At 39.2% G+C, this 133989-nt stretch overlaps 4 protein-coding genes and 2 long non-coding RNA genes across 9 annotated transcripts in view; 2 read left to right on the top strand and 4 right to left on the bottom strand.

Annotated features, from left to right (window-relative positions):
- Nucleotides 1–13773: 13773 nt before the first annotated feature.
- On the bottom strand, nt 13774–30409 carry rhoab (ras homolog gene family, member Ab). The gene is made up of 5 exons (XM_088331901.1): nt 30270–30409; nt 23768–23925; nt 21127–21247; nt 18219–18349; nt 13774–17733 (listed from the first exon to the last, which is right to left on the bottom strand). The coding sequence occupies exons 2-5, from the start codon at nt 23921–23923 to the stop codon at nt 17560–17562; spliced, it is 582 nt and encodes a 193-aa protein (XP_088188027.1). The 5' UTR covers nt 23924–23925; nt 30270–30409; the 3' UTR covers nt 13774–17559.
- Nucleotides 30410–33333: 2924 nt separating this feature from the next.
- On the bottom strand, nt 33334–39731 carry tmem115 (transmembrane protein 115). Its single transcript, XM_088331900.1, has 3 exons — nt 37904–39731; nt 36776–37140; nt 33334–35837 (listed from the first exon to the last, which is right to left on the bottom strand). Exons 1-3 carry the CDS (start codon nt 38393–38395, stop codon nt 35552–35554), a joined length of 1143 nt encoding a protein of 380 aa, XP_088188026.1. The 5' UTR covers nt 38396–39731; the 3' UTR covers nt 33334–35551.
- On the top strand, nt 39253–41266 carry LOC148369738 (uncharacterized). The gene is made up of 2 exons (XR_015850038.1): nt 39253–39606; nt 40557–41266. It is a non-coding gene; the product is annotated as an uncharacterized LOC148369738 (long non-coding RNA).
- Nucleotides 41267–45787: 4521 nt separating this feature from the next.
- Nucleotides 45788–87302, bottom strand: LOC148369737 (helicase ARIP4-like). Its single transcript, XM_088331899.1, has 22 exons — nt 87056–87302; nt 74036–74279; nt 73031–73164; nt 71431–71580; nt 65241–65455; nt 64247–64429; nt 61173–61306; nt 57780–57976; nt 56445–56648; nt 56201–56339; nt 55878–56055; nt 54791–55009; nt 53377–53495; nt 53168–53292; nt 52721–52820; nt 51189–51394; nt 50285–50460; nt 48969–49165; nt 48646–48842; nt 47549–47638; nt 47398–47466; nt 45788–47106 (listed from the first exon to the last, which is right to left on the bottom strand). The coding sequence occupies exons 1-22, from the start codon at nt 87087–87089 to the stop codon at nt 46190–46192; spliced, it is 4227 nt and encodes a 1408-aa protein (XP_088188025.1). The 5' UTR covers nt 87090–87302; the 3' UTR covers nt 45788–46189.
- A 6804-nt stretch (nt 87303–94106) lies between these two features.
- LOC148369736 (uncharacterized) lies at nt 94107–110931 on the bottom strand. Its single transcript, XR_015849882.1, has 3 exons — nt 110731–110931; nt 105952–106090; nt 94107–94312 (listed from the first exon to the last, which is right to left on the bottom strand). It is a non-coding gene; the product is annotated as an uncharacterized LOC148369736 (long non-coding RNA).
- Nucleotides 110932–125786: 14855 nt separating this feature from the next.
- Nucleotides 125787–133989, top strand: part of bsna (bassoon presynaptic cytomatrix protein a) — a 139627-nt gene continuing 131424 nt past the window's right edge. For all 4 annotated transcript variants that reach the window (XM_088331898.1, XM_088331897.1, XM_088331896.1 and 1 more), the window contains exon 1: nt 125787–126179. In XM_088331898.1, coding sequence (XP_088188024.1) covers nt 126016–126179 — 164 coding nt within the window. In that variant the 5' untranslated portion in view covers nt 125787–126015. The remainder of the gene's footprint in view (nt 126180–133989) is intronic.

The following is a 133989-nucleotide window of genomic DNA, read 5'->3' as shown; positions in this document are numbered from 1 at the left end:
AACTTCTATGTTGCGCGAGTAGTCCACTACCACCAGGCACCTAGTTGTTTTTCACACCAACAGATCAGCTCACAACTGTTGCCATGGCCTGGCCGGCAACGGTGTTGTCATCAGTGCTTATGGAAAGTTATGCACCTCCTTTGTACATTTTGCATAGTGTTCCAGTTTCACCTTTATCTCCTTTGATAGACCTGGCCACCATATAGACCACACTTAGTGATGTCTTATCAGCGTTTTTGCCACGTTTGTGATTAGCCACTCGCTGACAAACATACCACGAAAACAGTATCCACCTCCCCTTCTTGGAACTCCTACGCACTGCTCAGCTTTGTTTTGCAGAGGGTTGCAAAGTGACTCTTTTTGTGGCACTTTCGGCACAGTCAGTCAGGGAATGGGACAGAACGTCCACAGGCTCTTTGGGGTCTTTGCTCTTTTTCCAGTTCTTTTGATTTGGGCAACTTTAATGTGTTTCTGGTACGTTTTCTTCTATTTCATCATGTTCAAATTAGCTTCATTACTTGTGTCACACAGAATATGTTGTTGTTTCTTGATTTATCCATGTGGTCTTATTTTCAAGACAGTTCTCGCCAGTGGTAATTCACAGCCCATCTGCAGTCTTTGTGACAGTTTCTGGTGTATTATGGCGACCTCCAACTTGTCTTTGATCATTCTTCATTGCATTGCACCGTAGTTACAGTGTTCTGTCAGTTTGTAAACAGCAGAAATGATTTGGCCAATTCAACAAGCTCTTGGCTCCTTTTGTTGAATCTCCACCGTTCATAAATCACATTGTGCTTACAGAAAAAAAAACCTTTTATTGTCTTGTATTTCTGTTTATCTTCATCAATTAGCTTTATCACCCATTGTATAAACCAATAAATTATTTTGAAAAACACATACTATTTGGTTAAGTCGAGCAGCAACTCGAAATCTCTCGAATCTGCATATCCAGTTTGGCCAGCTTGCAAAGTCTGAGAAGTTAAAATTCTCTGGTGGATTTATTGGGAGAAGGGAATCCATCTTCTCCTTTGACCCTCTTTTAATGTGTCTTTATTTTGTTTTTCACAGCAGAACAATATCCAGGATCACTCTCAGTGTAGTTTTTAGCAGCATTAAGTCATTTTCAACTTGATTTGATCTTTGTCAGCAGTTCGCCACTAATACAGTTACCAACTGCCTGTTAGTTAACCTCTTAGCTCCACAAAGATCAGCACTCACTTGTCAGAATGTCCAATTTTGCCTTGTAGAAACGTCTTCCGAATCTCCGTGACGGAACTCGTACTTCTGACACCATGTGATAATGTGTTATACATTGTCTTTATGTAGTGATGTGCTTCTCGGCTCGAATCGTTGGAGTGTGTATCAAGTATTTCAGATGAGTGGTTCATGAACCGCTAGTGGATGTGTATGTTGATGACATAAGTGATGACGTTTGAAGGCCGCGAAGCAGGTTTACAACATGACTGATTCAGGATATAATATGCTACCTTTGAGTATGGTTCGAAATAAATGGGGAAAGAAATGCCCCAGAGTTGAAAGTCCCCTTCAGACAGACAGACAGACAGACAGACAGACAGACAGACAGACAGACAGACAGACAGACAGACAGACAGACAGACAGACAGACAGACAGATAGATAGACAGATAGATAGATAGATAGATAGATAGATAGATAGATAGATAGATAGATAGATAGATAGATAGATAGATAGATAGATAGATAGATAGATAGATAGATAGATAGATAGATAGATAGATAGATAGATAGATAGATAGATAGATAGATAGATAGATAGATAGATAGATGGGTAGACAAAATACAATTATATGATACTTTTGCGTACAATTTGGGCATCAGAGTCTTAATTGGTTAAAGATTATTTCAATGCTTCTGTGCTACAACGCACGATGTCTGTAATGGCCTCCATTTACCAGTAGATGTCAGTAAAATGTTATTTAAAATCAACGACACTTACGCACTACAGAACCCCTTATTAGAGCCACTTGTTTCCAAGTGTAGAAACAATATGATGCCTAGACATAATAATAACAGTGAGAGTGTCATCATTTAAAATGCTATTTATATTATTAGTTGTCACAGTAGTAGGAATGTTTACTATGAGCGATCAAGTGCAAATTCATACAATTTATTTAATAAATGTAGCGTAAAAAAAGTGACTTTTGTATTGATGATCGATGAGAATTGATTGATTCAGTTCCAGACAATATATCACTGCCGCATTTACCGTTAGTTTTAAATTATACTCAATCAGTCTTTTCTGCGCTTTATATTTTTTTAAATGATTGTTCTAGCTGCGCTTTATATGTTTAGATTCTGTTCAGTTATAATTGTTTCATTTTGACTTAACATTCCTGAACAGAAAAATCCGGTTTAGTTGTTGAATGAAAATCTGACCTCATCAGAAAAAGAAGACGTCCCCAATAGTCATTATCCAAGATCGTTTATTAAAGAAGCATTTGTACGATAGAAAATAGAAGTTCGTCAAAACTACCAAGCAAACTTCCAAGAGATAATTTCATGACGAAATGTAGCCACTGAATAAAATGTTGCATTAAGACATAATAATAACGATAAATACTAAAACGGGGGGAAAAAAGAAAGAAAAAAAGACGTCAGTTTCAAAGAAGCCGAGTAATCATCCTTCTTTGGATCTCTCCACTCCTCTCAGCATTGGACACAAGCCTCGCTCCTTCATTTACACCTCGTCTTCTCATTGGACAATCTGTGGACATTACGTTGGTTTCATTGGTTAAAAATAGTCGTGGTGGAGCTGGGCTAAAAATACCTGGCTATATAAAAGCGGCGTTCCCTCGCTAACTGGAGAGCAGTTCTGTCTACTCTGCACACATCTTGAACGCCTAAGGGGAGGAAAAAAGGAGTGAAATAAAAGACAAACCAAGGAAAAACACACACCAAGCAGGCAGCATTTATAGCTCACACTTTAATCTTGTTATGCTTTCTTCTCGGTGTCTGCTCTCGACTTTGGGTGGAGTAGGCCGTGACGACCTTCCTTCCGGCCTTGTCAATGCTGTGTCCTTATCCACCAGATTCCTCAGTCATTATCCACAATTGCGAAGGCATACCTGTAAACCTTGTATGGTTTTGCCGTACAAAGTACGTTTATTAAGCATTTTAAGACGTGTACGACGTACGAGAAAATCTGAACGGAAAAACGCAAATTTGTCAATTATGGGTACCGTCCGGTATACACCGACTATCACGAAACGGCAAATCAATCATGTCAAACGAGTTCGCCGCGGAAGCCTCTATCTTGGTATCGTTTTTTTTTCGTTGCAAACGAAGCGAGCGGTTTGATGTAGTGAAAGGAAGTCCGTCTCATTTTAGAGAACCGGCTTTTTCGGCTCAGATCATTTAAGAGGGCCGGCTCTCAAACGGCTCACTTGCTCTGATGCATTATATCACGAATTATTATTGTTTAAAGAAGTCAAGAAAAAAAGTTAGTATAAAAGGAGAAAATGAAAAAAGACGGGTTTGTGGTTATCCCTTTAATCAGTATATTACCAACAATAATTTAATGCAAAAAATGAATTCATAATTTGAGCAAGAAAATGTATTATTCTACTTAATTATGTTTGCATGTATTTTTCCTTCTACAGTGAACGTCCAAGCTACTTCATTTTTTAACTAATGAGCGAATGAGTTGTCTGTCCATGTGTGCCCTGCGATTGGCTGGCAACCAGTTCAGGGTGTCCCCTGCCCACTGCCCGGAGATGGCTGGGATGGGCTCCAGCCCCCCCGCGACCCTAATGAGGATAAGCGGTACGGCTGATGAAATGAAATGAAAAAAATAATAAACCTTGTCCATGTCTAGCAACTCAGGATCTCACAACAAAATGTTCATTAACAAAATATATGATATAATGAAACACATGTACAATATAACATGTTAAACTACATAAATAAACACGTTTGAAAAAAAATATGGTGTAAGATTTTTTTGTATTTGTTAAGGGAAAATAGGGCGTGGAGGCTGACAGGTATGCGAATGTATCGCCTATGCTGACGAAAGTTTGTAGGAACAGTGTGTGATATTTAGTGCCCCCTAGTGGTACAAAAAATGTAATTAGTAAAAAAAAAAACACTATCAATTTTTACACATATTGATAGGTCGAGAGGTGTGTATTTCTCTTACATTGCGGAATCCATACCAAATAGATGCGTGTTTGTTTGTCATCTTGCTTATATGCTTTAAAATGTTTAAATAGTCTGCATTCATATAGCCCTTTTTAAGTCAATAAAGACCTCCCAAAACTCTTTACAATGTGCTTCACACTTTCCCTTTTACACACACTAACTAACCGATAGCAGCGTCAGACATGCAAGGCAACTACTTGCTATCGGGGACATCTAGGGATTGCTGTGCTCACTTGGCAGTGCATTTCGTTCCATTAGACCATAGGTGTCGAACTCAAAGCCCGCGGGCCACATCCGGGCCGGCGTACAATTATATCCGGCCCGTGAAATCATTTTATATACATGTACTATAATGGCCCAGCTCTATGAACCTCTCAAACTACAGATCCCACAATGCAGCGCTTCTACTAGACTTCCCAAAAATATTTCCGCATCAATCGAGTTAGCTGTAGCCTGACGAGCGCAGCCACGTTTAAAACTATCTACTGACAAACCTCACGTCGGCCAGTTGAAAAACAAGACCGACAAGTTCATTATTAGTGAGTCTTTAGTGTCAGGAAACGAAGACGTAATGCCCAGGGATGAACTTCTATCCATTAGGTCAGGAGGTAGAGCACTCGGCTTGTCCGTGTTACATGTCGAAGTGTCCTTGGGTAAGACACTGAACCCCTAATACCCCCAATAAGCAGGTTAGCGCCTTATATGGCTGCATGGCCGGTATTGGGAAATCTGAAGCACACTGTAAAGCGCTATGGGAAGTCATTGACTTGAAAAGCGCTATATAAATGCAGATCATTTCATTTCATTTCATCACGATGTAACAAAAAGCCAAACGGAGAAAATCAGGGTGACGTTTCAGTTGCTGTGGTTTACACGGATGCTAAACTCTCACAATGGTCAGCAGTTGAATCGAAAAACAGAGGCTTTTTTAAACCGAGGAGAGGCTGAAGATTTATTAACTGACATTGCCAGTAAACCCGAGTGTCTTCTTCTAATGTGGCCGCAATTAAACAATTTAACGTAAAACGGCACAACAAGATAAAACATCAGAGTAAAATAGAAAACAAATTGTATTTATATTTCCGTTTTTTTTTCATTTATTGAATTTGTAGTTTTGACGGGAGATATTTTTATGGACAGCAAAGTGTTTTAAATTATCAGATGTTTGTTTACTCCAGAATAAAATTCCTGCCTGTTTTAAATTCATATTTATGTTCGTGAAATACAAATAAAGTCAAGTTTTAGGTTATCCAATAAACATTTATCCTGTTCAGCCGGCAACCAAAGGTGTGGTTTGAGTTTCAGCCCTCTCTGCAATTGAGTTTGACACCACTGCATTAGTCAATACAGTACCATCTGGTGGTCAAATAAAGGATTCTATCTATCTATCTACCCTGGTCATATCCCTTGAGAGGGGTGACCGAAAAACACATACACAAAAACAAAGAAAATAAAAAGGAAAAAAGGAGCTAAAAACACACACAAAGATTTTTGGACCTTGGCCAACCCAAATGCCCAAACACCCAAGGTGATCATGCTTTCTTCCCTCCAAATGAAACGGGACACAAGAAAGCGGCCATGTCACTCGGGTCAGGGTGACACAACACACTCTTCTGTTCAACAGCAGGGCCCTACAGCTTTCACTGGTTTACCCCTGCTGCATCATACGGGTGCCCTGCCCATCCCTTAGAACGTGTCCAAACATCCCCCTTTCCTTTTACGACACCTCTCCACTCATTCCTATCACCAACAAGTGCTCTAGCTTCCACTAGTTTTAGACCTCTTTCCTGCAGTGCACTCATAACACCATCCATCCACGTCAATCGCGGCCTTCCACTTAGTCTCCTTTCCATTTGCTTCTGCTCTGAAGATCCTCTTCACCATTCGCTCCTCATCCATCCTCTCCATGTGTCCAAACCAACCGAGTACTCTCTTATGCACACGCTTGCTCAGTTCCACTACTACTCCAGTTCTGTCTCTCACGATTTCATTTCTCAATCCATCCAATCTTGTCACTCCTAACATACTCCTCAAACACTTCATCAACAAAAGCATTTGATTGCCTTCTCAAATCTGCGTTCAGGCTCCAAGTCTCTGCACCATACAACACAGTCGGCACAATCACACTCTCATACAGTCCCCTCTTAACATCCATACTCTTACCTCATCTCATCTCATCTCATCAGCTTATCCTCAGTAGGGTCGCGGGGATGCTGGAGCCCATCCCAGCAATCATCGGGCAGTGGGCAGGGGACACCCTGGACTGGTTGCCAGCCAATCGCAGGGCACACGGGGACAGACAACTCACTCGCTCAGTCACACCTAGGGACAATTTGGACCGGCCAATTCACCTGAAATGTATGTTTTTGGAATGTGGGAGGAAACCGGAGTGCCCGGAGGAAACCCACGTAAGCACGGGGAGAACATACAAACTCCGCACAGTAAGGCCGGGAGCTGGATTTGAACCCACTCAGGAGGTTCCCACGATCTCAGAACTGTGCCGCACACGCGCTAACCACTGCGCCGTTCTTTTTAGCACAATGCTCCACAAAAATATGGTGAATGAAAAGCTTGCAAAGAAAAAAACTGAAGTGATCCTTTTCTACAACCAGACCAAAAGAGGGGTGGATACCATGGACCAGATGGTTGGCAACCACCCTTGCAAGTGCTAGAAACACAGCACCGTGGTGTCAAGACCAGAATGGAGACAGGACCCACTTGCGTTGCGTTTCTCACAAGTTTTATTGGAAGAAGAGAAAGGGTTGCGCCCACGATCCGGTGATTGCTAGACGTGGGAAGCAGGTCACTCTGAATGCGGAAGTGGATCTCCCATGGCGAGCGATCGCGGTGTCGGGAACAGAAAAACGGGTCAGTAGCCGGGACAGGAGAGCAAAAATGTGGTCGGGGTCGGAAGTCCGGTCAAGTCAAGTCACATTTATTTATAACGGGAGAGTAGACGTGGCCAGGATCAAAAATGGGTCAAAGCCGGGGGACAGACGGGAGCAAAAAACAGGTGGGAGTCAGGGTCGAAAAAAGGCTTAACTGAGGTTTGCAGACGGACTGACAAAAGGGGACAGATAGGAGTGGGTTTCAATAGGGACAGGGAGCCAATCAGAGTGCGAGGCAGTTGGCGCCAGAGGAAGGGGCACAGGTGATTCACATCGGTAATCATGACACGTGGTACTTTGTTACATCATGATTGACATTGCCATTGAAACTCCTACCCATTATTCAGGGATCAGGACCCCAAAATCTGCGCAAGGCTCACCATTGGACAACGACACTTCCTCAAAGGAGCTCGTGGCCCTGCACATGAAAAGTCGACTGCAGAGGAACCCAAAACTACCAATTTGCAGCAATCAACTTATATGGATTGACAAAAACTGCTGCAGGGGTGAACACAGGGTAAGCATGCTCTAAGGACCATAACGAATGTTCTCTGTTCCAGGGGATGGATGGATGGACAGTCAAGGTGCTCGCGGACCTGTTCTGAAAATATTTCACCAGTGCTGAGTCATTGTGATTTTCTAGAATTTTTTTTTTCAATTTGGTTGACTGAATCTATTTAACACATTTTTTAATAATAAACCCAAACATAATATAGGTATAACATAGTAATAACATAATAAGTTGTTATTTTATAAATTCAGATAAAAAAGTTCCAGTTCATTTGCTTCATGGAAAAAATATATTCAAGTATTGATTAATATTTTTAAGATATTAACAAAGACAATAAAATATTAATATATTTATGTATTAAAGAAATGCATGTGTTTACCTTTTTTGAATTATTTTATGGAAAATACAACAAACTAAATTCTAATTCATGGGTTTTGTAAGACGAAAATGTGCAGTTTTTGTTTAGCTAGCTATCTGGCTATCTTTTTTAGCTTTGTGGCTAGCTAACTGGCTATCTTTGTAGCTATTTAGCAAGCTACCTAGCTATGTTTTTACATTTTTTTGCATGATATCTAGCTAGCTTTTTATAATTTGTTGCTAGTTATCAAGCTAAATTTTGGCCTCGTTTCTAGCTAGCCATCTATCTGCTTTCTATCTGGCTATTTAGTTGGCTTTTTACGCATTTAGCTAGCGATCCAGCTATCTTTTAGTTTTAGTTTTTTTTCACTCATTAAGCTTCCTAGATAATTATCAGGCTACTTTTTTAGCTATTTAGCAAGCCTTCTAGCTAAGTTGCTATTTTAGAAATTCGATATAACCTGGTGCCCTTTGCGCTAATAAGTAAAAAAAAATTAAAAGTACCGTAATTTCCGCACTATAAGGCGCACCTAAAAGCCTTTATTTTGTTCAAAAGCTGACCATGCGCCTTATAATACAGTGCGCCCTATTTATGGATCAATATTAATTCGCAAAGTCTTGCAACTAACTTGCAGCAGCCGACTAGATTTTCCCCCGAACGCCAAGTAGTCCGCGGTGTATGCTGGGATTTATTTACCGGCGTTTCATTGGCTAACCAATGTGTCATTCATCATTTGAGTGGATCACTATTGGCTAAAGTTATTCGGAGGTCAAGGGGAGGATCCTTTTTATAATTTACAGGCTGGCATTGGCTTAAACGGCGAAACAAAGCCTGCAATTGGCCGAAAAAGATGAATGCGTATAGCGTGTGGCTGACGGCATAGAGAAAGCATTTTTTTCTATTCTGTATTTGTAAATATTGTATTCTCCTGGATTTACTACCCTCACGGATATAAGAGGACATTGCCTGCACATTATTATGAACACAACGACTTCTGTGAGCTACTCCAGCTATACATATTATCCCTGTATCTTGTTTCAGACTGTGATAAGCGGTGCAGATAATGGATGGAATGGAGTGTCTATTTTTAAATTAAACTCAATTCCAAGTGTTTATTGTCATATATACAGTAAAGTTGCGAGCGAAAAAAAAATAGAAACTAAGAAATGGTTGGCATTTCTTGAATCCCAAGACTCTAACCTTCCGAATGATGGAACAATGCATTTGAGTGACATCGTACGGACACCGCATCCGCACGTGTTCTCGACACGTATTTGCGTCTTTGCAAGCTTTCGGAATGTTAAGGGGGTAATAAGTTTGACTGAACTATCTGACTGTTTTGTCCACCTTCCCATTGTAGCGCCTTATAATCCGGTGCGTCTTATGTATGTCAAAAATAGGACCAAAAACTATTTTTTCGGGGTGCGCCCTATAACCCGGTGCGCCTTATAGTGCGGAAAATACGGTAGCTTGACGCTTGGAAAAGGAGGAGACCCCTAATACAGTCAAACATAACGACACACAAACATACTTGATAGATTAAAATGTGAGTGAAGAGTGACATATGAACATGTTAACATGGGATGATTCTTTTGTTGAACAACATGTATAATCTTAACCAAAATGATATAAATGTCTTAATTAATCCGCAAAAATGCATTGATTTAAAATCTAAATTTTAAATTGTGGTCATTTTCGACCCCTCTCGAGGAGTAGTGAATGTTCTGTTAGGTCATGCATTCCTTTATCTTTTTTCGATTTCTTTCTTCTTTTTTTTTTTCTTTTCTTTTTTTTTATATTAAAGGTACATTGTGTAATAGTTTTGCAGTTTTTTTCTGTTTTCCTGCAGTGTGGTTGCAACAAGTTAAACACAGAAAGGCATGTGAGAGCTATTTATGAATGGTCTTCATTATTCAGCCACGACCCGGTGGTTTGTTTATAGGGGAAAGGGTGTGTCACTGAGCACTTTTAAATTTAGACTGCCCTTATAGAAAATGTTTGAAATACTTGATTTTACTGTCATGATCTGAGAAGAGATTGAGGGTAAGAAAATGGCCCAGGAACAAGTCGGAAAACTATTCTACCAGCATTGGGGAATAAGATGCTATCTAGGGCAGTGTTTTTCAACCAGTGTGCCGGGCAAACGAGTGTGACATGAGACCTTGTCTAGTGTACTGCAGGAAATTGCCCAATTTTATATTAAAAAAACAAAACAAAAACAAAAAACAAAAAAACCCATACCATTGGCAGTGTCTGAAATAACGTCTGCCCGGACACCCGGGGCGTGCATCTTTTACTTTGGGCATACAACTTACAAAATGTCTCCGCCTGACCGGCCAACAACTTAAAAAAAAAAGGAAAAAAAACGTTTTGTTTTGTTTTATCAAATCAAACGTTTGCTTTATTCCGATTTTGAAATCTTCGTTTGGTTTGGAAATTTCGGTCCGTTTGGCAATTTGCATACTCGACAGCCAATCAGAAACCTGCATCGAATGATTTCGTGCACCCGGACTTTTCCGAACATTTTAAGATTGTGGATTTGCATATCATTTTCCAAAGTAGACGCACAGAGAAAACAAAAAAAAATGGAGAAGTGGGTAGGAATCAAGCCAAAACCTCAGCCCTAGAAGAAGTATTCAAAAGAAGCTGACAAAATGTATGACGCTACAAAACGTAAACGTACATTAAATGATCGTGGAAAGAGGAGTTCACGTGGCTTGCAGCAGGCAACTTCATGGCTGGGCAGGCAACTTTTCAGAGTTTCTGCCCTGGTGTCCTGTAACTTTTCGTCGTGAGTTTCAGACATTGGTTCAGTAGTTTTGCTTTCTTCCAGTGATTAGCCGAGTAACTGAAATGTAACCCCTGTTAACTAATTCAATGCCAGACGTTTCTCTTAAGTGGGAAGTGAGGGTGCCAGCCAATTGATGCCATTTTGTTTGATTTTTATGGGCCGACAGAAAATATAAGTCTGTAACTATATACTGTAGGCATAGGACATCAAAAGAAACCTCGAACCCTTATCTTTCATTAAAAAAACCTAGGTTTCCAGCTTTTGCCATTGTTTAGTAAACAACAGTTGAACATCGCTAAGCTTATCGAAAACACTCGTTTCCATGAAAACTTAAAATGGCTTCTTGTGAAAGGATGCATTTCAAGCAGCAGTTTCACTTTGGTGCATTTGTGATACAGACGCATACCTGTCAACCTGTACATTTCGGATGCATTTAAAGACGTATACGACGTACAAGAAAATCTGTACGCAAAAACGCAAATTTGGCAATTATGGGTACCATCCGTTATACACCGACTATCACGAAACGGAAAATCAATGAAGTCAAACGAGTTAGCCGCGATAGCCTCTATCTTTTTTTTGTTGCAAACAAAGCGAGCGGTTTGATGCTACTGTGCGCATGCGTCTGCCGCTGTAGTGCCTAATTCCGACTCCCCGGCAAAATCCCGACAATAGCGATCGTATTCTATATAATAAGCTTATTAAAACAATGAAGCTATTGTTGGAAGCGCAGCAGAATGCGCGTTCACGCGAGGGCGGAGGATTTTGCAGGGGAGTCGAAATTTGGCACTACACCGGAAGACTCCTCAAAAGCCGCAGAAGTGATGTTTTGCCATTTCATTGCAGAGCACAACATTTAAATTTAAAGTGTTATTAATGGATATTTTAGTTACGCTGATAGCAATTGTTCCTGATTTTTTTTTTTTATCTTTTTTTTAATTTTATCATTAAGAATATGTACAGAATGATATAACGAAACACATGTTCAATATAACATGTTAAATTACATAAATAAACAGGTTCGAAAAAAAAATATCGTGTAAGATTTTGTAAGGGAAAATACGACAGTTTGTAAGGGCCTGGAGCTTGACAGGTATGCAGACAATCCCCTACTTCCGACCATTCGACCTAAGAAAAACGCTAGATGCAAACTCTTTTTTTGAAAAGCATCCAGACAGTGCTGTAAGTTAGATTTTGTATAGTGTGCACCTTCATCAGAGTATAGGACATTACTGTAGTGCTTCTTTCCGCCGCTACCGGCGTGTGGCGCTGTGATAGGTCACCCAGGCTCTACCTAGAAGAAATAATCCAGCTCCTACTTCCTCGTTTATGTGTAAACACACTGCACTGTATCTCTAGCGCACTAAGAACTTTGACATTTTTATTGTTTAATATCTTGTGCATCCATTCAATATGGTTGGTGTAAAGTGGCGAGCTGTTTCTTTTGATATGAAAGTGGAATAAGAAAGCTTGATGCTGTTGCGAAAATGGTTGTAATCGCTTTTTTTTCGGCCACTATCTACCACGGAGGAGGACTTCTTAAGGCTCATCTTCCAAAAGTAAGTTAAACTTAACTTTATTTATCTTTATTGTAGAGCATTCATGTCATGGGAACCTGTCGTGGGTTCAAATCCAGCTCCAGACTTCCTGTGCGGAGTTTGTATGTTCTCCCCGTGCTTGCGTGGGTTTCCTCCGGGCACTCCGGTTTCCTCCCACGTTCCAAAAACATGCATTTCAGGTGAATTGGCCGGTCCAAATTGTCCATAGGTGTGAATGAGCGAATGAGTTGTCTGTCCCTGTGTGCCCTGCGATTGGCTGGCAACCAGTTCAGGGTGTCCCCTGCCCACTGCCCGTAGATGGCTGGGATGGGCTCCAGCCCCCCCGCGACCCTAATGAGGATAAGCGGTACGGCTGAGAGAGAGATTATTTTTTAGTATAAAATACAGGTTACTTATACAAGCCTTAAACATACTTCTATTGCCCTTCAACATACAAAATATAGCACTGAAGCAACTTACGGACAAATTCAATTCGTCCGTAAGTAGGGCAGCGCCTGTACTTCCAATATACCAACAATTCTTTCCATAAACACAAGGGCACTATGCTCCCAAAATAGCATTTTATTGCAAAAACAATTAACTCATGCATAAACGGAACATTTACGCTGCAAGAACTTTTCAGCATCCGATGTTTGCCGCGACGAGATCACACGATTTCGGTCACCATTGCGATCGCGTTCCTGCAGACATTCACGAAATGTCCTCCCTCTATGCTGTCGATGACAAAATCCTCTTTTATTAAGACATAAAAAGCTTTGAAGCTGTGCAACCAGGAAAAGCAATGGAAGGTAGTTGAACTTTGTAATAGTAAGCTGAGTGTGTCCCTTTTTTCCCCTTTCTTTCAGGTACAATTACAATTCCTTGGAAACCAGTAACATTAGCATTTTAGTGAATGTGTTGAATGAAAAGCTATGTCTTAAGTTATCCTGTATATTTTTGGGGGCACTAGCAAATATGTTTTAGTGCACAGGTTACCTATCAATTCTGAACATTTATTATGGGCCATGAAAAAAAATGAAAGTAGCGTTTCCTATGGGTAAATTGTAACATTAAGAACTTTCTGCAGCTGAAAATTAAGCTACATAGTATTGTCAATTTTGCCCAACACCTATATGAGGAGAGATGTATCTCAAAAAACGAATCTATTTGCGATTTAAACAAGCTGTAAAAATCATGTCTGGATAAATGCACACGCAGAAATAAAAATCGCTTATGAAAATTGCAGATATAATTGTGGCTCAGCAAAAAAATTTCTTTGTTAAATAGTACTGGAGAAATTGGAAAACTGCTTTTAGTGGTCATCAAAAAGTGGTTGAATTTGGCCATGAAAATGGTGTGCTACCCCTGTAATATTCTATCAATCCATGGGGAACGTTGTAATAACACCACCACTCCATTAAACCTCTCATCCATTACTCCCATGAGTATCAATTCACTTTAAAGAGGCCTGGCCATCTTCCACCCAGAACAAAAAAAAAATAAACTAGATGTTATAGAAAGTAATTTATTACACAAATCAAAGATAGTTTACAAAGTTTCCAGTCCTGTGCGAGAACAGTTTAGTATGAACAAACTCATATTTCATATTTACAGACATTGGATACATTTTTTTAACCTGTTCTGACTTCAGCATCCAAAATGTATGATTTAAACATTCATGAAAAGAAAAAAATCAAAAAGCATTTGTACATTACATGGAGGGAGTATTGCCCTCTCCGTTTCATGTTTTGCATTTATAAACAAACATCTTTGATACAGGGTCCAAACAATCATCTATTCCAACTGTCGGAAGCAGATTGAGGGTCCGGCAAACACAAGGTAAATTGAGCGAGATAAACGATACGCTCTTGTTCCGCCTGATTTTTTCTTTTTCAAAAATACTGCCAGACAATATAATACAATAAGACATCAAATTAGCAAATACAAATGAATACAGGGGTAGGTTTTTAAAGCACGCTCTTCCAAATAGGTCAGGAAGAATTTGTAGCAGGTCATTTGTTATTTAATGAATATAGACAGGCCACTGTTGGCATTTCCAACCAAATATCACTATTATCAAGTATTTTACCTGGTTGTGAAATTCCTATCTTTTTCAATAGTTGGTGCAAAAAAAAAACAGTTCCTTTAAAACATGTTGGCGTTTAGATGCAGTGCTCTGCTAGGACCAACCTCTAAACTGCAGTGGCATGCAAAATGGGCCTTTTTAATGGTACCGTATTAGTTCAGAAAAGGCTTTCTTCTTGCCACTCTTCTAAAAAGGCATATGTATGTAGAGTATGTCAAATAGTTGATTTATGCACATTGCCCCACCTCAGCATGCAGGTCATTCAATGTGATCCTGTACCTCTTGGTTGCTATTCTGATTCGTTTTCTCTTTGTTTAGGACAAAAGTTTAGAAGGACAACTAGGTCTAGGCAAAGTTGCAATGGTTTTATGCTCTCTCCATTTTGAAATGATTGCTCACAGTGCTCCGGAAGATGTGTAAATGTTGCAAAATCTTCTTGTATCCTATTTTGCTTTGAACTGTTCCACATCTTGCTTGGTGTGTTCAATGTTCTACATAATTCTGTCTCCAGTGACTAATTTCATTGACCTTCGAGCCCATCACAGAGCAATAAATTTTTGCAATACCTTCTTCCATATTTGAGCAATAATTGATAAATCGTTAATGTTCTTTTGCCCGAATTGCAATACATTGTATGAAAAGGCATTCAAACCAGAGTCGTGGCGGTGAGGGCACCATTTTAACACTAGATCATCAGTGGTACAGATGACACACAAAAATGTATTCAATCTTATCTAATTATCAAACCTTTTGTAATCACAGTGCCAGAAACACTGATTTGCGTAGTGCATTCTAATAGGTGAAACAGTCCACTTCTTCATGTGTGCCTCTTTTACTTTGCAAAAGGCAAAAACTGAAAGTTTTTCAACATAATACACAAGTTATTTTACGTATGTATACATATTGATAATATTGACGCACGAGTGAAGTGGAGGGATGGTTTAAGCCATCAAAAAACACACTATGCAATTCAGTGTTTCTGGCACCAAGAGTACAAAGTCTGTGATAATGACATGTCCAAATGTTGTCTGTACCACTAGTGATTTGGTGGTAAAGTGTCGGGGTCTTTATCGCTGCAATTCAGGTTTCAAACCATTCGTAATGTTTTGCGAATTTACATTGCACTATTATATGCTGTAGGTATATGAAGAGCCCGGTAAACATTGTAGATCCTCTTGTAGTCTCAATTTAATTTACCTTATAGTCCGGTGCACCTTACGTACGAACAATATGTTTTTGGGGTGCACCCTATAGTGCAGAAAATACAGTAGTCCAAATGTTGAAAAATAAGATAGTGGTGGGGCTTCTATGGGACAATAACAGCGGTGTCATTGAGGAGAGGGCTGAGTGCATCCAGGTCAAATCTGTAAGCACAGGATTTACTTCAGCTAGACCTGACAGTTTGAGGCTGGACAATAAGAGCACATACTTAAGACCCTCATACCTGTGTCGGATATCGGATTTTGCCACACCATCATTTGGGTTGTCTCGTTAAAAAACTGCAGGCATAAACCTCACACATCTAAATCTGACCTAATCTAAACTTGGCCTATAAAGCTTTGTCAAAGGTCAATTGTATTTGCCTGCAACTGGGCGAATACAAATCAACATCCCGTGTGCGGCCATTACTAAACGTTCTTGATGTGCTTTGACCCATCAAGCAACCCAGAGAGGAAACTACTCCTGCCCTCTAAACACAGTCAGCAGAACAACCAGCCACAAGCCATCACGGATGGATGGCTACATTTTACACAAGGGTGTCTTAATGACCTTTAGTCTTGAATGTGGGTTATGGCTTTTAATGGCATAAAAGGTAATCACAAATTCTTAAACATGCAAGGAAATGTGAGGGAATAGTACGTTCTTTGCATGAAAAAAAGCTGTATTTATATATATCCATTTAATCTGTATATTCCAATTATTTTCCAAGATAATGCATTTTGAAGATAGCATGTCTTGTAATTGTCATCCTTAGCTATGGCGTCATTGGAAAACACCAGCACCCTAGCGAGCCAGTCGCCATATTGTTTTACGTGTTAATTAGTCGATGAGGTTACGAGTATTTTAAGCTAAGTTTTGGTAGTTTTTCAGGAGAATGCCTAGGCGGTGTGTATCAGGAAGATGCAGTAATGGTACAACAAAGGGCGAGCAGCCAAAATGGGTTAACTGGCAACAAACAAACAAAAACAAAAAACACACACACAGACACATAGAGCCTCCAACGGACAGAGGCTACCCGGTAACCATTAGTGACAGGTGGCCGCAGCCTCTGCGGTAAAACGTGAGGCTGGCTGATCAAAGAACACGTAGTGGAGCAGCCAGGTTAACCTGGAACAAACATCAAAAAGCAGCAACAGCTACGGCGATAAAGGCGAAGGCAGATGTCAATTTAAAAAAAAAAAGGGGACATACTCCAGGCAAACTGATCAAAAAACATGCAGTGGGCAGCCAGGCAAAACTGGAACCAGCACCAAAATGCGGCAAAAGCTAAGGCAATAAACGCAGCGCCGGCAAGAATAAACCACGGGGCACGGAAAAAACTGGAGCTTACGCCAAGCTAGCCAGCCAGACAACACATGGTTGGCAGCCAACAAAACAGGAAAGCCCTCGGCAGCCCCCGTGCCAATGCGGAGCTTGTCTGACAATATTATACCAATAGGGACACATGGGGCAAAAAAACACTTACTCAAAGCCACAACCGCCTACCTTCAAGCAGAAATGAGCGGTATGCACTCAATTGCTTTCTGTTTTGGAGAGCTGACTCACATGTGATAATCGGATTCGCCAAGTGTTCCTTCATTAATGTCACAGCTCTACAGAAACAGGCCGGGTGGGTCAACTTTGAGCCTAAATTCATCGAGTCTTGTGCATTGAAATATTTTGCAACATATTTTCATAATTGTGAGGATGAACCCCACATGTTCTGTGCCTAATTGAAAAAAAAATATATATATATCAAATTTTTGTTTGGGAATACCTTTAAGTTCCCACTAAATTAAGAGTGTGATGGTTTACAAAAGGTCATTATCTGCCCACATACCTCTGCATCAAAGCTTCCCAAACCAAAGTCCTGGGATAAATTCAGTCCTTAAAACAGCTGTTTTATAGCATTGGTCATTCACTGCAGTCTATTCCCGCCTGCCCCCCTCCTGTGCCTTGGCCACAAGTAAAACAGGCCAGGTGCAAACAGTTCCAAAATAACTGCCATGTTACAGCAGTACACATTTACTGCGCCTCGTTCCGCGGCGAGCCTGCAGCGCCGCCCTTGTGGCCATCTCGAACACCTCCCGCACGCCGTCCTTGGTCTTTGCCGAGCATTCCATGTAACCGAAAGCTGTGATCCGGTTTGCCATTTCCCTGCCCTCCTCACACTTGACTGGTTCCTGATGGATAAAAACACAAGTGAATAAAACAACAATATTTACAATTGTTATTAACTGGTTTTAAAAATTCTCAGTACAGATAAGTCACAGTCATGAATGGTAACACATGCCTATCATTAAGGTTTGCATTTCCAGTCTTATCCGCTTCATTCTGCGGTGTATAGCGATGAATAACAATTGATCAATTATTGCTCAAATACGGAAGTTAACCATAAAACCTCGTGTAGTAACGCACACCTATTAATACTGTGTGCATTTGCAATGTTATCCACCGTACTCTGCGGTATATGAGGTGCACCTGGTTATAAAGCACACTTTCACATTTCTGGCCAATTTGGTGTTTTTGGTGGATAGTGGGGATAATACAGTACTTCAAAAACATTTCAATACAAGGTAAAGGGATGAATATATTTTAATGCAGAATACGTGCTATAATCAAAAACAAAATTTTTGCATGACAGAGTACTCAAAATGAGAAAAAGTACCTGCTTCATTTTAGCAAGCTCCCGACGCGTGTGCTCATCGTTGCGCAAATCCTTCTTGTTTCCGACCAAGATAATAGGAACATTGGGGCAGAAGTGTTTAACCTCAGGTGTCCACTTCTCTGGGATGTTTTCTATAACAAAAGAGACCAAAATTATAAGATGCTTACTGTGTTTGTTATGTTTGACAAGACACATTTCATCAACGTTTGAAACTGGTTCTCCAGTTATCAGATGAGGCAGACAAAAGGCAAAGCATGAATGCGTATTGGTTGTGGGTGAAACCAAGCAACATTTTAGGCTGTTTGCAAACACTGTTCAGTCAAAAACCTCAATATAGCATACGGCACAAAATAAGCTTGTGCTACTCTGCCTGGAACACCAAGACTAACGTGGCTCTTGGAGGCAAATTAAAGTTTGAATTGCTTTTATACCATGAAAAGGCCATTTTTTGAAAAAAGGCAAGCATGTATAACAGGGGTCGGGAAACTAAAGCTAGCGAGCCATTTATGGCTCTTTTAATAAGTACATATTATTGATCGACCGAGTTGGGTTTTGCAGGCCCGACACAGATACCAATGATTACTATTAAGAGGAGGCAGATACCCGGCTATTCGAGACAATATTCATTTGCATTAAAAGCTTAACAATTGGCGTAAGAAATTTTAGAATAGTGCAAATAAACAAAAACAAAGAATAATTGTTATGAATTCAAATAAAACACTTATAGCAGATTGAAAACGTTCACAGTAAATAAATTTGAATTTCAACACAACTAACTAACTCACATGACTAATAAGAGGGGAAATACATTAAAACCAGGGTCTCACTGACAATGGCGCTCTGGTTACAGCAATCGGTGAACCACTACGTACAACAAACATGCATTACAATATAGCTACAGGTACTATAGTATGCTATATAAAGCCTACTTGTGTACTAAGAGTCATGGTCGTGAACATGGGTGTAACCAGACGTTTTTTTTTAGGGGGAACAAGCACCTCCAAATTCAACCCAAGCGCCCCCAAAATTATAGCATTTTTAAAACTCTTTTCCTTCATATAGGACAGGATAAGCATACATATGACGAAAACACTGGATAAAATAAAAAAGTAAAACAAAAAAAAAAACAACGCAGCGTCAGAAATACTCCACTGCCTTGAAATCGTTCAGTCCATTTGATTCCAAGCAGCGCGTTAAGATGCATTTTTAAAATGATGTATTGGCTCAATATCAGTTGAACGAGTATATATGCCAAATCGACATCAGTCAAATTTCCAAATATCGGTGCCTATAATCGGTCCGCCCAATAAATTGGTTAACCTCGATTACATATGGCTCGGAAATAAAATACAATTTGTGCAATTTTCAATATATCTATTCACGCAGAGCCGTTCATTGCACATGCAAAGCCAAAACAATCCTTACGACTGTAGGCTTCAGTCCAGTATATATTTGACACAATTATAACTTCAGTTTACAGTCAGGGTGTCACACCAACATACCTGTTGTGTCTGTAAACCGCTAAATAATCCTTTATATGGAAGCTGATTAAAAAATCTATCTTCATTGCTGAGACACTTTATAATGGAAGAACAAGCTTTAAACTAAAAAACATTTTACCCAAAAGCTCTAGCAAATAATTGAGAGCAATTTGAATGGGTGACTTAAGATAACATAAAACGAGAGAGGAAGAGGAGAGGGGATGGGAGGCAAGAGAGGAGGAGCAAATGAGTGAGAGAAAGACTGCTTTCAAAGCAAAGTTAAAACCGATATCCCTTAAATCCCCAAATATCGGTGCCCATAATCGGTCGGCCTCTAGTAAATACGGCAGTAACCTCGATTGAAGTAATTTGTGACATTTATGCAAAATAACTTTCCTCACACCTGGTTTGAAAACCATTTTTTAGGACAAAAATGAGGCTCAACCCTTTTAAGTAACTGCGAAGGGAGTCACACTTTAAGTGGTGTATGTGTTTTGGTGCATGTATAACGTATATGGGACACGGGCTCCGGCATAATTATTATTTATTAGATTTGATCAAATCATGTAATGTCACAGTGAAATAAAGTGCATTAAAGAATTCAATTTGGACAGCATGTTCTGGTGTGAGTCTCTCTCTCACCCCAAAAAAACCCAACAGTATTATTATTTTTTTCCTTTATGGCTCAAAAAGGTTGCCGAACCCTGATTTAAAACACCAGGTATTTTTCCTACAATTACAAGTATATTAGCTTGTCACATTTTTGGTCATTTAATTGTCTTTAAGCATGACAATTAAATTATCCTGCGATCTTATCAATGAATTCTACATCTGACCATTTTAAAATCAACAGAAAAAGCTGTTCATAATCCTAAAAGGAGTGAGTAAATTGTGTGTAATATTGCTGAGTGACTGCCTGCTGATTATTGATAGGTATTACGGATCTTGTTAGAAAACTAGCTCTTTTGGATTTGCTCTTTCGGCTCTCAAACGGTTATTCAATTGTTTATTTGTTTTTAATGAAATATTAACAGAAAAAATCGAACATGATAGAGAGAGAAAGATTAATGTAGAAAGATAGAAATAGCAATGGAGAAAGAGAGGGACAAAAATAGATAGAGAGAGAAAAGATGGAGACAGTGTAAAAGCATCTTGAAGAGAGCCACGTTCCTTAAGGGTGGGTAGTCGGTTTGGCGTTCACTTCAGAGAGCAGGCTTAGTGAGCTTCTTCGTTCATTAACTGCTGCTGGTGTTTGCTGGCACGACAGACATATTAGTGCTAGCAATCACCCGGACGTCATTAGCAACTGTCGTGAAATAAAAAGAAGCCAGTAACTCTGAAACTACTAATATTGCTCGTCCGCAAGTCCCATGGTTAGGAGGGGAGCGTTCCGTAATGGATTGATGTGTGACAATGTTTCCACTCACCCAAGCTGTCAGGGCTGTCTATAGAAAAGCACATGAGAATGACGTCAGTGTCTGGATAAGAGAGCGGTCTGAGCCTATCATAGTCTTCTTGACCGGCCGTGTCCCACAGAGCCAACTCCACCTGAGGTAAACACAAAAGGCACAAATGTTTGAAAAATGTGTTGAATCTTCTTATTAAAGAAGTTCGTTAAACTGAAGAGGTAGGACCATCAGAGATTTCATTTACTTTTCAGACAACTGATGCATTCGGATGATCAAAAAAGAAAGGATGTATGTGATACTGCCTATCAATACAACAAAGACATGGGAAAATCTCAACCTCTTCTTTAACAGTAGAACCTCAAAACTCAAATGCTTCAAAACTTGAAACATTTGAAAAATGTTTTAATAAATATTGCATTATTAAAAAGTTATTTTTGATGTCAATATAAAATAACATCAGTTGTTTTACGTGTTACCGTATTTAGTCGTGTATAAAACACTTTTTTTAAAACGAAAAAAGTACTCAAAGTTTGTGTGTGTGTGTGTTATTTACGGGGTGTTACACTAGTATATTACCGTATATGTGCAATATTTGATCAGTCTAAATATATTGCTGACCACAATTGCAAAACATTGAATGCGACAAAAATAGAACCCAGTCAGGGTGAGAGCGCCAAATTCTAACCAACGGATCACCTGTGATAAAGATGACATGTGAAAAGGCATTCCTTTTTATCTCTTTATCACACAGTTTTTATTCACTGTACCAGAGACAAATGTTAGCGAAAATCTAAAACAGAAAGTCGTCCTGGAAGATATAAATGAATGCAAAAAAGCACTACTCTCTTGTGTTTATGATGATGGATCAAACTTTGAAGGACATTAAATAAATACATTGTAGGTTTCATGTTGGTATCGTGGCCATACAAGGTTCCTACAGTTTAAGGCAAGTTAAATTCAAGCCTTGTTCAAGACTTTTTTGAAATCAAATTCAAGACTAAGTCAACAAAAAGAGAACCTCACACTTGATACAAACAAAACACAAAAATAAATATTTCTTGCACACAATTAATGTGTCTCGCACACATTACCTGGCACAGCTCTTAGCCATGGCAACAAACATATATAAACATTCATTTTTGTTTTCTTAATATTCACAGTTCCAGATATTGTCTAAATTAACAAAATACCTGACTTACTGCACTATCCTGAATGTTTCTAATAGTTGCAATTAGGGCTGAACAATTAACCCAAATCTGACCAATAACGTAACAGCAAAACACTGCGGGTTTTTTAAGGAATTATAAATCCAGTTTTTTATTTGAGCTATGCAGTGTTTGGCCAACAAGTATATTCACATTTCGGGGTTTAACGGCCTATCAAAAGAAGGTTCTAATGGCACCAGCCAAGAAAGGCGAGGAAAAGTTTGCAAGACGTGTGTGCACGACTTTGATAGGCTAGTGTAAGTGCTCAGTCAAGCAGCCGGGCGCACAACTGGCCAACAAAACAAACATGACAGCTTGTAACTTTAGCAGCTCGTTACATTGAAAATGAATGGATCAATTAGATGAGACACTGAGGAAAGTCAGAAGAACACACAAAAAAAAAGATCACAAGTAAATGATCCCTGGATTTTTATCGTGTCCGGGAATAGATTGAAGCGGCGCTAGAAGGGAAAGCTATCAGCGATGCTAACAACTCTCAAACCACCACTGCCGAACGTGGCTAGTCACCAACGCCTGATCCATAACAAAAAAAAACGTACGACTCTGAAATACCATTTGTGGAAAACGCGACATTTGTAACTCTTGTATTTCAATCATTACAAAGACCTTGCAGAAGTCGCGGTTACCAGTCCCTAGCCAACCGCTCTCTAAATTGCTATCTTACACTGAGAGGAGTAGCCCTCCAATTTTGTTGGACTTTTGTATAATGACAATAAAGACCATTTATTCAGCTGCAATTCTATTATTTGTAGACCTATAGTTGTTATTTTGTTTAAGTTGTATATTCTCCATCTCCAAGGACGTCACCTCGAGGTAAGTTTGCATGTCACTATGTTTAAATTCTCCCTCAAAACCAAACAAGCAGAGAAATTGACTTTTCTTTAAAAATCGAAAATCGCATCGAAATTGCAATATAGGTCTGAATTACAGATTGTTTATTTCACATGCTTTTTTTAATCAATAATTAGTTATCAGACTCCACATAATTGAATTTTAAATGAAGATGTGCTTATTTGGCCCTGGGTTTACATTAAAAAGTTTACACAAGATTATTGGTGAGAAGGCGGCACGGCGGCGCAGTAGTTAGCGCGTGTGCAGCACAGTTCTGAGGTCATGGATTCAAATCCAGCTACCGTGTGGAGTTTGTATGTTCCCGTGCTTGCGTGGGTTTCCTCCGGGCACTCCGGTTTCCTCCCACATTCCAAAAACCATGCATTTCAGGTGAATTGGCCGGTCCAAATTGTCCCTAGGTGTGAATGAGCGAGCGAGTTGTCTGTCCCTGTCTGCCCTGCGATTGGCTGGCAACCAGTGCAGGGTGTCCCCTGCCCACTGCCCGAGGATAGCTGGGATGGGCTCCAGCACCCTCGCGACCCTACTGAGGATATGCGCTGCTGATAATGGATGGATGGATATTAGTGAAAGTAATCCCCTACCTGTTTGCAATCCACTTCGATGTCAGCCACATAGTTCTCAAAAACAGTGGGGACATAAACCTCGGGGAACTGGTCCTTGCTGAAGACAATCAGAAGGCAGGTTTTCCCACAAGCTCCATCGCCAACAATCACCAGCTTCTTACGGATGGCGGCCATCCCTGTATGTGGAGATACATTTATTATAGGATTATTTCATCATATTTGATTATGAAATGTAAGGCAATTGCTTAAGCCCTGAACCACATGGACATCATTACTAGAGATCAGGAAATCTGGCACTGGTAAAATAAGAATCGCACATAGGAACAAGTTCCAGTAACTATGGAAGTATGTTTGCCAAATAGAGTAAAGTTATCGAGAAACTATACCAAATACAATGGGACTTAGCCAACTGTAAGTTCCATATTTTCCAAACTATACGGCACACCTGAAAACCGTCAATTGGCCAGAAATTTGAAAGTGCGCCTTAAAATCCGGTGCACCTTATATCTGAAATGAAATGAAATGATCTGCATTTATATAGCGCTTTTCAAGTCAATGACTTCCCAAAGCGCTTTACATTGTGCTTCACATTTCCCAATAGCGGCCGTGATCTGTGCAGCCATGTAAGGCGCTAACCTGCTTATTGGGGGTATTGGGGATTCAGTGTCTTACCCAAGGACACTTCGGCATGTAACACGGACAAGCCGGGATTCGAACTGGGATCCCTTAATCCTAAAACGATCGCTCTACCTCCTGAGCTACTGCCGCCCCATATCGAAAAATATAGTGCACAAAATGGAAATGCATTGTTACAATTAAAGGATACTGCATATGGTTAGTTCTCCACCGTTGAGACACATATAGAGTGGTCTTTGGGTGCCCTCTTGTGGTTGAAATGTTAATTGTTTGTTGGGGAAACCGAAACAAAAAACAGGCATGGAACGGTGACGGCAGTTCAGAAATCAACTTTTGAACGCTCATTACAAATCCTCTTTTGTTGTTGCTTTGCACTATAATTGTCCATAGGTATGAAACAAACTGGGATTACCAATGAAGAATTTAATGTAGGGTAATGTTAAGTACGTACTCTTGTTTGAACTGTTGCTGGCATGTCTTAGCTTAGTTTCAAAAGTATCTGTATCATTAACAAGCTTACATAACCTTTTAATGGTACTGGTTGGGCCCATTGTCCAAATAAACGGAAACTAAAAGAAAATAAATCTGGTTATTCAAGATGCCGTTCACTGGCTGTGTCGCTGGCAAAAAGGGGATACTTCGGAGTGAAGACAGCGCAGGAATGTATTTGAAATTCCATGCACCTTATAGTCAAGTGTGCCTGATGTATGAATACAGCACTTTTGGGTGGTGTGCTTCATAATCCAGTTCTGCTTTTAGTACAGAAAATACAGTACAATTAGTATGTTGTTAATGAATGCCTAATAAAATAAGATCACCATTAACCTACAATTGGCTGAATATTCAATACAGCAGTGGTCTCCAGTGGTCTTGTTGCCAACTATCGCAAAGTGCACCAAGTTGAATAAATTCCGTAAATAACTTATCTGGTTATTACCATGCTGTTACTAAGTAATTACTGGGTTAATTATCAGAAGAAGGGTGAATAGACTCAGTCAACCACAAAAAAAAAAAAAACATTTTGCAAAAAAAATATATATATATCACAATGACCAAACACTTGTGGGCTTTTTTTCAGAACAGGTCTACAGGCACCTCAGCTGTCCTATAGGGACACACTGGCACCACGACAAAGGCCCCAGCAATACAGCTCCTCATCACACTGCAAAAGTGATCATACGGTTATCATGTCTAGTTTTTTTTTTTTTTAACGGTACAATAACCTTGTTGAAATTTCCCAATATGACCGTGAATCACCTTGAGAGGTCCGCAAGTGTCACGGTTGATAAATTATCTTAAGTAGGACAATGCTGTCAAAAATATTAAAGGGATTCCCTCGATGACGCGAACAAGAAGACAGCCTAAAAATGAGGGCTGTGGCAGCCTGGAGGCATGTGCCTGGTGAATCTCTGACCAGCCAAATGCACCAAACGTTTCGACAAATGCCTCCTTGGTGCATATAAACAAACATCACAGACACTTTACCACTTATAAAAAAGCCACGACTATTGATCCAAGCCAAACAACAAAGGAGGCCAATGATAACCATCAATGTGGGTAACCGCTTATAAATACGTGTGACCAGAACCAGAAGAGTGAAACAACTGAAAAAAAAATGGAAGACACAATAAAAAACGCCGACACAACAGGAAAACCCACATCTAGATAACATGGTCTCTTGTTTTGTCTGAACGAAATAATCATTTCCTTTTACAATGACTTCCATCTTTTATCAACCATAGCAGCTGAGAACTACTTTATTTTTATTTTTTTGTAACTGGTGAACGCAAAGGGCTACCAGTTTGACAAGCATTTCTAAAGTATCGTGTTATTAATATACTGTTACTATGTTATTAAAGTAACCCGAAATACCCGTTCGAGGCTTATCTACTCTCACAGGGCAATGGATAATTTCAGATGGTTCTACCTATTCAGCTTTATGAACTTCTTTAATAAGAAGATTCAACACATTTAGGAAAGCTTTGTAATGACCATGCAAAAAGGTCACATGTCAAAAGATCTTCCCATCTCTCAGCGACTCTGAAGTCCGCTGTCATTAAATCTACGCTTAAATTACCCAACTTTGACCCGAAAAGCCTATGTGTTTATGGACCTGTGTCAAACCTATTGTTAATTTCTAAAATACTTGAGAAAGTTGTTGCACAACAGCAGAATGTCTTTATGCCTGAGAATAACCATTTTAATTTTATGCAGTCAGGATTCAAGGCTATTCACTCAACTGAGACAGCCCTGTTTAAAGTAACCAACGTTCTTCTCCTGGCAATGGACTCCCGCAATTCATCACTGTTGCTGATGCTGGATCCCAGGGCTGCCTGTGACACTCTGGACCATAATATCTTACTAGATCTGCTTGAAAAATTGATTGGTCTCTATGAAACTGTCCTCTCAAGGTTCAGATCCTAGCTCTCAGATTTCTGAATGACTCAGTCAGAAATTTAGGTGACACAATTGACCCAAATCTGCTGTTTCAGTTACACGTTAGGAATATTACGAGACCAGCTTTGAACATATTTCCAAAGAATGTCTCAGCCTGAAACTGAAATTATAATAAATGCATCGTTATAATTTCAAATATAACTTAAATAGCACTGTGAAACTTTTTACGGTAAATAAATTAAGATTTTTACACAACTAACATGACTAACCTGTTCTTAAACAAAAACTAACAATGCAGGAAATAAAATTAAGCTTAGCAGTAAGTTGTATAAAAGTACATTAAAACTTAAATAGCTTGCTGATTATTATTTTTTACAATAAATAAAAATGTTACTACAACTAACATTACTGAAATTAACTTAAACAAAAAGTGCAATGAAATTTCAACAAAGCTGGCGAAAGGAAAAAAGTGGGCACTCCTGTTTTAGAGCTAGATTGACGAACTGTTATGGCAACAGCTAATCACTCTCAATCTTCCACTTTAGTGTGCTTTTTATGCATTCTCTTAATCATCTAAACACACACTTGATTGACAAACTAATGTTATAAGAGCTAATATATCAGTCTCCAACCTGAACGTGCTTAAACAAGTTAACTACACTTTTTACACACCTTCTTAATCTCACACCCGCTTTTCTACCACATACTTTTTAAAATGTGGGCAGCACAGCACGGCGGCGCAGTGGTTAGAGCATGTGCGGCACAGTTCATGTCTTGGGAACCTCCTGAGTGGGTTCAAATCCAGCTCCAGACTTCCTGTGCGGAGTTTGTATGTTCTCCCTGTGCTTGCGTGGGTTTCCTCCGGGCACTCCGGTTTCCTCCCACATTCCAAAGACATGCATTTCAGGTGAATTGGCCGGTCCAAATTGTCCCAAGGTGTGAATGAGCGAGTGAGTTGTCTGTCCCCGTGTGCCCTGCGATTGGCTGGCAACCAGTTCAGGGTGTCCCCTACCCACTGCCCCGATGATTGCTGGGATGGGCTCCAGCGCCCCCGCGACCCTACTGAGGATAAGCGGTGTAGCTAATGAGAGATGAGACTTTTTAAAATATCAATGTAATCACCTGTCTTGTACAAATGTGTGCCCCAAAGGCACCTCCCACTTTCATTTCTTTTGACTAATTTTAGTCATCTTATAGGTCAAATCAGACCTCAGGAAGAGACTGCGAGGAGAACACCTTGCTGCCTGTCTGAGAGTATCCATACATGGACAGCCCTGAAGTGTTTAATTTTGAAAGAGCTATGTAAATTTTCTTTACAAAGCCAAGAAAAATTACAAGTTCAATGGCGGGGTGCAAAGCGTGTCAGTAGTGAGTGAATGAACAATGGACTGAATGAGTGTTTGAATGAATTAAGGACTTTTGTTGATATATCGATTGAAATAATATGAATATTTCTAGATTCAATATTTTTCAGGTTTTCCTAATCTGTGAAAAGTTCTACTTGCCACAGAAAATCTCAACAAGTATTTCGTCAGGACGCATATTATGCAGATATACCAGTTACTATTACTTTATCTGGCTTCTCTCAAAATACAGTAGAAGAAAAAAGAGTGTGTGGAGTACTTCCTATTTTACTGAGCTTATAATTTCCTAAGAGCCAGGGCACCATGGACCAAACATTTAATCCTAAAATGCTGACCAAGAGTAACGGTAAAGGAACAAACAGACAGGCCACAAATTCCTTTGCTCGGTTTGAATTTTGATAAAAGAAAGAGAAAAAGACTAACTTGTTTAAAAATCAAACTAATTAGCACAGTAATAAAATGAAGCAGCAAGATTATTTAAAAATCATAATTTCACAATACAGAAGTTATTTGTAAAAAAATAACAAATAAAAAAGGGGTGTTTTTGGTTTCAATACAGAACCCTATTTTTAAGACTGTAAGAAGCACCTTAAAACTCAATTATAATGAAGTGCGCGTTATATACTGAAAAATATGGTGGGGAAAATTGGAAATGTATGCCATATTTACACGTCTGCGTTACTACACAAGCTTTTACAGTATACTACATTATTTATGCAATGATTGACCAATCAAATAATACCTGTGACCAAAATCGTATAACATTGTATGCCACACAGGAATTTAACATCTGCTGCGGAGGTGAAAGCATAAACATTTAACCAATAGTGATACAGATTTAATTATGACACTTTTTGCTCACAGTGCCAAAAACTAATGCAAGAATGGATAAAACAGAAATTCCATCCTGAAACATAAAAATAAACACAAAGTCAGACTCGTCATCAGATACACCAGAGTTGATTGCCCCCGACCTCTTTTTTTGCGGTTAGGTTGAAGCGTTCTAACCGCCATTAAGAGTTTGATTCCCGTTGCATGCCTTGTTTTGTGATTTTAGTCAGCGACACCTTACTACAACTGATCAATTTTTGCGCTTACATTATCCACAAAAAAATATGGAAGCTCCTACTGTAGATTAAATTCCACGCGCATTAAAGTCCACTGTGCCTTATGTATGTAAATATCTGACATACGCCATAAGTTCTGATATGCCAGGAAAGTAATCTTTCTTCAATAAATAACTACATACTTAAAAGTTACTACTTTGAAGGTTGACTATTATGGGACTTTTTGGAACGTAAATCCCGCGGAAAAAGAGGGATTACTCGACTGTATTGTTGAGTACTCAAACGTCAGTGAGTTAAGGTGCAGTTCTTTAAGGAAAGAAGGCAGCATCAATGTATCCATTATTATAATGCCCCACAACATAATTAGCTTAACGACACAATTGTGTGTCCTTGCAACGAGCGTTTCCCAGTAAAGCCAGTGTTTTTAAATCAGCCTGCTACTGGGTGGGTCACCAGAAAGATGGCGTCATCATACAGGCAACAGATGGCTAGTGTGTCCGCAGTGAAAGAACGTGTAGGTGGTCTCAATTCAGTTCAACCACGGGGAAAATAAAAATTCATGTATGAATGAAATAAACGAAGTTATAAGTAAAACAGTTTCACGAAGAAGGGGAGTTCTGTGCTCAACAATTTCTCACAGAAAAAAAAATAAAGAACCTGAAGTGATTGTCTTATTAAGTGAAAAGTCAACGAGCCGCGTCCATAAGACAGCCTTTGTTTGACTAGAGCCTTTTCGACAATTTAGGCCAACTGTCAGCGTTTCAATTCAGCTAGCAAAGAAAAACCTTGTCGCACCTGTATAGATTTCGAGAGTATAACTGATGTTCACTACTGAAATGGGGACTTTCAATTCAAATTTGACTTTTTCTTTGGCTATCAGCTAAACTGGAAAGTGCGGAAGCGGCATTTAGCGATGGAGGTCGCAAGGGAGGATAAAATAGCTAAAGCCGCTACCCGAGGCGGCTTCGCTAGAAAATCAACTTTAAAATATATTTTTTTAAAACGTAAAGTATATGGAGAACAAAATGCCGTGTTAGAGTGAAAGTAAAATGTTACCTTGTGTGTGGATTAACAAGACCAGGCAGTTGAAAATGACAGAGAAAACCCGCTCGACGTCGCCAGACTACTGTAGTGCAATGCAACGGTTCGCGGGAGCGCGCTTGGAGGCAGGCGGGGCTTCGGGCACGAGCTCCCGGGCCACACCTGCGCGAGCACATCATCAAATTGGGGACGATGTGCGCACACGTTTAGCAGCGTTTATACAGCCATCCATTTTCTGTACCGCTTATCCTCACTAGGGTCGCGGGAAAGCTGGAGCCCATCACAGCGGTCTGTGAGCAGTGGGCAAGGGAGAGCCAGAGCTAGTTGCCAGCAAGTGTTAGGGCACACAGAGACGGATAATTCACTCGCTCATTCACACCTCGGGACAATTTGAACCCATCAATCAACCTGCCATGCGTGTTTTTGGGATTCGAAAGGAAACCGTACTGCCCGGAGCAAACCCATGCAGGCACAGGGGGAACATGCAAACTCTGAAAGGGCAAGCTGGTACAGTGTTAACTATACTTACAGATGTCTCTACATACAACCTTTCAGGTTACGAAATACCTGAACAGGAAAATGTTGCCTCTAGTTATGACGGTTGCCTCTTGTTACAAAGTCAAAACAAAAGTACAGTACGCGCTGCTATTCTTTGCACCCAGAGTTTCCCGAACAATCGACAGTGAAGGTGCACCCCCTACAGACGCTTTTCACTATTTTCACTACATCAACAAACAGGCAGGCAAATCTGCCTGGCAACCAGTGCGCGTGCCTGCTCCCAGCATGCGCTTTGTGTCACTGTTACAGTTCAGAGTTCACAGATGAGGACGAGTAGGGTTTCCAGCCACACGCAGCCATCATTTAATCAGGCCAAATGAAAGACATTTTAGCTATATTCAATGAAGTAGCGAGTTTGTGGAAAGGAATCACCCGAAAAATCTGTTGACAAGTCTGGCTATCGCTACGTCCGCCTTACGCATTTCTGGCGGCTTGTCAAAAGCCGGCGAAAGCAGACGTCATTTGATCAGTTTTTCAGGTGTTTGTATGTGTATTGCCCCAACGACTCAGGTAGTTAAGGGATCTATGATCAGTGAAGAAGCGACACAATTTACAAGAAATATACATTAAAACGCCAAGCAGTAGATTTTATCGCACACTCACGCTGTTCGGCTCCAGGAGTATCAAAAAAAGCAAACAAGATATTTTTGTTGAAAAAAAAAAAAAAGTGGCAAATGAGTCGAGATTTTGTTATTGTTAAATTTTGTTCAGCAGGTCCTGAAACTGTAACATTTATTTTGGCAAAGCCACTTGGTCAAACATGTGGTCTGAAATCTGTCAATTTAAAGCTGATAAAATCGACTATTTTTTATGATATTCTGCTTCGATTATATGACTGTAACACGTAAATCAAAGCCAAAGGAAATGTTACAATCAATCATATTATCACTATAACCACATTTCACCTTCACAAGGGATAATTCTTTGGTAGAAAAATCTCCTTAAATAATTTTAATTGTAAAGTAAAACAGTACATATTGTCGATTGATCATTCCCACACCTGATGGCCATTAAAAATATTAATATTTGCAAATATTTTAGTATTTTGATGTTTATTTTATGCATCTTGGTCAATAAAGCAATGAATGATTAACCTTGATATTGATTGTAGCTGAGCTAAGTTCCCCACCTGGCGGACAGTTTGGGATATCACCAAAATAAAATAACATACCGTAGTAAACCGTATTATAGTACTGTATTACTTTTAGTAACATTCGGGTGGTGTATGGCGCGTTAAAACTAATTTCTAAAATGCATTTACTATAAAATGTCATTATTTTATTTGAATCCATCAGGACGATTAATGTTTACCAACAACGGCGCTTCACGCATTAAACTAACGCTTTTGTCCATTTAAAACCCCTACCAACTTTTTAAAAAAAACTACCATTTTTTTTCCAAATTTTAACTAAAAAAAGAAAACTTCCATCAAGACTTGTATTTAAGTCTACAGCTACTTTATTTTGAAGCGAGGCCAATTCATTCTGCATGGATAAAGTGCTTCAACGACTTCATTCGATTTCCGTTTCGGTTAAAGTATCTCATTGTTATTATTGTTTAATATTCTGGAGACAGATTCCCTTTAGCGGGAAAAATAGATTGTGTGATAAAATGCACTGCTTTTTAATGTTAAAAGGTTGGCGTGTAGGTTTTGTTTTATTCAGTAAGATTTTAGAATTCACTGTCCTGTATATTGTAATACCCCTCGATTTGATCGATGATGAACTCAGTTGCTGATTAAGTCTCATCAATAACAAAATAACAAGCGGTAGAAACATTCACACAAGAGTAAAGGGTCCATATGCATGAACCCAAACAACAGCACCAGAAGTAAAATGTATTACAATATATTGTGCCCCAATCGTTAAAATGTTCAACCCAACCAGTCATAATATGGAGCATCACGGGTCGATAATTTCAAAACGTGGAGTGGATAATCAACCCAAAAGAGGACAGCTAAAAGCGAAACAGAATATTGTTATATTCACAAATTTTGTTTTATTATATTTATGCATTCTTAATTTACATTTGACGAGACCACTTTAAAAAATAAAGTTACAATGTTTGATAAATCAGACAAATCTTATCATTTCTCCAGATTTGGGTTTTTCTCATAAAAATGTAATTAGGGACAACCTGTAAGAAGAACCAGGGTTTGAAAGTATTGTTTTTTTTTTTAAATGTTCATTTAGCATCAACTTGGAGTGCAGACAAGTCATCTACTGGCGAATGCACCAACTTTTTTGAAGCCGAGGGCAGTTTTTGTCACTGATTGCCATGAAGGGCTACCCGTTTGATATGCATTTATAAAATAACATGTTATCATTACTATGTTATCCAGATCCCTTAAACACATGGGTTGTCCGGGCACCACTTCCTAAGGTGTGTCTTGGGCAAGTAGAAGCTTCCTGATCTGAGTCAGATACAGCACCTTAATCATCTGGTTGCCATTGTTTTTGCGCTGTAAATCCTTGTCCCACTCTTTAAAGATGAGTATCAAATTGTTCAAATACACATTGCATCATTTGTGGATTTTGTTTATTGAAAACCAGTCAGATGTTAAAATGGTCTCAGTCAGTCCTTTAACATCGTGAAAGTTAGAAACCCAATTTTTAGAAAATGACAATGACCCATGATGGACCAGTCCGCAGGCTACTCAGATGGGATCACAATAAGAACCCCTTCCAAGGTTGATGGAAGAATACATTGACAATGTTGGAGGACTTTCAAAGAATTTAAGTGTAACCACAATCCAAAAATATACCAGGAATTATCAGTATTGGAGAGAGCTGTCTGGAGTTGCATCCTTGGTGGTGCCCCAACGACCCAGGCGGTTAAGGGATTGTAATTCGTTCCATATGTAGGGTTGTTTGTCTTAATGGCAAGATTCAGAATCAGTAGAAGTTGTAAATGTTTTGCGAATCATTGATTTTTATTTAGAATTTATACAGCTTCTATAGGATTTAGGTTGTTTTACCATCACAATGACAGACCCTTTGAACTAATGTTGGATGCCCTTTGACAGCATAATAGAGATCATTCACTTTCATTATGCATATGCCTTCAGGTAGGTGTGTGGTCAACTAAGAGAAAACATCTTTTTCTTTTCACACTGATGTTGATGGCATTTAAAGTTGTATAAAAAGGCCCACTCTTGCACATTGTTTTCTATTACAATACAACTTCAAGTTGCTCACATTATAGCCACCTGTTCAACATTTGTTTTTCCCGTTAAGAATAAAAAACAAAGAAAATAACAGCTAACCGGCTTTTGTAATGAGGAAAACAAATCCCTGCTTCATCCAGAGTTAAAACTGTGATGCAATGACTAAACATTTTTCTTTAAAAATGCTTTGGCGTGCTTGGAACCTAACCAAATATAAAGAAATGTAATTTATGATTTTTTTTTGAATGTTTACAAGGGTTGTTGGCTCCTTAATCCCCACCATCATCTTCATGTTACAATTCCAATAGACCCCCTCTGATGGATTTTATCTGTGCAAATGTATTTGTAATTTTTCAGTGTACGACCAAGTTTCATTCAGAATCGGTTTGACTTTGATCAACAATGGCAAAGTACTGTAACTGCTGTAAGAACAAAACAAAAACTGCACCCAGAAATCAAAACAAAATACATTTGAAATTGTGATGACTTTCAGTAAATGCTTTTTGAAACACAACTTCAAGATATTCTCATTATATGGCTCAAATGTGTTTACTTTTTCAAGAAGCATTTGGAGGAACTTCGTCCAACACCGTTTAAGATTGTTACCGTCTTCCATCCTTCCAAAAATAGCCCAACAACATACACAATTCCTTGTTATTCCCTAGGGAACGATGCACATTTTGTCCATTCACAATCAATTAAATATATGAATAAGAATTTGCAACAATCTGACCAATTGCCTCTTACCTTTCATCTTGCACTTTGATCATTGGAAGCCATGTGGCTTTATCTGTAAAGCGTAGACTTTTGTCCTCTGAATAAACAGAAAGGGATTTTTTTATATATTAAAAAAAACAACATAAATGTCTGTATATTATTTCTGTATAACTCTGATAACATACAGTAACCATATGCAAACCCATCAAACTGAATTCTCCAGGTAAATGCAGCCTAGAAAGTTATTGCTAACCCAGTGAGTCAAATGACAAAGTAAATCACTGAGTATAACAAAAACAGATCAAAACATTAAAAACACCCCTATGCATTTATGGAAAGTTATGAGAAGTGGCGAACAAATTGGGGAAGGTTAACACATCTGGAAAGTAGTCCATTAGATTACCAGATGGAAGGTTTTAGATCCCAATTGATGATTTGCACAAATGTGCACTGAGTTTATCTGAACTTTCATCTTTTCCTAATTGTGATACCAAAACATAACCTTGACCGCAAAGCAGTGTGCACAGTCTTTTAGGCAAACGCATGAATGAGCATGTGACTACTCAGAAAGATAACATCCAACATTTGTTTTTTAAATCAGAAAACCAAACCAGCTCGTTGATCAGTATGCACCTCTTGACTGAGTTCAAATTCAATCAGGACACAAGAAAATGCTGCTTACCTTGCACCTGTATACATGAAAGTAGCAAATCCCTGACAACACCATAACACCAACATTAGTGAGGTGAAAAGCCACACCAAACCCATGTTTGGACCAACAGTGACATTAAGGGAGTGTATGAACAGGTCCACCTGCTTCCTCTAGGTGCCAAGTTCATTGCGTCTGTTCAATAGGTTAAGATCTAGCGGGTGCGTCTTCAAAGCTGATGATGCTGGACTCAGGGTTGGCTTGCGCTCCGCCACTCTGCGCCATTGAAGAAGGAGGCGAGGCAAGGGTTATCCCGACGGTTCCGCTAGTTCCTGGCCGGGAACCTAAAGAGGAAGGGTCCCGAGGAAGAAGCGGTTGCGTGTCAGTTCGGATCTCATCTACGTCTTCATCTTCTTCGTCGTCCATGCTGGGCCAAGCTGATTGGTCCTCTGTGCGTTTCAGACGCTCATTCAGAGCTTTCAAAGCCAATTGTCTGAGGGGGAAGAAGTGAGGATATTAATAACCAATACAACATAGGAAAGTAATTCACCATAATGTAAACAGGTCATTATTTATGTGTTGAATTGATTGCAGTTATCGTCACACATTTAACGCAATTCATACAGCACCCCTGGCTTAAATGTTGTCTTTCATTATCATAGAGCACATGTGTCAAACTTGTGCCCGCCACATAATTTTAACGTGGCCAGCGAGATAATGTTGAGAGAGGCGCAAGATAAAAATGAATCAAACAACGACTTGCTGTTATGAATACGCCCACTGAATGACGTCAAAGCAAGGTGCCAGTTGCAAAGCATCCACTGTTGCGATATTTGCGGACTACCATTAATGAACAAGAGAACACTGAGGAAACCCTTCCCAATGTCATTCAACTTAAAAGTCATGGACGTTCTGTTCAAGGCAATGTGAAAAATACAAAACTGAAACAAATAACACTGGTGTGTCTGTATTATTATTCATTTTGTTTTTATTTTAACCATTGTGTCTGCATCAGATGTTTTAAGGTGTTGGGTGGGGGATAAAGATTGTATTGTCTTATTGTACACAGATTTTTAACAGAACTGAGTGGCAAATAATTGCCTGAAAAATGATTTGAAAAGAGATTAAATCATCGTGAAGGAAAACTATTGATGGAAAAAAATCCTTAATATTTTTTCATTTTTAAATCTTACATCCCTGAATCATAATTGTGAAGTTCTGAAAAGACCCCCATAACACCAGCTAAAGTACACTATTTATGACCTATTATTTACTATTCTGTCCCAATTTTCTACCATGTGTTCCAGAGTTAAAACGAGTTTGATACCCATACCATAGAGCATAATTTAAATGGTGATATGTTGTTGACTTGCTCCTGAAAACAATTACAGGAAAATCATAACTGAGCCATTTTTTCCTTTCCTGACTCACCTCCTCCTTTCAGCATCTTGCGGGTCAGTACCCGGCAGGCTGATTGTGATGGAGGATGGTGCCCCCACGTCGTACCTCTTGACCATCTTCCTGCACAGCTTCACTTTCACCAACGTGGCATGGACCAAACCCGCCAGAAGTCCCACTGCCGGCTGCAGCGCTTCAGGGAAGAAACTTGCGAAGGCAAAGTGGTCAGACATGTCGCCACGGCCTCTGCTGTGTCTTTGGTAGAAGCGCAGGTACACCCAGCCGGACAAGGCTCCGTAACTGTACGTGGCCAGGGGGGCGGAGCTTTCCAGCAAGCCTGTGAGGCGAAGTAAAGCCAAGAGAAGGAGGACCAAAGCTGGAGCTGCTTTGAGCCGTACCTGGTCATTAAGACAGGACAGAATTTCATATTTTAATGGGAATAGTTAGGAAAGTACTTGAATTTAAAATGAATCAAGAATTAGATTGACAGTGCGTGATATTTAGCACCAACAAGTGGTAAAAAACTTAAACAGAAAAATAGTTTAAAAACTATTCAAAATTACTTGAACCCGATCATTTATATACACACACATGCATTTTATACATACTAGATATTTACAATGTGAGCTGAGAGTTGTGTGAATAAATAAGAAAATTTAAATGCTTTATCTTATTGTGTGTGCAATAGTGTTCTTGCATGACATTTGAATGCTCATTTTGATGTGCTGGGAATTTCATGAATTCATTATTTTATTTAATGAAAGTTTGAGAATACATGGTAACAATCTGTACTATTTTCCTGTTACAGATATAATCATTAGTTTATTTAAAGTCTATTATATCAATATTTTATTCCTCGATGAAGCTGACGTAATAATGATCTGACAACTTTCTGCCACGGGTACCGCGAAACCTCACAAAAGGCTGGGCAAAAAGAATTAAAGAAAAACAGCGCTTTGGTCGCTTGAGACTTTTTGACTGATCAATCATTGCACAAATATGGTAATGTAAAACCTTAAACCTTGTGTATAACGAGTTTATGGTTCTTTGGGTAAAAAAGGTGCATTTTATGCAAATACAATACTAGAAATCACCCAAACTAAAATAACACCGTTATAAACTGTTAGCAAATTAAGACACAGTTCACCTGGGTGACATTACCTGTGGAACTCGAAGAACTGTTGTATCTCCCATGGTTTGCTTTAGTGCTACCAGGACCCCTCCCAGAAAGCCGGCCGCTCCATGAACACGGATAGCGAACAGGAAATCCAGGTTGAAAGTGGCCACATAGGTGATGAAGTAGGAGAGGCCTGTTAAAAGGCCTGCGGACACGTTTACCAACGCAAAGAAAATGAGAAGTTCCAGGGCACCCCATAGAGGCTCCAGCAGGCGGCCACAGGACATCACAATCCCAACATTGGCTACCATTCCCCACACATGCTGCTCCACCAGTCCATGGGTGACCAGAGTCCACACCCAGAAATTAGGAGGAAACAGATATCCCGGGGTAACCCCCAATGAATATGACACGTCCACGGCCCATGACAGAAGGTAAAGGAGAAACACCAGAGCGCTGATAGTTTTTACAACCACACTCGTACTTGCTAGTGCAGCTAAAAAGTGCTGCCTTGCCACAGGCAGGTAACGATTCATGATGAGAACAATCCCAAACCGATAACGTTAACAGCAGGCCAAAGAGGTGACACTTGAAGTCACAGACTTCATTGCCTTTAGCTCAACTTTTGGGGATAACGTATGGTAGACCAAAAAGAGGAGCTACACTAAAATCCAGGACTAACGGAACACCCCTCGTTTAAGAAAAACCCCGTTGAGTACGCCAAAAACAGGAGCTAAACTAGACCCAAAACCAGGAATTGAGGAAATTTACAAATCAAATCTATGACGCCCCAAAAAGATGCGAACGGTTTGTACAAGTCCACTTGAAGATTGCCACCTGCTTTTTATTTCGTTTACCTGCAGCTCGAGTTAACAGCAGGCCAGAGAAGTGACACTTGACGCCACAAACCTTATTTACTTTGAAATAACCTTTATGGAGTAGATCAAAACGAGAAACTACACTCGACTCAAATCCAAGGCTGACGGAAATTAACGAATAAACAAATCCATAACGTTTCCAAAAGATGCAAATAGGGTACGAGCTATCTTGAAGATTGTCACCTACTTTTTATTTCCTTTACTTGCAACTTGCAGTGGGTCATACAGATGACAATCAACGCAACAAACATCATTTTTGGAAAGAACTTTTGAAATAACGCAGAGAAGACAAAAAAGGAGCTACACTAAAAACAAATCAGGGATTGACATCAATAAACGATTTAACAAATCTATAGCGCCCCAAAAAGATGTAAACAAGCTAGTACGAGCTAGCTACGATAATGTCACCTATTTAATTCGTTCACCTCATGTCAAGGGTGTTGTCATTCAACGTCGTGGCATAAGCAACTCGTTTCAAAACTAAATGTCAAAAAAGTCCCGAATTGTGACGAGTATTTACCAGCTAGCTGCTTGACGAGGGAAAGCTAATGTTAGCTAGCTGGCTAACCGAAGACACCTTCGCGAAACGGTGTGTCCTCCATGAAGCACAGAATACTTCTTAGTTATTAACCTTTGAGATAAAGCGATGCATTCGAACTTCGCACTGTTCCATTCGTCCCGTTCGAGCTCGACGAGGCTCCACTTTTACAGCCCGTCAGAACCAACCGGACAAGTCCGACAGTTTCCCGTAGACAGCAAAAGGCCTTCCTCAAAACAATCCAGGAAACGTTTTTATAAATCACCGGTGTCAATGATGAATGCTACCTGGGAAAAGGCCAAAGTTTCTTTTACACTTCGTTGTTTTTAAGGTAAGTCTGCAGTTATTTTGTGACGGCTACAAGGTAAATAAACATTAGCTCGAAGAACGTCTCGGTCAGGCACAGACCAGCGCCGCCTGCACCGTCATCTGCACCACTCCGGCGTAAAAAGCGTGGAGTCACGTAACTTTTTTAAACACCTGAGCATCCTGGGAAATTGAGTTTTGAGTTTCGTTTCTACTACATTTAGTTTATAAATCATGAAATGCGCAGAATGTTGTCTGGAAAGAAAGAATGGATTCTAGAGAAACAGAATCTCTTTATGTTTCATTGCGTTTATGTACTTTTGATTTTGATTTGACGACACCACTATAAAAATAGTTACAATATTTCACAAGTAAGACAAATCTGATAGTTTCCCCAGTAAATTTGTGTTTTTCAAACAGAAATGCGGGTAGGTAAAAGCTGAAAATAGAACCAGGGTTTTAAATCAAAGCTTAAAACACACTTCTACTGTATAGCATATGAATAACCTATATTTTTTTGTTGACAATATCTGTGTAATTGTTATTGCAACATTCATTGCAGCCTGGTCACCCTGGAGGTGGGGTTACCACATGTGCAGTCCCTTCTCAAGGTTTCTTAATTTTCCTCATGTTGAGGTTGAGATTTTCCTTGCCCTCATGTAGGTTTTAGACCTGGGGATGGTGTAATAATAGTCTGTGGTTTGCAATAACCTGTGCAGCCCTTTGAGACTCTTTGTGATTAAGGGCTATACAAATAAAAATGACTTGACTAAAGTACTGTATTTTGCCCCAAAATGTGCAATTTGCATCAACTTGGAGGGAGGACTTGTGACCAAGTGTCATGTACTGACAAATACGCCAACCTTTTTGTACCAGAGAACACTTTTTTGTTACTGATCATGAAAGGCTACCAGTTTTGATATGTATGTATAAAATAACATGTTATTATTACAATGTTGTTACTGTTATTCACAGATCCCTAAACCACCTGGGTTGTCCAGGCGCTGCCTTCTGTGGTGTCTCGGGCGGGTACAGCCTTGCAGCAACCATCCTTCTCCAGGCCTTTTTTGGGTGGAGGTTTGCTCCCCCACATTAAACAGATAATACTGGTGTACATGGTTACTAGTAGCAGAAGCTATCCATCCATCCATTATCTGCAGCACTTATGCTCAGTAGGGTCGCCTTGGTGCTGGAGCCCATCCCAGCTATCTTAGGGCTGTAGGCAGGTGACACCCCGGACTGGTTCCTAGCCAGTCGCAGGGCTAGCAAAAGCGACATTGGACTAAATTTTCGCGCATGTCAATGTTTATGCATTCCTTTTAGTTGCGTACGCTTTGTATTTTCCTACAAGCACACATCTTTTAGAGTTGAAGATCTTGAAATCAGAATAATCCTAACTGTCAACTTATCTTCCCCCCAATACCATCTGAATTGTGAAGTCACGAATGAAAAACATTAATATCAAAGTTATTTTGGAACACAATCCTTTTATTGACAAACTTTGAAAACAAAACAAAAACAAATAACGCATAGTAATGTAATTAATGATCACACGCTCAATCCATCAATCTACTACACAGAGTTTGAGTATCGGTATTCTTGTATGACTGCAGTTTCAATCTTCTCACTGCAAATGGAACTCAGAAAGACAACTACGCTCATTGGACGTCCGTGATACATAAAAACAAATATGCAAATTCAAGTTTAAAACTGTGAAATAAAAATTATTTTCATGGCGAATGCCAAGCAGACATCCACACCTTTTGTCATTATACCCGATACCAGAAAAAAAATCATAATAATTCCTTTACAAATTAAGATCCTTTATAAATAATGCATTGTGTTTTAAGCTCATTGTATGCGATATCCAATTGTGAGCAGACATTGATTTACTACAGACCTCAACAACAGAATCTGTGATCAAATCAAATATTTCACAATAATAATGAGTGAACATGGGATCATCAAATGCCAAGTTGCCCAAATGTACATCATTTGAAAAATGACATTAATATCTGTCAGTGCTTGAACATGTCTTTAGGTCAGTGATTCTCAACTGGTCTGAATCCACCACTCTTATCCTAATGACAAACTGCGACCCAAATAAGAAAACAGTTCTATTCAAATTCACCCAATGAAAGATTGTGCAGTTTAAAGCCGAGAAAGTAGATAACTCACCTATTTTAAAAAAGAAAAAAGACTTCAAGTACCAAGAAGCCTACATTGCTTAAAAGCGGCCTCCCAAAACTTCTTTAAAAAAATATTTACAATACTAACTCAAAAGTGCCAGACACATTCTCAAGTCATTTATGTTTTTTTTTTTGAGTATTTTGTGTTTTATTTTAACTTTTTCTGATTTCAGACCCATTTTCTTCTTTATTTTGCATCTAGGTAACGATAGAACATATTTTGTGACAAGGAAAATGAGTCGAGTTCTCTACTTGAGTACTTTTCCTTTCAAAATATTTGGCAATGAATACATTTATGAAGCGTGTACCCAAACATTGATTATCATTTAATCATGTAGTCAATAATGATTAAAATACTTCCAAAAGCTAAAAATATAACCATTTTTGCACCATTTACTGTATCTTCCGGGAGCCATTCAATTGCAAACACTCGTACAAGATTTTCATATTTCGCAATTGTTTCCTTCTTTAAATCAATACTTGTAACTGTTTTCCACTTTTACCTTCCCTCATTACTTACTTTCTCAGGACCCATTATTATGGCCATAAAAAGGCAATGAAGCGCATTAGATCCCCAAAAAATGAGATGTGGTCCCTCGCAAACGCACCGATTGACTGAACAGGTAGAAGAGATCGAGCAGTGCATCATCGCCATCTACTGTTAAGGAGTGTAATTGACCAACTGTGTTTTCTTCTTCTTAACAATATTTTGCCAAAGCAAAGGCCCGTGGCCTACTAAAAACAAGTGTGCTACCCACCAGTTGAGAAACACTGCTCTAGGTACTGTTTGGTTGGTCCACACATGCAAAAATCACACTGTGACCTTGAAAAGAGCATTAGTGTTTTTCTCTTTTCTTTTTTGTGTTTTGAAAAACCAAAAACAATTGTTTTGTTACAGCAAAAGCAATAAGACCGTAAAAAAATAAAAAAATATAAAAAGTAATACAAATGAATAAATATTCATTGTAATAAATAAATCACCTTGGTAAATTCAAATGTTTCTCAAACCAAAATGAAACACAGTAAACTCGCAATTTGAAATTGACACACAAATACACTTCTTTTATACACATTTTCACTGATAACACAAGTTTTTTTTTCTGTCACAAACCTGCTCCTGCTTTTAAAACAATAGGATTGGTCATAAGAATAGAGCATTTTTCTTTCTAAACTATACAGTAAGCGTCTCTCATGTTTATGTTGGGCAGCGTTCACAATAAATGTCAAACAACATTGGAATCTACAATGGAATGGTTTAAAACTAACAAAATAAAGGTGTTAGAATTCCCAAACCAAAGCCCAGACCTCAATCACATAGAACATTTTTGGAAAGATCTGATGAATGCTGTGCACAAACTATCACCATTAAACCTTAGTTATTTATTTTGTAAGTATGAGTGGGCAAATATTAGTGTTTCAAGATGTACACAACTCATACAGACAAACCCAAAAGGACCTTTGGCTGTGATTGCAGGAAGAGGAGGTTTTACAAAGTAACTCAAAGAAGGCCAATATTTTTGCAACGCTGGTATCACAATTTAAGATGTTGAATTAATTTGTTTTCATTTTATGATTGTGTAAATCAATAGTCACTATGTATCTATAGTTTTTTAGCAATAAGTTTGACACCTGAAATACAGCAGTATGTAAAAAAAAATATTGGGGAGGGGTATGGGCAATAATTTTGCAAAGCATTGTACAAACTGCATATGCCTTTGTTGGTACAAAATCATATGAAATACAAGATTAAAAAATGGTTATAATAGAGCACAATTGTAGTTATATTCAACATGACCCCCCCCAAAACTGCCTAGTTCACATGACAAGTACTGCTGTTTTAGTTAGCAACTTTCTAAAGATGCACTAAACTCCATGGGCATATTTTGGGGAAAAAGTGTACATTTTGGTCACTTGAAACGCGATATTCTATGAAAAAGGATGATGTTTTTGGCAAAGCTGCTGCCCCAGAATGTTTCCAACAAAGTTCTCAATTCAAATAGGTGAAATGCAGAGGTGAAATGCAACCAGCAGAACAAACAATGAACATTGACAAAGCCTGTTTCTTTTTTTAACAAATTGCAAACACAGATAACACCAAAAACAAAATTCAAGATTCCTGTTATAATGTACAATACAGTATATAGGCTTAAGTGAGTATTTTGCATTTTGTCACTAGGCTACAGTAAGACTGCGGGGGAGATATCAACAACCTCCTTGACATCTCCTCGCTCACAGTTCACATTCAGAAAGATAAGCAGTAAAAGGCATTTTCCGTTGGTGGTTGTTTCTCCGCTACAAAAAGAGCACAGTTTATCCATCAATTTCCCATGGCTATTTTTAGGCAAAGGTAATAGTGCATACTGTACACGCGCTAAAGAAATGCTGTGGGGCAGCGTTTATTGGAAATGCTATTTCCAATAAATTGCCTCAGTGGGAGTCTTTAAAGGCCTAGTTTGAAGGCATTCATAGGATACATTCTTTCAGAGTAGATGTTTTAAGGCGTTCTATCTTGAACTTTGTGTACATTTTATTTACTTCCGCCGCTACTCACAGAGAAGATCAGAATGCTTTGAGAAGTTCTGCTTGATTTTTTGAAATATTCAGTAGCAAGACTGGATGAGACAATTTGGGCCAGACAAATTTATAACACCCTCTCTCGTACCTGTCAACTTATACTTTTTCCCACTTTTTTGTATGTTTTTTAATCATTTTTTTTGTACGAGATACATTTTTTTGTCAAACTGATCTTGTCTTGACCATCTTACTAGTATATTTTCCAGACTATAAGATGCCCCTAAAAAACCCAATTTGACCTGAAAGTGCGCATCATATCCCAGTGTTCCTTATACACCACAAATACAGAGGATAAGACTTGAAATGCGTACAGAATTCCCACGTGTAGAGATTTTACAGTATACTGTACCACTAGTGCCATGATTGAACATAAAAAAACGTTTGCATGCAACAGGATTTGAAACTGGGTCACGGCGGTGAGAGTGCCGACTCTTAACTAGACCACCAGTGATGCAGAATAAATTCAAAAAGTCATTGGATTTAACTGATGATCACACACTTTTTACAGTGCTAGAAATAAATGTTGGATAATGGAGAAATAGGCAATTTAGTCTTAAAATATATAAATAAACAAATTCCGATTCATCATCAGATACACCAAAGAGCTGTTTGCTTTTCTGCGTTAATATCTCTCAGGTATATTTTGTTTGCTCCATTCTCCATTTGTTTCTGGAAATGTTAGTAGTGTGACAATGAGATAAAATCGATTGTCTTTTTGTATGTCAGCTGTACCGCTAGTCGTCTTATGTTTTGGCATTCTCACCGCCTTGACCCAGGTTCAATTCTGGATCTGATCTGTGACATTTTTCAACTGAACAACCATTGCACTAATATATACCGTAAGTGTGTTCTATACATTAAATGTATAAAATGCGCAACGGTTATTCACGAATAATTACGGTAGCTTTTACTGTAGTTTTAATTACATGCACCTTTTAATCCAGTAAGCCTTATATAAGAAAAATATATGACAAATGACTATTGTTTGGGGTTGTGCCATATAGTGCGGAAAATATGGTTTATTAAATGCCTATAAAAATAAAAAAACAAAAAACAAATAACCATTGCTACAGGTTATATTTTGTAAGGATATCTCCATCCTAGGAAATTTGATGTTTTTTTTCCTCTGCATGACAGAAAAACAAAAGGCAATTTCATTCACGGATTACTTTTTTCCCCAAAGATATTTACATTTATTCTTCTGCTTGGTTAAAAAAAATGCAAGTTATCAGTTAGGCAATTCCATGTCCGTTGGCCCTCACATCATTTTCTTTTGTGGAAAACTTCACTTAAAAGGATGTAGATCAGAGGTAAGATCTTAAGCCTGACCCAAAATCTGGGCCAGGTCAGGCCTAGAATGTCAATCATTACGTTCTGTTGGGGCCAGGCTTTTCTCTCGCTGACTTTTTTTTTTTTATTATCTACCCGTCTTTGTTTGTCTTTGTCTCTCTGCCTCTCTCTCTCTCTTAAAGTGCCAGCAGAATACATTTGTTAAACGTACTGCTGCTGTGGTTTTTGGTCCAATTTTCCAGTCATCAAAATGGCAGAGTCTTAAAATTTTCCCATCAACTTTGTCAATGATAGAAAAATGTTGGTTAATGTACCCTCTGCAGTCAAAAAAGAATGACATGTAAATGTTTAATTTCTTATCGTAAAGCGTCTTTTTTTAAGTCCTCACACATAAAATATGGAATTTTTAAGTTTGCTCTGGGCTTAGCCGCAAATAGAGTTAAATGGTCAGTCAGACTTGGGCCTGGGTCGGGTACTTTTAAAGCCCGATCTTACCTCTGATGCAGATTATATGACGAACCAAGAGAGTCAAGTGTCATTGTTTTCATTGACGGTTCACGTCTCATTGTCATCTAAGTTGCCGGCATCCCTCGCTCTGGCCCTTTGGTCCTCATTGTGCGCCGATGGAGGATAGTACAAAGGGGACGATGAAGAGGAACTGGAGCCGGTAATTAAATCAAACTTTGAGAGGAAACTAGCCCCAGCTGGTCCAGGAGTTGCTGCTGGACCCGGGAGCATTGATCCTTGATACAAACTGGCAAGAGATTGATTGTAGGGCAAGGCAAAGCTAGGTGGCAACCTTCCTGCCATCCCTGCCAGGTTGGGTCTCAGCATGAATGACGGCAGGCTGCCTGATGCCAAATTCGAAGAGTTCGAAACAGAGAGGGACGTTACTTCTGTGGTAGTTGAAGTGGAAACTGCTGATGAAGAAGAGGTTGGCATAGCGCCTAAACCACACAGTTTCGGCATGAAACTCGGATCACCTAATGCACTTTGAGACGGGTGAAAGAAAGGTGATCCAGGCCCAACATAGAAACCACCCAACATAGTAGGGCTGAAGCCCTGAGGGACACCGTATCCCCCTGTGTAGGGGTAGGCTAAAGAAGCCACAGATGTTTTGTCAGCTTGTTTTCTCTGAGGCTCATCTAAAATTGGAGAAGAGGCTTTACGCTTGGAGTTTATTCTCAAATCTTGTGCAGCTGTGGCATCTTCATTGTGCTGGTTGTCAACAGCTTCGCAAACATTTCCACCACCACTACTGTTTTGAGCTGGTTCTGTTGCAGGTAGATTTTCCATGTTGCTTTCATCCTCGCATTTTGGTTGGTTTGCCTTAGGTACAGCATAACGCTGCAACTCACTAAGGATCTCGGGGCTTTCTGGGGAAAGCGAGGAGGGCAAGGTGTGTGAAGGTTGTTGCTCAGGTGCATAACCATTACTTTGAGTTGTTGGCTGCACTGCAGATGCATTGGATTCTAAAGAAAAACAATCAGTTATTCATTTTGAAACGTACAACAACAAAGTACATCAAATTTCAATAAACTTTGCTCTTCATGTCAATTGTTTTGCCTTTGTTTTTGAGCCGTAATATCGTCAATTTTGAGCTTCAACTACAGCCTTTAACTTTTGAAGGGAAAAAGTTACTTTCGCATCAAATTAGGAATACAGAATTCACAATCGCAAGGACCATTTCTACAAATGCAACATTACATTATAAACAGTCAGAAAAGTATTGAAACATTTGTGGTGAATTGCAGTATTTTCACCTGTTGTCTTGGGCTTGTTAGCCGCTCTGATAGCAAAGATTCGTCCATCTGATGTCCTGATATATGTCCCTAAAATCAAGAAAATCAGTAGTTGAGTCTGAGGCAGATGAAAGCTTTAAACTCATGTAACAAAACTGAAAATGATTGCTACCTTTGGTGCCTTTTATAACATGGATGCTCTCCCCAGCTGTGATTCTGGCCTTGACAACTGTTGAACTGTTGGTGCCTGGAATAACCATATCTACAAGAAAAAAAATCACGCTGAAGGATGTATGCAACCAAAGTCACCTAGTAAAGAAGAGGGACTTAGCACAATTTACAGGGGAGGCAATTAAGTCGTTCTGAAGGATTTAAACACATGGCCACATGAAAACATGTGTCACTTATAATGCTTAGTTTAAGCTGAGGAAAAATAAAACAACACTCTATCTAACATTTGTGGTAGGGTGACTAAAAACAGTGTGATAATGAGAAAAGACCTAATGCCATTTTATTTTTTATCTGGTCTAGTTCAGGGGTCGTGAACCTTTTTGACCCAAAGAGCCATGAAAGCTTTTTTTGAAAGAAAGAGTCACACCATGTGTTCCAATTCCAAATTCCAACAAAACAGCAAAACTCCAGAAAAACCCAATTTTTCAGCCCATTTCTTTCACTGTGTGACGTTTAATGATTTGATTAAATATATTAAATAATAATAAGAGACTGTGTCCCATAAACAACAAATGTACAACTAATTTCATTTTTTGTATTGAATAATAGTCTCACAACATGGTATCGCATCTGTCCCCATATAAGGCACACCAGATTACATGGCGTATGTTTAAATTTCTGACCAGTTTGAAATTTGAGGGTGCAACATTCATCCATCCATCCATTAATTATTTGCACCGCTTATCTTCAGCAGGGTCGCGGGGGTGCTGGTGCACATCCCAGTCATCTTCGGGCAGTGGGCATGGGACACCTTGAACTGGTTGCCAGCCAGTCGCAGGGCAAACAGAGAAAGACAACTCACTTGCTCATTCACACCTAGGGGCAGTTTGAACCGGCCAATTAAACTGACATGCATGTTTTTGGAATGTGGGGAAACCGGAGTGCCCAGAGGAAATACACCCAAGCTCAGGGAGAACATGCAAACTACAGGAAGGTTCGATATCATGACCTCAGAACTGTGGCGCGCGCGCTAACAGCTCAGCCGCCGTGCTGGTGGGTGCAAAATAAACAACAAAATTAGCAGCAAACACTGCCTACCTGTTGTAGTGATGATTTTTTGCACAAAAACTCCAGCTTTTTGCAAGCAGTTGACAGGAAAACTTCCAATACTAGCCGCTGATGAGCTTTTAGACTCCTGCACACAATCTGCAGATACTGGACCAGGTGTGGTGGAAACCACACGGTGGACATGTCGGGTATTTGGCACAGCTTTCTCCTCAATTTGAGGTGGTCGCCTAGGAAAAGTTTTCATTATTTATTATTTGACAATAACTTCATTTGACGATGACTATATATTATTGGCGACCAAGTTGTAAACCTTTTTTTTATAAATTATGAATACTCTAATAAAAATTACAAACCAGTTCCTCTGGCTGAAGGCGGGTATGTTGGTAAGGCTCTGGTCGCTGGCTGGGTAGTAATGAGCATAAGAAGGGCGTGTGTACGGTACGGATGCTTTTTTCTCTTCCTCGTAACTTTTTTTTGCAGCCTTCTTCTCAGCAATGCTCAGTTTCAGTTCTCTGCGGTCCAACAGGAGAGACTCGTGCGGGAAAGGTTGCTGAAAAGAAGTTTATTTCCTATTATTAGCACAACAAGCATCGGCTAATTTGTATTAATAATTTAATTTCTCTTTAATATTCAATTGTTTTCTTCTATTAGAATAAATATTCTAATGAAATAGGCAACATTAGCAATAACTTTAAACCAGTAGTTTTTAACCCCATTGGAGCTACCAAACCCCACCGGTTTAGTATAAAATAAAATATGTTTTTTTTTTTCAAATCCAAGACATACAGTTTTTGTCTCAGATCTGCACGACGACTTGAGCAAAGATGTCTTTAATCCAGTCCCCTATTCTGTCGCTGATGGTGTCATTTTAAAGAGGAATTTGGGGTAATTCATCTTAGGCTTCTGTTCAGATATGTCACATATGTCATCTTTAACGCAGCTGACTTTTCAAGTTCCACCAATAGTGTGTTTTTTTCTGCTTTGCAATCATGGAGACAACTTCAAATGTTGCTATAATGATGGGTTTGTTAACGGGTGAGAATCAAAGAGCAAGCAGAAGGGCCTTAACATCGAATCTGGCTCCTTTTGCCTTGAATTCAGCAAGCAATGCGTTCTTATGTTCCGTTCTCAAAGGGGCTTTTCAAAGGGTTAATTTAGTTTTGCTGGTGTGAGGCGAGAGTTGCTTAACTTAACATTGCAAATCAAGCAGATGGGTTGCTGACCATCCTGTTCCGCGATACGTGAGAATCCATATTTGTTCGACCACTTCCTTTTTCCGCTTGACATAGTATGGAATCAAATATGAAGAGAGCATTTACACTTCGTACGACAATGAAATTCACTCGTTGGATCACTCCAGGGTGGGCTTAATTCCACACAACACTGATTCGCTAAGCAATATCATATGATCATCTGCAGCCAGTGATGGCAAGCAGAGCATGTCATGTGTTTTGACATAAGTCAATGTGTCGTTACCTTCATGGCAGAAGCTCCACCCAACCCCTGAAACTGACTCACCGAACACCAAAAGTTTGATCAAACCCAGGTTAAGAACCACTGCTTTAGGTACTGGCGTTATGTGGATTATGTTAAAGGAAAACATGAAAATACTTTGATACTATGATCAGGAAGGGAACACCACTGCATGTTCCTTTTTTCTCTCATTTACCTTGGTGATGAGGTGTGGAAATAGACACAAGACCTTCCTCAAAACGCAATCCATGCTGTCACGGGGCTGTAGCTGTACTTGCTTAAGATCAGGCTCTTCTTCAACAAAGTGAAGAAGAGATTCCACCTCCCTTCTAGTAAAGTTCAGCATGGGATTCAGATCATCCACCACCCGGTCTGAATGAATGACGGAGAATAAGAGTTAGAATTCAATAATAACGAGGACCAATACAACAAGAGGAAACGACAGTAGAATGTTTTATTTGGAACAAAATAGTTGTTCACTATACAAAGATAACTCCAGGTCACACGGTTTCCTATAGGATATACCACTACAGATGCTTGAGACCGCTCACTGTCAGCTTTAGCTGGATCCAGTTTGACCATGCAAACTACTACTGGCAGCAAATGTCCTGGGAAAAATTTGCTGTGAATTCATTTTGGGTGTACGTTCATTTAAAAATAAGGTAACTTTAATTTGAAGTGTACCCCAGGTAACTAGTTACTTTTACTATAGATTAACTCAGTTACAAAATAAGTTACTTTTTGGAAGAAGTAGTGAGTAACTAAAAAACAAGAACTTTTTCAAGTGAAGTGCCAACACTGTTCCTACATGCAAACGCACCACGTGCACGCCTTTGTAACAGCGACTGCCTTCATGGCAAGTGCTCATAATCATATCACATTTTATCTTATTATTGTATTCTTTGTTTTTGTGTTATTAGTGATCAGGGAGATATATTTAATCGTTATTTAGGGTTCAGTGTATGCTTTTGGGAGGACGGGAAGGAACCAGTTGGTTTTTAATTATTACTTATTGCTCATTACGTAAGCAATTCGAGCTATGAGGACAATCATGAAACAAATTAAGCCCCTATGACGGGGTACCTTGGTAAAACACTCACCAGACATGCCCTGCTTGGAGATCTGGCGGTCGTAGATTTTCTTTTCAAGCGTAAAGTCGCTCACCAGCCTGTAGACATGACAGGGCTTCCTCTGACCATAGCGATATACGCGGCAAACGGCTTGAGCATCGTGGCAGGGATTCCAGGAGGCGTCAAAAACCACCACACGGTTTGCTCCGATTAAGTTCACACCCAGACAACCTGCCCTGAGACCCCGCACAGAAGCACAGTGTATTTATACAGACATTGAAATCTTTAAATCACTTTGTGTATATAAAATTCAGATACATACACATTTTTCATGGCCAAATTTAAGCATTTTTGTAACTTTCAAAGCCAATTTTTCAATTGCCCAGTACCATTAAAAGGAGGAATCCCTTGTCATGTATTTTGGAGACCCTCAGATATGTGACCTGCCCTGCCAAAAAGATTTACAAGTCGCAACGTTCTAGTTTTACCTACAGGCCGATAACTGTAAAACAATGAGAAAAAAAATCTTTTTTTTTCGCTAATTTGAAACAAACGGCATTCGTAAACACTTTCCCCGGGTTTCGTAATCAACATAAATAGGGAAAGTAACAACAACAACGATCAAAGATCTTTTAATGTGCAGTTAAATAAATATGTGCTAAAAGTGTCTTTCAGTCTGGTCTAATTCGTTTTCTATGCGTACAATTGTTAAAATTTGAATTTCACACCAAAAAAATCCATTTAAACTACGGTTTTCTCAGGTTTTTGATTAGAGAACGCTGGATGGAAGGCCGTAAATCAAATGGCCATACTTTCAAAGTAGTTCATTATAAAGCTTTGACGATGGTATCATTTTGTAGCTCATTTCTTATACTTAAGATTGATACCAAAAATCCAAATTTGATATTTGCCTCACTGTGACTCATTTCAGTAGTTTAGGTCACATATATCTTCCATTTACATCTGTGATTTTTTATATTGTATGTGCATTTATCAAGACACATGATTTTTAGATCTTGAGTAAATCTAAAAATAAAGGGATCTGAACAATATGTGTGTAAACATTTTTGAGACAAATCACCCCTCACATGGGTGTGGGCCAAATTACGGTAATATAGAGCTTACATTTTCAGTCAAAGGAAGTTCTTCGCGTTACAATTTACCAATGGATAACACTACCTCAATATTTTTAATGGCCCATCTCAACAATTGATACATGTATACTCCTTGCACTAATAAACATTTCATGGTGTCCTGTTTTAGGTGTAGCATGTCTTCATGGGGGCGACCCGTAGTGGCCGATAATGCTACATAGTACAATAACATACAAATGAATTAACTGCCAATAATCCTGAGGGAAGAAAAATATTCAAAGGCAAAGCCAAGCTACCAGAGAGCAGTGTTTGTGTCATTAAGCAGAGTTGTTGTGAAACAATGCAAAAATTTCAAGCATTTTCATGCACCCACAATTCAAGCACTTCTTAACCCTTGAGAACGCAACATTAAACTTTAAGCATTTTTATAGATTCCAGCCACCTGCATGAACCCTAAAGATATGTTACCTGGTTGACAACAAGAAGACCCACGCCAACGTGTTTTTGGGATCGTTGAACTGGTTAATTAATCGTTCTCTCTCTGAGGCTGTTGTACTTCCATCCAGTCCTTAAAGGCATAAAAAAGTCAAAAGGTTAAAAAAATATTCCCTTTTAAGGTTACTATCACCTTCGAGCAAAGTAGTAATGTTTTTGTTTATCATATACATACATATATATATATGTGTATATATATATATATGGCAGGTAGCAGTGCTTAATAACAGTATACCACGGTGTAAGCCAATTCAATGCATTAAACTTTTCAATGAGCATCATTTGAGTACATCACCCAAAATGACTTTTAAAAGCCAACATTCAATTTTCCTCTGGCTTTATTTGAAAACTCTTCTAGTACATATATTTAGTTCATTAGTGCAAATACCTCCAAAAAAAGCCGTATTACAAAACACTCACTGTAATAGTTGAGATTTCTGACCCATTTCTGGCTGGTTGCATCTTTGTTGGAAGTGTGAGGAGAATGAGGTAGGGGCCTCTTGGCCAGGAAATCCTCAATCACTGTCAGAGTTGACAAACTCTGACTGTAGCATAAAAAGTAATAAAAAAAGGACGATATAAAAAAGTGAATGTTATACTTCAGTTAAAAATGATAAACGGTCTTTTACCTGAAGACCAGAAGCTTATCTCCCTTTACAACACTCTCCTCAATCAGGTGGAACAGCAATAACATTTTGGCAGAGTTCTCGAGAATCCCAGGCTTGTATTCGCACATTATGTCTTTTGCCTATCAAAGGTCACATTCAATGAGTCACGTTTAACGTACGTATTAGCTGAGCAAGCAGCAATGAGCTGAAAACACATATATCTGTCATGTCCATTGGTGAAAGCTTATTACAATTTGAGTGAAATGTATAGAGGAAGATTTTTTCTGTCACACAAAACTTAGCAACTTAAACAATAACAACATTTTGCTCCCTAAGGTGAATAAGGTTTATTAAGTATTTTAAGTGTTACAAAAAATGGTTATCGGGTCATAAATGAGCAATGCTACTGTCCCCAACTTTCTTTTTGTGGCAAATATATATATATATATATATTTCTCAATAAGTTGAGGCTTTAGTGCATTGCTAAAAGGGTATGCAAAGAACAAATATTAAATCTGATGCCCAATTAAAGGGATAGTGTAATATTTGACCACTATCAGTCACTCTATTGTGTAGTGCAACTGAAAACAAATGCTAAAAATCACACGAAAGATTACAAACTACAAAGACTCTAAGTGCCCAAACTGCAATTTTCATACCACATAAGGGGAACCAAAATAATTGATTTAGTCGGTCAATCCAAACAGTTGTACGTGTTTTAATGGAGTAGGAAGAAATATACACTTATCAGCTCCTAAACCTTTTGCTGCTCATTAGTTATAAAACAAAAATATTGTTTAATTAGGTATTAGCTTGCATTTCATCTTTTAGTTCAGATATTTATAATGACTGTAAACTGGATTTAAAAGTCTTTAAAATAATTCAATGAATTTTTAGGCCCTTATGTCAATAACCCAAAAGTGGAGACATGTTGAAAACTCAAATTGAAAAAAAAAAGAACAGAAACACTAAAAGACACACACACACACACACACACACACACACACACACACACACACACACACACACACACACACACACACACACACACACACACACACACACACACACACACACACACACACACACACACACACAAAACAAATACTCCTGCATACTCCTAATAACACAAAGCAAACAGTGAGACAGCTGCCCAGCTAGCTTTCAATTTAGTTGGTTATTCTGTTGGAAAGGGTTATTTTAGTATGTCAAGAAATTAGCATTTATTTTACACCACGTGAGCCTCACCTAAAGGGAGTGGACATAATTGTTTGTTTATACAATAGCTGGTGCACGTTTAGCTATTATTCAATTCGATCTTTTTTAATGAATTGAGTTTTTTTACCACTAGGATGTGCTAAAAATTCGCAATGACACTAAGAAAAAGAGAACCAAAATCAATTCTGATGCCCACTTAAGAATCATTCATACATACCCATTCATATGTGATAACCTGATTGGCTTTTTCCTGCATCTGGTTGAGGCTCAGTCCCCCATATGGGTTGGGACTCTCCAATGGCTTTGGCTTCTGATTGGCTGCACTTGGACATTGGGTAGGGACAGCCGAGGTCATGTCGTCAAGATCCAAGTCTTGCTCACTGGCCATGTTTTCCTTTTGTAGGGCCTCATAGAGCACATCCGGATGGTTCCAAATCTGAAGAATTTGACCAAAAACAACGTGAAACAACTTCACTTAAAATGATTTACGATAGTGGTCTGCAACCACAAACCGGTTTAATGTCTGACTATATTATCACTTTCGTATTGCTATAAATTCTATTATGAATATGCATTACAAGTTCTGCAAGGCTTCCTGATTATTGTTAAATAATTTCTCCATACAAAATAATTTAAAAACAAAAAGCAAATAAGGAAGCTACACAAACCAAACAATAAAGAAAATAAAAGACAATGACATATGTAATATTAACAATAATAATGATGAGCCGGGATCCACAGTGTAATCACCAGACTATGATAGATCTAGGTGACAGGAAGATACATTATATTTTGTCTCATCACACCATTTTTTATCCACGGTACCACGTTGTACAATGTTGTTTTGGCTAAACTATTTCCCATAATGCTCTATTAAAACTTTGTACAATGTGGCACCGTGGGTAAAAATAGGGTGATGATGAAATAAAATCAAATGCCTTTTCCCTTTCTCGTCTACAATCCCGGTGCGGCGATCGGGAATATAAATGTATTTATAGACTAAAAATAATAATTGAAACAATAATAATAATACTTTTTATCTCAGAGAGCCTTTCAGGAAACCCAAGGTCTGTACACAGAATAAAAACCGTGATATAAATAAATAAGGTGTAATCACAAAATCGGGCTTTTTTTCTTTTCTTTTTTATACGGCCCAGTGCCAAATGTTTCATGGCCCATAGCAGGGTGGTTGCCGACAACTGATTTAAAGAATATTTCTTACAAAGGTTAGCAAGGAAAATAAATTGTGATGTAAGTACATGTGACCTTATACGTCCTTATATACAAACTCTGCTTTTTCTCACCTTGCAACACACGCAGAAAGCTTTCAGCGGGTTAAGGCTGAGCCAGCCGGTGTTTCCTGCCTCTCTGAAGCGATTCATAAACTCTGTGTAGAGCGCCCTTTGTAGTGGAGACAGACGCACCAGGATCACATGCTCCTCTTTAGATGGCAGCTGGTCCTTTAGCACATCGTGCCCTCGTCTGAAAAGTGAGAATATATGCACACATGCAAATATTAAACAAAATGATGTGAAACTTGTAACACATTTTAAAACACTTTGTCTTCCATTTTGCAAGCTTTCTGTTCATTAAGTCTGTTGTGAGAGTATCCGAGCATCGGTCTCACCTTTGGACAAAACCCTCCAGCAGGCTGTGGAGAACGTGGCTCCTGTACCTCATCAACTGGATGTCCTGTGGGGTACTGTCCACACACTGACCGTTCAGAATGGGACGCTCAAACATGTTACTGAATTCTTGCCGGGAGCCTGAAACATACGTAAACAGTTATGCAAAACCAAACCAAATATGGAAATTGCAGTTTTATTTTAGAGCCCACGATAAAGTGGATGGCAATTGAATGGTTTATTTACCGAGAAAGTCAGGCCGAACAAAGTCCACCATGCACCAGTACTCCATCAGGTTGTTTTGAAGTGGATATCCTGTCAAAACCACGCGTCGCTTGGTTCGAATGTTCTTTAGGGCCTGAGAAGTGCTTGCGTGGCAGTTTTTGATGCGATGGCCCTCGTCGCAAATCACCAGGTCAGGACCCGGCCTGGACAAGGCTCTCTCTACAGCTACAGGAAGATCATTTCCCGATTAGATTAAAGTCATTGCAACGTTTTCCACAAACATTTGGATGATTAATGTGTGCCCTTTTTAACTGTTGAATAATCTAAAAGGCAACAACACAGCAAACTAGTCATAACTACAAAGCATCGTAAACGAAACAGGAATTTCATGCAAATATATATATATATATATATATATATATATATATATATATATATATATATATATATATATATATATATATATATATATATATATAAATATATATATATGTATTTGTCATCTAATCAGACTAAAGATTACTAGTGTTGTTCAGATACCGATGCTTCACTACTCTACTCAAGGTATTGTATTGGCGGGTAAACAGACTAAATCACAAATGAGTTTTAAATACTCTATACAACACGCTACAGTGGGTATTGGCACGTCACATTGGGTATTTGTATATTGTATTCCTTTTGATTTATTATTGTACTGTTCTCAGGGATGCTGCTGGAAAAGTGAATTTCCCTGCGGGGATGAATAAAGTATCTATCTATCTATCTATCTATCTATCTATCTATCTAAATGTTATTGTATATAATGCCCATATTTGTGAAATGGTAAACAACAGTGTTGAATTTAAGTACCACTGCTGCTATGACTGGATGCCGGTTCTTCTTTAATGGTTTAAAGGAGTTTATTGTAATGCACAACTTATGAGCTACAATTAACGCCCTTGTCCTGAGCAAATTTTGTAATTACTTAATGTTCCGTTGAAAACACCAGCAGTGCGACGAGGCGCTGGCCAGGTTTTCTGCGCTTAACCTATTCTGGTCTTCTGGTCGGTGAGAGTTGAAAAAATGTTCAACTTGGGGAAAACGAAACGCTCGTCAATCTCACATTTTACAAAGCCGTCTAATCACAGAGTAGGCGGGGCGGGAAAGACGCAACAACCGAATGTCACCTTTGCAAGTGTGGGCTGACTGACAAAGATTTCTTTTGAATGAGATACGCAACACAAATACAGACTTTGGCTTTTGTGATGATATATATAATTAAAAACAAAAGAAATATTTTCATGTATACATAAATATAAAATCATGATTATAGTTTTAGATAATACACTTGTCATGTGATGCTCATATGTCACCCACCTATGAGCAATTTCTGCTGCCGGTCTTCCTCTTCCAGGTTGTTGACGACAGGCCCAGCAGTTTTCTTGCTCTTCTTCTTCCTCCCTGATACAAAATTCTTCTTGAGGGACAAGAGGCGATACATCTCGTAGCCCATTAGTAGCACACCTCCATCCTGAGCCCAATTCTCCACCACTTTGGCCCTGGATGCAGTGTTTCTAAAAGCCAAAGAAAAAAATAGTTGCTTTAAACAGAATATACGATCCTTTCTTCATAGAATAGCAACACCAGTTTTTCAGACCAATAACAATACCACATTGAGAGAAGATAATGATTTCACATACCATTACCATTAATAGATAGAATGTATAACTCACCTTAAAAATACTCTTATTAAAAGAAAAATGTTCCAATACACATTGTGCATTATTGTGTAGAGCGAACGAAAACAATTGCTGTAAATCTCAAAGAGTAATAATACAAAGTGACGAGATTTTACTTCTACATAAAAGTGACTGAAATAATCAAATTCATCAATCACTCCAAACAGTTCAATGTTTCTATAAGGGACTGGGAAGAAGTATACACTTATCAGGTCCTATCAGAGTTAAGAAAATGGCACAAAAGATACATTTACATGCACAAAAACCGCTGTATCAAGAGCGGTAGAATCAGGTAAGTGCCAAGCCTTCAGCAGTTAAATATGTAAATACATAAAACCCAAAAAGAAGCAGTGTGAAGTGTTGGGAGTAATGCATTACCACAAGTACTGTAATGTGTTATTAATACCATTTAGTAAATCAACTGTTGACACTAAATAGTGCATTACTCTGCTAGTTTTAAAAAGAAGATCAATAATGTGTATGTATTTTGTTGTTTGACAGTTCCGCCATTGCTTTCCAAATGTCACACGATCCTAAATCCTCCATCAACAGAACATTGAATATAACTAACAGGATAGGTGCACATTGTTATATCTCCCTTTACGATACAACCTCAATACAGTTACCGTGGTGCCGTATCAGTACGAGTAAACGTATTTTCTCCCTACTGATATTCTTCCTACCGTATATACACACATCTAAGCCGTATTTCCAACCATAAAATAAATTCTGAAATCTGGGTTAGTTGATATGCACATATTTGGTTGTGTAGCAAATGTATGTGTTGGATAAATATGAGAAATAATATGTGGCTTACATTTTCAGTTGCAGGAAATTCTTACCATTACAATTTACCACTGGGTAAAACTACCTTCATTTTTTTGCCCAGAATAAATGTTCATAATTCATACATTATCTTTGCACTGATTCACATTTCACAGTGTCCTGTTTAGTAGTAGCATGCACCTGTTCTCTTGGGTGTGACCCATAGGTGGTGTTCACGCTTCATAAGACAATGCCATACAAAGTACAGTGGAACCTCGGTTCTCGACCATAATCCCTTCCAGAACCCTGTTCGAAAACCGATTTGTTCGATCACCGAAAATCGTTTTTCCCTTTAAAAGTAATATAAAATCGTTTGATTCTGTTCAAAAACCCTGAATGTTTACCACGAATGGAAACATGAAGCTAACCCAGGCTAGTCGTACGTTCGCGTTAGCTTAATCTTCCGTACGAAAGATTACGCTAACATGAACGTGTAAAAATAAAAAAATCAGGTCGTAATAGAGGATAAAGAAAATAATTATGAATAGGATTTCTTACCTTTGTGGTGGTCTGCAGAAGCCATGCTCTATTCCCTCGAAGGAAGGGAAACTCGCACACCTTCTTCTTTTTGCTATTACCGTAAATTCCAGACTAGCACACCTTCTTCATTTTGCCATTACCGTAAATTCCGGACTATAGAGCGCACCAGACTATAAGCCGCACCCACCACTTTTTGAGTGATTTGGCGCTTTTGTTCTTATACAAGCCGCACCGATGTATAAGCCGCGGGCGCCCGTAATCAAACTTAAGACACAGTCACAAGTTTGACTCAAGCCACACTGAAAGTTACACAATTGTAACTTCATAAATAGTATACAAATTCAGAACCACAGTTGACATCACAATTAGCAAATGATACCCGTAATTAAGGTATGATGCAGACTTTTAAAGTCGGGGTCCCGTTGAAAGTAATCCAAGGAAACAAAATGTATATTTCCAAAGTTAAGGGTGGGAAAAATATATATCCACTATTGTCCGCTGCGACAACAGACAGATATAACTCAGCTTTACCATATTTTCCATAAGGCCACGTTTTCTCCGCCCCTTATTTTTGATTAGTCCGTAGAACACATAACAGAATAAATCTCTAAAATAAATACATTACAAAAATATACAGTTGCAAATACATATTATACATGGTTACACATATTTACGAAGAAAGACGGTACACCGAGAGAATTTTCAAAGCTTTAACAAAAATAATAATATAACTTTCATCCCAAACCATGCCTTTGAAAGGTACCAACACTCTAGTAGGATCACGCTCGCAATGTATCAAACATACCTTTGAAAAAAAAGCACCCCGTAAATGAGAATTTCACGGTAAATCGTCTTGAACTTCCATCTTAAAACTATCGCCATCAAGGGCATCTTGATGGCATCTTCCTCAGTATCGGAACATAACTTTACAGAAAATATATGCTAAGACTTAGAGATCGCAGTCTTTCTTGGCGCACATATTCAACTGGTTTTAATCTTGCCTTTTAAATACCTGCGCCCCTGGTGGCCGTTAGAAAAATTCCATAAATTAGCCGCTTCACTGAATAAACCGCAGGGCTGAACATTTGGGAAAAAAGTAGCGGCTTATAATCCGGAATTTACGGTATTTCTTTCTTAAACGCAATAGTTGTACGCATTACTCTTCTTTTTTACCTGTAGCAACTTTGCTGCTTGCACCAACCTTCTTCGGAGGCATACTTAGGGGCTGAAACACTCCGTTCACCGATATTAAAAGCGAAAGCGGAAAGAAGTGCGCTCGCACGTCATAAGAGTTCTTCACGAGGGGTGGGGGCAATCTACACGATCTACACCCATACGCCGCTCAGCATCGCACCCTAGCGTACCGGCGTTCGATTTTTTGAACGAAAAGCGAAGCAAGAATTTCTCGAAATTTTTGGTCAAGAACCAATTTGAGAGGCGTTCGAAAACCGAGGTTCCACTGTAATCCGTAATTTGAGAAACATGGCAACAATGAAGCATTTTCAAGCACTTCATCTAAAATAAAAGCATCTTTCAATCCTTAAAAACGCAACGTTAAAATTGAATTTAAAAATTTTAAAAAATTTCAAGCACTCATATGACCCTTGCGGTAACAGCAACTAACTACATTTTTTAGTAACGTGCCCAACACTGGCAGTGTGTGTGCCCACATAAGTAGACAAAAACAGAGGGTGAACCGATGTTTTTCGTTCACATTTTGACTCACTTGTGTTCGTCGTTGAGGATGTGAACCTTGAAATTGCGAGGCTTCACCAGGCTGTAGTCGCTTCCTGATGGCAAGGCCTCGGCGCTTGGGACCCACATATTAAACTCTGCCAGCCAGTTTTGCAACGTGTTTACCTGAGGGAAAACCATTAGAGGACATCCATTAAAACAACAACAATTTTGTTCATTTTGTTTGAAATAACTTTATTTAAAATAATTCCTCCAAAAAAGCTCTAAAAAGCTCACAATGTTTTCACTTTCATTTCAAACATTTATTGATAAAGAATAATTACAATCTTATAAAAGGATACTGACAGGTCTATTCTGTTTTTAGTAATGGTCAACAGTAAAGGAGATTGCATTGGATGCCATTTGCATCTGCTTCTGACTACCCCTTTTCGAACATGTTATGTGACATTATTCTGTTGTTGACATTGTTTTTGTCCTGTTTTTATTTTCTTGTTTGAAATAAGTTTTCATTCATTCAAAAATTTGGTCATTTTTACTAAATACCTCACTGTTCGTTGTTTTGACTATTATGCACTGTTTAAGTCTAGATTCACGTTTAGATGTTGCTGTTGATGATTTTCACCCCTTTTTGGGTGGACCTGCTTTTGTTTAAAAAAAAGGGCTCAGAGGAGGGCTTTAGAACAGGTTGGAATTAATTTTCTGGACTTTGGACTTGTTCCCCTGTTCTCCCAGCAAGTTCTTCATTCTTCTTTCCTTATTTTGTGTGCATATTAAACTTTAAACTTATCAGATACATAACAAAAACCAAAATGAACAAAATTAGCATGTCAATCCAAACAATCCTACCAACAGTATTTTGTAATCAGCTCCAGTCTTTTAGCTTTCAATGAACATAAATATTCAAATATATACATATACGTATAAATTGGTTGGGTGGTCGCCTAACCACTAGGGTCATAAGGGCACCATTTCCTGTGGTGTGTCTTGGGATAGTAAAGCCTGGCGGCGCCTATCCCTCTTAAGGCCAATATACAGTGCATCCGGAAAGTATTCACAGCGCTTCACTTTTTCCACATTTTGTTATGTTACAGCCTCATTCCAAATTGTATTAATTTAATCTCTTATCTCAAAATTCTACACAAAATACTCCATTATGACAATGTGAAAAAGTTTGTTTTTTTACTTTTTTTTTAATTTATTAAAAATAGAAAACTAAGAAATCACATTTACATAAGTATTCACAGCCTTTGCTTAATAAATTGTTGATCCACCTTTGGCAGCAAATACAGCCTCAAGTCTTTTTGAATATGATCCCACAAGTTTAGCACACCTATCTTTAGGCAGTTTTGCCCATTCTTCTTTGCAATAAGTCTCAAGCTCAATCAGGTTGGATGGAAGACGTTTGTGCACAGCCATTTTCAGATCTCTCCACAGATGTTCGATCGGATTCAAGTCTGGACTCTGGCTGGGCCACTCCAGGACATTCAGGGAGTGGTTCTGAAGCCAATCTTTTGAGATCTTGGCTGTGTGCTTTGGGTCATGGTCCTGCTGAAAAATGAACCTTCGCCCCAGCCTGAGGTCAAGAGCGCTCTGGAGCAGTTTTTCATCCAGGATATCTCTATACATTGCTACATTCATTTTTACCTCTATCCTGACTAGTCTGCCAGTTCCTGCTGCTGAAAAACATCCCCACAGCATGATGCTGCCACCACCATGCTTCACTGTAGGGATGGTATTGGCCTGGTGATGAGCGATGCCTGGTTTCCTCCAAACACGCGCCTGGCATTCACACCAAAGAGTTCAATCTTTGTCTCATCAGACCAAAGAATTTTGTTTCTCATGGTCTGAGATTCATTCAGGTGCTTTTTGGAAAATTCCAGACGGGCTTCAATGTTCCTTTTACTAAGGAGTGGCTTTCGTCTGGCCACTCTACCATACAGGCCTGATTGGTGGATTGCTGCTGAGATGGTTGTCCTTCTGGAAGGCTCTCCTCTCTCCGCAGAGGAACGCTGGAGCTCTGACAGAGTGACCTTCGAGTTCTTGGTCACTTCCCTGACTAAGGCCCTTCTTCCCCGATCGTTCAATTTAGAAGGCCGGCCAGCTATAGAAAGAGTCCTGGTGGTTCCAAATGTCTTCTATTTACGAATAATGGAGGCCACTGTGCTCATTGGGACCTTCAAAGCAGCAGAAATTTTTCGGTATCCTTCCCCAGATTTGTGCCTCAAGACAATCCTGTCTCGCAGGTCTACAGACAGTTCTTTTGACTTCATGCTTGGTGTCTGTGCTCTGACATGCACACTTAACTGTGGGACCTTATATAGACAGGTGTGTGCCTTTCCATATCATGTCCAATCAACTGAATTTACTGGAGGTGGACTCCAATTAAGCTGTAGAAAGATCTCAAGGGTGATCAGTGGAAAAAAGATGCACCTGAGCTCAATTTTGAGCTTCATGGCAACAGCTGTGAATACTTGTGTAAATGTGTTCTCTTAGTTTTCTATTTTTAATAAATTCAAAAAAATTAAAAAAAAAAACGTTTTCACATTGTCATAATGAAGTATTTTGTTTAGAATTTTGAGATAAGAGATTAAATTAATACAATTTGGAATGAGGCTGTAACATAACAAAATGTGGAAAAAGTGAAGCGCTGTGAATACTTTCCGGATGCACTGTATGATTCCACCCGGTCTCGAATCGAGGACCTTTCACGTTTTAATCCAATGTGCTGACCACTGCACTAAGGAAATACATACATCACTATTAATTTGATCTTTTTGTACTGACATATAGAACTGTATATTTTTTTCCGACATCAATCAAATGCATAAGTCCGTGTTAAAATTAGAATAAACTATTGGCCTTATGTTAAAAACCACCCAACTTTGAGACAGAATAAAATAAAATAAAATAAAAAAACACACAAAAACGCACACGCACACACGGATGATCTAGTTTGAGATAACTTAAAGAAAAAACGAGTTTTATTCGAAAACATCCCCCCAAGGTTCATCATTTCGCTTGGATCAATTTCAATGTTAATATAACCCCCAAATTGGGTCCTGTTGTACATAATTTCAAGATTTTATTGATTCAATACATGCTTACAGGTACGATGGCGAGCACAGTGTGGGCCTTGGTGTATCTGAAGAGAACGTCAATAAAGGAGATGACCTGCAGCGTTTTGCCCAGTCCCATGCTGTGGGCCAGGATGCAGCCGAAGCCACTGCTGCTATCGAAACGCTCCATCGATTCCACCAGGTTGTCGTACAGGAAACGAATTCCACCAATCTGGGATGAAGGACAAAAACCCAAAGTTAACTCTTACGGAGTTCGTAGACCTTATTCGTGGCCAAATTCATAAACTTTATATAGCTTTCAAAGCCATTTTTTTTAATTTTTCGAGTACGAATTAAGAAGGAGTAAATAATCTATTTTGCCAATCCACAAATAGATCTGCGATTCTATTTGAGATTTTTAATCTGGCTTCTGCATTTATCAAGACATACTATTTTTAGATCCTAAATAAATTGCAAATATAATAGTGGGTCTGAACAATAAGCATGTACATATTTTTGAGACAAATCTTTCCCCATAGAGGTGTTGGGTAAAATCAGGCTAATATGTAGCTTACATTTTCAGTTGCAGGAATTCCTTCCAATTACAAATTACCACTGAGAAATAGTTCCATCATTTTTTGCATTGCCCATAATATATATCCAGAATTGATTTGTAATCTTTGGACTAATAAATATTTCATAACTGTCCAAGATTGATACATAATCATTGCAGTAATACACATTTGATTATGCTCTGTTTAAGTGTAGCATGCACCTGCCCAGTAGAGGGCAATGACGCTTCATAGGACACCGCCATACAAACTAATACCAGCTACCATTATTCACGAAAGAAGAAGAAATGCAATGGCAAAGTGAACAGAACACTTGATGTGAAACATGGCAACAGTTTCAAACATTTACAAGCGCGTCACCCAAAATTCAAACACAACAATGAAATTTAAGCATTTTCAAGGATTTTAAGCAACTGTATATATCCTGCTTAAACTAAGAGAAAAAAAGCCACAGTGGGCATTCACTGATACCTGGTGAGGTTTTACTGCTCGCGCCAGCTGAGGGGAGAGGAAAATGTCCTTGTCCGCGGCCGGATGGTTCAAATTGACCAGCACTCGTCCTACTTCATCCGGACGATTGAAATCGTCGTTGGCATACATGCCACTTTGCTTGCGTTCTATATCATGGCGGGCGGAGGAGTCTCTGCTGATTGGATCGTCCTGGGTCCGCTTCGGGCGAATTACTTCTATACAGGAAATGGCCGAGGAAAGTGTCAGCGATGACAGAAAATCTGTTTACTCAGAAAAATTGCAACTATTGCAATTCCGGTGTATTCGTACAGTCGTAGTTTTTTTTTTTAATTTGTTCCATTTCTTGCACTAAATGTAAACTATAACGTGTACACAAAACCCAAATATGAACATTTTAATTTTTATTAAGGACAAGTCAATTGTGGGCAAAAATATCTCAGATATGGTCTATGAAGATACTCAGTATGCAGTGCCTTCAGTGATGGCCTTTACTGATGTCCTGTTCGCAAACTAACCGACTTTATGATCCGGCTCTTAGAAGTGAATGACATGAGCCCACCAAACACCGAAAAAGATGTAAATGTAAATGGTCTGCATTTATTTAGTGCTTTTCAAGTCAATAAAGACCTCCCAAAGCGCTTTACACACTAACCGATAGCAGCGTCAGCCATTCAAGGCAACTACCTGCTATTGGCGGCATTAGGGATTCAGTGTCTTGCACAAGGACACTTATACATACGACATATAACTCAGAGGAAGCGGGAACCAAACTTGTGACTTCTAGATCCTAATACGAGCGCTTTACCTCCTGAGCCAATGCTGCCTACAAGAGCTGGTTCCCTTCAAGATGCTTTTTTTCTCTTGTGCACGGTCACACGGTACAGACGCTGTCCAACTGTACGAGCGTTCGTAAGTTGAATGTGTTCATAAGTTGCTTCAGTGCTATATTTTGTATTTTTAAGGTTTATATAAGTATGTTTAAGGCTTGGATAAGTAACCTGGATTGTTTTGTACTAAAAACCAAACCTTTTATCAAAGAATATTCTCAATAAACATTTGGGGGATGAACCTTAGGGGGCCCTCCTCCGTGGTAAAATGTGACCGAAAAAAAGCATTCTGACCATTTTCTCAACCACATCAAGCTTTCTTATTCCACTTTCATTTCAAAAGAAACGGCTCGCCTATTCTTTACACCAACCATATTGAATGGATGTACGAGATATTCAACAATAAAAATGTCAAACTTCTTTGTGCACTGGAGATAGTATAGACAGTATAGAATTTTTACACACAAACTAGGAAGAGGAAGCGGATTTTCTTTGTTCCAGGTGGATGCTGGGTGACACAGCGCCACACACCGGTAGAGGCGGAAAGAAGCACTACAGTAATGCCCTGTACTCGGAAAAAGGGGCACACAATACGAAATCTAACTTACAGCTATGCCCGGATATTTTTTGACACCCCGAAAAAAATGTTCATCTTTTGTGGTGTCGCACTGAAAAGACAATATTTTAAAATTACATTTAGTTGTGTTTTTTTTTTTAAGATTCTAAGGTGTTTGACATTAAAATTCCTTAGTATAGAAAGTTTAAAGTTAAAACTAGTTAAAAGTTCACTGTATAGTGAAAAAATGAATGCTAACATAATTCAGTAGAATAATGGATTTAAGACTTCTGTGCATTACCGTCACCAACTTGAAATACAATTGGCTAAACAAACTGCTTTATCGAACACTGTTATTCACGTCCTGAAGTCCTCTGGGCAGTCCTTTCATTTCAAAAATTATTTTGGAATAAACGATACCTGTAGAAAATAAAGTAACATCTTGGGCAGGACCTAGAAATAGAGATGTACATCTTTGAGTAGTCTGAAGCCAAAATGGATAGGGAGTGTCTCAGCTAAGTGTTTCTCTGCAAGGTGTCTTGCACAATGTCACGGTTGCCATAACCAAATTCAAGCGCTTTTTAAGGACTTTCAAAGCCAATTTTTCAATTCATCCGGTACCATTAAGAGGAAACAAGGTGTGAATCATGTATATATGTGCGATTTACATATACGATTTTTAATCTTGGGTGTGCATTTTTCAAGACATATGATTTGAGTTGAGTAAATCACAGATATATTTGTAGATCTAAACAATACATCTGTAAATATTTCCAAGACTAATCTCCCCCCATGTATTTGTGGAATAAAAAACAACAGTAATACTTAGTTTACATTTTAAGATACAGGAAGTTCTTCCCATTACAATTTACCACTGGGAAACACTTTCTTATTTTTTGGCCCATAATAGATAGGAAAACTTTGCACGAATACACATTTTATTGTGCCCTGTTTAGGTGTAGCATGCACCTGTTCTCTTGGGCGGTGCCACCTCTGGGAGGTAGCTAGATTTATTTTTAAATTGAAAAACTAAAAATTTTCATTAATCATTTTTTTCAGTAACACGTACAACACTGATGACCACTGCCTGGTTTAAAATCCAAAAACGCAACTTGTTAGTTTGTTAGTTTTCTGATGAGCGTTAGATAGAACAGCAGATAGAGAAAACAACACTGTTGCTGTGGATATGCATACGGATATGTAAGTGTGGTTAAAAGCAGTTCCTGTTTAACTAGGAAGAATAAAAAGAAAATCAAATAATGGGCATTACACAAGCTAGCAATATGGTAGGGTAAAATGAAGATATATTTGTGCGAGTGTGTGGGTCAGTATTTTACTGTGAGTACAAAAATAAGGGCAAGCGAGAAGGAAGAGATGAGTGAGAGAGAGCTTATATAACTTCAATGAAAGTGTGCTTATACAAGTAGGATTAGAGTGGCAAGGGGAGACTGGTTATGCAACCTTAACTAGAAATGTCACCGTGTCACGGTGGTGCACTGTGTCTTTCTTTTAACTCAGCTCAGCCAGTTTTATTGCTCCTATAATCTTTCTTCCACCTTTACTCGCTGCCGATTCTCCATTCTTTCCGTTTTTCACCATCAGAGAGAACAGGAAAGCGTGTGTTTGTTTTGTGTGTGTCCACGAGCCCGCAAGAGTAACTTTGGGGATGATAGAAGGGTACAAAATGTACCCAGTGGACATTTGAAATAACTTCTGGCAAACTACAGTAGATATTATTTCCGAAACAAAAGGGTGGCTAGATATTTTGTCACACAATGAGTAAAAAATATTTAAATGTGAGTGTATCAATAAACTATTATCTTTGTGTTTATATACATGCACAAGTAATTGGAAAATGAAGATTATAATACGTATTTATATGCCTTTACTATTTTAGTTTACTAGCAACATTTAGTTTCAAATCGGATTATATTCTGCATGTAAGCTAAATAACGAATTACTACATACAGTAGCCTAGATGGTAAGGCGCCCGCTTTGAGACTGGGAGGTCGGTGGTTCGCGCCTCGGCCGAGTCATTCCTAAGACTTAAAAAGTGGTTGGCGGCCCCCTCTGTTGGCTGCGGCTGCATCGACTCGCTACAACGGGTCAGGTGTAATCGACATTTCGTTCTGTGTACATTGTTACACAGAATGGCAATACAAGGAAATTATTATTATTATTATATTGGTTAAGCTTTTTGTTATTAGGTGGTAAGTTACATCCAATTTAATTTATGTTTGCAATATATGAGTAATTATGGGACTAATATTTGGAAAGACGTGGCCTCTTAGTGAGACTAATTTGCTCTTTATTTTTATTTGAGAAGTAGGTAAGCAGTTTTTATTACTACTGTACTATGCTATTACTATAAGATCATCGAGTGCTGGTGGAAAACATCGAAGCGCACAGGGAGCGTAGTTGCTGTGTTTTGCGGAAACGTGGCTCACGTTTAACATTCCGGACGCTAACGTGTAGCCACCTGGAGCTACCCGGAGCTATCCGGCTTCAACGCAGCTAAACAGAGACACGAAAGCCGGGGGGAATCGGAGAGGAGGCGGACTTGCTAACACGAGGTGGTGTATCCCTGGATTTTCACAAAGAAAAGTTTTTCATCTGCCGCAGGGATGTCAAACTTTTGGACTGGCGTGACGTCATCCACTCCGCTACAATCACCCCTAGAGCATCATGTTAATCTGTTAATAAACAACGGGGTAGACTGCTGGAAGTGTGAATTTCCCTACGGAGATGAATAAAGTATCTATCTTTCTATCTATCTATCTATTACATACACAAATTATTGTTTATACAATGAGAATGGTTTTACCTACATAATTATAAAATATATTACAAGCAAGCATTATGCCCAAATGCTTTAATGAGGAATTACGTTTTATGTTTTTGCTGTACATGCCCATAGTGATGCTTTTACGACCCAGCGTGCAAATCAGTGTTGTGGGACCATGAGTAAATATAGTGTGATGAGGGGTTAATTTCTAATGCCATTTCAGATGACAGCTGTACTACTGATCGTCTAGTGGTATATTGTCAGTATGCTTAATTGCTGTTAAAATTGTCGAGAAAAATTGTTCAAATTTCACTTATTTTATTTGCTGTTAATAGTGTCAATAAAATTGTTCAAACCAAACCAAAACCTCAATATTACTACTCTGGTTTGACTCCCATTGTATACATCCATTCATTTGTTTGATCAGCTTATCCTCACTAGGGCCGTTGTATACAATGTTTTGCATTTAGGTCAACGGTGTACATCGAATTAGTACATCATTGCGCCAATCCAGGTTTTACTGTAAAACCTTGTGTCGTAACACACACCTAAATTTACCGTACGCATTTCCAATTTTATCCACCGCATACTGGGTTATGAGGTGCAATTTCAAATTTCTGACTAAATTGGACTTTTTAAGTGCACCTTATAGTCCGGAAAATATGTTAAGTGGGGAAAAAAGCAGGCAAAGGTTTGGTGGGATATATTCTCATTTTGGATTGCTCAACCACTCATTCCAGAGGCACAAGACCTACTAACCTACTTAGCACAGTCAAAGGACAGAGTTCAAGTGGGTCCCTGAGGCCCACAGTGGCTATTATATCATCCTGAAATTATTTGTGCTTATGTGGATGAGCCATAATGATTTAAGCCTACGGCTTTCAATACTAAATGCTTACAAAGCCACATAGATAGATAGATAGATACTTTATTCATCCCCTAAGGGAAATTCACATTTCCAGCAGCATCCCTGAGCTGAGAACAATACAATAATAAAGCCAAAAGAATACAATATACAAATACCCAGTGTGACGTGCAAATGCCCACTTACTACATCACACCACACTACATATATTTTTTTTATTTTATCATGGCTAATTTAATTTATTAGGGATATACATTTTGACAAAACAAACTAAAAAGAAAAACTTAAATTATAAAATTGTTACATCTGTATTTTTAGGGTTGGTTTCGACACAGCTCTAAAAAAAAGATGACGAAACACTGGATACAAAACAGACATTGTGCATCACTTAAAATTAATATATCTGCAAAGAAGACAGTAAAATTATCACGTTTTTGCCACACATGTATCTTAACCCATACTTGCATAGTTCTTGCACACAGTGACTTTCACTCTAATTGTGTTATCCATTTGTTTCAGAACGAGTGATTGATCTTGGTCCTTTTTGGCTGTCTTGTTTGGCCTTTCAAATTTATATTTTGTGTTTTGATTTGTTCTACTTTTCATTTTAAATTTGTATTAAAGTTATTTTGCCTTGTTCTTCAACATCTTCATCAAGCAACCTTGCTCTGTCATGTCTATATGAATTTGTACCAACTATTGTTTTATGACGTAGAAATATTTAGTTCATGTCACTACTATTATTTATTTTGCAATTGTTAGATGTATATCTTTTTTTTTAATTTGTTAAGAGTTGCTGAGCTAAGAACTATTGCACTGTTTTAGCACACCGACCAGCCTGCTGTTAAACTAGCAATGCCAATATTTTATTAAGTCAGGAAGAGAAGCAATCTTTTTATTCTATTTCTATCATTTTGGCCTTCACTGAAGTTAAGCACAAGAACAAAATATAAATTATTGCAACAAAACTTCACATTTTTTTACCTTTTAACTGATTAAAAGTCAGTTTATGAACCAATCAAACGCACTATAAAGCGTTGGTTAATTGTTTCAAAATAAGATTGAAATCAATTTAATTTAACATCATCCAGATGAATGAAAAAACTCAGGATTTTATTTCTCAGCCCAAGTTACATGTGTTTCTATGTTTTTCTGACCTGCTTTTTGCGTGAGCTCAGGGGTCGAGGCACATAAAATGTTGACGTCCCGGCATTTTTCAATACTACTGGTCTCCTGGTGGGGGACTTCCTGTCTCAACTCTTGTTGGGACACCGGTGATGATGATGACTCATGCTTTGTTACATCGTCTGCACAAAGAGATTAGCAAAGAGCACAACAGATCAATGCTTTGTATTCCTATTCTTACCCAAACGTGGTCACACTTTGAAGTTTGTATGGAAAATCAACGCGCAAAATGGTAACTTTGAATGGTTGTCGTATATTCCGCAATACAAAGCACACGGGATTATAAAGTGCACCCACAAAAATTTTCTATTGTAATGCTTTCATATATACGGCGCACTTGATTATAAGGAATTTAAACTTCAGTAATGGCTAGGGTCGTACTACAAATACATAAATAAATACAATAAATAAAAACTATATTTTTGCATTGATTGATCAGTCAAAATATATCACCAATTACAATTGCACAACATCAGATGCAAAGGGATTTTAATCAGGATCGCGGTGGGAAGAGTGCCGAAACCCATCCACTAAAGATACAGAGGACACTTAAGAAGGCATTAGATTTGATCTCACTTTTTGTAGTCTCTATGTTGTTGATGTCATCATTGGACTGGGCTGCAACAATATTGTCAGACATTAAGCCGGTCTGTGCTACAGAAAAGGTTCGGTATTACTGGTATACCAAATTGTATCGTCAAATCGCAAAGTCTTTACGAGATACTGAACTGAATCAAGAGAATGGCATGATGGGGAGCAATTTGTTTGTCCCGAAAGGCATGAATAAATGTATGGCTGTGTAACAACCCTTACAAGATAACCCTGCGTAGCCTGTATCTCGCCAACGCCAGATGCATAAACCAAGAAACAGATGACTTGGAGGTAAAACACCATTACATTTGAGACGGTTGTATTTTAGTCAGGGGACTTTGCTGAAAACATGGTTACCAAATGCTCGCGTGCATCTAGCCAGGCGCTATCTAAATCACATTCTCACTCTGAAATGAGAAGTTCTCCAATTTTGTTGTATTTTTGTTTAATGACTATAAATACCATGTATTCTCCTGACATTCTGTGTTTTGTTTTTATTTGTAGACATATAGTTGTAGTTTTGCAGTCAGTTACAGTCTCGGTCGGTAATAACGTAATGTCGAGGTAAGTTTGACCCTTGTACCTACAAGGTACTTGACATTGAGGAATCGAAAAGTAAATAATTGTCAGCAGCCTACAACCTAAACAAAACTCCCCAGAAGTGGGCACTGTTTTCTTAAGGTTAAGGCATGTCAATATGATTAAGTACTCACCAAAAAACAAAACTAGCACAAAATCGATAGTCGCATCGAAATTGCAATACTGATCTGAAAATCGCAGTTAGGTTTTTAATCCAAAATTGTGCAGCTCTAGTGGTCAGCCATAAAAATCGAGGAATCAATAATCGCACAAATAAGGTAATGAACTGATATACCTTTTTAATTGTATTTCTTATATAAGGCGAACCAGATTATAAGGATTATAATGTTCAACTTTCTAGGGTCTTAACATGTCTGGAAAAGTATGGTTGTGATGACACACCAGTTTGATATTCAGGCAGCAGTGGTATGGGGAAATCTTGCTTTCTCTGGTCATCCAAACGCCGTCTTCTTCGTAGCTCCTTCTGCTGAGCAGCTTTTGTGCCTGCTTCCAGCTGATGCTCCTTTAGTAACTTCCTACAATCACAAAGAAAAGAATAAGAGAAATAAGCTTTCAGCGTTTGAACCTACAAATGTTGGAGCTTTGAACCAGTGGTTCCCCACATTTACTCTGCTACCTGAACAATACCAGAGAGCATTTTTATGCACATTTTTTCAAACCAAAGAGTAACTCAAAATCTGGGTGCACACTTTTGGTTGTAACAGGATTTGGAACCCAGATCTAACCACTGGACTACCAGCTAAATAGATAATACATGAAAGGGCATTGGGCTTTATCTCATTATCACACTATATTTAGTACCAGAGAGGAATGTTGATTTCGTTGTTCATTTCACTATTTAAAAAGACAATAAATAGGCCACTTGCAATGGTTTAATACAAAAGAATATTTATTGTCATTGTAACACGTGAAAATCCATACCATAAATGGTCCAGTGCTCTGACTACCAAGCTGATTTTGGACCTGTCCATTGGACTGTGCATGGCCCAACAGAAAGTTTGTGCTACCATGAACTTTTGTTCTGTAAAGAACCCAATGAGTGTTATTTGTTTTTTATTTATTTCAAAAATAGTATTATTTTTTATCTTCTGACTTTTGTTCTGTGGAAAAACCACACAGGGTTATTTGGTTATTATTCTTTCAATTAGTAGTGCTATTATTTATTTTCTGACTTTTGTTCTTTGAAGAATCATGAAGGGTTATTTGATTGTGGCTTTCTGGAAAACAATACATTTTTCCATTTAGGCACTCCTACAATCATCACATTCTTTCTGTAACAAAATGACCTCGGTCCATCATTGAAGAATGGAAAAATAAAGAGGCCCTCATAGAAAAATTTCAGCTCTAAACCCTAAACCCAAAACTATAGCTCCGCTGAGATCATACCGAATGTTACGTCTCATGTGTGAAGGTTTGGAGCTCCTCTTTCTACTTCCTGCCAGTGTGCCAGGCGAGTTTGGCGTTTGGTCTGAGACACCGGCATGGGGTCTGGATGAAGGTTGCGAGGGTGCAGGGTTGGCCGGCATCCCTTCAGAGGGCGAGGTAGACGATGGGGCGGTATGCCGCCATGCCTCGGAGTCACCTCCTTGAGCTTCATTTTCTGAACTGTAGGAGGCGCAGTGGGACTGATCTGAGGAACCAAAAAAGGAGGAAGAGGTTAATAACCAACGTTCGCTATAATGAACATTCTAAAATGCGCTACTACAGGGGCGTCAAAGAAGGGCTAAATGAAACAATTAAGCTCAAGCACTGAATAAATGTTGATTTTTTTTTTTTAATTATGCATATAATCTAGAGAACGTAATTAGACCCACTGAAAAGCTAACAAGTATATTCCAAAATTATAAGAAACATAGAGCAATATTAATTACAGCTATGTTGGTAATATTTAATTTTCAACAGGCACAAAAGACAAATTTCCTTGATATAAAAATTCCTGTTACACGAACTTAAATGATACAGATGATCATTGCTTGAATGATCACTGCTCAAAAACAGAAATATAGTGCACACTTAGAATTGTATCGAATGTATTCTGAGGTGTATAGGCACACTTTAAAACGTTAGTTTAATTTGGGTTTTTTTGTTGCGCTTTAAAACCTTGAAAATACTTTTTTTTGTGAAAAGACCTGAGTGAAGCAGATTTTCACAAAACCTTACGTTGTCATAGCACAAAAGCTTGATTTATTTTTAATATAAGATGCATTTCTTAATCCATGCAACTCCAAATAATTTGTTTTTTACTTAATTTTAGTTCAACTTCATTCCTCCTCTCGTATTTTTTCACCAAAGACACACTGAACCAGATCTGGGACTTATGTAAGCGCAAGAACATAAATATGGGCAGATTACAAAACAAAAACCAGGAAACGCACAAAAACAAGAACATGCTGTGCCCGGAATCTGCCATGGATGACGACACAAAATGACGCTCTGCTGCCAACACACACATGCACAAACGTGTTAAAGTCAATATTCACCCTAACTTAAAGCCTCGTGTGTCTAATGAAGGACATTACCTCTATAATAAAATGTCAAGATCGAAACAATCTAACGCTGGCTACCTCATAAAAAAATGGTCCTTAGTTTCAAGATACATCAAGTATGTAGTCCAGGGTTAGGCAAACTACCGCCTTCAATAGAGTCATCTGGAAAAAAAAGTGACAAAAGTACAAAAAAATAAAAATGGTTTTGAGCTTGGTTCCACTCTTGTCCCCAGTGTCCCTTTGTGTCCCCATCCATAAAATATATATTTCACAAAGCATTAATATATTCTGCACCAATCTAGAGTTAAACTACTTTATGAACCCCGATTTGTGTGTGCGTGTGTTTGAATGTAACTCATAGGTTCCGAAACGGCTGAATGCATAATGTATTCGTAAAAAAATACACAATTGTACTTTAGGCCTGCGTGAGTGTGGAAAGCTAGATTTCGTGTCAAGGCACCCCCAACAAATACCAACCAAATCCATAAATCCCTGCTTCCATGTGTCTGCTTTTGTGGGGTCTCTCATGCCCTATGGTGGACAAATTAAGTACTGCAGCTCCTGACCACCGACCACTCCAAGTAGGCGTATCCAATCGGCCCGACAACGTCAGGCTATATTTAATTGTATTGAAATAATGTTAATATCATTTAAAATGTTATTTATTAAATGTGCATATTCTTATATTTGCATGTCGTTTTTTTTCTATTATTTTATCTATCAAGATATTTGTCAAATGTCATAAAAAACACTTCTGCATCTTGAGTTTTTTAAAAATACATATAACATGTTTTACTTTACTTTAATTCTGAGTGTTCATACACCAATTTGATGACTGATTATTAATAAACAAATATAAAATCAAATATAACATGTACAAATGAATCCCTGCACGCAAATGTATTCATATATGCATATGAGATAAATGGTATATACTATATTTGTTCCTCATACATTGCGGAGGTAGCAGATCAAGAGTCTGTATCGAAAGTCACAAAATAAAATCCAACTAAATACATTTTTTTTCTCTTCAGTCCAAATTGTGAATCCAATGCAGCCGACAACTTAAAAAGTTATCCAACCCCTGATGGAGTCACTTGGCTTACATTTTATTTTTCTATTTTTAGGGGGGTAAATGTGTGAAATTGTTTCAATGTAGGTTCTTCAATCAAATGACACAAGCTGCTCATGAGCAAAAAGAAGATAAATATTGGTTTCATTTTCTTGTTCTGAGACAGTGGCTGATACATAACAAAGTGTCAGCATGAACATGTTTATTTTAAATTTGTCAATCTGTTGGTGTATTTTATTTATGCTTGCCAAAAAAACGTGTATCTAAAATGTCATGTTTATGGCGCCTTGACTTCACAATGCTCAGTGTGACGCTGAATTGAAGGACAGGAAGTGGAGTGGGCAGAAGAAAGTGATCATCCTCAAAGAGTCAGGATGCACTTCAGAGGAAGAGGGGGCAGAAACCTGCATGGTCAATAAAGTTGTTTGCGTCAAACAAACATCACTATATGACAAATAACCCTAACATTTAAACATACTTCACTATCTGCTACTGGAGGCAACTTCTCCGTTAAAATGTGGAAATTTGAAGGCCTTCCATACCCAGATAAAAAGATGGATGTCACTTAAATGTTTGCGCCTTAACCCCGGAAAGATGTTGATCGTTGGTCCAGCTCTTGTCATGATTTGTTCTTAAACACTTAAAAATGTAATAACACCCAGAGTGACTCGGTCAAAAATCGAGGTGTTAGATTTGATACTATTTTGTTGTTTGAATTACATGGGGAAAATATTTCTAGAATAGCTTTTTTCCACTTTACTAATTGCGATGATTCACTCAATGCTGTCGAAATCATATGCTGAGATTATTATTCATACATGTGTTCCTTTTCGGCTTAATTACTCTAATACAGGGGGCAGAAACCTATGGCTTGCGAGCCAGATATGGCTCTCTCCATGAGTACTGGGCACCAGCTAAAGTAGATCAGCTAATTGCGTGTGTGCTACTTAAGGCTGAGTTGTGGGTTTTGCGGGTGCTGGCTCATTACACATTTTCCGTTCTGTTATGCCCTGTCCTGTTTAGTTTGAGTCGGAGGAAACCTGTACTTGCCCATTCTGAGTGTAAGAATGTTTTTGTTCTGTTTTGTCCCGGAGTTTTGGACGACTTTTATTTTGTTAAATAGAAGTTATGATTGTCAATGCAATTGAGTTCTCCCTTCCTACCTCCTGCCTCCGTTCTGGTCCGGTCCTCCCACGTGACAAGTACAACTGGCCTGGAGATAAAATTACACATTTTCTATTTTCCTGAATTGTTTCAAATGTGAACAGAGCAATGACGACCATGACACTAATTTTAGCAACACTAATATGTCTTACAATATAAGGTGTGGCTCTCTCTGAAAAATGGAAATATCAGTAATTTTTTTTAATGGCTTTTTGGGTCCAAAAGGTTCCCGACCCCTGCGCTGATGTATTGCTTTTTGGCTTTTTGAAGTCTAGAATCAGCTGGTTCAAGAAGCGGCAGCGAGACTTTAGACTAGGACAAAAACGTTTGATTATGTCATCCCAATTCATCAAAACTTGCAATGGTTCCCTGTCAATTTAAGACGTGACTTTGAGATTCTGTTACTAACATACAAAATATTGCATGGACTTTACCCGTCTTATCTTGCTGATTTAACTCCCCCCAAAAAACTTCTCTGAGCCTCCACTCGGAAAATGGTTGTCTACTTTTGACTCCAGGAGCCAAGGAGAAATCTGCAGGCTCAAGAGCATTCTCCAGTGGGGACCCAGTGCTTTTAAATGCTCTGCCTCTTGACATAGGATCTGCAACCTCAGTGGAACTGTTTGAATATAGACTTAAGACACAATTAATTTCTTTCGCCTATGAATGGTGCCAACTTCAAACTTTTAATTTCCTGCCTTTTTGGCTGCCTGGCTGGTGGCAAATTAAGGGAGAAGAACAAACCTCGATGAGTCAGAGAACTAGCACCAAAACCTAGGCCTGAGACATGTCATCATCTGCATTGACTACCTGGCTGAGATTGAAGACCATGTTGTCTGTCTTGAAATTTTTGAAGAACTTATCACCTATATTCATTGTTAATATTGACTTTGTTTTGTGTATTTTTGTCAAAGCAACATCCATTGTGGCCTGGTGTATTACCTCTGGTGTTGCCCCTTCTCAAGGTTTCTCATTTTTCCCATGCTAAGGTGAGTCTTTCCTTTACCGCATGTGGTTTCAGATCAGGGGATGGTTTAATTGTGACCTTTGCAGTATTTTGAGCCTTTTTTGATTAAGGTATATACAAATAAATGTGACTTTACTTGACTTTTACCATACAAGCAATTTTACAGCAAAATAGAACCGCAGAGTCTGAAGGCAATATATTATGTATGCTACAAATTTACTGAATAATTGATCAAATACACGTAAGAAATGTAAAAAAACACTCTGGTTGCTCAGATGTGTACAGTCTTAGATCTTATTGTTCCCATTAGAAAAGTACATTAGGGAATGTCACATGAACCCATCTTGAAACACACAGATCAGTATACAATTTGAGAGTAACTTAAGAGTACAGTGTCTTGCTAATTGGACACTTTAACATCAACACTACCACAGTACCACGTTGGTCTATTCATCTAATTCAGTTGTTCATTTATAAAGGTTAGGCACAAGAAACCCAAATTTAAGCAGGAAGTAGAAATATAAGAATAAGGCATACCAAAGTTTTTTGCCCGTTAATCATTTTCCGTTACATTTTAAAGAGCCAGGCATCTAAAGCCTAGAGGGAAGTAGTACAAATAACTATCATGATCATTCATATCTTATTAAAATAAATGAAATTGAAGCCATCGACTAGTTTGCCTATGATGAGTTCAGGGAAGGAGTGGAAAAACAACAGCCCGGGGGCATCATTTGGCCCATCAAGCTCTTTTGAATCCAGCCAACCAAACGGATATGTCAAAAATGGCAATATATAGAAAATGTAAAAAAGAAGAAAAAAGCTACAGCTAATAAAACACGTGTTGATTTGGTGAAACTCTCGTTTCATAGATTCAATTATTCTATCAAGACATCTATCGAATGTAAAGCAAAAAACACTTTTGAGCTACGCTTATTGTATTTTCTTTGCACATTATCTACCGAAAGTTGAAAGTTGAAAAGGGACATAATGCACTACTTTACTTTGGCATGTTAATTTATTCATAAATGCATAATGCTAGTATTATTCTAAAAATACCTTTTTTGCCTCAATGAGATATTTACAATGATAAAAGTGCAAAAAGGCAAGAAAAATTAGAAAATGCCCTACAATGGAGATAAGTTTTTTTTTTTATATAGCAGCAAAAATATAAGAAAAATAAGAGTCGATTGTCCTTTTTCTTCATGTGTTTCCATGGTATTAAATTTGATGCTGTCTCTCCAGATACAAAAATCAAATCAATCATTGTTTTCAAGCTAGCTCTTCTGATTATTGTTAGAACTCAGTGCAGCCCTGATCAGAAAACGTTGCCCACCCCTGGTTTCGGTTTAAGATCATTTCTTAGTCCTAGAGGATCAAACAAGTCTCTTGCTCAAAAGCGTGAGTGCCGAGAAGAAGGCAAAATGTGACTTTTTTCCCACTGAATCCCAAGAAAGACCATTTTAAAAACACCTTACAATGAACAGGCTTTAAATTAGAGTGTGTTTAATTACTTTTATTTTTTTGGTCGTCATTCGTTAAGGACAAACCTCAACCAATCTTCTGCTTTGTAGTTTCATGGAACAGTTTTAAGAAGTGTGTATTCATGCGAAACAGACTCGATTCAATTGTGATGTACGATGGGAGTTTCTAGAACCGAGCTGCGTCGAAAGCAGTAAAACGCATAATTTGGGAGGAATGTTTGCCACTGACAGCCTGCTTATGCAACTTTGAATCAAGGAAACATGACACAACCTAATATGGATGTGTGTTTGAACATTAAGACACTACTGCTAAAAGTCCCTTCAAACTTCTTCTCAAAGAAAGACTTTGCTTATTGTCTGATTGAAGTCTATGTATGGTCACATATTCTACACGATGATGTAACAGTTTATCAACTGTCTTTTTTCTACCTCTGTCGAAGCTCTGCGTAGGCAGTTAATGAGAGTTATTAACATTCTGGCAAGGGAACAAACAATTCCCACAAAGAGAAAGAAAGAATTTTCACAAAATCTGTAAAACTCAAGCATTCTTGGGAAAAAAAGGGTCGTCAAATTTACAAAGCATCAAGGGCATTGTTGGGTAAATTAGTTATCAAGTGATCAGGTTAAATATTATCAGCATATTCCTTGGTTCTTTTCCCCACTTGCAGTAAATTTAGTGCCTTTTATACGTAACAGTACAGGATTTTGAAGACTTTATTGTCATTATCAATCTACGATAGTGTTATGGTCTGCTACCAGTGACCGTGTTTGTTTTGCTGCTGTTGGTGTCGGTGGATTTGTTCAGACCAAAGACAATCGACTTTGGCCTGGACGGATCTATTGACACTAACAAAGATGTTATATAATGAAATTGTGAATATGCTTGATTGCTATTAAGATTTTTGAGAAGGGTTGTTCAAACCTCACATTGCGTTTGTTGTTAAAAACGTCATATTGAAATATAATATTGTGAATGTGCTTAATTGCTGTTGAGATTGTCATGATTGTTTCCTGTTATTAGTGTCAATAAATTTGTTCAAACCAAAAAAAAACAGTGACCGAGCCGATCCGGATTGGAGCCGAAATGGACAATACAAGTGCGGTCTTCCACCCCCACAACCACCCCCCAACCCCAAATAAAATCCAATGAACAAATACTGTCTGTCGACGTACACAATTTAAATTGATCAACAAACATTAAATACGAGGAAACTTAAGTTGACAGGTAAGCTAAATTGTACTATTTAGAGAATATGGAAAAACAATTCAGCACCACCCAAAAAACAAATTCATATTATATGACTAATCTATAGTCAGTCACTAGGTCAAGAAACCACTTCATACAACTGTGATGGCTTTTTGTACTTTACGTTCTTACTGGCAATCTTCCGCACACACACAGAACGCTACGCTCGAACACCAGCGACGCCGACAGGAACGTAAGAGGGTGCTTATATAACTGTTGCCTGTGGCTGTTACACAACCCCCATGTTCACAAGAACTGAACTCAACACACACACGCAGTCCCGCACCATCTTGACTTTTGACACAAAAAACGGTGGCACATACTGCATGCGTGGATCTTCCATATGTTCTCTTTCACACTTTTCATTACCTTGAGGTGATACCTGCAACTTTAGACTTGTCCAATGCCGTTGATCTGAGCAGCAATTTGCGGTAATTAAAGGTGGGGTACTTTTGTTTCCGCAGTGCAGTGGTTAGCACATTTGCCTAACACCTGATAGGTCCCAGGTTTGAGACTGTGTGGAAACATTTTTGGGCCTAGGGTGAGATAGGCGCCACCGGGCTTTACATGCCTAAAACACCACAGGAAATTGTGCCCCTACGTGTGTGGTTAAGGAACACACCCACTTTATCTTACTTTTAGAACACATTAGGTTTGAGGGATGGGGCCTGGGGAGAATGCTAGTTCCTGCAGCGTTGATTTTAATTTCTATGTTAGTGTAGCATGAAGATGATGAAGGTCAAAAAAAGGCCGGCTTCTAGGAGAATCCAAACGGCAACCAAAACCCAGTGAAAGATGAAAAAGAGTTTAATCAAGCCTGTTAAGAAATGCATGTACTTTTAAGTTGAAGGTAAAATATTTTCCTCATTAGGTGTGTGTTAACAATGCCCAAATGAATTTAAAGAACCCTCATCATTATTTTTTTCCACCTCGCCTATCTGCTTGGACATCACTTTTACAAAACATTAGATGGCAGAAAAATAGAGACCTTATGCTCGTCACTGCAGTTTTTTGTTAGTGTAGCATGAATACGGTGAAGAAAATTCCTGTTTCAAGTACAGTCACAATGCCAACTCAAATTCAGAAAAAATGAAGAAGGAACAGCTTATTAGAGCACATCTAAGAAATGTACGTACTTATAGCGCAACATAAGCCAAAATACAGCGTCAGCGAGTAGAAAGGTTCTAAAATCCATACAGCACCTTTAAATTAGAAAAAGAAAAGAAAATTCCAAATACTATTAAACAATATGTACTGTGCTGCGTACAGAATAATTGTAAGCATTATATAAAAAATAAAATCATGTGTTCGGCTAGTTTACCAAATGGTTTCCTCTTGGACCGAACGAGGAACAGTAAAACGACTTATGTAACTTTCTTACAAAAGACAACAGACACACATGCAAACACACACACACACACACACACAAACACAAACACACACACACAAGCACACACATACTTTTTGTATAACGGCTTTTGCTATTGAGGTATTAAGGTTGCTTTTGTTAGCCTGGAAGGTGAGTTACAAAATCATCTGCAGGTGACGCTCGAGGAATAAAAAAAAACAATGAAGCAGGGGTCTGATTTTTTTTCACTCAAAAAGCACTGAGAGCATTTTTTCTAAGAGCCACGCCACATTTTTTTAAGACAAAATTCAACAAAACGCAAATCTTGCTCGCCAGAAAAAAAGCTATTTCTTCAGCGCATTTTATTTCACCGTGTGACCTTTAATGATTTTATTAAAACTATGAAATATAATGCCAGAACCTGTTTTCCACATCAACAAATGTAAAATTTGACTTCTTTCAGCCGGTATCGTCATTTTTGTCGTGAATTATGGCTTCAAAACAAGGTGCGAGCGCAGTTTATTTTTTGGGTAAAAATGTCACATAATAAAGGAGGGGGGGGGGGGCACTATGTGTGCAAAGATCCACCCACCCCATTCTGCTCACCCATTCAAATTGCTTTGGGTGCTGGGCTGGCATTTTCGGTTGATATCAGTTTGTTCTGTGGGTTTACAACATAAAGTGTCTCAACAGTGAATTTCACACCTAAGCCTTCAGAAGTGCTGCAAATGAATCGATTCAACCCTCAATTGATATTTTATGGCTATAAAACATTTACTGTAGCGACAGCTGCGACACATATAAAATGAATCAATAATAATATCATAAATTTGCATTATTGTTTAGGAAATACAGCCAAATTTACCCACCAATAATACATTTTATTTGTGCTCAATATCCCTCCTCTTTAATTTCCTCGAGAAAATTTCAAATCTGTCGGACAGATTATTTGTGCATTTTAGTTTCATCAAGAAGTCCTTTTTATCGCCATTGAAGAGAAAGCTGAAAGTCGAGGCTTATTTTTCTTCTTCTTTTTTCACCTTTTCGTTGTGATACTAAAGCTACTGCCCCCTAACAAAAATAATAGTTTGTGAAACAGCTGAAGTTTTCCTGTGCCAGCTAAAAGGCCGTAGCTTCGCCAAATCGAAATCCTATGGGTTAACTAACAGCTTTATCGACACTTATTATTTGCCACAGGGCCTGCATAAATGATAATTAAAGCCTCCGGGTAGATTTCTGAAGCTTGCAACAAATAATGGCTGCTGTCCGGCCAACTGCTACGGCTAGGCTAACAACACCACGATGAGCCTTTTTCTCACTGACAACAGATCCATTATATATGAAACAGATGACCTGGAGCTACAACCCTTGGAAAACCACTACATATGGGGCAGTAGTATTTTATCACCGTGGCGACCCGGCTGAGGTCGAACTTACCCGATTCTAGCCAACCCCTCTCTAATTTTTGATTTACACTGAAAGGAGAAGCCCTCCGATTTCATTTTACTTTTGGAATATGACAGTAAGTTCCATTAATTCAACTGCAATTATGTGCTCTGTATTTTCATTTGTAGATTTAATTTTATTATAATCTATATCTCTCATTCAATAAGGACGTCATACCAAGGTAAGAATGACCCTTGGGGGCTTTTATGAATGTGTGACGCTACTTTGCGCGGATTTTCACTTTTCACGGGGGGATTCTGCTATCCATTAACCACGATAACCGAAAGGTTTACTATACTACATTTGGAACGACACAGAAAAGATTAGCATGGTCCTGCTGTGAAATCAGAGCCAGATGTACACGTGAAGAGAAGCTTACCGGCCTCATGTGCCAGACATTCATAACCCCTGCCATGGAGTGTGAATAAAACACACAAGCCGAAGACCAGACATGCACACAAACAAACATAATAAGGACAATTGAATGCAGGTGAAGAGTTGAAGCAGTTTGTAGGCCAGTATGTCAATGCAACTGCAGGAGAGGACAAAGACGAAGAGAGAGCACACAAGAGTGTGCTCGTTGCAACAACTCCAACATTGTGGGTAAAAGCGACCGCACGGGGTTACACTTCATCATCTGCTGGAAAGTCTTACGAAAGCGGTCTGACTTTTCGTGCGCCCTGCATTAAACTCGGGCCCATGTGCTATTCAAAAAAGGACAGCTCGTTCCCTCCCTGGCATGCTGTGGTCAATTACAGTCAAGCTGAGTCAGGAGCGCACCGCAGGTACCTCAGTTGGCTTGTTAAAAGCTTCACCTACAATTGAAGGAAGCCTTTTTAGCCTAATGCACCACTGAAACACAGTTGCTATGCCATCAAGTAAAAGGAAACACAAATGATTCAAAAGGATGTCAGATACTAAAATGTCCTTTCATCCTTTCCCACAATTGTACATGATGCATTCGAAGAAACAGGAAGCTGTACAGTATCCTTTTATATTACATCTGAAAGCAAGCTGGTGCGAGCAAGGGGAAAAAGGGTGCATTAGCACATTCATGCATTTCTTTACAAGAGTGTAAATGTATTAAATACAAATGTAAGAAGCATTCATGCAACTCATAAAGCTTTTCAACATTATACGAATCAGTTCAAAAACTGATAGAAATTTTACAAGTTTTAATCGGGCAGTGGTATCAAACTAATTTAGTTGGCGGACCAAATTGTAGAAAAACATCCTTCCGGCATTCAGACTATTAAATTAATGGCATAAAAAGTGTCCCTTAGCTGGAGGGTTGGGGGTATTTTCGGAGGCTCACAATTAAGTTATAATTAAGGGATGTAAGATTTGATTATAAAGGGATTTCATAAAAATGTAATTCATTTTCACCACAGTTTATTCAACTTGGGGAAACTCATTCAGGCTGGAAAGTGACAAAAATGGCACACAATCACTACTTTTAAGCATTGATATAATGATTTAAGGCTCCCTGTTTTTTATTTATTCACGAAAACCTTTACCTGAAGATTGGAACTTCCCTTTTAGATTTTTTTATAGAGAGGAGCTACGGCTTCTTTAAACTTCTTGCGAAGACACCCAGGGGTTATCTTTATTTAATTTTGTGTTTTTCGTATTGCCTTAAAGAGCATAGCACATCTGCGCATTTATTTTAAGGTGAAATAACAGGATGGTTTTCCTCCATGTTCTCTGGTTGATTAATGGTAGTCAGCAAATAAAGCTTTGGAAAAAGCAATTTTCTTTGGCGACATCTAGTGGACATAACAAAAAAGGCAAGTGATTGTTTTGGCGCTCATTCTTTGCTTCTGTCAGCTTTGTCTCGCGGGCCACATAAAATGATGTGGCGGGCCAAGAGTTTGACACATGTTTAAAATGATATACAACAGTGTAGATTTTCAATGTTGTGTCTGAAAAACTTCTTCTCGCAGGTGCATTTATCTTGTAAAGACTGCATTTCACCATTACAAGAACAGCACCCTTTTCCACTAAACCAACTTAACCTGTCTCTATATGTACATGCTCCTGACATCCACACATATTTTTTCAACACTGACAAAAAAACGTATTATTTCACCCAGCCGGCCAAAGACAAAATAACATTGCGTGACTCAGAATTTCCCACACTTCTGCCAGGCTTAGCTGGCTCAAGTTTAATGCTGTAACAAAAGCGCATCCTATCACACTATTTCATCCATCACCCACCCCCATTCCACGTATCATATCAAACCACAGTAACACCCTCAACCCTAAACAATAGAATTAGTGATAGTATTAGCAAGTTAAGCTCCCTTGGTATATTTTTTTCGTTGCATGGACGTTTTTCATAATGTAAGATTACATATTTAGTGGTGCTTTTACAAAAGGATCAGCGCATAGAATTTAATGATAAGTTATGGTACGGCAATAAAACCTATATGTTAGAGTTTATACATTTTTTTGCTTTGCCAGTCAAATAATGAAGAAAAATTTAGGTTCCTTTTTAGTAAATGTGGCTATGCCACACCAGACACGAACACACTTCAACGGGTTGTATACAGGAATGACTCGCCAAAAAATAGAAAGTACCTCCCTTTCAAAGTTATATAATAAAGAAAGCCCCTTTGTTGAATCTGTGAATCTTATTCATAAAATTAAATGACCTCTTTCATCCCAACTCTTTAGCAGCCTAACCTACTGATCCTATGAACAGTGTTTTCTTGCCTTCAAAAACGCACATTTCCAGCCTGGCCCACGGCAACCAATCACACGCCGGCATTGCTTGAAGTAACCCTAGAAACAGCCAATTGGAGCACGGCTTTGAGGGCAAAACACCGGAGAGCCTGCCAGTTGCACGTGGAAAAGGCGTAAGAATCCGCGGGATAAATAAAGTGCCCCCGAAATTATTAATATTTTTAAATATAAGAGCATAATATAGAAAAGAAGGAAGAGAAGCGGCGAAAAATAACGGATAAGGAAATTGGTTGCAAGGGCAGTACACATATATGTAGGGAGAGATCCAGTGTTACACAACACGGTTAAGTAACTTGGAATTTACCAGCCCACAACAGAGGTATAAATCCAAGACTTAACGGGTCATTTAGAATTTCAAATGAGCTCAAACTTCAAATGTATTTCATGAAAACCATTTCATGTTCGCTCTTTCCAAGTTGTTGAACCAAAGTGAGACGTTCGAGTCACTTACCTGCGAATGAGTCGGATTCGTCCAAGAGCAGCATGACTGCAGGGAAGAAAGAAAAAGGACTGCCCTGCTCTACCCTTTTCTTCTTTTTTTCGCTCTAAATTCCAAACTTTTGCTTCCGATTTTCGATCTTTGCCCAGTTGGTTTGTTTTGCGCTGAACCCTCCGTTTGCACTACGGCTACATAGACTCACTGACCGCGAGCAGCTCTCTCTAACAATATCTACATGATAGCAGAGGGAGGGGAAAAAGAGAGAAAGAGAGCTGGCACACTGACTGCTGAAAAAAAAACTTACGTAAACCCTTACACTGGAGGCGGGGCTCAGCAGAGGGGGGTGACTATAGCGCACCGTACCAGAGATGGGAATTCCGGCTCTTTTTTAGAGGAGCGGCTCTTTCAGCTCGGCTCACTAAATAGAGCCGGTGTTATGCCGAGAAATTTATCCCTGCCGAGATTTGCATCCCCTAGCTACTATAACCTCTTTTACCTCGTTTTATCTCACTTTTATATCACTTTTCGGGAATGTAATGGCGAACATATCACCAAAACCACTTCATCTTGCGTTTGTTGGGAATGTAATACAACTTAAACCATTCCATCTTTGTATTTCTTGTGAATGTAATCGAACGGTAATGCACATCGTATACAAATCCTTTTTGAGCAGGTAACATGTTTATTTTGCCTTTTTCTACTCAAGTCGCTCGTATTGAAACTGTTATGCACTCTACCATGACTACCATAGTTCTCAAAAGTGATTCACATAGTGTTCGCCATTACATTCCCGAAAAGTGATATAAAAGTGAGATAAAACGAGGTAAAAGTGGTTATAGTAGCGAGGGGATGCAAATCTCAGCAGGAATGCATTTCTCGGCATAACACCGGCTCCCAAATGGTAAATGGTTATATAGCGCTTTTCAAGTCAATGAAGACCTCCCATAGCGCTTTACAATGTGCTTCACACTTACCTATTCACACACACACTCACACACCAATAGCGGCCAAGCGGCCATGCAAGGTGCCGACCTGCTGTTCTTCATTTATATTTTGTTTTTGATGTATTGCATAACTGTCAAGCTGTACGTTTTTGCCATACAAAGTACGTTTATTATGCATTTTAAGACGTGTATGACGTACAAGAAAATTTGTACAGAAAAACGCATATTTGTCAATTATGGGTATCATCCGGTATACACGGACTATCACGAAACGGCAAATCAATCAAGTCAAACGAGTTCGCCGCGGTAGCCTCTATCTCGGTATCGTTTTTTTTCGATGCAAACCAAGCAAGCGGTTTGATGCTACTGTGCGCATGCCTCTGCCGCCTGGGGATTTCCCATCATGCATCATTAAGATCACACGTGAACAAGGCGAAAACAGCAGTAGGCCTACATTACAACATAGTTTTAAATTTTCTTTGGATACAATCATCAAGTCGCAATGGCCAAACCTGAATTAAAACGCCGTAAGTCATTCTGATCTGAAAAAAACAGGCGGGGTTGATTGAGTAAATTTGAAATACATGTGGTCTTAAAAAAAACATTGGATTTCATGTGGTAGTTGTGTAGTGAAAGGTAGTCTTTTTTTTAGAGAACCGGCTTTTTCGGCTCAACTCATTAAAGAGAGCCAGCTCTCAAATGGCTCACTTGCTTTGATGCATTATATTACGAATTATTATGTTGTATAAAGTTAAGAAAAAAAGGGTTAGGGTTATAAAAAGAGGAAATGAAAAAAGACAGGTTTGTGGTTATCCCTTTAAGCAGTATATTACTAACAACAATTTAATGCAGAAAATGAATGAATAATTTGAATAAGAAAAGGTATTTTTATACTTAATTATATTTGCATATGTTTTCCTTCTACGGTGAACGTCCAAGCTACTTAATTTTTGAACTTTGTTTAATAATAAACCTCATTTATGTCAAGCAACTCAGTATCTCACAACAAAATTTCATATAACGAAACACATGTACAATATAACATGTTAAACTACATGAATAAACCTGTTTGAAAAAAATATGGTGTAAGATTATTTTGTATTTTGTAAGGGAAAATACGACGGGCATGGAGCCGTGGAGGTTGACAGGTATGGTATTACAACTTCTTATGAAACATTAGGCACCGAATTAGTTCATTTCACACAAGAGTTTTGCCACTTTATAACTGCACCCTTCATTTTTTTCAGTATACAGTGAACTTTTACCTTATTCAGACTTTCAAATTGTTTATAATACTAAGCCAACAAAAGAGATGATGCCACTCAATTTGACCGGTCACAAGCAACTTCAAAAGAAACAGAAAGAGAGCGAAAAGAGGAAATAAGAGAGAGTGAGAAAGAGAGGGTGAGGGATATGAAGAGAGAAAATTTAAGTGGATTGGAGAAAGAGCGATGCAAAGAGAGAAAATTAGCAAGCAAATGAGAGAGAAAGATATAGAAAGAGAAACATAACAGTCAAAAAAGAAAAAGTAATAGCGAGAAAGAAAGAAAGAGAAAAGGATAAAGAGAAAGAAAAATTGCAAGCAGATAAAGAGAAAAATAGAGTGGGAGAAATAGAAACAGAGAGAAAGATACAGTGAAAAAGAGAGAAGAAAATATATAGGTAAAGAGAAAATAAGAAGAGAAGAAAGAGACACAGTGACAGACAGACAGACAGACAGACAGATAGATGATAGATAGATAGATAGATAGATAGATAGATAGATAGATAGATAGATAGATAGATAGATAGATAGATAGATAGATAGATAGATAGATAGATAGATAGATAGATAGATAGATAGATAGATAGATAGATAGATAGATAGATAGATAGATAGATAGAGGGATAGATGGATAGATAGAGTAAAGGAGAGAAAGAATAAGAGAGAACAATGGGGGGAGAAAGGAGATAGATCGAGTGACAAACAGAGTGAAAACGATAGAAATAAAAACAGAAATGGAGAGGGAAAGAGAGAGACAGAAAAAATGAATGGGAGAAAAGAGTTACATTAAGACAAAAATAAAAAGAGAAAATAGAGAGAAAGAGAAAAACAGAGGGGGAGAGAGACTGAAAGCGAGAGATAAAATGATAGAAAGAGACACAGAGAGAAAGGGATGATGAAAAATAGAGAGAGTAAGCAGGCGAGAGAAAGAAGAGAAAGAAAGAGCGTTTCAAAGGGAGTCAGCTCTTTATTCATGATGAGCCAGATCTCGTTGAACACTTCAAAGAGCCAGCTAATAGAGCCGTTTTGTTTGCGAACGACATTTCACCATTCTGACCCAGGTGCACCCGAACAGAAGGAAACACGCCCACACGTTCCAGTCTCATCTCCAAAGATGCTTTGGTTAAGAAAGAAACGCTAATAATCATCAAAATGCCTTTAAGTTCCGGAGGAAAATTTTGATCGATAATGTAAAGGCTTTTGTTTGGCCGCTGCAAGTCTCATATGCCCCTTTCCATCACCCGCTCACCACAGGATGCGTGAGCATCGTTAACCCAAAACATCAGGAGTAGCAGTTTGAACGGAGCAAGAGGAGATCTGTATGTTGAGTTGCGTTTTTAGAGTCGCGATTTTTCAAAAAACAACATAGCCATCTTTTGTGCGTACCGTGCACACATTGCATTTCGAAGGCACGCAATTTTTTTGCAACTTCAACTGAAAACTTTTAATGTGGCTGCAAGCCATCAAAATACCTGACTGGACTCCAGACATATGAGGAATATCTGCGTTTCTGTATGGTTAACCGATGTCAGCTTCTTTTTGTTACTAAGACTGGCCAGTTTTGTCGCATTTCTTGTCCTGTAATTCCACCATCCATTTGTTTAACAATGCCTAAAACTAGTATTTCCTGCTGAATAGAATTATAAAAAATCTATGACTTTAGTCTACATTTTTGTCACTCACCACACATGTGCAAACCTGGCTATTCAGTATAATCAGGGATGTGATTTGACCAAAGTGAAATTATCTGAAAATTAGGCGGGGGTCTGGGGGCCGCGGGCACCCAGCTAAGTCCAGGGCAGTAACTTGGTGGGGGGACAAGTGGGGCGAAGCCCCCCGGAGCTGATGGGTTTTCCGTGTTTTTAAGTACTTTCAATGCACTCAAATGACAAAGAAATAGACAAAACAACAGCATAAATTTTCAATGTATTTTGAACTATCCCATATAAAATTACAGTTTAAGTCAACTCAAAATCAGTCACATTAAAAAACATTGGACTGCCTTTGCTTTTAAAAACTATCACTGAGAATATCATCATATCTAACTCATGTGATTACTAAGTTAACACATAAATCATGTTGAAGAGTTCAAATTTCATGAACAAATAATTGTATCATGACCAAATGAAAAGTAACTCATATTAGAACATACCACAAATGTCTTTGTTATAGCAGAAGATTTTATCTATAAATGAAAGTACTGTAGTGGGTTGTACATAATTCACCCACGGAACCATTGTTTAGTTAGCGAGTTCCTAGGGGGACTCTTAATTCGGCCGGTTCTAGCCACTCTCGTGTTTGTTTTGTTATTGCCAGTTTAAATGTCATTAAAGCAGCTTTCGTTGGCACCTTTGTTTGACACTCCGCCTACGACTCCCGTCTCTGCTCGCTACATTGGATCACGTCGGGGTCGCCAACATTTGTAGATAATTCCTTCTCTAACCAGTCCGATCGAAACTTGTTTTTTACGATCTTAGCAATTTCTTTAACTCGCGGAGCATCTTTGCGTTCGATCTCGGACATCTTTCTTTAAACACTCGGCAAAAACGTGTGAGAAATGAACAATGGCATACTCCTACGCCTTTATAACAAGCGCGTTTATTGGTCAACACGGAGACTTCAACCAATCGCAAGTACGTTTCATTTCAGTTACGGAAACACTAAAATGGAATGCTGTCGAGACGAAATCGTTTTTTTTTTAAGCAATTAAAAAATCGGAAATTTTAAAATTTTATTTTTGGAGATAAAAAAAAAGCGGAATTCCGCGAATTAGCGGAAAAATCACATCCCTGTATAATAAGCAGCTCCACATTGGTTGCTTTGTGGATATAGGTCGCATGTGCCGGCATTAGCCTCTTAAGAATACAGATCTGACAATCACAAGGTCTTGCAATAAGCTGCGTTTGCTATTCACGCAGACCCGAGCAATGAAAGGATTTTCCGCAACCGCTTACGTTGTTTTACACAACAGTAACAATTCATCCAATTGGACGAAGGCAGACGTGATCAGAGACATGCCTGAGGTTTGTGTCTGAAACAGAAAATCCATCCATCCATCCATCAATTATCTGCACCGCTTATCCTCAGTAGGGTCGCGGCGGTGCTGGAGCCCATCCCAGCTATCTTTGGGCAGTGGGCAAGGGACACCCTGAACTGGTTGCTAGCCAGTCGCAGAGCACACAGGGACAGACAATTCGCTCACCCATGCATACCTAGTGACAATATGGACCGGCTAATTAACCTAACATCATAAAAACTAAACGAGAAAGAACTTAAACACTGAATAAATATAACCATCTCTTAACACTGCTTTATAAATCCCCATTTATGTGTGCGAGAGTGTGCGATTACGTGTGCCTGTATGTGACTTATATGCTCTGAAATGGCTGAACTGATTTTCGTGAACATTCACACAGTTGAACTTTAGCGCTTCTGCGAGTGTCTTTAGCTAGGTTTCATGTCAAGGCAGCCTCACTAAATACCAACAAAACTGAATTCAGGTATAGAAGCAATGAACATTTATTTTTCTTGTTTCGCACTCCAGGTCAATATTCATTAGACCAGTGTTTCTTAACCGGTGGGTGGGGACTTAAAAGTGGGTCGCAGGCCTTTTGCCCCAGGAAAATAACAAGAAAGGAAAAAATAACTCAATGTCATTTAAACGCTTTAACGTCCAATAGTGTTAATTTCCTGCAAATGCAAGTTGACACCCACTATTTCACACCACAGAAAAAGGCTGATAAAGTTTGTTTACATATGTCGAGCACATGTCCAGAGGAAGATACAAGGGGAAATATATAAGATATGGATAATATATATCTATAATTATCATTTTTTATTGGCCTTTATCTCATTGTCATTTGTCTTCTTTGTTTGTCTTTTTTTCCTTTTCTTTTTCCTTTCTATTTCATTTTTTTTCCTTTTCCTTTTTTGATTGTCTGGTATCTTGCTGCTTAGGGTGCAAAAACCTTGCGAAAGGCATTAGTGCTGGTTTTCGATTGCACGTCAAAATACTGCGATTTCTAGTGGTGCAATATTACACACTGTCCCTTTAAAATGCAGCTAATTGGGTGTTAAAGGCTGGCAACCAGTTCAGGGTGTTCCCTGCCCAAAGCCCGAACATAACTGGGATGGGCTCCAGCACCCCTGCGTGCCTACTGAGGATAAGCGGTGCAGATAATGGATGGATGAGCGTTAAAAGGAATAATGTTACTTGAAGTCTTTTTCGTTTTCCTGGTCATTTCGATTTTTATTTTTAGAAGTATCCGTGGTTTCAACTGCATACTCTTTGGGAAACGAGTGCTGTGTAAAAGGGGCTCCTGAAAGTTTGCATTTGTTCATATTCAAGTTATAAAATCACACTATTTCAGGGGTCTTCAACGTGGGTGCCCCCTGAGGGCAGCTGTTGTGCCAGCGGACCTGTTCTGAAAATAGTTTGCTAGTGCTGTGTCATTGTGATTTTCTAGTATTTTTTTTTTTTTTTAGTGGTTAACTGGGTCTATTTTAACCCTACTTCCAATAACGAAGCTGGTAAAAACATAGTAACAACATAGTAATAACATGATGATTTGTAATTTTAGAAATGCATTTAATATAGGATGGTGACCCCTGCTTTATGAGAATCAACAGTGACCGTTTTAGATGTCAGTCACTGTGTCAACTCACGGTTATAAAACCTACGATTAAGTTCATCAACAAAAACATATTTTAGAAGCGAGGGCATGTGTTCCATAATAAGCCTTACGAAACCTCTAAAAGTGCACTCAACTCATTTGGCATGCACCACATTTGGGTCATGGTGACAGACACAAAATGACAACAATTACCTAAAAGTGAAGAGGATTATCAAGGTAAGAAACATGCATAACAAGTCACTGAAAACTCAGTAAACCGGTTAGGAGAAAAGGCCTTTACTCACCCATATCATGTGTTCTCGACTTCTACTTTCCTTTCTTTCCCTGCTGCCATTCTTGCTTATTTTGCTAGTGTGATCAGCCTCCACCAAGCGAAGGGCCACGGGGACAATTACAAAACTGCTCGCTGAAATCAGCCCAGGCCAGCCTAGCCGAGAATCCCCCCCATTTCCCCGCCCAACTTCAGACTGACACCTGATGGTGACGTCATCAGACCACGCCCACACAGAGACGACTGGTTTGGGTAACAAGGATAATGTTTGAACTAGGAACACAGCGCAATTGAATAATGACGTTGTTTCTTGTTTTTGGGTGAGTCATGAGAATTTTGTCTCTTCAACTAAGTATTTCATTTGTTTGGTGGTTTTTATAGACAATATTGATAATAATAATTACATTCATTTTTTTGACACTGATACTAGTATCCGTACACGTCATGGGAGCCAGTATTTGCCATCTCCTTGTGGCCATTTAATAATTGGGAAGCTGAGATCGAAGTTACTTTAAATAGCGTTTAAATACACACAATTTTAAGAATTCGTTTTATGTGGGGATTTAAATGTAAAGGGGCAGCACGGTGGTTAGCGCTTGTGCGGCACAGTTCATGTCATGGGAACCTGTCGTGGGTTCAAATCCAGCTCCAGACATCCTGTGCGTAGTTTGTATGTTCTCCCTGTGCTTGCGTGGGTTTCCTCCGGGCACTCCGGTTTCCTCCCACGTTCCAAAAACATGCATTTCAGGTGAATTGGCCGGTCCAAATTGTCCCTAGGTGTGAATGAGCGAATGAGTTGTCTGTCCCTGTGTGCCCTGCGATTGGCTGGCAACCAGTTCAGGGTGTCCCCTGCCCACTGCCCGGAGATGGCTGGGATGGGCTCCAGCCCCCCCCGCGACACTAATGAGGATAAGCGGTACGGATGATGAGATGAGATGAGATTTAAATTTATTTCATCGAAACAATTAGCCCAAAAATACATTACAAAATGCCTTACAGTACTATTTATTAAAAAAAAACATATGCATGGATGAATGGATGTATAACCAGCTCAGTAGCCTAGATGGTAAGGCGCCCGCTTTGAGACTGGGAGGTTCGGGTTCGCGCCCCGGCCGAGTCATTCCTAAGACTTAAAAAGTGGTCGGCGGCGCCCTCTCTTGGCTGCGGCTGCATCGGGTCAGATGCAATCGACATTTCGTTCTGTGTACATTGTTACACAGAATGACAATACAAGGAAATTATTATTATTATTATTATTATACTTCATCAAATAATGGAAATTTCTAGGTGACCCTAAACTTTTGAACGGTCCACTGAAATATCACCATTTTGGTTTTTAATATTTCTGATTATTGCATACACTTAAATATCCTACCTCAAATAATTAGAATATCATGAAAAGATTTACTAGTGGGCTATTTGACTAATCTGCAAAATAAAAATAATAAAAAAGCTCATAACATCGCATTTAATTCGTGATAAATTTTGGTTTTGTTTCAATTGCAGAACAGAACATTTATCACAATATGCTAATTTTCAGAGACAGTCTGTATATCCAAGAAAAAAATGCAGATATGATAAACTATAGATGTGAGAACCCGAACAGACGGTTGACCCAAACGCGTAACGTTTTCACACGAAGCTTTATTTACGGGAGCGAGGCAGTCATGCGCGGTAACACAAACGCCAGCGATTCGGCGATCGCTGGGCAGAAGAACCAGGAAAGAGAAGTCAGGCACGGGAAAACAGGAAGCCAGGGGCAGACGAGCAGGATACAGGACAGGACGGGACAGAAGGGATCAATACCAGATACAAGATACACGAGCAGGATACCGGACAGGGCGGGACAGACGGGATCGGTAACAGATACAAGATACACAAGCAGGATTCCGGAGAGGACGGGAGCGGCGTGATCAATACCGGATACACGAGCGAGATACCAGACAAGACGGGACAGATGGGATTGATACCAGATACGGGCTATACAAGCAGGATACCGCAGAGGACGGGACAGAGGGGATCGATAGCCGATGAAGGATACCGGACAGGACGGAATCAATACCGGATACTGGATACACGAGCAAGATACCGGCAAGATGAGACAGACGAGATCGATACTGGATACATGAGCAGGATACCGGACAGGACGGGACAGACGGGATCGATACCTGATGCAGAATACCGGACAGGACTGGACAGACGGGATCGATACCGGATGCAGGATACCGGACAGGACCGGATGGATACACGACCCAGATATCAGACAGGATTGTAGAGACGGGATCGATACCGGATACTCGATACACGAGCAGGATACCGGACAGGTCAGGACAGACCAAAATGCTTGCCTTGCAAGTACAGAGGTTCGATGACGGACTAACCAGTAGAGAATGAGAGTTGAGTTTAGATTGGAGAGGAGCCAATTAGGCAACAAGCAGCAGCTGGCGCCAAACGAGCAGGCACAGTTGCGGGCAATGGGTAATTGTGACAATCGAGTGTTTCTATTTCGGGCAAAATACATAATGCGCTAAAACTTGACGCGAAAGGTGAAAATTGCTTGCAATACTTTTACACACCGCCGAAACTGCAGTTTTAAGTGTCGGCAAAGATTCCGTTTCTGCATTGTCCTATAAATTCATGCACACGTATATGCAGTACGTAGATACGTAAACTGAACATACGAAGCAATACTGTTAGAGGATAGCAAAGTTAGTGGCAGTGGTGGTTGGTAAGGGGGTTTCTTGCGCTCGGACTGTCCCCCTAAGTTATTGCAACGCACACAGTCACCTTTGCCATACTAACACAATTCTTGTGGCCCGGCCTTCATGAGGAAAGCAGACTCACATTTCACTCTTTACAGCGGCACACTAGAGACAGAAAGACTGCAGTCATACACGTTTACACGGCAAGCACACATAATTGCCTATTCTTCTAAAACGAAGATTTGCCTTTAGTCACATAATACTATCTCTGGATTTAAACCTATATTTTGTTTAGTTTTATTTAAGGTCGGGGTTATGCAAAGGGGTCAGTAAAATGTGCTGATTATTCCAATGAGTATCCTGCAACCGAATCGTCCCTTTCATGTTTTCACCATGCTCTTATGGCTGAATTTCAGTGGTGACACTGAATAACGCGATGTTAATAGTATTTTGTCTCTGAATATTTAAAGAATTCCAAACCGTGTATCAGCTTACTTTTATTGCTTTTCCCTGGGCGGCGCTGCTTCCAAATGTGTTCTTTTATATTTAAGCATTCAATCAATCACAATTTAGCCATAAGATGCTGCCCGGCTCAGAAATATACAGACGCTCTCCAACCTACGAACGAGTTAGGTTCCGGACGATCGTTCGTACGCTGAATTTTTTCGTAAGTTGCTATATTTTGTATGTTTAAGCTTTATATAAGTATATTTAACGCTTGCATGAGTAACCTGTGTTGTTTTGTACTAAAAAAATAAACATTTAATAATATAGTATGCTCTTGTGCTTCAAGAGGTCCTCCTCCGTGATAAAAGTGGCAGAAAAGAAGCGTTCCGACCATTTTCTCAACCGCATCAAGCTTTCTTATTCCACTTTCGTTTCAAAAGAAACTGTTTGCCTCTGCTTTATACTTTACCAACCATATTGAATGGATGGAAGAGATCTCATCTCATCTCATCTCATCATCCGTACCGCTTATCCTCATTAGGGTCGCGGGGGGGCTGGAGCCCATCCCAGCCATCTCCGGGCAATGGGCAGGGGACACCCTGAACTGGTTGCCAGCCAATCGCAGGGCACACAGGGACAGACAACTCATTCGCTCATTCACACCTAGGGACAATTTGGACCGGCCAATTCACCTGAAATGCATGTCTTTGGAATGTGGGAGGAAACCGGAGTGCCCGGAGGAAACCCACGCAAGCACGGGAGAACATACAAACTCCGCACAGGAAGTCTGGAGCTGGATTTGAACCCACGACAGGTTCCCATGACATGAACTGTGCCGCACAAGCGCTAACCACTGCGCCGCCGTGCTGCCGGATGGAAGAGATATTTAACAATAAAAACGTCAGCAGTTTCACAAACTATGATTGGCGAGGGGGCAGTAACAGAGGTATCACAATGAAAAGGTGAAGAAACAAATCTCCCTCGTCCTCTCCGTCTGTCAAACAGACTTTTTCATCCCTAAATCTAATGAAAACTTATGTCAGAAATACGACAGGACAGGCTGTGCTTTCAGCGTTAGCTTATATGGCGATAGAAAAGAACTTTTTAAAGGAATTGAATGGGCAAATCTGTACAACAGAGGAAATGAAATTTTCCTGAGGAAAGTAAAGATGGATTTTGTGCACAAATAGAACTGATTTTTCGTGAGTAAATAGTGGCTATGTTCCTAAGTGATAGGGAATTTTTCGTGGTTATTATTGATTCTTTTTCATATGTGTCACAGTTTCTGCGACAGTAAATGTTTTATTCCAATTAAATAGTTAATGAGGGTTGGATTGATTCAGACGTAGCAGTGTGAAGGCCTATGTGTGAAATGTTCAGTTTGTGGCCGATGTTGTACTTCCCCACGAACTTTCTCTTTGAAATCTATGAAGCTGTGAGAATGGTTTCTTTGGTGCTTTTGAAATTTCTTAATTGGGATGCGACTAGGCTGTTTTCAGCCTGTGGTTCCAGTCTGTTCCGTAAGACCTTTGGTATAACTTTACTTGCATGGTTGATGAGACTGATTTTTCTGGATTACCGTATTTTCCGCGGGTTATAGGGCGCACCCCCCCAAAAAAAAGCTTCCATACATAAGGCACACCGGATTGTAAGGCGCTACAATGGGAACGTGGACAAAACAGTCAGATAGTTGAGTCCAACTTATTACCCCCTTAACATTCCGTAAGCTTGCAAAGAAGCAAATACATGTCGTAGACACGTGCGGATGCGGTGTCCATACGATGTCACTCAAATGCATCGTTCCATATATCATTCGGAAGGTTAAAGTCTTGGGATTCAAGAAATGCCAACCATTCCTTAGTTTCTATTTTCTTTTTCGCTCGCACCTTTACTGTGCATATAACAATAAACACTTGGAATTGAGTTTAATTTAAAAAAAGACCCATCACAGAAACATCTAGATCACTCTGAAACAAGATACTGGGAAAATATATAGCCGGAGTAGCTCACCGAAGTCGTTGCGTTCAATAATGGTCCTCTTATATCTGTGAGTGTAGTAAATCCAGGAGAGTAAAATATTTAAAAATACAGTACAGAATAGTAAAATACTGTTATCTCTATGGCGTAGTTCAACCCAACATGCTATTCACAGTCATCTTTTTCTGCCAATTGCAGGCTTTGTTTTGCCAATTTAGCCTATGCGAGCCTGAAAATGATAAAAAAAGGTCCACCCCCTTTACCTCTGAATAACTTTAGCCAATAGTAATCGATTCAACTGATGATTGACACATCTTTTTCGGCCAATTGCAGGCTTTGTTTTGCCTCTTTAGCCTATGCGAGACTGTAAATGATAAAAAGGATCCGCCCCCTTTACCTCAGAATAACTTTAGCCAATAGTGATCGATTCAAATGATGATTGACACATTGGTTAGCCAATGAAACGCTGGTATTTAAATTCCAGCATACACCGCGGACTACTTCGCGTTCGGGGGAAAATCTAGTCGGCGGCTGCTTGCAACAGTTGCAAGACTTTGCAACTTAATATTGATCCATTTATAAGGTGCACTGTATTATAAGGTCTTATGGTCAGCTTTTGAAAAAAATTAAGACTTTTAGGTGCATCTTATAGTGCGGAAAATAAGGTGTATATATATATATATATATATATATATATATATATATATATACAGGGAGTGCAGAATTATTAGGCAAATGAGTATTTTGACCACATCATCCTCTTTATGCATGTTGTCTTACTCCAAGCTGTATAGGCTCGAAAGCCTACTACCAATTAAGCATATCAGCTGATGTGCATCTCTGTAATGAGAAGGGGCGTGGTCTAATGACATCAACACCCTATATCAGGTGTGCATTATTATTAGGCAACTTCCTTTCCTTTGGCAAAATGGGTCAGAAGAGGGACTTGACAGGCTCTGAAAAGTCAAAAATAGTGAGATATCTTGCAGAGGGATGCAGCACTCTTAAAATTGCCAAGCTTCTGAAGCGTGATCATTGAACAATCAAGCGTTACATTCAAAATAGTCAACAGGGTCGCAAGAAGCGTGTAGAAAAACCAAGGCGCAAAATACCTGCCCGTGAACTGAGAAAAGTCAAGCGTACAGCTGCCAAGATGCCACTTGCCACCAGTTTTGCCATATTTAAGAACTGCAACATCACTGGAGTGCCCAAAAGCACAAGGTGTGCAATACTCAGAGACATGGCCAAGGTAAGAAAGGCTGAAAAACGACCACCACTGAACAAGACACACAAGCTGAAACATCAAGACTGGGCCAAGAAAAATCTCAAGACGGATTTTTCTAAGGTTTTATGGACTGATGAAATGAGAGTGAGTCTTGATGGGCCAGATGGATGGGCCCGTGGCTGGATCGGTAAAGGGCAGAGAGCTCCAGTCCGCCTCAGACGCCAGCAAGGTGGAGGTGGGGTACTGGTATGGGCTGGTATCATCAAAGATGAGCTTGTGGGGCCTTTTCGGGTTGAGGATGGACTCAAGCTCAACTCCCAGTCCTACTGCCAGTTTCTGGAAGACACCTTCTTCAAGCAGTGGTACAGGAAGAAGTCCGCATCCTTCAAGAAAAACATGATTTTCATGCAGGACAACGCTCCATCACACGCATCCAAGTACTCCACAGCGTGGCTGGCAAGAAAGTGTCTAAAAGAAGAAAAACTAATGACATGGCCTACTTGTTCCCCTGATCTGAACCCCATAGAGAACCTGTGGTCCCTCATCAAATGTGAGATTTAACAGGAGGGAAAACAGTACACCTCTCTGAACAGTGTCTGGGAGGCTGTGGTTGCTGCTGCACGCAATGTTGATCGTGAACAGATCAAAGCACTGACAGAATCCATGGATGGCAGGCTTTTGAGTGTCCTTGCAAAGAAAGGTGGCTATATTGGTCACTGATTTGTTTTTGTTTTGTTTTTGAATGTCAGAAATGTATATTTGTGAATGTTGAGCTGTTATATTGGTTTCCCTGATGAAAATAAATAATTGAAATGGGTATACATTTGTTTTTTGTTAAGTTGCCTAATAATTATGCACAGTAATAGTCACCTGCACACACAGATATCCTCCTAAATTAGCTAAAACTAAAAAAGCCCCACTCCAACTTCCAAAATATTCAGCTTTGATATTAATGAGACTTTTGGGTTCATTAAGAACATGGTTGTTGTTCAATAATAAAATTAATCCTCGAAAATACAACTTGCCTAATAATTCTGCACTCCCTGTATTTATATTTTATAACTTAGTGGAATCATCTCATCTCATCTCATCTCATTAGCCGTACCGCTTATCCTCATTAGGGTCGCGGGGGGGCTGGAGCCCATCCCAGCCATCTTCGGGCAGTGGGCAGGGGACACCCTGAACTGGTTGCCAGCCAGTCGCAGGGCACACGGGGACAGACAACTCATTCGCTCATTCACACCTAGGGACAATATGGACCGGCCAATTCACCTGAATCATATATTTTGTAAAAAGATATTAATTCAATTTGTGAAAATCTTTATATTATTATTGGTAATAAACTGATCAAAATGTCACGGTTGCCATGGTGCCCAATTGGCCCCGCTCTTGTGGCGCCAGCTGCGGCTCATTAACAGATTGGCTTTCCGTCTTTTTAGGCTCAGTGCGCTCACTCTTACTTCGTCAGTCCGTCAACGAACCTTTGCCCTACAAGACGTGGGCTCTGACTCAGCCCTGTTTTCCGGTTGGTATTTCCAGTCCAGTATTGTTCCCGTTTATTTTTGTCCTGTTTATTATTGGTTTCCAGTTTTCCTTACCCTCAGTTTGTCCTGTTTATTTTTGATATTCTGCTTCATTATCTATCCCGTCTGTCTGTCCCGTCCTGTCCGGTATCGACCCCATCTGTTCGATATTAACTCGGGCAATTGGAATTGCTCTCGTCAGTCACTGGCTTCCTGTCTTTCCATGCCAGACCGCTGTCTAACATGCATGACTCCCCATTTCCCATAAAATAAAAGGCTTGTGTGAGAACGTCACGTGTTTGTGTCCTGTTCCTGTTCTGGTTCCTGACACAAAGAGACCCACTAAAAACTTTTTTTTTCATTTTTTCTTCTTTGTCTTTCTTTTTCCTTTTTGTTTTCTTTTTTGTTTCTTTTCCTCCCTAGCTTTTTACTTTTTTCCACTTTGTATTCCTTTGTTGTTTATCTCCCCCTTTTTCTTCTTTTGTTTTATTTTTCGTAGCTTTTCATATGTTTTTCTTGCTTTTTCCTCACCTTTTCCTGCATTCTTCATGTCTCTTTTCTGATTTTTTTCTTTATTTATCTCTTTTTCCTATCTTTTACTTATTTTTCAATCTTTTTTCTCTTGTTAAATTTTCACTTCTCTTGTTTCTTTTTTAATTTTGTCTTTTTCTTTTTTTGCTCCACCCTTAAATCATTTTGTGCATAATGTTACACAATAATTGGTGATATGTGTATTAAAATAAATGGTAAATGGAATGTATTCATATAGCACTTTTCAAGTCACTGAAGACCTCCCAAGGGGCTTTACAATGTATTTGACGCTTACCCGTTCAGAAAGCAAGAAAAAAATCTGAAGAGCCAAAAGAGTGAGCTTTGCCCAAAAGAACCGCTTCTCTAAAAAAAGAACGGAGTTTCCATCACTACCAACAGGCGGCACCCACTCTGAGTGGAGTTAGCACTGTAATCCAGTTTGGACACTTTTCCTCCTTCTCTTGTTCCACTGACAACATCTGGGCTGGTCCGAGTCTGACAGTGTTTTTTTTCTCAGAAACACTTACATGTATCTATTAGTTCGAATAAATTGAAGCGAGCAAAAATGCTCACTCTCTCTCACAGATACATTCACATTGTGCGCTAACTTGCGTGGCAACATTGAATTGGTCACGTAGATAAGTAAAGTCACGTTATGTGGGGACTGAACTGACAGTGAGTGCTGTAGAACACGGTAAAGTCCACGCTAGTGTCCGGTGGCATACACAATTATATATGAAGGGATATCATATGCGCTGCCCAGACTGCCCTCACTACTGCATCCAACTTTCTTTGGGTGGGCAGAGTGTGTCTGTTTTTGGACAGTTACCACCCCATCCCCCTGGTAACACTCCTGATCTAAATACTGTATTATAAAATGTTAAATAATGGCAGTAAAATACAAGAGTACCATTAAAAAAATAGATGATTCCCTCCAAATAGAGTATTGGTTATGAATTCTAAGTTGATTGATTTTTTTTTTGTCCACAGCACAAATAGGCCTCATTCTTTCAGGGGTGCAAATTTATTGAACTTATTGCTGAAGGATAACTAAAAAAAATAAAGTGGAGGTGAATGCATTCAACTTTTAAAAGTATCCACCTGGGATTGAGAATTGTTATTACTATTCTGAGGGAATTATATGTTCCTTTCTATCTCCTTGATTTATTGTCATCGCAGAATATAAAAGCTTTTCAGCATCACTGTTTTTCGCTTCCCAACTCCTTACATCGTGACTCATCAAAACCAACAGGTGGCAGCGACATGGTGGGAGAAAAACATGTTGTGTTTCCTCACTCAGAATGCAAAAAACAGAGATGCTGTTCACGCCTACATCCTGGCAGGGGAGCTACATGCTAATTAGCACATTCACCTCCTGCTCCAATGATTGCTTGCTTGTGCAATGACTTATGAAAGAGGTGACTAAACCTGACGAATGTGCCAAAACCCCATGACGCGAGCTAGTCTCTTTACATCCTGAAAAGTACACAATGTATGAAACAGTGAAGCATGCACTTTCTGTGCTTAGAGGCAAGAGCTTAAACCCAAGCTCCAGTTTTTTGCCCAACCTGACTTTGGGCCTAAAATGTCAATCATTGCATCAGGATCGGGCCGGGCTTCTCTCTCACTGACTTTAAAAAATTTAATACATATATTCATAAAAATATCAACGAAAACAATGAGTGGATACAAAACCCTTTATCTCTTAAAGAACTGTGCTAGATTCTTCAGGACATACAGTACTGGTGCCAAACCTGTCCACCTCAACCAATCTCCCCCCTTATTCATAATTGCAATCTCCCTTATTAAGCAATACTAAACCTTACAAACACAACGCAGCACCTTTATTCACAACAAGACAATCTATGTAGAATAAAAAGATTAAAACACATAATGATAATAAATGTATTTTGGGATTTGTTTGTTAAGCTGCAAAATACAAGACAAACAAACCACAAAATTATATGTTGTGTTATTTTACTTTTAAGACAAAAAAAATACAATACAGTCCCCATAATTTTTCTACACAAGAGGAATGACAAAATTAAGGTAATCGTTAATTTAAGCAAAAAGAAAAAAAAACGGAACCCCATTTGCAGAACATTTTCATATATATTTGACCTATAGATTTGAGGAATGGGAAAACATATTGTGACATTTCGAAAAGTTTTAATATGTATATTTTTTTGTTTGATATGCTTTAAAAAATAAAATGTTACAATGCTCTTGGCAAAAAATGTTTCTTTCACCCTTAACCGGTTGCCATCCAGAGGACTGTCACGATAACTCATTCCACTCACCTGTGCCCGCTCGTTTGGCGCAAGCTGCTGCTAGTTGCCTGATTGATTCCCCTCCTATTTATACCTAGTACTCCAGTCACTCCTTGTCAGTCCATCAGCAAACCTCTGCACACGCAAGGCAAGCACTTTGACTCTGGCTCCCGTCGGTTCTATCATCATCCGTATCCTACTCATCTGTTCCTGATTTCCCGTTTGTCTCCGGCTATTGACCCATTTTGTCCATTTGACCACGCTCTGATCTCCCGCTCCGGCTCACGACCAGTTTTTGACCATTTGACAACGCTCCAATCTCCCACTCCGACAAAGCCGCTTCCGCATTCCACTCACGCTCTGATCCCGTGAGCTACTTGCTCCTCCTGTCCAGCGAGCATCGGATCGCTGGTGCTTGTTTCCTCGATATCCCGATAAACTTTTGTGTGAAACGTTATGCGTTTGGGTCTACCATTTGTTCTGGTTCTGACAAGGACAAGGAGACACACAACCATTGGCTCGCTCAGTCACACCTAAGGACATTATGGAGTCTCCAATTAACCTGACATGCATGTTTTTAGAATATGGGAGGAAACCGGAGTGTCTGGAGGAAACCCACGCAGTCACAGGAAGAACATGCAAAGTCCGCACAGTAGATGGAATCAAAGCCTGGAAGGTGAGGCTGAGAGCTAACCACCCGGGTTCTGTCCCACATTTTAGTTGTCTTATGTGTTTGACATTTTATTGGGGAAACTGTTTTATTGCCTTTGTCAGTGTACAGTGATTGCTTAAAATTAAATACATGGGAAAAATAAGTCATGGTAGCAATGGCTTTCTGCTAGCGCGGTACAATTTTTCTTCACCCTTCCAGGTCATCTTCGTGCGGGATGCAATTTGCGAGGCATTTTTCACAAAACTATTTTGAGAGAGTCATTTTCAAAGGTTAAGGTTGAAATGAGTTTAAAATAACATTCAAGTTAACACTTTTTTTCCAGATTACTACTTCTTTACAATTTACAGGGAGTGAACCACCATTTTTAAAGCATATTTCGTAGTAAAAAAATATTTAGTTTGCCAGCTTCCGTCAACATATGTTGAATGAGCCAACTCTTGTACTTACCAAATATTTCGTCTTCGTCATCTACATCAATATTTCTTGTTTTGTCAGCGATGTGACAAATTTCTTGCTGGCCTTTACTCTTATTCCGATTTCTGGTCTCGTCATCAGACATCCTCTTGTGCTATCTCAGCATCGCCGCCTGAAAGAAGGAGAAAAGGTGATTGGCGGGCTCTTTTTTGACCGTCCATCCACCTAAAAAAATCTGTTGAACAGATTCAGCACATGATCTGATCAGTCATTGAGCACAAATGAACAATGGAGGTGTGATGCCCACAAGAGTTTCTTGGGTGGTTTAACAGCTTTCAACAGAAAAATGACTTTGGCTTTTAACAAAGGCTTTGTGGCTGTAATTATTGTTCTACAGCAAAGAAAGCATCAATGTAATGTAAAGTAATGGAGATTAAAAATAAATTGATAAAGAAAGTAACTCCTTGGGGTGGGCGGAGCAATCCAAAAATCCAATCCGAGTAGTAAGCATGTGATTTTCCTGGGATCGATACTTCAATCCTCCATTATTACTTTGAGGAACTTTAGATATCCTTTCGGATCACTTCAGAGTTGTATGCTTCTCTACCTCTGGTGTTGCTGTTCCAAAAAAAGAATGGCGAAGCTGCACTGCTGCCATCACCACAGCCTAAATACACACGCACAACTTTAAATCATTTTTAGGAGTTCTTATGTAACAGAACAAGGAAGGGCGGCACATAAGTATAGCGGGGGAAAAGGTGGGGTGCGTAGCTTGAAGTGTCTTTGAAAAGTTCAAAATCAAATATTTTCTCTTTTAAGTATGTGTTTACAACGCACAACTGAGTCGAAAGAGCCTTTATATATTTTTTTTCAACCGCGCCTATCTTCTTGCACCATGGATGAAAGGAGGTGGGGGTATGCAGATGGGGTTTTTGATTTCATGGGCGTGCTCGCATTTTTTTTCCGTCCAGGATGAAAATGGTGAAAGCAAGAAAAGGACAGTTTTAAATACAGTCCAAATGCCAACCTATACCCCCAAAAGATGAAAAAGGAAGGTTTTTTGGAGCACGTCTAAAAACTTCATACACTCGCCCTAGAAAAGAAGCTTGACAGTGGCTGCAATGATGATTTACGCCAGGAGATGGCATCAGCAAGTCGAAAATTTTGAAGTTACGGATACCGCCTTTACAGAAAATGGCTCTGTATCCAAAATGCAGTGTGTTAGTTCTCTTGTTCACTTTGTAATAGAATATTTGTAATTTTGATACATTGCCGCTCTTTTTTTCAACTCTTGACTTCACAGTGGTTGTCGTTCAAGTGTTGTCATTTATATAATGTAAAGGTTTTGAGCATCATATTGTTTACACTGGGGTCTCTCAACTTGTGGGTCGGTGAGCGGTTTTCAGTGGGCCTTTGCCTTAGCAAAATTTTGCCCAGAAAAAGAAAAAAATGGAGGGTAAGTTACACTCCTTTACAGCAGATGGCAATAACGCCCAGCTCAATCTTTTCTTCCTGTTCAGTCATTTAGTGCCGTTGTAACTGTGTTTGAGGGATCACATCTCATTTTATTGAGAGTCTGAATTTAGACCAATTGAGAACCACCGGTTTACACTATTTGCACTTTAACTTCATTTTCAAAACATTGTGCGACGGAAAGTATTAGGTTTGTCATGTTGATTTTCTCATTATTGTATTTTCATTATCATTGCTGCTTTTTTGGTTTGACTTTCTTGACTTGTTTTGAAACAGGTTCGAAAGAAATATTCATTTTTATACAGTCAAAGTTTGCATTGTTGTTATTTAATAAAAACTAGATTTTTTTGGAGTGTTTTTATCATAATTAGGAACTAGCTCAAGGGGGGAGGGGGTTTCAATTATTAAATGTTCATGAGATTTCCAAACAAAACGTATCAGTATTGGATTGATAATAACCTGTATTTACGTGGATAGGATCCATAGTGAATGAGGTCACAGTAGAACAAAATAAGCTAGGTTTGACGGGTTAGCCGGGGGATGAGTGAGAGGCAGTCTAGCCTGACCTGTCTGCATGCTGCTATGGAAAAGTGGGGGATGTGCCAGACAACTACAAACAGGCCACTATCTTTTTTTAAGCTAAACGTTTGAAATGAATTGCTAAAGCTATAAAATTCCATTTCACATTAAATATCTCGGAAATTATTGAGGATATAAAAACAAATGTGGTAAAAATAGAAAAATTGTGATCTCAACATTTACATGAAATGTTCAAAGATGTTCAAAGAGGGCACCATTGGTCACATGACACACATCAAGCCGCTGGAGAGTGACGTCATGTTCGTGTCAGCCATTTTTTTACTTTATGTCAGTGTGGCATGAAAATGCCGAGAGTAAGAAATTGTCCCTAAATGATGAAAAAATAAGAGTTTATTCGTGAATGTCTTAGAAATGCTCGTACTTGACTCAGCTGGCTGAGGTTGTAATCATGTCTTTAAACCAGACGATGGCGACTGACAGTAACAAAGATCCAAATACCATACAGCTCCTTTAAATTAAACTAAGAAGTCTCAGAGAATAAAAAGTAAATCCAAAACTTTGCCATTACAACTTTCAATTGTTTAAAGTTGATCAGATATAAGAGATATACAGTCCTCAATCTTTTCTTGTTTGCTGATTTTTCGTTTAAAAAAAAAAAAAAAAGAGAAAATAATCCGTATTGTGTCGTGTGACTGAAAATGAGTGCTACAAGCACAAGGAAGAATACAAACCACATAAGACTTAAAGTGACCAAACCACACATTTTTTTTTTCTTTACCAAGCCTTTTGCAAGGTTTTATGTATTGTGGTACCCATAGCAACAAGACGGCAGATTATTTTGTCAGGTCCCTCTAGTGAGGCTAATATGATGCAAAATAAAAAGCACTTTTTTGACATACAAGCATATAATTGGTAAATGGTAAATTGTCTGCATTCATATAGCGCTTTTCAAGTAAATGAAGACCTCCCAAAGCGCTACCTGCTTATTGGGATTAACTTTTTGAAAATCTTTAATAAAAAGGGTTGTGTAACTTTTGTTCATGAACTACAAAAGAGCGAGAGCGAAATCTAAGAAATTATCAAGTGAACACAGCTGCTTGCATAAAACTCCTTACATAAGATCTGGCTAATAATGTCACTGAGCTCACTAGAAAAAAAAGTTATGTAAGGAGTGTGTGAAGATGCGAGGACGTGCCGTACAAGTAAGAGTGGATGCAGGATTCCTTTCTGTTTTATTAACCCGCAATTTTAAACTTCCCAATCATCTGGATAATGTCACATCCACCAGGAAAAATCTTAGAATACAGGGAAAATTAGTTTTAAAAATCCAGTTTTTGAGGTCACGAATCACTTACCTCAAGATTACTTCACCATAGAGGTAAGATCGGGCCTAAAATCCATTAGCCCGACCCAGCCCAAGTTGGACCGATTAACTTGATTTGAGGGACCGAGCCCAGAGCAAACTGGAATTTCCATATTTTATTTGTGAGGAATCAAGAGGAAGAGGGGTGTTTTTGGAAGACAACAGAGCCCTCAGGCCGGGCTCGGGCCTGGCTCGAGCCTAAGATCTTACTTCTTCTTCACCAGTTGTACCTTTAAAAGTTTTACATTTTTTTAGAATTCTGATATTTTGGGAAACTTTTGCACCATAAGTGTTCACACCCCAGTTTGAATGGGGTCTACTTAATGCAGGGGTCAGAAATCTGCGCCTCCAAAAGCCCCATCTGGCTCCTTAGCGCACCCCTAGTGGCTCCTTAGAGAATTTTTAGAAATATTTGAAAATGAAAATAGATGGGGGCGGGAAGTTCATATATATATATATATATATATATATATATATATATATATATATATATATATATATATATATATATATATATCTTTTGGGGGTTTATGTGTGTGTTTGGACTGTAATTGAAACAGAACCTCTCTTTTACCATTTTCATAATACACTAACAAAAAACTCTTACGATCAAAAACTCCCTCTTCACTTCCTCCTTTTCTCCTCTTTCCTTCTACCTCATGTGTTGTGCGTCCCGAATAGCATTGAGCATTGAGAAATGTATGTTAAATGCTGATAGGCGCAGTGGGGAAAAAATATAAATATAAAGGCTCTATGAATCGAGTTAGGCATCATTAAGACATAGTTAATCGAGAAAATATTCAACTTTCAACCATAAAAGGACACATCGTATGGTGTACCCTACTTCAAAAGTAAAATTAATGCATATACATTTAAGAAGAAACATAAAAAGCATGAGGTGTTTTCAAATGTTGATTAAAAAGGTATTTAATCCAACATTTTCGTCAAATCTTTCGCAGCTGACTTTTCATGTTTTGGATTATATGTTCTAGGAATGCTAGGAGACACAGATACAAAAAAACTAAAAGAACAACAGTAAAGCATGCAAAATTAAGAACAAAGCATGAGCTTTTGATTGAATGTAAACCAACCAAAGTGGGGGGAAATGAATTTGTTGTTTTAGTGGTGTTTAAAAACAATAGAAATATGAAAAAAAATCTAAAGACATGACTTTGTGCTGTACTTTTACCTTGCAGGGTAAAATTGTAATGCTTGAAGATGTGTTTTCATATGTTTAACCAAGACCAGGAGGATTTTTTTGTTTTTGCCCCTTAAACCGAAATCAATATACACTCAATATATTTTCTTTCACAGTGAACTTTCCTGCTTTCAAACTACTTCATGAACTATTGCACATTAGAGAAATCTCAAAACCTTTAAAAGCATATAGGTATGTTACAGTAATCTGCAAAGTACTTTGCACATGCATACGTCACCTGAATAAATGCAGACCTGCATCCACTTGCATCAGAGGGTGTTTGAAATAGATCAACACCTCAGGCCCCACCCATGGATCAACTATTCCATACAAAGGCTGTGTTTATCTTGCGTTGTAAACTGTGTTTATTCCAAGCTATAAAAGGAGTAAAACCAATCCAAAAAGCTGCAAAAATGACAATGAACAGCAGGTAAAGTCATGCACCCCAAGTCAAACGTGCAAGGCCGGTATCTTGTGGGGGAGGGCTTGGAAATCATTCAAGTAAGATGCTCTGATTGGACTCTTTTGGCAGCCCTCCAGCCAATCATGGATGACTCTGAGGGTTCATTGAGTTCTATAGGGTTGTAAGAGGACACAAGTAGGGGAAGGGTCTTGCTATAGGCATTTATTTGCCAGAGATTCCTACCCACTACCACACAAAAATGAGCAAAAGAGTGAACACATTAACAGAAATAAGAATAAAACCCATTTAACAATGGATCAGGGGTGCTCACACGTTTTCAACATGAGAGCTGCTTACTATACTACATTATTACTGAATAGAATAAAAGGTAATCGAACAAAATACAGTGCTTTGTAATTTGACGTTTGTTGCTATATGATTGAAAAGCAACCGCAGAGCATGATGCTGCCACCATGTTTGACAGTTCTGATGGTGTTTTCAAGATTATGTGCAGTGCTACTCTCACGTCAAACGTATCGTTTTGCATTCAGCTGAAAATGTTCAAGTTTGGTCTCCCATGTGGTTTCTTGTGAAGGCCAAGTGGGCCTTCTTATTGTATTCTTTCAGAAAAAAGCTTTCTTCTTGACACTCTTCCACAAAAGGCCAATTTATGCAGAGTACAACGAATGGTCTTATACACAGATTGTCCCACCTCATGCCTTTAGGTCATCTAATGTAGTAATCAACCTCTTTGCTTTTCTGAATAGTTTTTGCTTGCTTGGGCCAAAGGTTTAGAGGGATTTCCAGGTCTTGATAGATTCGCATTGGTTTTATGCTATCTTTATTTTGATAATATTACTCTCACAATGCTCCAGGAGATGTGAAAATGTTATGAAATCTTCTTGTATCCCATTCCTGCTTTATAGGTTTTAACACATTTATGCCTGACCTGCCTAATGTGTTCTTTGGTCTCCATAATGCTGTCTGACCTTTCGTGTCTCCTTTCACAGAACTCAAAGCCCATAACGGAGCAAGTGCAGTTTAACTGAGACTTAATTTGACAAAGGCGCACTATGCCTGCAATTGTTAGTCATTTATGTCGGCATTGGATTATTCAGAAGTCATCAATGAACTTCTGGAGTTAGTTGGTTGAGATGAGAGAACAGAGAGCCAATGTTTTTGCAACACCTTTTCAGTTTTTTCATTGTAAATGTAGTATAAAATGAAGTTGTTTGGTTCCACTCCATGATTGTGTCACACGTATTGTTGATTTTTAGAAAACATTTCCAATATTGAGCTTCTAAGACAGAAATCTCTCCTGGTCTAACTGAAGAATCAAAGAGAGATAACATATCAGTCAGAATCCATTGTGTGCATTGGTTGCTTTCAAGTTAATACTTCTTTCACACACTTGTTTATTGCTTTTTTTTGTAGATGCCAAAATACTTTACTGTTTTCTTGGTGCTCAATATCTCACCCGGTCTACCTGAAAATGAAAAACACCCCAACATAAAGAAACCTGTGAATTGCCAATGAAATCTCACCCAACCCGTAAGAAGAAAGTAAAGAAATAATGATCACCAGTGGGTGCTCCATGGACTGTTATTGTGTCAGGAAGGAGATTAAGAAGATGTCAGGAAAAAAGGCAATAGCGGGGCCACAGGTCTAGGCTACATAATAACTCTCACAAGCTACAGCTGCCGAACTTGGCTCTACTCCCCATTAACCACAATGACTGTATTTGCATCCAAGCCAAATTCACAACTGTGAAAATATACTCAAAACAGGGGGTCATCTTATAATTGGTCAGTTTCATCAGTAGTCGATGGTAGGCAGTGCAAGGCGAAGGGGCTGTGGCTTATACAGTGACAATCCAACTTGGGCCAAATATAAGAACTGGATTTTTGTAAAAGTATGCTGAATTTTGGTCATTTTATTTGTAGGTGTGTGGAGAGTTGAGGAGGCTGCGAGGCGGCTGGTCCACACTGAGTATCCCCCCGACTGCTGAAGGCCTGTGCGTTGGAGCTAGGAGACCCTCTACAGCGCATCTTCAACCTGAGCCTTGAACAGGGGAGGGTCCCTCAGCTGTGGAAAACATCCTGCATCATCCCAGTCCCAAAGAAATCAAGACCTGAGGAACTCAACGACTTCAGGCCGGTCGCCCCGACATCACATGTGATTAAAACCATGGACCAGTTGCTGCTGCACCACCTGAGGCTACAGGTCTGTCACGCCATCGACCCTCTGCAATTTGCTTACCAGGAGAAGGTGGGAGTGGAAGATGCTACAGTCTGCATGCTACACCGATCCCTCTCTCACCTGGATAGGGCTAAGGGGGCTGTGAGGATTATATTTTTGGACTTCTCCAGTGCCTTCAACACCATACAGCCTCGGCTGCTGAGTAGGAAACTGACAGAGGTGGGAGTTAGCTCACACTTTATAGAATTGATTATGGACTACCTGACAGGCAGACGCCAGTATGTGAAACAGAGGGGCTGTACATTGGACACCGTGGTTAGCAGCACAGGATCCCCGCAGGGGACCGTGCTCTCTCCGTTCCTATTCACTCTGTATACATTAGACTTTTAGCAAAATTCTGAGTCCTCCCGCGTGTACAAGTTTGCTGTTGACACTGCGATTGTGGGATGTATCAGAAGTGGGCAGGAGGTGGAGTACAGGAAATTGATTCAGGACTTTGTCCAATGGAGCGACGCAATCCACCTGCACCTGAACACCACCAAGACCAGGGAGATGGTGGTGGACTTCAGGAGAACTACAACTCACCCGGTTCCTGTAACCATCAAAGGAGAATGTGTAGAATTTTTCCAGACCTACAAAAACCTGGGTGTGCAGCCGGACAACAAACTGGACTGGACTGCCAACACAGAAGGTCTATGTAGGAAAGGTCAAAGCCGACTTTACTTCCTCAAAAGGCTGGGCTCCTTCAACATCTGCAAAAAGCTCCTGAAAATATTCTATTAGACAGTTGTGGCAAGAGCCCTCTTCTATGCGGCAGCGTGTTAGGGAGGCAGCGTCATGAAGAAGGATGCCTCTCGTCTCAAAAAACTGGCGAGGAAAGCGAGCTCTGTTGTGGGCACAGACCTGGACAGAAAACTTCCAACCTGGTGTACACCTTTTCTTCTATTTCTTTTATCATGTGGCTATTTCAAAGCAATTGAAAGGGGTAGGATTCTATGCGAGTACATATGATAATTTGCACTAGATTGTTCATTTTGGAATAACACACTTTTGGTGTCAGCAACCAAGGGGGTAACTGATCTATATTGTAATGAAGTAATTAGGAACTGTAAATAATTACTGTACTGCTATTCAATAACGTTCCCAACACTGTTCCTCAGACCACCCCGGTATCCTTTCTCCATATTTTCTATCAAACTGTTATTTCTCGCAACCCACAGGCAGCCACCTGCTGAGCTTTCCAACAGGAACGCAGTGAAGCGATTGAGAATTAGGTGAGATGGTACAGAGACGCTTGCCCGCATATCATTTATATGGAGTCCAGACATGGATTTCTTTTCAAGCAATGCTCCTGTGTGTCTATGCCAGGGTGCCAAAATGCCTAGAGAACAAAACAAGAATCAGTTTTTTTGGTACCCTTCAGAATCTTCAAACTTCAGAGAATGAACTGGAACAATAGGACAATCACAAACCGGGAGTGGGTGCGTCCTACTCACAGATGGAAACATTATCTCAAAACAAAGGATACAAGTTCATAATTAACAATCAGCAACTGTAAGTTAAATTTTGACTTCATTTATTTCCAATGATACAACATTTAAGCCACCTAATACAAGCTTCATAAGTGCTTTTCCCTTTCATTACAATCGTGATGAGAACAAACAGACGCAACAGGAGATAATAGCTAACAAGTACAGCAAATCATATTCTTGGGGCATAACAAAACGGTTGTAATAAACGGTTAGTGAAGTTTATTCCGACCCTGAGTTTATTACCGTGCAAATTTCAACCCGTCACAAGTTACTGATATTTGTGGACAAAAAAAAAAAGAAAAAAAAAAGAATTTTATTATTTGGTTATGCAATCACATGACTTTGAAATGAAAGAAAATACCCCCCCAATATTTTCGGGAAAAACTAACAATTTTTTTTTGAAGATGCAAGAAAAACAGAACTATAGCTACGAATTAAATATATTGTTTCTATTATAGATTATGCATAAACACTAACGGTTATAAGTTAGGGGTCACCCAGACAGTAGTTTATTTTACAGGAAAAGTCATACTTTTTTTATTAATTAAATGAGTTGCAATATTATTAGAAAGTACAGTTGAGACAACCAATTTACCTACCTACCTACCTACCTACCTACCTACCTACCTACCTACCTACCTACCTACCTACCTACCTACCTACCTACCTACCTACCTACCTACCTACCAACCTACCTACCTACCTGCCTGCCTACCGACCTACCTACCTGCCTACCTACCTACCTACCTGCCTACCTTCTTACCTGCTTACCTACCTGCCAACCTCCATACCTACCCGCCTACCTACTAACCTCCCTACCCGGCTACCTACCTACCTACCTACCTACCTACCTACCTACCTACCTACCTACCTACCTACCTACCTACCTACCTACCTACCTACCTACCTACCAACCTACCTACCTACATGCCTACCTAAATACCTACCTACCTACCTACCTGGCTACCTACCTACTTGCCTACCGACCAACCTACAATATCAATCGCCAAATAAGCCTAAATTATTGAAATATTACAACAATCTTGATGATGTAATGGAGTCAACCAGCTAGCTATATTTCAAATCTAGTCCTCAAACATGCATGCTTTTGGATGGACATACTGTAGAAATCCGCACAAGCCACAAATTCAAACTTATAAGGACATATTATAAACAAATAGACCACTATGCTATTCAGGCCGTTTCAACTACTTTTATTATATCGCACCGCTGCTATTTTACACAACACATAATATTATGTTATAAAATATTCAAAATGAAATTATGAAACAATGATTTCACAAATATTTAAACATGCATAAGTCAAAGCATTGCCTATAAACTGGAAAGTGCCCTGCTTTCAAATGTTTGCTGTCCTAACTAAAATGTTGTGATCTACATTCAAGTCAGGAAAAAGTATATTATATCCGTACAATTTTTTTTAGCAACAATAGGACTCCAACCTCAACATTTATACTGTACTTCTCTTTGCTTAGCCCTCAGGGGTCTGTTGGGTAACACACGCAGAGAAAGAGAAAAGTCGGGTGGCAATTAAAACATTACAAGCGTAGATTGTAATGGAAAACAAAAACCAAAATCACCGGAAAAAAACGCACGAAGAGATAGAGAAGTGGGTGGGGGAATCAAAGAACACTCTTTTCATAACTCACTCCATGTGAGAAACATCCTTGCATTGCAGACTGAGGGCATCAGGGGTCCAGCCTTTATTGCCTTTACCCTCAAAAGATCCAAAGAAACACATACACAAACATACATAGTGGTGGGCTGTCAAGGCCTACAAGTTCTTCTCTGCTGTCCTAAAATGTTTGAATCATGAGAAGTCAATTATATTTCGTCCAGGATTTTTTTTTTAGTTTATTACAAATTTTCTTTTAGCTTTCCCACTGGTTGCACTGCTTCCAGAGATGTGCTTTTATATTTAAACATTTAAACAATCAGATTTCAGCCATTACTTGCTGTACTCAGAAATCTACCCGAAGGCCTCCACAATTGGCTATGCAGGCCCTCAGGCATAAAAGCAGTGATGATAAAGCTGTTGGCTTGGCCAAACAGATTCTGAGTTGGCTCGCGGACCTAGGGAAACGTCGCCGGTGTCACAAATGATCGAAGTATAGCAACAAAAAGGTGAATGGAATGAAATGATGTGCATTTATATAGCGCTTTTCAAGTCAATGACTTCCCAAAGCGCTTTACATTGTGCTTCACATTTCCCAATAGCGGCCGTGATCTGTGCAGCCATGTAAGGCGATAACCTGCCTATTGGGGTTATTGGGGGTTCAGTGTCTTACCCAAGGACACTTCGACATGTAACACGGACAAGCCGGGATTCGAACTGGGATCCCTTAATCCTAAAATGATCGCTCTACCTCCTGAGCTACTGCTGCCCCCAAACAAATATGTACTCCTGTCCACTGCTTCCGTTGAACGGACATTTTGAGCACTAAATTGAATAAAAATGCATGCCAGAAAAACAACAGGACAGGCAGTAATTGTTAATGGCGATACAAAATAACTTCTTGATAGAACTGAAACACATGGGAGATCTGTACAACAGAGTAATAGAAATTTTCTTGAGGAGAAAATTGATTGATTTTATGCACAAATAAAAATATTTCTGGTGAGTAATATGTGGCTGTATAGTAATTCAATTTAATTAGGTTATTTTTGATGTTTTTTTGTGTCGCAGTTGTAGCAACAGTAAAAGTTTTCTGGCCACAAAATAGTTATTTGGCGTTTGACTGATTCAGTCTACTGAAGGCCTAGGTAAAATGCACTGCCCACCACTGACAATCACACACAACAAGCTGGTAAATAGTGCTTCCAAATGAGCAAGCCATTTTTCATCTGTGCCACCAGTTGCCAGTTTGTGACGATTCTGCCCTGAATTAATTTAGAGAAGAAAAAAGTGAGGGTGTGCAGTCAACATCACTGGGGGGCCAAATTTTATTAATTTTACGACAGTAATAATTCTATCTACGGCGATAACAGGCCCTCGGGCCTGAATTTGGAGGTGCTTGGTTAGCATATCAGCCCCTGGTGAGGGTAAGCGGTAAAGAAAATGGATTGACGGACTATAAATCAGAAGGCTTTGCCAGTAGAGCAGTAGTGGTCAGCACCTGATTTGAAGGACATATATCAGCTAAAGGCCTTTCGGTGAAGTTGATAGTTGTACATACCCATTGGCTTTGCTACTAAGCCCCTTGTCCAGGAATACTGTAGCCTACATACACTTACCATACATATTATCCACATGACTTGGGTACAGTTGAGACAAAAGAGCAAGATTTGAAAGAACAAACAATAAACATATGGTTGTTTTCATACTGCCATTCAACAAAAATGACTCAACCCAATTTATCAGTTTATGCATCCCAACACTGCTATCTAGCGGTCAAAACGAGTGAAGTGTTTTGCATCGCACTATGACGAGACAAGTGAGTTCAATACAAACTGTTTTTTTTTGTTCTGTTTCTTAATTTTGTTTTATCAAGTGAGGTACAGGGTTTTATTTTCGATATACATACATTTCAAAGATCCATTATAAACATTATTTATCATTTGGAGATAATAATGATTATAATAATAATAATAATCATCATCATCATCATCATCATAATAATAATAATTACTTTGAGAGGTAAGTGATCCAGCACATTCAAGTTTCTCTACCTTCTACACTGGACCCTCATCAGTGTGTCTCCAGGGCAAACCACTCCACCAACAACACAATAAATACTGCTCTTCATCCTGCGCTGAGCCTTTTAGAGAAACGCAGGAGCTATGTCAAAATGCACTTCCTGGACTTCAGCTCAGCGTTTAACACCATCATCCAGGAGATCCTGGTGGATAAGCGCTCCCACCTGGGGCTCTCGTTCTTCATCTGTAGCTGGATTATGGACTTTCTCTCCAACCGCCCACATGGTGTAAAACTCCGCCACCAGACACTTCAACCCTGAACCTGAGCACTGGATCCCTCCAAGGAGGTTTGCTATGTCCTCTACTGTTTACCTTGTATGCCTTGGACTGGTTACCAACCCACACTATGAAAACAATTGTGATGTTCGCTGACGTTACCACCTTGGTAGGACTTGTCTCCGATAGGGGATGTGACAGCATACAGGAAGATGGTGGAGATGCTGATGACATGGTTTTAAAGGAATTCACTAGTACTCATCACAAAATGCAAGTAAGTCCTTCTCAAAGTCAGGAGCTCAAGCACAGACCCAGCCCCGCTCATCATCAATGGAGTCTGTGTGGGGGGAGAGTCCATTCCTTCAAACTCTTGGGCGTGCACATCTACAATGACCTCTTCTGGTTTGCCAACATGATGGCTCTGCTGGGAAAGACCCAGCAACGACTCCACTTCCTGAGGGTTCCCAGGAGGACCAACCTGGAACAGAAGGTGATGCTGCCCGTGTGATATGCTGGGAGCACGACAGCTGACAGGAAAAACACACAGAGAGTAATCAACACAGCCCAAAATATCATTGGCCGTTCTCTACCCAATATAGAGGATAATAACGGCTTGAGATACCTTAGCTGAGCCATCAACATTATAAAAGACACTTCCCACCCTGGTCACCCCTTCTTTGACCTATTGTCCTCCAATAGGCACCACAGGTCTCTCAAAATAAGAAAAAACAGGCTCAGAAACAGCTTCTATCCCAGGCCATCACCACACTAAACAAGCGCAGAAAACTGTGAAACAATATCTTGCGACTTATTTGGGGTCTTTAATTTTTTTGTTGCTGCTTAATGTTAGTGCACTTCTTTTCATTGCACTATTGTTGGGATGCACTACTCAATATCATTCAAAAACATTGCAGTGTTATTATAATTTAGGCCAGTCTTTAAGCACTACATTGCAAATATGATTTTCTGCCATTTATCCTCACAGTTGTTTATCATTTTTCTCTTTAAAGTCTTTATTACATGTTTACCCTGAAGTGTCATGTCTACAATGTAGCAAACAATGTTTACTTCGTTATTATCAATGACAATAAATACAATACAATTCAGTTCAATTCAATTCAATTCCGTTTCATTCCATTCCATTCCATTCCATACCATTATCTGCACTGCTTATTCTCAGTAGGATTGCAGTGGTGCTGGAGCCTATCTCAGCTGTCCTCAAGCAGTGGACAGGGGACACCCTGAACTGGGAGAACGGGTAGAACGGGTAGAACATGCAAACTCTACACAGGAAGGTTTGACAATTCAATTCAATTCAAATCAAATTTAATTCAATCCAATTCAATTACAATCCAAAGTGTTCTTCTATTTTTGGAGTTGGTTTTCCAATCTGCACATACATACCTCCCCACTCGCTCACCTCTCTATTCTCTTCTCTTCTTAGTTGGGATTTTTAATCTGTTGTGTGAGCAGTAAATCTGAACCAAGAGATTCATTTCAAGAGGTCCGAGAGCAGAAAATAGCATTACACGACAGCAGATGAATTATGGATGGACGACCTTCTGTTTTTCCTCTAACTTCACGTCTGCCTTCATCTATCACACAAACGCTATAGAAGACGTTTAAAAGTCAAACCAATATACAAACGCCTGGCAAATGGCAATTTGTTCATTTGTTCAGTAAAGACACATGATAAACAACATAGCCATCTGTTTTTTTATTTGTATCTTTTTCAAGTTCTCCCTCTTTCTATTTCTCTCCCTCTACCCCTCATTCGCTTTATATCTCTCACTGTCTATATCTCTCTTAACACACTTTCCATCCGTCTCTTTTTATTTCTATCAATATTTCGATCTATATTTCTACCCGTCCGTTCATCCATATGTACGGTAAAAGGTTGCATATTTAAAAAATGCATTTTATTTTATCTGTACTGCTGTGAATCATTTTTACTGGGCATCTAATTTGTTTGGTGCAGCTGTAGTCCCCGATTTAAATATTAAGTCCAACCAACTCATAAATACTGATGGTCGGTCGCCTTTTCTCCAGTCTAAGGTAGGTATTACTTTCTGAAGAACCAGTACAGAAGTGGAAAGAAAATATGAAATTCTAAAACAATTATATTTGCTTCAGTTTCGCTTCAAAGGAACAATGACTGATCTAGGTCATGGGAGTCATTCCCTGACAAGCGCAGAGCGCTATTAAATGAGAACCCCAAAAAAGACACGATTGTTTTTGACAAGAATAAGAGTAATGAGAACAAGCTATTAGTTCCAAGAGTGAGGGACAAGCTAAATGTATCACCAGGGCTTTCTGAATTAGACATTTTTCGAACAAGATTTTTTTAAAATATAATTTGCAGTGCCTTGCAAACGTATCGCCCCCTTAAGAACTTATTAACATATTGCCACATCTTAGGCTTTAGAAAAGATAAAATACTCAAAATATTTTTTTAAATTCAACAACATGTGAGACAAAATCATTATAAGAAACCATATGTATTCATCATTTTATATGGTGCCAACAAATATAAAATTGAAAAGTGCTTTATACAACCTTCATTATTTTCTGCAGTTACAGCCACAAGTCTTTTTGGTTATACACATCTTGAAACAGAAATATTTGCCTTATTCATCATTACAAAACAGCTCAAGTCAAGTCATTTTTATTTGTATTGCCCTTAATCACAATTAGTCTCAAAGGGCTTCACAGGTTATTTCACAGGCTATTTTTTACAGACTATTATTACCAACCCCTGATCTGGAACCAACATGAGGGCTAGGAAAAACTCAAAAACCTCAACATCAGGAAAATTAAGAAACCTTGAGAAGGGACCGCACATGTGGTATCCCCCTTCCAGGATTACCAGACAGCAAATGATGTTGCAATCACAAATAATACTCAAGTTCCTTAATGTTTGATGGTGATATTTTTCACATATTTCAAGTCTAGTCAAATTGTTTTTTGTAGCCCTTGATCACAAAATGTCTCAAAGGACTGAACAGGCCACAACGGCATCATCCCCTGATCTTAAACCGACATGTGAGCAAGGAAAAACTTAAAAACCTCTGCATGAGGAAAATAACAAACCCTCCCTGGATGACCACGCTGCAATAAATGTTGCATTGGGTAAAAATACACAAAATGTAGTCAAGGTAAAAAAATAAAAATAAAATAAAAATAGGTAGAATGTAAAATTGCTCACAAAGTCCATGCCAGGAACAATTACAATTTCAGCAAATGAGAGATCTTATCACAGGAGGAAAAGCATTACACAGCACCGGGGCCTGGATGGAGCCTGCAGATTTCTTCTTGGCTCTTGGTAGACCAACATTTTCCAAGCAGATGCTCCCTGCAGGAACATAGGGGGAAATCAAATCAGAGAGATAAGAGGGGGAAAGTAAACATGTGTATGTTAGTACGAGGATCTTAAAGTCACATCATAAGCAGACCGGGAGCCAGTGCAAGTTAGCAAATATTGGAGTGTTATGGTCAAACTTTCTTGTCTTATTCGAAAGTCTCACTGCCGCTTTTTGAACCAGCTACAAACTTTTGATGCTAGACATTGGGAGACCAGAAAGCAAAACATTGCAGTAATCAAGCCGAGTAGTAATAAATGCATGAATTATAATCTCAGCCTCTGATTTTGACAGCATCGGTAGAACATTGGCAATAATAGAAGGTGAGGGAAAGCTTTGCTAGTGATATTTTTCACGAGTCATTAAAACGACAGATTAGGATCCAAACTGACATCTTTGACCGAGTTACTTTGTGTGATTTTAAATTTTTCAAGGTTCAGAGCAATGTTTGAGAGCAAGTCCTAACAATGAGGTGGACCAACAATTAACATCTTGTTTTGTTTTTTTTTTTTTTTTTTCAAAAAAAAAAAGTGACATCCATCTTTGTATATCAGTAAGAAAAGCATTCAAATTTCCACTACTTAACAGAGCGGTTGCCTCTATAAATACTAAAATGGGCCCTGTTTAACGCCACAGGTGACATCAAAATGGTCAGATTGCCGTACTTAACACATTAAGTCTTTTCTGAAAGGCAAGACCTAGACCACGAGAGTACAGTTTCTGACATACCGATCCAATTTTCCTGACGATCAAGTAATACATGTATGTTGTGGTCCAGAGTTTCAAAGTCAGCAGCAGCATTTATGTGGGCTGGCATCTCTCTCTCTCTCTCTCTCTCTCTCTCTCTCTCTCTCTCTCTCTCTCTCTCTCTCTCTCTCTCTCTCTCTCTCTCTCTCTCTCTCTCTCTCTCTCTCTCTAGCTCTCTCTCTCTAGCTCTCTCTCTCTTTCTCTCTCTCTCTCCCTCTCTCTCTCTTTTTGCTTCTTTTTAATCACTCTCTATATTCCCAGTGTAATCACCTGTGCATCTTATACTACAAAGTATATTACACCGTATATTACTCTTTTGCACTTTGCAGATGTAAAGTATTATTATTATTTTACCTACGTCTGCTGAATGATGACCATAAACTTGCCACTGCTATCACACACGTTTGACTATCACAAAAGCTTGACGATGACATGTGGAAAATTTGGCATAATGGGCTAAAAATAACATTTGATGAACGTATTACATGGAGACTAAGTATGTACAAATTACAGAAATTGTAATAATAACGAAAAATATTAAGAGCGTTTCACTTAACTGAATATGACAAATCTCGTCCAAGGCAAGTTAAGGTTTTGCAGGTTTTGTAAACACAACTACTTTCTAATGACAATCTGGGCAGGTAAAACAAGATCCATTGAAAATGTAAAAATGGTCCTTAGAAAAAATGAAATTAAAAATGAGAGATGTTTGGGGGGTGGTAACAGTTACGCTGCCATTTGGAATCGCTGGGCAGTAGTTTAAATAAAAAAGTTTTCTTCAATTTTGAGTATTAAAGGTAAAACTATAAGCCTAATCAGGTCAATGGGTCCCAAGTACTTAAATTTTTAGGCAACACTAGCTCTTACTGTTGTTTTAATTTCATGTGCCTTATAGTCCAGTGTGTCTTGTGTATGAAAGATATAGCACAAAATACCATTTTTGGGTGGTGCACCTTATAATCCGATGCACCATAAAGGGCAGAAGAAACAGTCATATGATGTTCTGGTATTTTTGGCGAATGTATCTCTTCACTGAATAAGTTTTACCGTTTATTTGTTCATCATCAAGGAAACGCGGGGGCATTTCCATTTAGTTTGCCAATTAAAAGTATTTGACATTCAAGTTTTGAAAGCAATTCCTGTTACTTATTTACAAAATTGAAAGATAGAATTTGTGGATCTTTTGTGGCGCGTTTACAGAAATGAGCTGAAATCAAAGAAAAAGGATTTGGCCAGTGAAAGTGCTGATGTAGTTAGTGGCCCATCCGTCATTCAATCAAGCACTTAAAGTTGACCAATTGTGTTTTATGTCGCCGAGAGTGGAGTGGAAGCCTGGCACGTTGCTCATTTCTAATCTCTTTAAGTAATAGGCCCGCAGGAGGCTCAATTATTCCATCACGTCACAGTGATGAACTATACCAACACTAAGGCTCAAGATTTGCATGACTCTTCAATAAATACCCCAAACAAATAGCATTTCTGCTTTTTGTCAGGTGCCAAATTGTGAGAATATAGCCCATGTTTCCTCGATAAAATATTTGAAAATGGTCCCCTTTCAACAGAATCTCTACACTCCGGGTTATGAGTCTGAAGAGGGAATTTGCGTAACTGTTCATGTCACGGGTGCCAGCAAGTTAAAGTTTTTTTTTTTTACCACCCAATCATTTCGTAAATTCCTATAGATTTTGTAAATATAAATAGAACGAACGGACAGAAGAACAACTTAAGAACAAACTTAAGAACAACCGAAATGAAAAACAAAAGAATGAACAATGAAAGAAGAAATACGAGAAAGAACAACATAAATAAACAACGAAAGAACGAGATAAAAAATTAAAGAAAAAGAGAGAAAGAAAGAAAGAAAGAAAGAAAGAAAGAAAGAAAGAAAGAAAGAAAGAAAGAAAGAAAGAAAGAAAGGAAAAGAAAGAAAGAAAGAAAGAAAGAAAGAAAGAAAGAAAGAAAGAAAGAAAGAAAGAAAGAAAGAAAGAAAGAAAGAAAGAAAGAAAGAAAGAAAGAAAGAAAGAAAGAAAGAAAGAAAGAAAGAAAGAAAGAAAGAAAGAAAGAAAGAAAGAAAGAAAGAAAGAAAGAAAGAAAGAAAGAAAGAAGGAAAGAGGAGTGAATTAAGAAAGGCCCACAGTTCTTGACCACAATTGAGTGGTAGGTTAATGTAGATTGACCTGTAAATCGAGAGCCCTGGCTTTCGGCTCAGCTCCTTCTTCACCACAACTGACAGGGTCTGCATGACTGCAGACAGTGCACCGACAAATGGATTTCTTTAAAACGCAATTGTTGGCTTTAAATCAAAAAAAATAAGATACAAGACTGTCAGAAAAAAATGACAAAAATATTTACAACATACAACCAGTTCAGGGTGTCCCCTGTCCACTACTCGAAGGTGGGTGGGACGGGCTCCAGCACCCCCGCCAGGATAAGCGGTGCAGATAATGGAGGATTTAAAACGTAGTGCTTAGGTAAAATATTTACAAAATTGTAAAAATGTGATAACCAATAGTTCGGGACAAAATTATTTTTCCCCAGTGATTTTGGATCTGGAATCAGTATTGTCACACAAAGGCCGCTGCCTGTCATTACTGAGGTCCTGCTTATTTTGGGATGACGCTGTACATTGATAAACAATGGCGACCAGATAACGAAGGCGCTGTACCTGAGTCAAATCACGATGCTTCTCCTGCTACTGGTGTGGAAACCAGTACTGCCTGTTTCATGTGGGGGAGCAAACCCTTAATAACCCCCCACCCCCTATCAACACTATTTGCTACTCTAAAATGCAAGTTAAGTTGTAAATTTTCCCTTACTCTGTTCAAACTTGTAACCCTACTCCCGCTGTTTTAGGTCAATGTGCGAGCGTCCTATGGTGTTGTAGTGATGACGAAGGCTGGAAAGGGATCGTTACCTTTTTCTTCTCAGAATAATTGGAATTTCTTTGTACAGCTTTTACTGCGTGATATTTTAGAATTCTTTATGTTGCACTCACGTGAATAGCGCCGACATATCATTCAAGTCTTAACGCATTCTCTTGCGCCGCCTGTCGGTTTTATCCCTCAGTGTGACTGTCCCAATTGCGCGCTCCCGTCTCACGTCAGAAGCCAGCCTACTGGTGCTGAGGCTGACGATCAAGACGATGAAGACGATGGCGGTGATACAGGAGCAACGCTGACTTTGCTCTCCCTCATCTCTCTTCCCCATCCCCTTCTTCACCCCCTCGCTTCCATTTCGGAGCACATGCATTTCAATTAAAAGGGAACCTCGCATACGAGGCAGCAGGAGGCAGTTGGGACCGATCGGTACCGTTCCTCAACGCCCTCCCTGTCTCCTGAGCCGAGACCGAGATGGGGAACGAGGCGAGCATGGAGGGCGGTGGGCAGCCCGGAGAGGCCGGGATGATGGGCTCCATGATGTCCGGGGTACCTCCGAGCTCCGCACCAGGAGGACAGCACGTGAAACCCGTTAACGGAGGAATGGGAGTCGGAGGCCCCGGGATGGGGATGACGAGGTAGGTCGGGCCGATGCGTTTTGTGTGTACCGTATAGTGAAGAAATGCACATGAGGATGCGTGTGGAAATCATCCATGCGTAGCGTAAAAGCACGACAGGGGAACCTTTTTACTCCACACCCTACACGACGAGGAACAGGACAGACAAATCACCAATTACACGTCATGCACACAATTTACATTTAATGGAAGGAGGCACCACTCAACCCATCTATACTGTCGTGATCTGCGGCGTCATGTGCTGCAATGCTTGTAGTATTTCTCCTTTTGCGTGAGACCTCGCGTGACGAGCTGCAGAAAAACACGCACACGCGCGCGCTCCCGTGTCTACAACTGCAATTCGCCCGCGCACAAGAAACAAACCTTCGTGTTACTGCCATACATTCGTAATTCACTTATGAAATGATTGAGTATCTTTATTCTAGATGACGTACACGTGATTGTGGTGTGTGCGTGCGCATTAAGGAGCTTGCCTTGAATACGTGGGCGTGTGTTTGAGGATGTGTGACTTTAATGTGAGGGCATCTAGGCTGGCTGGTGCACACCATTTTCATGGACAATTGATACTTTTCGTAAGATGTTTATACGAACAAAACCCCCCGACTGTGGTTCTGGAATTTGGATAATTAATAAAGAAAATAGAACAATAACCCTTAAAAAATCCCCCTCCCCCCACCTACTCTAAAAATCATAATTTAGGACCTAGTTAGTATCAGCATTATCAGACGCTGCTGCCTTACATGATGAAGGTTCTGTATCTGAGTCAGATCCGGACCAGGGAAAGCAGTACTATCTGTTTCATGTGGGGGAGCAAACCCATACCAGAAAAAAAAACAGCCTAGAGAGGGATGGGCGCCGCCAGGCTGTACATGCCCAAGACACTACAGGAAGTGGTGCTCCAAAGACCCTGGCAGTTAAATGATCCATGAACTGTGAAAAGCAAATATCTAAATTTATTTTTAAAACACTGTTCAATGATGCACATTTTTCACAAAATGATGAACACATCCATCAAAGCATATTTATCTGTATAGCCATTAATCACAAAGGGTCTCAAAGGGCTGCAGAGACCATCATTACAGCGTCCCCTGATCTGAAACCTACCTAAATACAAATTCAAAAACCTCAACATGGGGAAAATGAAAAAAAAAAACTTTGAGGAAGGGCCTCTTATGAGGTAATCCCCCTTCCAGGATGACCATGCTGCAATAGACGTTACAATGGCATCAACAGATAATACACAGTCATCATCAATATTAAAAATAGGTAATGACACAATATACAGGTGACAGTCTTCTGTCCCACAATCTTGAACGATGCAGCGGGTTCTAGATCAGGGCTAGTGAACGAATGGCTCACGAGCGAGGCACGGCTCTTTTCATGAGTACATCTGTCCCAGCTACAGTTTATGTAACATAACCAGACCCCGTTTTGGTTGAAGATCTCTAATGAATCATTTATATGGAAGCTCATTAAACAATCTATGTTGATTGTAGAGTAACTTTATGATGAAAACTCACAGAAGACAAAGTAAACACCCAAAACCTTAGTCAAGCACCCAGAGTAATTTGAATGGGTGAGTGGTAGAGGTGGGCGTATCTCTCCATAAATAGTCCCCCCCCCCCTCTCGGCCAATGGTAAAAACACCCATATTTTTCTTGCTTGCAGTATTTTTTCACATTTTTACAAATTATTGTAAAACCTTTAATTACGATGAAATATAACAGTAGAAATAATCTTAAGTAACTGGGAGGTAGACACATTTTAGTTGGTGTATTTGTTGATACGGGACACAGGCTCTCGCATTAGAATTTCATTGATATTATCAAATTGTAAAATGTCACACAGTGAAATAAAATTAGCTTAAGAGAGTGTGGTATTCTCAGTTTCGTCAAGCCAAGTCATGTTTATTTGTATAGCTTTTTATAACGAGGAGTCTCATAGGGCTGCACAGACCACTGATTATTGCAAACTACAGCCTATAATGGCACCGTCACCTGATCTAAAACCTGCATGGGAGCAAAGAAAAACCCAAAACCTCAACCTGAGGAAAATGAAGAATCCTTGAGAAGGGACCGCACATGAAGTATTCCCCCTTCCAGGATGACCAAGCTGCAACGGATGTTATGATACACAGATATTGTCAACATGAAACATACGTCATTTATAAGATATAGGATATCAGTGTCTTTTAAGCCTAGATTTAGACAGTTCTGCTGTGTTTGTAGATCAGACCACCAAAGTAAATGTTCCAGTTCTTTTTTTAAATGAAGGAAAACATTTTGTTGCATGGACAGTCCACAAGTTTGTTAAATTTCACTTTAAAATAAACGGTGAAGATCCCAGAGCTAAACTAAATCTAATTAAATCTAATTATTTCTCTTTTATGGCTCTTTGGGTCAAGAAGGTTTTAGATGATGGCTCATATCCGGTCCAAATGCAGATAAGATGACTGGGAATGCATGCACAGTGCAACATCCTGGCTCAAGCTGACAAGTTGCAGCAGTAATAAAGAATCACAAGAATCACTATCACAAATAGTAGACTTAGGTTACATGTAGGCCACACAGTGTGGCTGTTTGATTCCCACCCAGTGTAGATATATAGGAGCGACGACATGCCAGTTCCGTCATTATATAACAGAGACTGAGAGGAGGCATGATGACAGCTTAAGCTGCCTTCCAATAACCGACAGCTCAGTCGATGCTTGTTGGTGAGGCTATGTTGCCAAAAAGGTCTGTGTGGCGTGCATCTCATCTCATTAAGTATTGATGCTACTGGAATACGAGGCCATGTGAAGAGAATGATCATGTTTGCAGCGTTTGGCTATTCCTGCCTCCAACCTCTGCACACTCCTTTCTTACAGCAATGCTTGCACATCTCTTCCCTTATGTTGGTCTACCTCTCTCCGTTGCCCCCCCCCCCGTTCAAAGGGAGGATGCCTTCCTGCATTCTTCTGTTGTTCCTCTTTCCATCATACAAAGCTGAAAGAGATGGTGCATCTTATGTTGTCATACAATTCATTCATTCAAGCGTCACATGTGAGCTGGAGAATGTCCCTGGGTGACTTTGGTGCACATCCTGGACTGGCAGAGACATTCTCTTTTATTCACGCTGCAGGGCAGTGACACACTTTTAAAGAGACAGTCATTAATAATTCTAAAAATTACAGCTTTGCAAAATATTTGTATGAAAAATTAGTTGTATTTTTCAAAGATAATATCACATCCTTTCTTAAAATCTGAGGATGGACAGAATGAGAACTTTTGGAATTCCGTGTTGTTTTTCTACTACACAAGAGTTTGTCACAGGTCGGTTCCCTGATCCAACTATTTCACTTTCGATCTTGATATGGCAACCCAAAGCATTTTTCAATACTGTACATCCATTCATTGTCTCGCTCCTATCTGGGGTTGGGTCGTGGGGGAAGCAGCCTCACCAGAAAAAGGAAGACCTCCCCTATGCTCAGCCATTTCGTCCCAAGGCTTTTCCAGGCTTGCCTTGATAACGTACACAGAGTCTCTCCCTGGGATACCGAGCTTCTCGGCCTATCTTGAATCGAGAGCCCTGCCACCCTGTGGAGGAAATTCACTTCAGCCAGGGATTTTGTTTGCATGACCCACAGTTTGTGACTATTTGTAAGGGTAGGATCGAAGATCGACTGGTAAATCAATAGCTTTTCCTTTGGCTCAGCTCCTTCTTCACCATGACGGACTGGTACAGGGTCCCCGTAACTGCAGACGCTGCAGTGATCCATCGAAATCCCGTTCCGTCCTACCCTCGCTCTTGAACTCCTTCTCTTGGGGCAGGATCTCATCCTCAACCCGGAACGAGCACGCTGCCTTTTTTCGACTGAGAACTATGGTCTCGGTCTTGGAGGTGCTGATTTTCATCCCGGCCACTTTGCACTTGTTTGCTGAGGGCTGAAGATCATGGTTTGAGAAAGCCAACATCACCATATTATCTGCAAAAAGCAGAGATGCAATGCTTCTCAATCCCGATTTGATACATTAGGATATCAGCAGACCAAATACATGCTGTTTTATACATTTTTAAATAGAATTTCAGACAAAACAGTTTGAATTTGAAATTCTGCTTCTATATGTTCATTCAGCAAAAAAGCTGAGAAAAAAACGTGAAGAAAAATTGTGTTTTTTTTTTTACTACTACTACTGTTTTATTACTACTACTGTCTGTAGTTTGTGTTCTTCCTTGTGCTTGGTAGCACTAGTTTTTGGTTGCGCTACAAAATACAGTGAAGCTAGTAGTCAAAAAATACAGATTGCCATTACAAAGTAGATGCTTTCTAACAATAATATGTACTATGGGACACCACTATAGAGGACACATCATTTTGGTCTATATTGTGTTTATAGAGTACTGAGCATTATCCACCTGTTTTTATCATTGTTCACAGCCTTTTTAGAATAGAAATATCTTTATTGTCCATGATATATATGTTGTGAAACATTTTATACAATGAGATTAGACTTTGCACTCCAGAGTAAAACATGTAATAAATACTTTGAAGAGAAAAAAGATAAAAATTATCAGGATAAATAGGCAAGTAATGATGAAATCATGTTGCAAAAAGCCCAGATGATGACCACTCCAGATTTACGTGCTTTCGAATCCGAGATAGGCTAAAAGATCTTGAAAAAAAAACAAAAGTCGTTTAAAGGCAACCTCTGAAAGTAAAATAGAATGATAATTATATTTATAAAATAATTAGCGTTCAATAACCGTACTAAAGTATATTTACAGCAGTGCCTGGATATATGGACCTTTTTTAACCTACCATTTGCATTTGGCTGGCAACCAACTCGGGGTTTTCCCCGCCTCTGGACTGAAGTCGCCTAGGAAAGGTGCATTCACCACTGATTGTTGTGTGAAGTTCTGATATGTGATGTTTTGCCAAACAGAAGACATTTTTTCAGTGCTGGACCCAAACGAAGGAAAGCTGGAACAGAGGCAGGTGTGCTCAACAAAGAATGGAACTTATTAACAAAAAACAAAAAACAAAACAACAAACAACTACAAACCGGGTCTCAAAACAACCTGCAAAGTGTTCAAACAATAAAAAAAAATAGCGAACCTGACATGTTAACGGAATTCAGAATGAAAGTGGCATGGAAATAGCAAATGACCCGACAAGGTGTGCTGTCCAAGCAGTAGATACAAAGTCTCGAGATAATTAGGGACAGGTGTGGGGAGATTGGACTCAGGTGTTTCCAGTTCCAAAACCCGGTTGGCGCCCTCTGCAGGAAGGTGACATACAAGATCCTGACAATGTATGACCTTTTTTTTTTTTTACTTGAAATTCACTGAAATCGCAAAGCTCACTAGGTTCCTTTTCGCCTCTTTCCAATTTGTTCTTGCTGGCTTCTGCCTGTTTTCGCTACGTCCATTTTTCCAAAAATCTTCTTTTTATCAGTGCACCAATTTATCAACCTCAAGTACAGCGTGCTGTTTTTAGTCTATTGAAGAGACAATTTCGAATGCATATTTTTGAGGCCTGAATCCAGTGTTGTTCAAAGGTAAATTGTCTGATCAGTCATCTGCAATTTAGGCAGAAATGAAAGTGCACAATTGCGCAAAATAAATGGAGCAGCAAATGGCAGCCAATTGGAGCCGAGGATGCTTATAAATACATATTGTAAGTCACAGAAAAGGGAGATGTGTGAAGTCTGTACTGGTGTAGGGAGAAATTAAAGCAGAGAATGAAGAGCGATGATGTCCAGATGGCTCGATTAGAAGTACTTCGAGGGAGAGAGAAAGAGGAAAGGAGCGAGAAAGCGCATATGGAGTGAGACGTTCACTTACTGCATCACGTGTTCATGTTCCATCTGACTCAACTTGCACATGCCAGGCTGCTTTCTGTAAAGTGAAGGGTGGCTCGCAAACAAAACGGCTCGCTGAGCCAGCTTTCTGAAGCCAAAGGAGAGCTGATCTCTCTCTCTTTCTCTCTCTCTCCCTTTCTCTCTGTGTCTCTCTTTATTTCTTTCGTTACGTCTCTCTCTGTGTGTTACTCACTGTTTCTTTATTTTTCTCATCCTTTCCTTCTGCCTCTTTCTCTATTTCTCCATTTCTTTGTCCCTCTCCCCCTCTTTCCCTGTCATTCTCACTCAGTCACTTTTTCTTGTTCTTTCTCTTAATTTCCCCCTCTCTCTTTCTCCCTCTCTCTCTTTCTATCTCTTTATCTTTATATCCCACTCTTTCTCTCTTTTTTACGCTTGCTCTTTATTCTCTCTCCCTCCTATTAAGGTCAAGTCAAGTCAAGTCAAGTCAAGTCAAGTCAAGTCATTTTTATTTGTATAGCCCTAAATCACAAAGAGTCTCAAAGGGCTTCACATGTTATTACACTATATTACACAGACTATATCTCAGACTATTATTATGCATTCCCCTGCTCTGGAGCCGACGAGAAGAGTAGGTTATTAATATGCTATAGAGTAGAAGTGCGTTTTAAGGTTAGATTTGAACATTTCCACTGAGGTTGCAGATCGGATCTCAGGGGGAAGAGCATTCCACAGCACCGGTGCCCGGATGGAGAACGCTCTCGAACCAGCAGAACACTTCTTTGCTCTTGGGATCACCAGAAGACCGGCACTCTCAGAACGTAAGCTTCGGACCGGGACATAGGCGGAAATCAGATCTGAAAGATAAGAGGGAGCAAGTCCATGTATGATTTTATATAATACTCAAAGAACCTTGAAATCACATCTAAGGCTAACTGGGAGCCAATGCAGGTTAGCCAAAATCGGTGTGATGTGATCGGACTTTTTTGTCCTAGTTAAAAGCCTCGCTGCGGCATTTTGTACCAGCTGAAGAGACTTGATTCTGGTCCTTTTTCTCTCTCCCTCTCTTTCTTTTTCTTTCGTTATCTCTCTCTCTGCCTTTCTCTGCATTATTGGCTTTCATTTTTCATTTCATTTCATTTCATTAGTATACAACAATTTGAAAGTATGAATAAGGTAAAAGTTGTATGTATATATATTTAAACAAAAAAAAGGCTGTTGTAATACAGTAGCACAATACATTTAAAAAATAATCGTTGCATAATGTTTCATCTTTATTAGTAATATATTTTATCAGGGGCAGCACGGCGGCATAGTGGTTAGCGCGTGTGCGGCACAGTTCTGAGGTCATTAGATCGAACCTTCCTGTGTGGAGTTTGCATGTTCTCCCCGTGCTTGCGTGGGTGTCCTCCGGGCACTCCGGTTTCCTCCCACATTCTAAAAAGATGCAGGTTAATTGGCCTGTCCAAATTGTCCCTAGGCGTGAATGAGCGATTGAGTTGTCTGTCATTGTGTGCCCTTAGACTGGCTCGCAACCAGTTCAGGGTGTCCCCCGCCCACTGCCCTGAAGATAGCTGGGATGGGCACCAGCACCCCCGTTACCCTACTGAGGATAAGTGGTGCAGATAATGGATGGATGGCTGGATGGTTATTTTATCACTAAAAAAATAAATATGAAGAGATGGCTCTTTTTAGTGAGCTCAGCCAAAAAGAGCAAGTTCTCTAAAAAAGGGTTGAAATTCCCATCACTATTTCTGTATCCTTTGTTTTGTGTGTGTGTGTGTGTGTGCCTGCATGAATTCTACTGTATACACGTGCACTTTACATTAAATAATGGAGAAATTGTTGCAGGCTCTATTTAAAGTGGGATTTGAATGCATTTATAAAACGAGACGAACGTGTTCCAGAAGATTGTAGCTGAGATTGTAAAGGCCTTCAAAAAACATCCTCAAAGGCGAGAGGGTTGACATCATAAACATAGGTGGCAGCATGGCTACGAAGGAGGACATTCT

This window comes from Urocampus carinirostris, chromosome 3, assembly GCF_059441175.1.
Source record: "Urocampus carinirostris isolate Australia breed hairy pipefish chromosome 3, RoL_Ucar_1.0, whole genome shotgun sequence".
NCBI lineage: Eukaryota > Metazoa > Chordata > Actinopteri > Syngnathiformes > Syngnathidae > Urocampus > Urocampus carinirostris.
This window is presented reverse-complemented; position numbering and strand designations above follow the sequence as displayed.

What these genes read in the sequence shown, in the direction of transcription:
- tmem115 (XM_088331900.1), bottom strand. Translation starts at nt 38,395, where the DNA reads ATGAATCGTTACCTGCCTGTGGCAAGGCAGCACTTTTTAGCTGCACTA. An exon ending in CAGTTCTTCGAGTTCCACAG is followed by an intron (nt 37,141 to 37,903) that starts GTAATGTCACCC and finishes CTTAATGACCAG; the next exon opens with GTACGGCTCAAAGCAGCTCC. An exon ending in CAAGATGCTGAAAGGAGGAG is followed by an intron (nt 35,838 to 36,775) that starts GTGAGTCAGGAA and finishes CTTCCCCCTCAG; the next exon opens with ACAATTGGCTTTGAAAGCTC.
- LOC148369737 (XM_088331899.1), bottom strand. Translation starts at nt 87,089, where the DNA reads ATGCTGCTCTTGGACGAATCCGACTCATTCGCAG. An exon ending in CACATGAGACGTAACATTCG is followed by an intron (nt 73,165 to 74,035) that starts GTATGATCTCAG and finishes TTGTGATTGTAG; the next exon opens with GAAGTTACTAAAGGAGCATC. An exon ending in CTGTGCTCGCCATCGTACCT is followed by an intron (nt 61,307 to 64,246) that starts GTAAGCATGTAT and finishes GTTTTCCCTCAG; the next exon opens with GTAAACACGTTGCAAAACTG.
- rhoab (XM_088331901.1), bottom strand. Translation starts at nt 23,923, where the DNA reads ATGGCCGCCATCCGTAAGAAGCTGGTGATTGTTGGCGATGGAGCTTGT. An exon ending in TCGAAGTGGATTGCAAACAG is followed by an intron (nt 21,248 to 23,767) that starts GTAGGGGATTAC and finishes TGTTTACCTCAG; the next exon opens with GTGGAGTTGGCTCTGTGGGA. An exon ending in AGACAGCCCTGACAGCTTGG is followed by an intron (nt 18,350 to 21,126) that starts GTGAGTGGAAAC and finishes CTTTTGTTATAG; the next exon opens with AAAACATCCCAGAGAAGTGG.